The sequence below is a fragment of the Thamnophis elegans genome, chromosome 5, assembly GCF_009769535.1.
Source record: "Thamnophis elegans isolate rThaEle1 chromosome 5, rThaEle1.pri, whole genome shotgun sequence".
NCBI lineage: Eukaryota > Metazoa > Chordata > Lepidosauria > Squamata > Colubridae > Thamnophis > Thamnophis elegans.
Genome location: NC_045545.1, coordinates 46344937 through 46454851, shown reverse-complemented (window position 1 = coordinate 46454851; position 109915 = coordinate 46344937). Strand labels below are relative to the sequence as shown.

General features: G+C 39.9%; 2 protein-coding genes across 2 annotated transcripts; one reads left to right on the top strand and one right to left on the bottom strand.

Annotated features, from left to right (window-relative positions):
• The first annotated feature begins 19359 nt into the window (after positions 1 to 19359).
• Positions 19360 to 68904, top strand: KIF21B (kinesin family member 21B). Its single transcript, XM_032217894.1, is given in 34 exon segments — positions 19360 to 19448; positions 24427 to 24649; positions 26708 to 26890; positions 27870 to 28019; positions 32387 to 32521; positions 32862 to 33029; positions 34901 to 35016; positions 35901 to 36096; positions 38744 to 38933; positions 40252 to 40315; positions 41410 to 41631; positions 44321 to 44405; positions 45113 to 45227; positions 46399 to 46590; positions 47877 to 48076; positions 48528 to 48635; positions 49772 to 49840; positions 50488 to 50720; positions 51360 to 51507; positions 51634 to 51828; positions 52295 to 52396; positions 53012 to 53177; positions 54034 to 54094; positions 54413 to 54470; positions 55006 to 55211; positions 56534 to 56608; positions 56768 to 56881; positions 62100 to 62236; positions 62639 to 62819; positions 63393 to 63557; positions 64098 to 64215; positions 64882 to 65052; positions 65178 to 65374; positions 67926 to 68904. Coding segments are annotated over 34 exon segments (4887 nt in total). The 3' UTR covers positions 67981 to 68904.
• Positions 68905 to 74126: 5222 nt separating this feature from the next.
• Positions 74127 to 105335, bottom strand: LOC116509015 (innate immunity activator protein-like). The gene is given in 12 exon segments (XM_032217893.1): positions 74127 to 74385; positions 78031 to 78754; positions 80572 to 80745; positions 82177 to 82411; positions 83443 to 83496; positions 86135 to 86363; positions 89501 to 89620; positions 91451 to 91575; positions 93684 to 93755; positions 93758 to 93809; positions 94882 to 94910; positions 105305 to 105335. Coding segments are annotated over 12 exon segments (1938 nt in total). The 3' UTR covers positions 74127 to 74292.
• Between the last annotated feature and the right edge of the window lie 4580 nt (positions 105336 to 109915).

Here is a 109915-nt window from a genome sequence, read left to right as displayed (position 1 = left end):
GCTTCCTGGTTTCATAGCACATTCTAAGCCATCAACCATGATTGATCTCGATAATTGGATTTGTAGTACTGGATCATAACTAACAGCCACATGTTAGTTTGATGGATAGGTAACCCAAATCACTTTGGAAAATATATTTAGAAACCAGAATTAGCTTTTAAGGCACCTATATGGACATTGCACACATTGACATGAAAATGTAAGTTATAATTCTAAGATACATTACAAAAATGCTTAATAATCTGAACAGTGTTCAGAATGCAAAATGCCAGTGATAAGCAGGTGACATAATAAAAGCAGAAAAAAACATGATTATTCTGCCTTTGATGATCAACACTATTATGCAAAGGAAATAAGATTATTCTGGTAGAAGCCTGTATAATGTACATCCCCCAACTCTACACATCAATTCATTCATGTTTTGTGACATGTCACATGACTGAAACATATAATTTGTTGTAGCTTGAATTTGAAAAGAGATGAAGTCATTGTGGGGCTCACTTAATTCTGTTCTGATTCTATCCTACTCTGTATGGTGGTTATCTCTCTATATATTTATAATCATTTTTGTCCTGTGAAGCCTTCCTAAATTGGATACTTTCCAGAGTGGCAAGGAATTGGTTTAACTTACTTATAAGATATTGTTTAGGGATGATTGTTTTACTACTTCTGTTTGGCAAGTATGCTGAATATTTAACATCTATTTTAAACTTCATGGAATGTAAAACATTGCTTTATTATATTAATGTAAATAAAGATAAATCCCAGTTCCTAAAATAGCACAACTTGTCACTTTGAATAATGCAACAAAATCCATATGGGATGCTAATTGCTAAGATATCTAGAATTGTTTCCAGTATGTTATCCCACACGTTTATGCCACACAATTGGATGAGTGCTGCTGTTGATGTCGGTTTTATCATCGGGCATCATGGATTTTGTATGCATTCTGTTGTAGTTGCTTTAATCCTGGTACCCTGTTTGTGAGATAGGCAGCTTTATTACTGTGGTCATAAGTTGAGTCATCATAGTCATTAAGGAACTCACACATTTGTTAAGTGAGCTCGGCTTCCTCAATGGCTGTTTTTGCCAGAAACTGGCAAAAAAATGTCGCAAATTGCAATTACATGACCAAAGCACAGCTCTGTAACCATTTGTAAATCTGAGTAAGTGTGCCAAGTGCCTGAATTGTCATCATGTGACCACTGTGGGTAGTATGACAATTTGTGATAGACACAACTGCAAATTTAAGTCCTAAATAACTTTTGGAGGCCAACGTAATTTCAAACTGATCAAAAGTTGAGGACTACTTATACTGAAAGAGGTAAGATGTAACTGTTGATACAGTGGAATCTGTGTTGGTGCTTTTTCTTCTGGACAATCAAGATACACGCAGGAGGCAGGAGATTGTTATGATGTTTGCACCTTTTCTGACAACTGCTTCTCTATAGAGGCCTGCTTACACTTATAAAACCATTACGCTAACAAGCTGCATTTAGGATCCCAATTGTCATGCAGAGCAGATGCTCCAATTTTTTTTTATAGTTGCATAATTTGATCTACCGACGCAGGCTTTTCTCACATTCTGTTAGAAAGTGTAAAATACCAATTTGCTGCTATCAATTATGAAGATTATATCTGTGCATTATTTGCTATAGTATGCCATTTCCTTTCTAAAACATAATTGCTACTTGTAGTTTCCTTTTATAAGTATTTTTTTAAAGAAAAGAACACAAGTTGATCTGAAGAACAATGTGTGATTTTTTTTTTCTTAAAAATGAACCTGTTCAAAATGATTGGAGACTTTTTCCCACTAGTGAAATAGTTACACACACAGACACACTCATATACATACACACAGAGACCAATCCTTGAAATGACCTAATTGGCACAAAATATTAGCTGTCCTTTTCCCAACTGTTTCCCATCCTGCTTCCACTGCACCTTTACTGCCTCTCTGCTGAAAGGTGTGGTCCCGATTAGTGACTGCCACTCATCATCTGCAGCCATTTTATCTATGGCATTTGACCTGTCATTAGCGAAGGTGAGGGAGAAAATCATACATTGATTTATAATTTCAATTTTTAAGTTTGCCCACTTACAAATGACTCTTGACCAGCTGGGTTAATAAAAAGCAATACAATCTGTCAAAAGAGAGTAATAGAAAAGGCCAGAGGCAGGAGGGTCGTGACCATTAAACAAACTGGATAATCTCAGTGGTGGGTTTACACACTTCCTTGCCTTGTGCCTTTGAAAAAGATTAAGTCCGAGGTTTGTCAAGGACGGTGGGGTCTGACTGTACGGATCTCAGGTCATCACTGTTCCAAAGGACAGATCCATGCTTTGGGGAATCCACCAAGGATAGTGATTGAAACTGACAACTATGGAACAAGTACTTTAAAAAAAGGCAATTTCTGGAGGAAAATATGAGGTTGCTGCATCTTAAATTAAAGAGGCTTTTCAGCATACTGTTAGAAGGAAACATGGCAAATGCTGCTTCATCTTCCCCAGATAAAATGGGGAAGCTCAGCGATCATCTACCTTATTGAAAGCTGGGGAAGAAAGCTGGTGTCAAAAGCAGGATGGGAAAAGTGACAAGAGTGAAGGGGACAAACTCAAGAAACAAAATGCAAATGGAGGGAGCAAATGCTGCAGAGAAATGGCTATGGAGGCCTTGGCTAGTAAGAGAAGAGGGTGAGACTGCATCTCCCAAAGTCTGAAATTTTGCTTCAGTCATCCCACAATGTCTCCAACAGAATGGATGATGAAATGTAACAGCTTTTCAGCCCTGGAAGCTGCTTTTGGATGGAATAAGGGGGTGGGGGAGGAAATATTAGTTTAACTGGGAGCAGAAAATTTGAGTAGTTCGGAGAACCAGTAGCAGAAATGTTGAGTAGTTCGGAGAACCAGCAAATGCCACCTCTGGCTGACCCTAGATTGGGGTGGGAATGGAGATTTTGCAGTATCCTTCACCTGCCACGCCCACCAAGCCACATCATGCCCACCAAGCCATGCCCACAGAACCGGTAGTAAAAAAAAAATGAATTTCACCACTGGGTTGTATAGCTCATGAGCTTGGAATGAGATGCTGTAAAATCATCAATATAGGTACAAAAGTAGGATTTAGTGCTCTTAAGTGCAGAGAGGGATGAAAGAAAAGGCCAACTCTCAATCCCATGATGATAGCAATCTGAATGAAGGGAACTTTTGCTTCTTCATATTGGATGGGCAGAAACAATTGGAGAAGATTGTCCTATGCCAGGAAGGGTTTAAAATATGTCAATGAGCAGCAAGAAGCCATTATAGGGATTTTAGTTTAAGAGTCTTATGTGAACCTAGCCATTATAATTTATAAACTGTAGAGCTATAAAAGCTTACTTATGAGCCTTGCTTAACACAATCCTGGCTTAGTGCTAATCGATATAAATAAAATCATATGAAGTGGCCATGAGATACAGTCAATAGGAAAATTCACTGTGATAATTCTCAATACATTTCTTTGCTGCTATTTTTGGATTGAAAGGAGGGCCACAAATTCACAATAAAATTTAAGTAAATAAAAGCTACATTAAATCTTTGGATTATCCTCAACTACTTACATTTGTTTGCAGGGTTGCCAGCATTAGATATATATAGGATGCTGCCTATCTGTATTGCATATAGCGTATTTTTCAGAGTATAAGTCGCACTTTTTTCCTCTAAAAAGAGGCTGAAAATCTTGGTGCGTCTTATACACCATTTTTTGCCTCCGGAAGCCCCGCCCCTTCACCAAAATGACTGTGCATAGCCTTATGGAGGCTTTCAGAGAGCTCTTGGGGGCTGGTGAGGGCAGAAATTAGCAAAAAAATGCCTGTTTTTTGCCCCCCAGCCCCTAGCAGCACTCTATAAGCCTCTATAAGGCTATGCATGCAATTTTTTTGACAAAAAATGGGCCCGTTTTCCCAAAAAGCAGGCCGTTTTGGGGAGATTTGCAGAGTGCAAAAACTCCCCTCCTTCCGGAAAGCTGTTCAGTTATAGTGGTTGATGAGAATTACATTGATCAAGTGCTGTCCCAGCAGAAACAAAGTTTTAGGTGCTACAGTTTGTCAGCTATTTCCTTCTCCAGCACATGGATAAATACACCTGGAAACTACCTAGTACCTACCTACCTGCTCTCTCTCTCTCTCTCTCTCTCTCTCTCTCTCTCTCTCTCTCTACCTACCTACTGTATTTGTCTCTCTTTCTCCCTCCCCCTATATCTTCCTATATACCTACCTACTCTCTCTCTCTTTCCCTATCATATTTCTCTCTATCTCTCTCTATTTTTCTCTCTCTATCCCTCTACCTATCTACCTATCTACACACTCTCTCTACCTACCTACTGTATTTCTCTCCTTATTTCTCTATTTCTCTCTCTATATATCCCTTTATCTACTTACCTACCTATCTACTCTCTCTCTCCCCCTACCTATCTACTGTATTTCTCTCTCTATTTCTCTCTCCCTCTATCCCTCTACCTACCTACCTACTTTTTAAAAAATTTGCCTCTTCAAAATCTGGGTGCATCTTATACTCTGGTGTGTCTTATACTCGGAAAAATACGGTATCTTTAAATTAAGTATGCCTGTCCAGCATTAAGTTGATTCAGTCTCATTTTCAAGATAGGAATAATGTCTAAGGGCAAAAATTCAAATAACTTTGTGGGATCCTATGCTGTAATCTAGTAGACTTTGCCTCCTTTAGTACAGAAATTATTCACATCCTCTTTTACATGCTTTATGTATGTTATAAGTGTTTCTAATATCTTGGACTAAAAGATTCCAGTTCAGTTACCCTTAATGGCCAGGGGCACCTGATGAAAACTTACAATACTAATAAATTTGGCCCCTTAGAATTTACAAATCAAAGAAAGTAGAGTGATTCCAGAATTGTTCTCTAATGGCAGTACTATATAGAACAATATTTTGCATTTACATAAACATAGACCTGCATGAATCTAATTGAGAATTGTCTGCCTGAAGATTTTTTTTATTGAATGTGAGAATTTATATCAGATTGCAAAATAAATGTGTACTGAAGACTTCAAAAAAGTCTTTCACTGAGCATTTCCTGTAATATCTGAGAGTTCTCAGTGCTGAGAAGAATCAGGAAATGGAGCTTGTGAAATTGGGGGGGGGGAGGAAGTACATTTCAAGTTTATTTAAACTCTTGCAGCCTTTAGACATCAGCCACTTTTAAAACATGCCATATCCCTGATTTCCCCAAGAGATAGGTTAGATCTTCTGCTTACAGTAATCAGCTATTTTTGATTAAAATCAGCAGCCTATGTCCATTTTAAAGGAAGAGTGGACAAAAAAATGGGGAAATATTTTGTACTCAAGCTCCTTAAAGCAAAATAATAGCTGTGGTAATAGAGAATGATTGGCCTTAGATAATAACTAACCAACTGTAACTTCTTGATTATATACCAACTGATAATCTTTGTAAAAAAATTAACTCCCTTTTGTATACTGGCATGATTGACTCTGATACCATCTGAGTAACAGAAAAGTTGCAGGACATTGGCAGATCTATTTAGAAAAAGAAGGGGAGCTTAAATGTTGATTTCTAAGTAGGGATGCCATCAACTTATAAATCACTTTTCACAAATGTAATAATGGTAGGGGCTGTTATTGTTTAATACACTGGGTTGTTTCTGGTAAGAAAATTAAAAGCTGAGTCTGAAGCAGGAAATGCTTAGCATGTTCTGCAGATACAGTTAAAATAATTCCATAGGAATGAAAACACCCTAGGATGAAAATTGAACTCTCTTAGCACAAAGATAAAACTAGGACTGAGACATGGGAATCAAAATGTGGAGACTTCATAGCTCAGTTCCCAATTAGTCACCAAGAAACTAGCAGATATGGAATCAGCAGCAAATTTCAAGACTGACAGGAATGAATGAGCTAAAATAAATATAAGCTGAGCTTAATGCGGGTTGAACACAACATAGTTTTTAATTTTAAAAAAGTATTTGCAATTGTGGCTATCCAAAAAGTGGCCCAAGGAGATCATTAGATCTAGAGTGTAGAACTACCCAGTTGAACCACTATCCATATTCAAATGAATAACCCTAACACTCATTATCTTATTAAGAATTCAGTTGTTTTGTAAATGAATTGGGATGTTAAAGAATTTCATTTGCCCTGCACATTAAACTGGCCTGATCTAATTTTCATTTCTTGAAATCTAACACAAATCAAAATACCTATTTTAAATTGTTTATTTCATTGAGTTCAGATCTTAATTCAAATATTATGAAAATAAATAGTGGGTCTCTGTAAGCATGGGTGTGTACGTGTGTGTGTGTGTGTATATACGCACGCGCGCACGCACACACATACACACACACACACTTATAGTCTTTGAATCAGTCTTTACTTCAGATCACTACATTAACAGGCCCATACAGTTTTCTTGGCAACATTTTTTAGAAGTGGTTTGTCTTTCTAAAAATGAGAGAAAAAAGTTTGACTCAAAGTCACCCAGTTTGCTTTCATGCCCAAGTCAGAAACAGATCTCAGGTTTTCCAACTCCTTCTCTAGTACCTTAACTACTAGACTAAATCTCGGTCATTCTCTCTTGTGTAAAACAATATCAAAAGGATATTCTGTTATATAAAATATGTTTAGATTATTGCAGCAGTGAGATGAAGCTAAACATACAAAATTGATATAGGTTATAAATAGAGTCACTGAAAATTGGACAGTTTGCAAGCTGAAATAAATGCATAAATAAATAAGCCAATTTGTCCCTCTGTAAGTATTAGCAAAGTGAAAGAAAGTACTTAGGAGTTCTGTTCTATGTGGTGAGAGTAAGAGGTTTCTTTAAGCCAGATTTTGAGAGAAAATACATAAGTTCTAGCATTCTTGTACATCAGCTACTGTTAATGGCACTAGGGTTTAAAAAGCATAGAGATATTTTAAAATGCATTTGTTTTGGCTAGCAAATATTTCATTTATTCATTTGTGTTACTTTGTTTGGGCATTTGTTTCACTGTTTTGCCAACTGCAGCTCTCTGTTAAAGACTGCCACTTTCTAAGTCCTAAGTGCCATAGAGATTGCCTCAGTTTTAGAATCTTCTGGTATAACAGTGGCGGCTCTCCATTATGATTACTACTACTTTGTTGTGGAAACTGAAGTTTCCCCTTGACAGAGTGGCATAAAATATATAATTTGAGCTATCCTGGGGAAAGAAAATGATAGATATTCTTAAAGTAAGGTGACCAGACATCCCGATTTTGGCGGGACAGTCACGATTTTCTACAATTTGTCCCGGGTCCCACATCATTATCAAAATGTCCCGATTTTTCATTTTAATTTTGGTGCCTTCTCGCTCACTCACTCGCTCCCCCATTTTTGCCGCATTGCATCTCGCTCGCTGGCTCCCCCGCCCATTCGCACTAAGGCAGCCCAGCCTGCCGCTCACTGATTGGCTGGAGTCTAGACTCCAGCCAATAAGTGAGCGGTCTGGGAGCGGAAAAGTTTAAATTTAAAAGTTTCACGCTGCTCGAGTCTTCCATTTCGCCTTCGCCTTCTGCTGCTTCAGGTAAGCAACTCCGGCGGTGGGACTCAGGAGGCTTTGGGTGGGCGGCGGCAGCCTAGCCTTCGCAAGGGAAGGCCTTCCCTAGTGAGGCCGTGGGCTGACAGTAGCTGCCGTGGCCTAGCCTTCCCAAGGGAAGGCCTTCCCTAGCCTAGCAAGGCTGCAGGCTGGCTGGCAGTAGCTGCCGCGGCCTAGCCTTCCCCCCCCCCTCCACACCTGCTTAGTGACCCTAGCCTTGTTGTCCCTCCACAGTCCAGTCCAGTGTCTTACCTGTTCCTGCAGCTGCTGCCTCTCTGCCTGCCTGCTCCCTGTTGCTTTCATCCATCGCTGCAAGGATCCATCGCATCGGAGTTCTGCTGATTAAAAAAATAAAAGAAAAAAACCCGGCTCACTCACCAGCAGGCAGAATCAGAAGAACTCTGATGCGATGGATCCTCGCAGCATGGATGGAAGCAACAGGCAGCAGGCAGGCAGAGAGGCAGCAGGAAGAGGTAAGACACTGGACTGTGGAGGGACTACAAGGCTAGGGTCACTAAGCAGGTGTGGAGAGGGGGGCAGAGGGGAAAGCTATGCCTGCCTGCTCCCTGTTGCTTCCATCCATGCTGCGAGGATCCATCGCATCAGAGTTCTGCTAATTCTGCCTGCTGATGAGTGAGCCGGGTTTTTTTCTTTTATTTTTTTAATGTATCTTAAAATCATATTTTATTTATTGTGCATAGGATTTTTTAAAATAGTTTTATTCTGTGTGGATTCTTTTTTAAAATGGTCTTAGACTATTTAAAAAAATATTCTATCCAAAATAAATTGAAGTGAAACCATTTTTAAAAATTCTATACTTAATACTTTGAAATGTATTGTGCATAGAATTTTTAAAAATAGTTTTACTTCAATTTATTCTGTGTGGAATAGTTTGAAATGTTTTACTTCAATTTATTCTGTGTGGATTCTTTTTTTTAATTGTCTTAGACTATTTAAAAAAAGATTCTATCCAAAATACAAAATACCAGCTGCAGTTATTCACTTAAGAACTGTGGCAAGAAAGGTGGTATAGTGACCAAAGTTACAATAGCATTGAAAAAGTGACTGATGACCATTTTTCACACTTAACGACCATTTTCACACTTAGCGACCATTGCAGCATCCTCATGGTCACGCGATCAAAATTTGGATGTTTGGCAGCAGATTCGTATTTATGATGGTTTCAGTGTCCTGGGGTCATATAATACAAAGTCCAATGGGGAAACCAGATTCACTTATGTTACTAACTTATCAGCTGCAATTATTCACTTAATAACTGTGGCAAGAAAGGTGGTATAATGGGCTTAGTGATCAAAGTTACAATGGCATTGAAAAAAGTGACTTATGACCATTTTTCATTCGTTGCCAAACATCAAAATTTTGATCGCGTGACCATGAGGATGCTGCAACAGTCGCTAAGTGTGAAAATGATCACTAAGTGTGAAAAATGGTCATCAGTCACTTTTTTCAATGCCATTGTAACTTTGGTCACTAAGCCTATTATACCACCTTTCTTGCCACAGTTCTTAAGTGAATAACTGCAGCTGATAAGTTACTAACATAAGTGAATCTGGTTTCCCCATTGGACTTTGTCAAAAGGTCACAAAAGGCGGTTACATGACCTCAGGACACTGAAACCATCATAAATATGAATCTGTTGCCAAACATCAAAATTTTGATCGCATGACCATGAGGATGCTGCAATGATCGCTAAGTGTGAAAAATGGTAATCAGTCACTTTTTTCAATGCCATTGTAACTTTGATCACTAAGCCCATTATACCACCTTTCTTGCCACAGTTCTTAAGTGAATAACTGCAGCTGGTATTTTTTATTTTGGATAGAATCTTTTTTTAAATAGTCTGCTGTGACTGAACGCGTTTTTTCTATGGTAAATAAAGTGTGGACATCAGAAAAATCACAATTAAGTGTTGAGACTTTGAAAGCCATTTTATGTGTGAAATATAATTTAACAAATTTCATGACCTTTTAAACAATGACAGCAATCTACTAAAAAAAATTCACTCAAGTGAGAAATATGCCAAAGAATAAAATAATACTGTACATAATTTTTGTAAATATATTTAATAAATATAAATGTAGATAAATGTATTATATTTGTAAATTGTAGTTATGTTGAAATAAAAATATATATTACAATACTATTTTTGCGTTGTATGAAAATTTTTGTTGCTCCATAAAAAAAAATTAATCAAGCCCCCCCCCCCCCCCACTCACGTCAATGGTGTCCCTCTTTACCAATCTGAAAATCTGGTCACCTTATCTTAAAGAAAGCTAAAACCAGTCCTTAAAACAGAATTGAATATTACGAAGAGCAATAAAAATGTACCCCTTCATTTTAGAACAAATTGAAACAGGCACTGATTTTTAATTTATTTTTAAATCTGTTGCTTTTGCTTTTATATTTTGTTTTTAATTTTGTGGCTCATCTAGAAAACCTTGATTGACCAAAATATAGAGGTTTACATTAATTCAAAGAAATTAACTAAATCAAATGAATGATCCTGGTTATAATGCCTTGGTAAGACCACATTTGGAATATTGCATCTAGTTTTGGTCGCCACAATATAAAAAAGATATTGAGAGTCTAAAAAGAGTGCAGAGAAGAGCAACAAAGATGATTAGGAGGCTGGAGGCTAAAAATATGAAGAATGGTTGCAGGAATTGGGTATGTCTAGTTTAATGAAAAGAAGAACTGACGTGATAGCAGCATATCAGTATTTAAGAGGCTGCCACAAAGAAGAGGGGATCAACCTATTCTCCAAAACACCTGAGCCTGAGGGTAGGACAAGAAGCAATGGATGGAAACTAATCAAGGAGAGAACCAACCTAGAACTAAGGATACATTTCCTGACAGTTCGAACTATTAATCAGTGGAATGACTTGCCTCCAAATGTTGTGGGTGCTCGAACACTGGAGATTTTCAAATAAGAGATTGGACAACCATTTGTCTGAAATGGGATGGCAAATCTTTTTTGGCTCATGTGCCATAAGGAGGGGGAGAACAAGGGGGTTGTGTGCAGGCAGCCGCACCCATAATGCAATGTGCAACACCCCCCAGTGCGCATGCACGCATGAGAGGCGCTCCCCCCATTTTTTGCATGCTTTTTTCACCCTTCCCAGGCTCCAGAGGATTTATAGGAGCCTACAGAGGGCGAAAAAAGCCTCCCTTGCCCCCCGGAGGCCCTCCGGAGGCTTCAGGGATCATCAGGAGGCTTCCCTGAAGCCTCCAAAGGGCAAAAAACGACCCTACGAGCAAACTGGAAGTCCGTTCCTGAACTTCTGGTTTGCCTATAGGGCTGTTTTTTTGCACTCCGGAGGCTTCAGGGAAGCTCCTGAAGCCTCTGGAGGGCCTCGGCGGTGGGGGGGGGGGGAGAAACTCTTTTTGCCCTCCCTACGCTCCTATAAAGCTTCTGGAGCCTGGGGAGACTGAAAAATGCCTTTAAAAAAGGCTGAACTTAGCTGGCCAGCGCACGCATGTGTGCTGCCCAGCTGACAAATGGCTCCACGTGCCATCTGTGGCACGCGTGCCATAGGTTCGCCATTCCGAGTATAGGGTCTCTTACTTGATCAGGGGATTGGACTAGAAGACCTCCAAGGTCCCTTCCAACTCCCTTGTTCTATGCTGTATGTTGATTCAGTTTTTCATTCTTTCCTACTACTGCTTTACTATTCTATTTGTTTTGAAGTGGAAATTGCAGTATGGCCCCAAATGCTGCCGTGTAGTTTCTGCCCTTAGGGTTCTTTGTTCACTTGTATTTAAGTTGTTTTAATTACAGGTAGTCCTTAACTTACAATTGGGACGGAATTTTGCTTACTAATCAATATATTTATTAAGTAAGCCTTATTTTATGATTTTTTTTGCCACAGTTGTTAAACAAATCACAGTGGTCATTAAGCAAATTACATGGTTAGTAAGCAAATCTGGCTTCCTGGGAAAGTTGCAAATGGTGATCACATGACCCAGGACACTGCAACTCTTCTAAAATACATGTTTGTTGCCAAGTGCCTGAGTTTTGATCATATGATTGTGAGGACACTGCAACTGTTCTAAGTCTGAGGACTGATTACGTCTACTTTTTCAGCATCATTGTACTTTCGGATGGTTGTTAAACGAATAGTCATAAATTGAGGACTACTTGTTATTTCTCTTTCTGAAATAAGATTTTTGGTTTCATTTTTAATGTGATTGAAGCAAGCATATTTCTCTGCTAACAATTCGTCTTTGTATACAGCTGATGTTCGATTGGCTAGAATGGATAAATTGAAATTCCATGACCTCTTCGTCTTTCCTTTCTAGCATCTGGACTCTTCTATCTATAATGTGTTTAAACTCATCTTTCCCCTTACTCTCAAATTGGGCAACTTTCTTCCTCTATGAAGTAGCTGTCAAGCCTCCAAGGGTCGACAGTAGCGCTAACATGCAAATGTTACAGTCCTTAAGTAATTCAAGTATTGCTACTTCACCTAATCACTACTTTTATCTCTGTTAGTTGCATTACATACAAAAATTCTGGCAAACCTGCGGCATCAATGGTTATACCTTTGCAAAGGTTGTTGGCATGGCAAGGGTAGAAGGCATAAAGTGGAAAAAGGAATCCAATTGTGGAGTCTGCATCTCAGCATTTCTCTTAACTTGTTAGATATTGAAAGACTTATTGAAAATCTCTGTTTAAGATAAACCTGTTAGCCTCATCAATTGTATTACTAGTAAACAGTGATCCAGTTTGATTATTGTAGACTTTGGATAAATACAGGTGTTTTATTGAAAGAAGGCTCTTATGTTGCCAATTTAAATTACAGATAGATATAAATGTATAAAATATAATTAATTAGTCCTATTGGGCACATGAGATTCTCTAGCTCATTGTGTTTCATGGGAGCATTTCTGCCTGAAAATCTGCACAGGTTCCAGAAATGTATTCACTGTGACTTGTTTTAATCAATAGTGTTGACAAGTATCACATTCAGAAAGCCTAAACTGATTTCCAGGGAACTTTGCAAATGAATCTGTCAGCATCTTTTCTAGGAAGAAATCCAGGGCAGCAGAGCAGGGCAGGGTTAAAGACTGTAATAACAGAAGGATACTGAGTCATGTTTTTGAAGAACATTAGCTGCAATAGTTTGTGTTATGAAGTCATTCCCTGCAATGAGTATGAGACAGTTCTGCTTTTCTTTGTACTATCTCTTGCCTTATGGGCTCCAAACATGTGAGACAAATAACAGGCGTGAACCATTGACATTCTTAAATTCTGGTTTCTGGCTTATTTTTGCTGCAGAGTAGAAATGTTTTAGATATATTTTTCTGCAGAGCACTGATTCGAGTAGATGCAACAACCACAACACCTTATCCACATTGTTTCTAATATCAAGCTATTCAAAACCTGTCTGTCTGTCCGTCCGTCCGTCCATCCACCGATCGGTCTGTCTGTCTTTCTGTCTTTCTTTCTGTCTGTCTGTCTGTCTGTCTGTCTGTCTGTCTGTCTGTCTGTCTGTCTGTCTATCTATCTATCTTAATATTTTAATGTTTCTATTCACTTAAGAATGAATGTATTACAGTGTCCAGTACAGTACCTATATATGTATTTTGGGGTAACGCGCAAGAGTTAAGGATAAGGGTTATTGGTCATCTAAGTTTGTAACTTTATAATTGTAATTATATAATAAGATTAGTTTGTCTAAAAATGTCATTGGCATGAATCTTCAATATTTTACTTACATTAATTATGAAGATACTTTAATTTAGCTATAGCAGTCAAGAGAGTTCATCTAATGATATATTGAAGTAGGAAGAAAGTATTACATAATGTATTAAGGATTATTAACATATCAAAATGCATACTGATAAGATTTTTTAAAAGTATCTTTTCTTCTGATCTGTAGAAAAGAAAAGCACTCTTTGCATTTTTGCAGAGCAAACAAATGTAACTCTTTATTGCCTAGCTCTCTCTGCAAAGTTGATCTGATTGTTGGGCTCTGAGGGAATATCCTCTACCAAGTCCTGTCAAAATATTCTGGAATATTACATGACATGGAGGGCAGGGTTATGATGTTGCATGCTAAAGAGGAGCTTACATGCAATTCTAACCCAGATGCAGTCATCTGGGAGTTTTGAACATGGCAACAGGACTGTGAAGGCAGGATAATTTCTGTTGTTATTAAACAGCTTGCATTTAAATATTACTTAAATATTTTAAAAAACCTAGGGTGAAGGTATTTTTATCAGGCTTGTTTCAATTTTCCAAATGTATTATGAATAGTGGAAGCCTGATGTAAGGCTGGTGTAAGTTATTTTGTTGTCTGCATTGGAGCAAAAGGTGCCCCCCATCTCCAAGTAAATATGTATGATACTTCTGAGTATGAATTAGCTCTTCATAAAAGAACGTTTTACATTGAGAACAGTAAATAGAGAAATATAATCCATAATGTACTGTCCCATACTGCCTATTTGCATAGTATAGCTCCCGAAGTGTCAATAATGAGGATGTCCCAGGACACAAAGAATTTAATTAGAGCCAGAAATAGACATATAAGATATAATAGGGCTTTTGGGTTTATATGCTCTTTCTGGTACTCCTCTTAGGGTATTTAGGGCATACACCAGGGTGAGTTCCTGCCAGTTCTAACCTCTTCTATAGAGGAGGTTCCACAAATCTACTGTGCCATTTGGAACCGGTTCCAGCTCCCTCCCCCCCGCCTGTCTGCACATCAAGATGAAGAGCGAGAGGAGGAATTCTGGGAGTTGAAGTCCACAAGTCTTTAAGCTGTCAAGTTTGAACACCCCTGGAGGCTTTTTTCTAAAGGGTTAGGGGTGTAAGGGTCTTGTAGCTTGACAGCTTTAAGACTTGCACACTTCAATACCAGAGTTCCTGAGCCAACACTTTGGTTGGTAAGCAAGAGTGTTGTTAAGTGAGTTTCACCACATTTTACAAATTGGCCACGCCCACCAAGTCACATGGCTGGCAAACCACTCCTACCCAGTCACATGGCCAGCAAGCCACTCACACAAATCAGGCCACACCTACAGAAGAGGTTCTAAAAAAATTTGAAATACACCACCGGCATACACGTACACTACATACACTTTAGGGAAGAAGAAATTATATATCTTGGTTACATACATCTTAAGAGGCTATGTCTCTCGACTTGCATAATGATACAATTAGTCTCTGGAATGATTATTCTTCGCCTTTGTGATAGATGGCCCTGTCATATGAAAGAAAAAGTTCTATTAATTTTAGAAGATCATGGTGAACTCTTGTTTACCTTAGGATGAATGCACATTTGGTGTGAAAAATAATAGGAATATACCTTGTTGGTCGTTGGGAGGTAAGTGGCAGGAGGCGGTCTCTCAGGTAGCCAGGTCCTAAACCATGTAGGGCTTTAAAAGTAACAACTAGCACCTTGAAGCGCGTCCGGAGACCAATGGGGAGCCAGTGCAGCTTGCGGAGGATAGGTGTAACATGGGTGTATCTAGATACACCCCATATCGCTCGCACGGCTGCATTCTGGACCAATTGTAGTCTTCGAACACTCTTCAGGGGCAGCCCCATGTAGAGCGCGTTACAGTAATCCACTCTTGAGGTGACGAGGGCATGAGTGACTATTCGAAGTGCCTCCCGGTCCAAGTAGGGCCGCAACTGGTGCACCTGGGCGAAAGCCCCCCTGGTCACAGCCTACAGATGGTGCTCTAACGTCAGCTGGGGGTCCAGGAGGACACCCAAATTGTGGGCCCTCTCTGAGGGGTGTATAATTTCACCCCCCAGGCTAAGAGGTGGAATGTCTGGACTAAACTTGGGAGGCAACATCAATAGCCACTCGGTCTTGTCTGGATTGAGTGCAAGCTTGTTCACTCCCATCCAGACCCTGACAGCCTCCAGGCACTGGCACATCACTTCCACTGCTTCGCTGAGTTGGCATGGGGCGGACAGATACAATTGAGTATCATCCGCATATTGACTATATTTGATCCCGTGCCGGCGTATGATCTCACCCAGCAGCTTCATGTAGATGTTAAATAGGAGGGGGGACAGGACCAAACCCTGCGGCACCCCATAATTGAGAGGCCTAGGGGTCGACCTCTGTCCTCCAACACCGACTGCAACCTGTCCGAGAGGTAGGAGGAGAACCACCTTAAGACCATCATCGATCAGCGCGACCAAATAGTCTCAGTTTCTGTGCTGTAACCAGGCCTGAAACCCGACTGAAAGGGATCCAGATAATCTGCTTTATCCAAGGTCCGCCGGAGTTGAAAGGCCACCACCTTCTCAACAACCTTCCCTACGAACGGGAGGTTGGAGACTGGGCGATAGTTGTTTAAAATGGCTGAATCCAGGGATGGTTTCTTAAGGAGGGGTCTCACCACCGCATCCTTTAGAGGATGCGGGAAGGATCCCTCCAGAAGAGAGGTGTTAACAATCCTCTGGAGCCAGCCACGTGTTACCTCCCTGCTGGTCGAGACCAGCCAGGAGGGACACGGGTCCAGTAAACAGGTGGAGGCACTCACCGCTCCCATGGCCTTGTCCACTTCCTCAGGAGCGACAAGTTGAAACTCGCTCCATAAAATCCGATCAGGACCTTCCTCCGGAACCTCGGCTGGTACCGTCCAAGTGGAGTCCAGGTCCGTCCGGATCCGAGCGATTTTATCCGACAGAAACTGAACAAATTCCTCAGCTCTACCCTGTAAGGGTTTGTCCGCATCCCTCCCTTTCAAGAGGGAGCAGGCTATCCTAAACAGGGTGGCTGGGCGAGATTCTGCGGATGCAATAAGAGCGGAAAAATGCGCACATTTTGCCGCCCGTATTGCCACTAGATAAGTCCTAATAAAGGCTCTTAATTGTGTTCGGTCAGATTCGGAGTTACTAGCCCTCCAGCGTCGCTCTAGGCGTCTCTTTTGGCACTTCATCTCCCGGAGTTCCTCGGTGAACCAAGGAGCCCTCCTGGATCCACTGCCGCGGAGAGGCCGTAAAGGCGCAATCCGGTTTAGAGCCTCCGCTGCCGCTATATTCCAAGCAGCGACCAAGGACTCCGCCGGACTGTGGGCCAGAGAGTCAGGTATCTCACCAAGTGCCGTCTGAAATTCCATAGGGTCCATCAGGCGCCTGGGGCGGAATCACCTAATCGGTTCCCCTTCCCTACAGTGGGGGATTGGTTTCCAAAAGTCGAGCCTCAGTAGGAAGTGATCTGACCATGACAAGGGCAAGATCTTAATGCCCTTCAAATCTAGATCACGTCTCCACTGCTCCAAAAGAAACACGAGGTTGAGCGTGTGCCCCGCTGTATGAGTCGGACCCTGAATTACCTGGGTCACGTCCATGGCTGTCATGGAAGCCATGAACTCCTGTGCTCCATCAGAGCGTTCACCGAGTGACGGCAGGTTGAAATCCTCCAGCACTATAAGCCTGGGGAACTCAACCGCCAGCTCGGCTACTGACTCGAGGAACACAGGCAGGGCTGTTGTAACGCTGTTGGGAGGTAGGTACGTTAGCAACAAACCCATTTGACCCCCAAGGTCCAATTTCACCAGAAGGGACTCGCACCCGACAATCTCCGGAGCAGGGATCCTACGAGGAGCTAGGGCCTCTCAGATGATGACTGCCACTCCCCCACTCCTTCCCTGGTGTCGCGGCTGACGTAGCACCTGAAACCCTTCTGGGCACATTTCAGTGAGGGGGACTCCTCCCTCATGGCCCAGCCAGGTCTCAGTAATACATGCCAGGTCTGCCCCCTCGTCTAATATTAGGTCCCGGACGAGGGGAGCTTTGCAGATATGTTTCTATAGTTGTGCCACATGTATAGATAAAAACAATTATCATACATATTCAGATATCTTAATACAAAGCAGAAGATTAAAATAATTTTTCTTGACATAATTTAACAAGCCCTAAGACAGATTAGTAAAAACAGTGAGAGGAAAAGAAAGGAGCTACAGCTTTCTGTTTGCCAATGCAGATTATGCTGGTATTCTTATGTGTCCAGTCAGTTTTTGGGAAGATAATAGATTTTCTCAGGATAAATAGGGCCCTAAAGCCTTATCATATGTTGCTTGTCTAATCTATATTTCATGGTAATAGTCCCTTGGTCATGGACTTAAATAGTTTCTTCCTCCATATCTGTATATGTTGAAATATGTTGGAGCACTTGTTTAAAGACATTGGCTGGTTCCCAAGGTGAATTGCTGATTCTCTCATAAAGTGCAGAGAAAGTTCTCCTCTATAATCCAATCCAGGCAAGAGTTTGGAAACTCTTTGCCACTGATTTAGATCTTAATAGCTGAGGATACTAACTTGGAGAATTTGCAATAATTAGCCTTGCTAAAGAAATTAATCCTTTCAATTCTTTCCTTCTCCTGGTAGTTAGAATTTAGTATTGATAAGGGAGAATAAGATAAATTTGGACACACATGTTCTCCATGCAAAACTTTTCATCTAGGCTGGTTCAATCATGGTTAAAATACCTTGTGCAATACCTACCCGTGTTTTCCCAAAAATAAGACAGGGTCTTATTTTCTTTTGACCCCTGAAATAAGCGCTTGGCCTTATTTTCGGGGAGGTCTTATTATTTTTGAGGTGCAGGAGGCAGTGAGCATGGCCACCTCATGGCTGATTTCAGTAGTATATATTGAAAGAGTCAGAAGAGCCATTTAACAATTGGAAGCAAGTCATCATTACCAATTTATTGCAAATCTAGATTTATTTTTGCCTACCATTGTCCTTGTTCACCTTACATTTAATCCAAACTTTCCATGTAAAATCTGAAACCAAGATAATATCATGGAATAGCTTTGTTTCTTCAAGGAAATGTTGTTCTCATTCATCCATTTCAAAACAAAATTGAACATAGAAAGTTAGTACTCTCTGGATTTGAAAGGAACTGTGCTGCCGTCAGAATTTGAAATAATGCCTGAAGCATGATGTTCATGTGATTTTTGAACATGACAGATGCAGTTGATAAAAGAGAGCTCTGGCGTACTATAGAAAGCTTTTAGTAAACTGTTAATATCTTTTGCAACCTATGTTAATTAAAAACATTATACTAATACAAATTAGGATACAATATTTAGTCTCTTTCGTCTTTCTCTTTTTAGTTTAGCTGATGGAAATACTCCGAATATTAAGTGAGAATTTGGTACTGTAGCAGTTGATAGATTTCAGTTGTCCTTTGTTTGACTTTCAAAAACATTCCCCCCAATACATTAACCTCTTCCTTTCCGCTTACCAAATGGCAAGACAACAGCAATAAATGGAGAGAGGATTTTATGCATATATCTTACTCTTCCAGTATGGTGATTTTAGGGCCCTCTTTAGCCTGTTGGTTTAAATGGGTTCAGATTTATATTAGAAATGTCACTCACTGTTGCAACCTGTCATATTGTGAATTGCCAGCTGTTTGTTCATGTCATGGCTTGATTTTGCATGAGTGAGTAATTCCGTTTGGTGGAAGAACGAGATTGTGTCCTTAGACACACTGATGTCGGGTATCACAGAGCTCCACTTCTCCCTTTTACTTTTTAATAGTTACCTAAAACCACTGGGAGAAGTCATCTGTGAGCACAGAGAGAATTATCATTGGTATACTTATGATGCTTGGTTGTTTATCTGCATCTTGGACAAATTAAGAGACACAGTCAAAGTTCTTAGTGTCATAAAATTATTAACACGAAAGTTCTGCCTTACTGTCTGAGGGGTGATGGGATCTGGCTGGGGAGAAACAGGCTTAATGCATGGTTCTTGATCAAAAAGCATTTTGATTATAGAAATGTCAAATATAGACTATTTGACTCATTTACTATCAATGTGGTTATGCTCCTCATAGAGGGCAGAATCACAACTGAGGGTTTCCCTGCAGCTATGGATCCTTCTGAGAAAGCAAGTGGAAGGACACATTTTATAGAGTTCTGCTTGTGTGCCAGTTGCAGCTTTTTCTGAACTTGGAGGTATAGTGACAGCCACTCATGACTTTAGTTAATCCCTTGTCTAGATTCAATTGTAATTGAATCTACACCAGACTACTGTACTCATGTCAGACCATTTCTACAGAAGTTTCATTGGCTGGTGATATGCCTGGTACAATCCAAAGGGCTGGTTTCCTTCTATTGAGACATACATGTTTGGGACCTGATTAGGTTTGAGATTGTTCCATGTGGAATCTAACATTTGGCAAAAGCTATGGAATGTGAATGAAAGGGAACTCAGGAGTAGCCTTCTGTTTTACAGCTCCTGTCCCCCTGAAATAGCATACTTTTGGAGACAAGGATAACCCCTCCCTTTTGGGAGATGATTAAGAGATGGCTGTTCCCTAGGGCATTTGAGGATGGATCAGGTGTATGAATTTGGCTGTTTCTGATGTGATTAAAAAGGCTCCTCCAAGTGGAAATAACAAGATGCTTTATTATTATTTCCTGATTTTGTGTGTGTTTTTAAACTTAATTATCGGAAGTAGAAATTGATAGCTGCTAAGAATTTTGGGACCAAGGTGATGTAAAACTGAGGTGGTAAAGAAACACATAAAGCAATTAAAGTAAGATGGAAAAATAGAGAGAGAGAAGATTTTAAAATCTATTTTGATTTGCAAACAGTATTGACTGCCATTGAAAAGTACTGTATATCTTGCAGTGAGAGAAAAAGGGAAGCACAGGGACTCTCAAGCTACACCCCGTAGTTTTATGCTTTGTTTATCTTGTATGGTCTTAGCAAAAATACCACAAGGTTCAAATCCTCTCATTTACTCATTTTTTCCACATCAAACATGGATTAATACAGACCATATGGGGGCAGCACTAATGTTCTTCCTGAAAATACGGTATTCTCTAGCTGCATGGCAAGCATTTGCCAATGGAACATGTCAGGCTCAGGCTTTTTTCCAATTATTTGGGTTTATTTAAGCTTGTGTTAGTCATTGACTGACTGGAGTTTATCATAATATGCATGCAACTGATTAGTTTTCTTTCTCTTGATTGTATGACCGCACTCAAGTAAAAGAGCCGAGGTGGCGCAGTGGTTAGGGTGCAGTACTGCAGGCCACTTTAGCTGACTATGATCTGCAGTTCAGCGGTTCAAATCTCACCGGCTCAAGGTCGACTCAGCCTTCCATCCTTCCGAGGTGGGTGAAATGAGGACCCGGACTGTGGGGGCAAGTTGCTGACTCAATTTGCTAAAAAAAATTGTAAACCGCTTAGAGAGGGCTGAAAGCCCTATGAAGCGGTATATAACTCTAATAAATAAATAAATAAATAAAAGTCTTAAGTCTTTTGAATATTGGGATTCAATGGCAGAATAAAACAGGAGCAGTACAAGTCATGCATTGGCCTTTTTGTCTCCATCCTGCCTCTATCCTGACCAAAGTGAGGGGACCTTACAATCAGATTGACAAGGGAAGGGAAGCAATTAAGCCTTTGAAAAAGAAAGTAACGCTCTTAAGAAAAACCCTTCAACCTTTTCTTTTGGGCTGCTTTTGTTTCTGGTTGAGATTTGTTAGGCATGATACTATTCCAGTTCTTTGTGAGAAAGCTTTTAATTTAGTTTCTATTTATTCAGGAATAATCTTAGAATGCATCCTCCTTTTGCAAGCAAATTTAGAGCAAAGACTAGGTTGACTGGAAAATCCTAGGATGAAATCCCTTCTGTGGGGAATCTTCCTGAATGAGAAACTCTATTGGGGGTGAGAAAAGAGAAAGCTCCTTTTTGGCCTCTGGTCTAAAGCTTTCCCTTTAAGACCAGAGGCCATTTGTGCCTTGGATGCCAGCCCAGTTGGTTCCCCTCTCTATAAATGTTGGCTTTTGCTGATAGAGCTGAACAGCCAGGCCATTGTATATGTCAAGACCACTGGAGAAAATGCCTGAGTGGTGTTTTATATAGTGTTGTCAGTGTGCTCTCTTTTAGGGTTGCATTTTTTCCTCCTTGTCCTCCTCCTCCTCCTCCTTGCAGAGACTTGGTTGTCATGGGAACTCCTGCTCTTCCATCCTGTTGGCACAGAATGGAGAAGCCTCCCCATTTTTCAATAGTGTTCTGCCCATCTTTTGTGAGCTGAATGGCACATTTGCAATAATTGCAGATCGTATAATAATTAAAATAAAATATCCCTATTACTGAGATAAAATAGGGCTTGAAATTAACTCAAATAGAAGCAGGAATAATGTATGTTGACCACATGGGGTGAATAGGCCACGCAGAACCTTACTAAATTTGTTTTCCTGCTAGATACTGATCTACTGAGAAAAAAATATAGTAAAATATATGCTCATCCGGGCTAACTGCAATTTTAACTAAAAGAGGAGCATTTTACAGAAGTTATAAAATAAATGGTTTTACCTGCACTATTGTTTCCACCTTCTCTGATCCACCAGGACAACTTTAACAATATGGACTCTGAAAGTATCTCCCTCACAAAAAGGAAGAGAAATGAGCATTGCGTTAAGTATAAATCCTGCTCTGACTTGGGACTATTAAGTGACATGGAGAATTGAGAAGGCAATAGCTTTTTCTCAGTTTGATAGAGTAGCAATTAGAGGGCCTTTGCTACATTATTTTTATCTTATTGTCTTAGCCATGATACAGTAGTTACGAATTTAGGAGAAAACCGAAACATATGATATTTTCCCTGCTTATTTAATTGCCTATTAGAATTCTGAAGAGCTTTTGCAAACAGGATGCCAACTCACCGAAACTAGGGTTTGGGTTTTTTTTTGCAGGGGATATTTTTTAGTACTCCAAATGCTGCATATACTTATGTTATCACATTTGCTCTTGCTGTACCACTTCCAGATGCAAAACAAGTCTAAAGTATCAACTTGGTTGCTTTGGTTCTGTATGAGCCTGATTTTGAAAAGAACAAATAAATAAATATGGACAAGTAACATCTAGCCGCCCGGAGTCCTTCGGGATTGGGCGGCCTATAAATTCATTAAATACTTAAATACTTAATACTTTATTAAATACTTAATTGCAGAAAGATGTCATGCTTTTGTCACAGGTGCTTACTGTAAAGAGAGGCTGTGTTGGTCAAAAAAACAAAATCTATTTTTGCCTACTAAGCCACTAAGGTTTTTTGGCCATTGGTAAAATTATAAAAATTATAAAGAAAGAAAATGCTAATCTAAACAGAGGAAATGAATAGATAACATCAGGAGCTTTAAGCAGTAATACATTTCTTGGAGATTAGGCAGTGAAAAAATAAAAAGCAACAGACTGCAAGGACTCATTGTTATTTTAAGTCAACTATATGGATAACTTTTGTATAATTTCCTGTTCTTATGTTCCTCCGAATCTCAATGTGTTGAAATCTACGATAGAAGCTCATCTGAGTTTCAAATGCTTTGAAACTCATAGAAACCTGAGAGAGTTCTATCGTGTGGACAGTTCTGACTGCCCCTAGCAGGGGTGGGCTGCTGGGGGTTCGAGCAGAGGTGAGTTCCTACCGGTTCGGCCGGTAGCGGCTTTCTGGCCTGGGTCACTGGAACCGGTAGTAACCCAGGCCTGCCACGTCCCCAAACCAGTTTCCTGGTATCTCCCCCCATCGCCGGCCTCTTCTCCCACTGCCGGCATGTTTCTGTGCATGGTCAGAACAGTTTCCAGTAAACTGTGCATGTGCAGCAATGTGTGGTGCACACGCAAGTGAAGTGAATAGCGCACATGCAAAAATTTTGCACATGCACAAAACGCCCTCTCTCAGCAAACCGGTAGCAAATAGGTTAGGAACCCACCACTGATTCTCAGGCTAAAATTCTATGCAGTTCGGAGAACCCCCAAATCCTACTCTTGGCTGGCTCTGCCCATCCCTCCTCTCCCAGGAGTTCCTATGTGTCTATCTTCCAGACCCTGGGGAGGCCGCTTTTGCCCTCCCAGAGGCTCGAGAAAAGCCTTCGGAGCCCAGGGAGGGGAACCCCCTCCCCCCACTGTGGTTCAAGAGAATGACTAGGCCACGCCCACCATGGCCACACCCAGCCAACAACCAGGCAGAGAACCCCTTGCTAAAATATTTGAAGCCCACTCCTAGAATGGCATGTGTTGTGTAACATAGTTGTTGTGTGAGCTGCACTAGTTGTTGGTTTGCTTCCAGGTCTAATTCAAGGTATTGATTATCACTTTAAAGCCCTTTGTGGCATGGGGACAGGTTTTATGGGGAATTATGTCACTACTCCATGTGATCTAACAGAAGGAGCTATCGACCCTGTAGGTCAAGGAGTTTTGCCTAGTGGGGTTTAGAAGACCCTTTTCTGCTGAGGGGAGGTTTGCATGGATATCATCCATGCAGGTGGATGATATCCACCTTCATGGATATCAAAATGTTAGTTATAGATTCTCTGGTATATCATTTGCATTATCTGCATAGTTTCACTAATGGGTGATTTGTCTTAATTGCACCTTTGTCTTTTTTCCCTCAAGGCATCTTGATGCAGAAATAGCTTATTCTGCTTTTTCTCACCCCAGTTAACTGCAATGACACATTGCTTGCTGGGTACAACTTAATAATAGAAAGACAAAAATCCTTCTGTATTTCTAGACCTTTCTATTAACAGTACCTCTTCCCATCCCGTACTGGTCTGATTATATTTAATCTGTAACTTGTAGGTATAAGTACCTGTATCACTGCAGTGATGCTGGTTTTAGTTTTTTTTCCAATTTCATGATTCCATTATCCGCAGTTAATATGAGAGCTCTTATATTTATTTAAACATCAGATTTGCAACTTCATGAAGATTTCTGTGGTTCTACTGTGTGTGCCCTAGAAAAGCTGTCTGATGTATAATCACTTCATATTCTCCAGTACTTAACTCTTATAATTCCTTAAAAGATATGCTCACACACACACCCTTTTTTTTTACAGGATTCGTCCTCAGATGCCAAAGGAAAAGATTGAAGGATGCCACATCTGCACATCAGTGACACCTGGGGAACCCCAAGTACTCCTTGGAAAGGACAAAGCATTTACTTATGACTTTGTCTTTGACCTGGACACTTGGCAGGAACAGATCTATACAACTTGTGTAAGCAAGCTGATTGACGGCTGCTTTGAAGGCTACAATGCAACTGTGTTGGCATATGGCCAGGTGTGTGCCTTTTTTATTCTCCTTACAGTTTCGGTTATGAGCTTATCTGAATGGGATTGGCACGGTTAAAATGACCGTGTTTCCTGCTTTATGTAGAGTACTATATTTTATGAGAAATCATTCTGTTTGAGGGCTTGTCCAGTTAAGCTAAGCTTAAAGATAATAAATCCCATCAGAAAAGAGCCCGACAACCTCCTTAAACCTTAGACTTTTCCACTAGAGCTAGGGTAGCAAACTGGATTTCATTGAGGGCCACATCAGGGTTGTGTTTGACCTCGGGGTGTGTGTGGCTGGGGTAGGTGTGGCCAGCTTGACATCGCTCATGTCAGGGCGCCTGTGGTGGCCCGAGCATTCTGCCAGAGAAAACGGGCTTCTGAGCTCTGTTTTCGTCTGAGACGGCCTCCTGCAACCATCTGCCATTGAAAACGGAGCTTGGGAGGACCCATGTGCAGCCCTCCCTAGCTGTTTTCTGTGGCAGAGGCACCACGAGCCAGTCCTTTGCTGTTTCCAGAGCGGCCCCACAGGCCAGATCTAAGCACCCTGCAGACCAGATCCAGCCTCCAGGCCTCAAGCTTGACACCCCTGCACTAGAGGGAGAGGTACTGTGCTTTTATTTGAAATGTAGTATTTAATTATATTTGTCCCTCTCTCTGCATGTAACAAAATATGCACTTTTTATACAATGTGGGACCTTTTGTTTTCCTGTTTAGCATCTATTCTGGGGGAAGGTGTATAAGGGGTAACAATAACTCTTACTTAAGTATGAAGTGGCTTTGCCACAAATAAAATAAGCAGGGAGTGAAATTGTTTATTTTATATTGACAGCTTTAATAAATGAAAATTTTAAAGATCATTAAAGCTGTCCATGGATTGGTGTAAATTTTGGAACTAAATATTTCTGAACCAATGCAGAAATTCTTCATTTCAGTGATGAAAATTGGGCTTTGGAATTAGAGAAAAGATACAGAGTAAATAACAGAGTGGAAAGCAAATGTATATTTCCATAAGCAAAACTTACAAAAAACATGCCTCAGTGGACTAGCAGCTACCTCTGTAGAGTGAGGAACAATCAAACTTCACAGGGCAAACAGACTTAAGGATGAGATGTTTAGCTGTGTATCTAAAAGATCTCTACAGATACATATCCAGTCCTCAAGCCAATAAAAGAATATGATTTTTGATCAAAAGAGTATTTTGATGGCATCATCCATCTGTTAATATACAGTTAGTATACAGACATACATTGATGTTCATCAAAATGACATCATAGTGTATCCAAATCTTTCTGGATATATCATAACATTTGCTTAGCTCATCTTTTTTTATAACTGGAATGAAGCATACATTTGGGACTATCATTCTGTTTTTTATCTATTTGTATTCTTTTTTAATTTCTCATTGTTTCGAATACTGATTTCATATCCTGCTGTGGATATTCTATTGGCTGAGCCTTGTTTTTAATCATATTTTTTTCAAAGGGACTTGTACTTCTTTAGGACCAATGCTTCAGTTTTCGTAGAACCTTATAAGCCAAATGAGGCTGAGTGCAGTAATAACGTCTAAAAGCAACCTAATGAGCATATGAGGGTTTGAAATTAGTTTTATCACATTTCAAGCCATGACTTCACACTGGTTCTCACTAGCCCTTGGGAAAGAATGGAAGAGAATTTGAAATGAATCAATTAGGTGCCAGAATAATGCATGGTAAATTAATGTTGATAAAAATGGCAGCAGTTGACAAGCTTGCAAATTAGCTTGTGACATTAAATGGCTTTTCATTTTAGAAATTCATATTTCCCGTCTCTCCAGGGCAATGTTATGTTTTTATGTTACACAAGAGATGCAGTATGATGTTGACTTACTTTAGCTAATGAAAAAACTATGACAAATATGCAAAGGATGTGGCATTAACTGGAGTTTAAAAAAATAAGGCGAGTAAATTTGATAGTGATTTTCTGTGTTTGCTTGAATGACCAACAGAACAGACCAAGGGTACATGCTTTCTTACCTATTTTGCCCTGAGACAGTTCCATGAAATACTACTTCTACAATCTTTAGACAGGTGCAGGCAAGACTTATACCATGGGTACTGGTTTTGACATGAACACTTCTGAAGAGGAGCAGGGCATAATTCCACGAGCCATTGCCCATCTCTTCAATGGCATACAAGCACATAAGCAGGCTGCACAAGACCAAGGGGTCCCCATCCCAGAGTTCAAAGTCAGCGCACAGTTTTTGGAGGTAAGTATATTAGTACTGGAAGAGAGTGAGTCTTGAAATAAGAAGGTTTAGATTCAGAAACTCTGATAAGGCAACTGAGACTGGTAGGTGTGGTGGAATTTCTCTATTTCAGTGTTTGAAGATAAATAATGAACAGTGATATTATTTCAGTTCAGATGCAAGTTAAAGTATTGGGTATTCCTGTGTAGTCTCAACAGGTGGCAGCTTTTAACTAATCAGCCTAATCAAATATTAACATGGTTGATATGTTGCTGCCTGCAAGACTGAGAAGTTAAAAAGAAATCCCACAGTAAACTATTTCTGTATTGTTGCCAATAAAACTTTATGGTGTTCAGGAAGCCACCAGAACTCAATCTTGACTTGAAGGAGGCCTCATCTTTATCATTCTTATAGCGAAAGAGAATATACAATAAATAACCTGTGAACAGAAGAGAAATTCTTAACAAAAATTATAAGAAAAATACAACCAACTCTTCCCATAGCCCTCCAATCTCATTACTGTTGAAACACTGTTGAGATCTGAGGATCTGCCACACAAATAAATTGTATTATTTACTTTCCTGCTTCTGGCTGCTGCAAATATAATAGAACATTTGTCTCAGTTTTCAGATTTTGGTTAGGCTTTTAGGGGAAGGGTGTATTTCATTTAGTGCTGTACCTCTCCATATTTTTACTTCTATAACTTTCCTTTAGGTTTACCCCCAATATTGAAATTGTCTTCTTATAAAGGGCATCGAGTCTTAAAACCAAAGGCGATAAATAATTTCACACTATCTGTAATAACTACAGACTTTCAAACTTGCTAATTCTTTTATAGGCTTTTTGATACTGTAGTCAGCATCACTTTCTACCAAAATAAAACACTAAGCTTTGATCTTCAAACATTTGTGTATGTAAAAGTTACGCATTTTGTTGTGGAACAGTTTAAAAAGCAAAACAGTAGCTCACTAATAATTTTTTTTTCTGTTTCATTGTTCAGCTATACAATGAGGAGATCCTGGATCTATTTGATAGCACAAGAGACCCTGAGAATCGCCACCGAAAATCAAATATCAAAATCCATGAAGATGCCGGTGGTGGTATCTATACCTCAGGTGTTACATCACGTCTCATTAGCTCGCAGGATGAGGTAAGTGATTTAATTTTTTTGCATGGAAACTCTTTCTCTTATGTTTCATCTTACTGAACCTGGAACAGTTATCAGTTTCTGATTCCATGTTCACAGACACTAAAAGAGGATACATTCCAGTGGTGGGATTCAATTTTTTTTTACTACCGGTTCTGTGGGTGCGGTTTGGTGGGTGTGGCTTGGTGGGCATGGCAGGAGAACGATACTGTAAAATCTCTATTCTCTCCCCACTCAGTTACTTCAAAATCTTCATTTCCTCCCGATCAGCTGGGACTCAGGAGGCAGAGAATAGTTGAGGGCAAGGCCAGTTAGAGGTGGTATTTACCAGTTCTCCGAACTACTCAAAATTTCTGATATCGGTTCTCCAGAACTGGTCATACCCTGCTGAATACCACCTCTGATACATTCTCTTCACTTTATAGATAAAATAGATAAAAGTGAACTGGAGTAAAGTTGGACAGATGGATAGTTTTTTGAACAACAATACTGTATAGAAATGATTTCCCATTAACTTTCTTCCCATATGTTTTTCAACTTTCCCATCTAGCCTACAATCCTGGTATTGTCTAGTAGTTTCTCATCCAACCAATCAACAAGCTTAACTTCTAAATCAGAGAAGGTGTTATTATTTACTCAGTTTCACCTATAAAATATATCTAAAGACAGAGATAGCAAATTTCACTTTCCTACCTTTGCAACAAATGGAAAACTAAGCTTTAATTGAATTGCAGTAACTGGTTTTGTGTATGTGTGGGATTTTGAGATTAGAATTCCTCAACTGTGTTTCAGACTTTAGCTTGGTTGCATTCTGAGTTCACTAGCGTTGTTAACATTCCAACATTCTATCCAGATTCTAATTGCCATTCATTATTTGGATGGTGTTCAGTTTTGAATTTTTTCAACTATGAAAAATTTCTTTTCATTTTGCTTCTCATAATGTGAAATATCATCATCACATTTCAATTTTTACTTTTTGCAGCTCAAATTGTTAGTCTTATTATGTTCTAACAAGTACAATCTAGCTGATACAGTGTATATTTTGATTGGTTGGAAATATTTCTTAGTTTTAACAGATAATAAGCATTGGAAGCTACAATAGAGACTGAAGAGGGTGGGATTGGAAAGGGTCTGCTTACACTTTGTCCTTTTGATTATTCCCCATATGTAGTTAACAGGGGCATGCAGTCACTGGAGGCAGGGGAGGCGGGGCCTCACCAGTCTCATGAGGAAAAGGAAAGAATTTTTAAAATAATTAAAAATGCCAAGGTAGTTGCTGCCAGACTCCAAGTCACAGTGACTCTGAGTCTGCTTAGTGCTAACTGTAGGGGGAGACGAGAGAACTATGGGCCTCCTTTGCATGAGGAATTTTTCGCCTTTTAAGAGTTAAGCAAGGGTTAAAAAGCGAAAAATTCCTTATGCAAATGAGACACGTGATTCTCTTGCCTCCTCCTGCAGAGGGCACTTTGTTTAGAGGATTTTTAAAAACATTTAAGCAGAGTCATCCACGTGGTGACTCTAGCAGCAACTATCCTAGCCTGCCTGGCCCTGGCTAGACCAAATCTTGCATTTTTGACGCAGCTGGAAGGTATGTGGGTCAGAGGGAGGGGGCAGGGGGGAGGAATTCAAAATTATTTGTAATGTAAGTAATTGTAATTTGTTTTTATAGTGTGTGTGTGTGTGTGTGTGTGTGTTTTACCCACCTCTGCTGGCGCGCGGGCTGGCACATTTATTTTTATTTTTCATTTTTTATTTTTCATTTTATTTTATTTTTTTATTTTATTTTTATTTTATTTTTTATTTTATTTTTTATTTTTATTTTATTTTTTTATTTTATTTTATTTTATTTTATTTTTTAATTTATTTTTTATTTTTTTTAAAGTGCCGGCATGCCTTCCAGGCCGGCCATTCAGAGGGACATGCTTGATGTGCTCCATCCCGGCGGGCGGAGAGGGCAAGGGAGCCTGGAGGCAACGGGCAGGCAAGCGGCGAAGCGAGGCTGCTCGGGCGGCTCAGGCATGGCTTTAAAGTGGTGGCAGGGCGCCAACTGCTCTGCTGCACCGGCAGAGCCAGCCTGGGGGACAAGGGACAGCCGAGCCTCAGCCGCCCGAGCAGCCTCGCTTCGCCACCCGCCCACCCGTCACTTCCAGTCCTCCCTCGCCCTCTCCGCTTGCCGGGATGGAGCTGGAAGCTTCGCTGGAGCAGTCAGTGCCCAGGAGCATGGCTTTAAAGTGGCGGCAGGGCCCCGGCAGCAGGACTTTAAAGTCCCGGCACCGTCCGCCATAGAGCGGATTCCGGTCCCGCTCTGTGGCGGACGCGGCGCCGGGGCTTCGGCAGGGCTTTCGCATTTGCCTCACCAGCCATGAAGCTCACCGCACGTCACTTGTAGTTAAATGATAGAGGCCCCATAAACTTTCCTCTTACAGACAGAGCAGTAGCTGGGAAATTGTTTTATTTTTATTTCATTACTTTAACATACATTCCTATCCTGGGAATTTATGTGAAGAATCATTGATATATTTTTGTGGTAAATATAAAACAAACAAAGAATTGGCTTCTCAATATTAAGACAAAAATCTACACCATTATTCAAAGCCTCTTAAGAACTCACAAAATGCTTATTTAGCATAAAATGAATCAAATCATGCCAAATATTATTTCCAAAGCCAAAACCATATTAACAAAGCCAAATTCCTATTCTTGAGTGTTCTTCTTTAAAAAAACACTGAACAACTGCCATGCTCAACTGTACCTTTGCCAACCTGATGCACTGTTGCATTGTCTGGAGAAATTCAACATACCTGCAAAGCATCAGGATGAGAAAAACTGGCATTGAATTTATACATACAGATCCTTCCTTTCATTCAAATTATGATCGTTCTCCCAGTGTGGGATCTTTTTCAGCATACTAAATTGCAAGGAGTGTTGGATTTGTTTTAGATCCTTGCATGGCATTTTCTAATGTTTTCAATCAAAAAAATATCATTATTTAATCATTGGAAATAAAAAAAATCATATTGAATAATAGACAGCAGCAATTTTAAAGCAGCTCAATTATATGCATATATGTGCTTTGAATCTCTTTTTTTCAATTATTTTTTCCATTGCCAAGTATTAACAATTTAAAATGTGCTTTTACCAAGATGATATAAATATTCTGCTCTGTGCAAAAATTTTAAATATAGCTATTACCATTCAATTAACATTTAATAATTTCACACAATGAAAAATTAATTTATTATTCAGCTATAATCCTAATATTTTAAATTTCTAGGTACAATTTTCTTAAATTAATCAAAAAATAAAATATATATTGTCAGAATATTTGGATCTTTGTTTCATTAGAAATAAAAAGAAATTGAGTGGCCACTTACAATCTTCATTTGGTTGTTAAATTATTTCAGAAATGTAATGCAATTAGTCTTCTGCAAAAAGTGGGGAAATATAAAAAGAATCTGAAAATCTCTAACTTTATTCCAGGCCCTTCAACATTGTACAGTAGGTTTTTTTTTTCATTTGCTGAGTCCTTAATCTTAGGGCTTCTAAGTACCAAAAAAGATGCCTCCCATTGATAAAAACTTTTTTTTCTTCATCCTTGTCCCACATTTGAATGCCCATCCTCTGAATATATAAGGCTTCATTGTATAGTTTATTATTTGTAATTCAGATCTATGTCTTAAGAATTTTGATTAAATAAGATTAATTTTATATAATAAGATTTGGAATTAAGACATTTGTTTACTATATATTTATTAACAATAATTTGTCCTAATTTTAAATTGTGTCATACTATTTCACTCATTTCAATATTTAAAAGAGAAATAAGCATTTGAAATATGTGCATAAATCATGCAAGTCCTCCTGCCAAGATTATGTACTAACAGAAGAAGACAACTTTTTCAAACTATCTTTCAGGTCAAGTATCTTCATTAACCTTATAAATTATTGCTAAATTATTGTGCTGAAATAAATAATCCAGCCATTTAGGAAATTACAAACACATTTTCCTGTGACAAATGCATAACCCTTCTATTCAGAAGGAAGTGCCACTTTAATTGTTTGGATTGGGGAAATGCTTTTGGGGTAAGAAACAGCAAGAGGGGAAAGAATTAAACACTTTCTTCTTAACCACTCTTCACTTGGAAACCCATTTTAGCTTAGAAAAAGATTTAGGTGCATGTAGCATCTAGTTCTTGCTGTTTTGTGGTGTGTCGGGGACGATTTTTGCCATGTTTGATAAGATAGTGTAGCAACTTATTGAAGCAAGATGGAGTAATACTTTTCCTTTACGTGTGTGTGTGTGTTGTGTGTGTGAGAGAGGGGGGGGGGCTTGCACCTGATCCGAAAGTATATCCTTTCTCTCACTACAGCTGATCCAGTGCCTGAAACAGGGAGCTCTCTCCCGAACCACAGCCAGCACCCAGATGAATGTCCAAAGTTCCCGCTCGCATGCTATCTTTACAATCTACCTTTGCCAAATGCGTGTCTGCTCTCCTGTACACTTGGTAAGGCCATAAGGAGGGGAAGCAGACATTAGAATGGAACATGTCTCTTGCCCCTCTGCTATCAAATGGAAAAGGTGGAATTTTTGGTGGCAGAGATGTAGTGTAGGAATTAGAGACACAACAAGAACTTTGAGTGGATGTAGTGAATGAGAACTTGGGAGCTTGAATCAGTCTCATTATCTCAGAAGAGGAAGCATGGCTTCTCGTACCAGCAGCAAGTTAATTTGGGGGGTGTATTTTTAGTTTTGTGACAATATAACCATAGTTGATATTTTACATTGGTACAGGTACTAGCAAATTATAACATGTAACCTAATGCTGGGACTTGTTCTTACTATAGGTGAATGGAGACACAAATAGTCTTTTGGATGGATCTCAGCCTACCAGTGAATATGAGACCCGAACAGCCAAATTCCACTTTGTTGACCTGGCTGGCTCAGAGAGGTTGAAACGAACTGGGGCCACAGGCGAGAGAGCTAAAGAAGGCATCTCTATCAATTGTGGTTTGGTATGGTGGATTGCTTTTAAGAATGAATATGGTATTTTTGGTTGTTATTTTTTAAGTATATAGCTTTTATTTTATTATTTTCTGTTGGTGAATCTGTTGGTGAATTGTATTTGCTGCCTTGAGCATTTTTGCTTGGATAGAATGGTGGGGTATAAACAATAAACGGGTGGTGATGAAGTTTAAGATTAAGGCCCCTTAATATTCAGTTGAGCATCTTGTGATTCAGGGAACTCTCTTGCACAGCCACAAGCTTCACTCCACAGACTCTCATAGTCATTTTGAAAAGAGCCCTCTTTGCAGTCATTTCAAAACATAAAGAAATGCTCAGAAATGCTCACTAGTGCTCTATCCAGTTGGCCAAAAATTAGTGCACACATGTTCAGCCAGCACCCTGCCCCTCAGTCTTGCTTCATTCTGAGTTATTTCAAAAACAACCAGGAAGGAGGACAAAAAGCAAACTGGCCCATTTTCTTAATCCCTGAAATACTGAGGAATCATTTTGAGTTATTGGCTATATGGTAGGAAGAGTCAAGGAGCTGGGAGGTAGGATGAGGTTGCCCACTCCTAATCTCTGAAATCTATTTGGTAAACATAAAGGTTCCCCTCGCACATATGTGCTAGTCATTCCCGACTCTAGGGGCGGTGCTAATCTCCATTTCAAAGACAAAGTGCCAGTACTGTCTGAAGATATCTCTGTGGTCATGTAGCCGGCATAACTAAATGCCAAAGGCACACGGAATACTGTTACCTTCCCACCAAAGGTGGTTCCTATTTTTCTACTTGCAGTTTTGCACACTTTCGAACTGCTAGGTTGGAAGAAGCTGGGACAAGTAATGGGAGCTCACTCCGTTACATGGAGCATGATTGTGCAGACATTGAAACTATTCAAGAGTGGTGTAAAGTTTTCATGTGGAAGTGCCCTCAATAGTTTAAGGTCTCTACAAAAATGAGTTTGGACATATTGATTAAGAATTGAACTGTTGATAGCATGCAGGTTTCATAAAAGGGGATTGCCTATGAAATGTATTATGTATTGCTTCTGGAGGGCAGAGTTCAATTTACTGGAATAGCTGCAAAAGAGTAATTTGGTCTTTACAAAAATATGGAAGTTTGACTAATTTATGTTTTCAATCAGTAACTTTGACATTTAGTTAAAGGGCTGCATCTTGGATCTCTTTTTCATGTCAAATCCTAGAAATATAAAATATGAATGTGACATTGACTTTTTGAAACATGCATCATATAATACACTTGTTGCAAAAAATTTCTAGTGTACGTATAGCACCAAGCAGTATTATCTGACCATGATTATTTCAGACCTTGTAAATTAGGTGTTATCTTGCAAAACAGTGAAAAAATTAAATAACAAAAGCGAAATGGCTCATAAAAGATCGAAGTAGTAATGCTCAGTATCCATCTGGAGGTAAAAAAAACCCATGAAGAAGAAAACTGGAAGTCCACTGGAAGTCATATATAAAACATAAATATTTGACCAATATGTATTTTTACCAAATACATTTTCCCCATTATTATGAGGGTTAGGAATTTTTAATAAGAGTATATTGGAACTGATGTGTGTTTCATAAATAAAAAGGCAGTTTTATGTAGTTCAATGAAGGTGGTTTCCTAGTCTAGCTGATTCCTGTAATGGAAAAATTGTGTCATTTTATCAGTCTGATCTTCCTTTAAGCGAGGAGAAGCCACTTCCCAGCCAATGTGTGTTATAATCTAATAAGCAGGGAATGGAAGGAGGAAAATAGTCTGGAACTCTGATGGTTATCTGAGAAGAATTTATGGAGTAACAGTTCCAAAATAAAGGCAATAGGGAAAAGAAGACAATTTAATTCCTGACCGTTCTATTTCTCTGACAGCTAGCATTAGGAAACGTCATCAGTGCCCTTGGGGATCAGAGCAAGAAAGCGTTGCATGTGCCCTACCGAGATTCAAAGTTGACCCGGCTTCTCCAGGATTCACTTGGTGGAAACAGGTAAATGGAAGCAAATATTAATAGAGCTCCTTATGCCCGACCGGAAGTCCATAAAAGCATTGGTATGGGGTTGCTGGCGTTGAGCATTTCAGATAAAATGACTGCTCATGTATGGCCACAGATGTGCTTAATCAGAAGTCAGGACAAGGCCACCAGAGGTGTTTGAAAGAATGAATTTTTAAACATGTTACTAGCTTACTGTTCAAAGCTAATATGGCACTGAAAAAACTGACATGACAGTTTTCACACTTATGACCATTGTAGCATCCCTGTGGCCTAGTAATCAAAATCCAAATGTTTGGTAACTGATTCATTTTTATGGCAGCTGCAGTTTCCTGGGGTCATGTGATCACCTTCAAAGTCAATGGGGAAGGCAGATTCACTTAACAACCATATTACTAAGTTAACTACAACAATTCACTTAACAACTGTGGCAAGAAATGTCATAAAATTGGGTAAAACTCATTTAACAACGTTCTCACTTAGCAACAGAAATGAGCTTAATTGTGGCCGTAAGTCAAAGACTACCTGTGCATTTTGGATCTGAAATCCCCTGCTTCCTATTCATTATTGAGCAGATAGTTTAATAATTCACGGATAATCTAGAAGAACTGCGTTTTTCAGAATTATGAGTGGGGTCCTTATGTCATCCTATATACATAGTTTGGAGCACATGCTTGTTGAGCTGCATTCCCAGATAAATCAAACCCAACCTTTATTGTCAATATGCAGCATGTGTACAGTGAAATTGAATAAGACTTCCAAATAAACATATTTGGAAGAAATCAATATTAAAAATGCCTTGACAAACTGCTTTGTTATTCCTATTTGGACACAGCTGACATTACAGTGTTTTTGAGTCCCTCTGTTCTCCGCTTTTATAGCCAAACTGTGATGATTGCCTGTGTGAGTCCTTCAGATCGGGATTTTATGGAGACCCTGAATACCCTTAAATATGCCAATCGTGCTCGCAACATCAAGAACAAAGTGGTGGTGAATCAGGACAAGACCAGCCAGCAGATCAGTGCCCTGAGAGCTGAAATTGCTCGTCTCCAGATGGAACTTATGGAATACAAGGCAGTAAGTAGAAGCCATGGGCAACTGCTTGTTACTGGGAAATTAGTGTTTACTCCTAAATCAAATACAGACTTCTAGCATTAGAAATATCTTTCATGATTTCAATATGTTTTTGAGTCTTTGATGTTTTATATAATCCAACTTAAATACTTCTTTAATAAAACCCAAATCAATTTTTATGAGCTCTGTCTCACTCTTTTTCTATCATCTTCTTTTCTGCAATAGAATCAGGGGTGGGTTCCTACCTATTCAGTCTAGTTCGGCTGAATAGGTAGTAACTCTGGTGGACACGTGACTGTACTGGTTCTATCCTCAGCGGCGCCATCTTGATTTTCTGTTCTGCATGCGCAGAAAAATCTTAATTGAACAAAATGTAATTTTTATTCCTTTTTTAATGTTCTGTGCATGCGCGGGCTGTTTCAAGTGTAAATATGCACACACACAGAGCATTTACAAACTTTTCCGGGTGCTGAATCGGTAGTAATGGCGGCTGGAACCCACCCCTGAGTGGAATCATTATATGTGAACAATCGAAAGTGTTTCTGATGTTCTCTCTTCAAAATGGATATAATGATGAGCTATAATACAATTAGTGAACCCAGAAAATAGGAGCTGATTTAATTTTTCTGCCCCCCCTCCATTCTTTTAAAGAGATCCTAGTGTGAAATATTGGCATTTGTGAGGAGTGAAACTACATGTGGAGTACATTTCTCTTTCGGTGTAAATAGATAAGTCAGGGGCATGGTTCATGGAGGAAGATAACGTTTGGAGTTAAGGATTAGAATATCCCTTTGGCAATAAGAGCAGAGCTGAAAGTACATTCCAAATTTTCTCAGCTGCTAAACAATCTCTCCCCTCCCTCCAAATACTTTCATCAAATTGTGAATTTACAAGAAAGATGGGACTTAAAAAGCTACTTCTGTATTTTCACTGAATATGTGAACATTCAGAAGTATACTATTTTATTCCCCCGAACTCATTGATTGTGTTTGCACATAATACTTAAGTAAGATTTTTTTAACCATGTTGATCAAGTCTTTTTTCCCAATGAATCATTGCTAAATCCAAACCAGATTGTATTATGCCATTGTGTTATTTCTGAACTAGGTCACTGAATATCCTGCGTTCCCAATGAATTTTTAACTGTAACAATGAAGGAATTGTATCAGCTCTGCTCTGCCATGTAACTAAGAAGAGGGCTTTATGAAGTGTCAGAGGAGAGCTGCTTTGATTGAGGTTCAAATAATAAAGCACCCTTTTGATGTATCTCCAAGAAGTGAAATGAAGTTCCACTTGTAGTCTCTTGCACATTGCTGCTAAGTTATATCATCTTGGCTACTTCACTGGCCTTTAAATCTTTTCTGCACGCTTGCATGCACCAAAGCAGAACAGGCCAAAGCTGCTGAGTGGAGGTTTAACTAACTTTTTCACATCAAGATAACACTTCAAAGCAAAAAATGTTTTCAGCTGAGGCAGCTTCACTGTCTGTTCTTCTTATGGCAATTTGCCAGATCTACCTATTTAGAAATACAATACAGGTAGTCCTTTAGTTATGACCACAATTGATCCTAAAATTCTTGTTGCTAAGTGAGACATTTGTTAAGTGAGTTTTGCCCCGTTTTACAACATTTCTTACCACAGTTATTAAGTGAATCACAGCAGTTGTTAAATTACTAACACGGTTCTTGTGTGAATCTGGCTTCCCCATTGAGTTTACTTGTTACAAAAGGTGATCACATGGGATACTGCAACCATCATAAATATTGCCAAACATCTGGATTTTGATCACATGACTCTGTGGATATTGCGATGGTTGTAAGTGTCAAGAACAGTTTTTTTCAGTACCATTGTAACTTTGAATGGTCACTAAATGTATTGTAATTTGAGGAATACCTGTAAAAGCAAATTTATTCTGAATTTCAGTCTACAGTTCTCCTGTTTTTAAGTTCTGGCACACACTTATGCTTATATGCAGATTTATTTTTTTATGTTGTAGTTTGTTTAAATGTTATCCTGTATCATGACTATAACCTCCTGTGCAGAGTTCATAATCAAAAACTAAAAATACAAACCGAAAAAATATCTAGTCTACTACTTCTATTGCTTGTTCAAAAGGATATACTGTATATATGGAAGGCACCCTACTTCAACATATATGAAAATAAATATCTCAGTACCAGAATAGGATATGGTTTTGCTCTATAACAGGGGTGTTCAACTTGATTTCATTGAGGGCCACATCAGGGTTGTGTTTGACCTTGGGTGAGCAAGGGTGTGTGGCCAGGATGGGTGTGGCCAGCTTGATGTCACTCATGCTGGGGGCACCTGTGGTGGCCCAAGCGCTCTGCCAGAGAAACGAGCTCCCGAGCTCCATTTTTAGCTGAACGACCTCCTGCAACCCTCTGCCAGCAAAAACAGAGCTTGGGAGGACCCACGTCTCCTGAAGCTGTTTTCTCTGGCAGACGCACTGCGGACTAGTCTTTTGCTGTTTCCAGGGCGGCCCCATGGACCAGATCTAAGCACCCCATGGGCCAGATCCATCCCCTGGGCCTTGAGTTTGACACCCCTGCTGTATAACCTCTGCAGAATACCCAACTGACAGCTTTTTGTTAATTTCAACCTTCCCCACTGTTTTCTCCCCACCTCAAAGGGTAAGCGTGTTATTGGAGAAGATGGCTCTGAAGGCTACAGTGACCTATACCAGGAGAATGCCATGTTGCAGAAGGAGAATGCCACTTTACGTATGCGGGTGAAAGCCATGCAGGAGGCCATTGATGCAATCAACATCCGTGTCACCCATTTGATGAGCCAGGAAGCCAACCTGATTCTTGCCAAGGCAGGTGAGACTGTGAGAGCCAGCTCAAAGCCCAGCATAGAGGGAACTCTGTAGACTTCTTCAGTAACCGTGGAATCTTTGAATTTACAGAGTTCCTTCACTAAGGAGCAGATTACATGTGACATTGTGTATATATGGAGACAAATATGCTTAATCTGGGTACTTTGTTTTTGGACTAACAGCTACTTCAGAAATATTTATTCATTCAGTTTATAGAGCTACATACACAATCTGAAACTCAGGGCAGAGTACACAAGGAAAAACAACAAGTAACTGTCATAAAAGAATAAAATATAATAAAACATGCTAGAGGCAGTTCAGACAAAATAAACAATAAAAAAGAATCATGAAATCTCCTCCTCTTCCTCCATCATCTGGGTATTTAGAGTTTAGAAGGAAGACTGATAGCTCAAAGAGGCAAGAACAATACATAGAGTTACTTCTGAATAGTTCCTTTTCTTGGTGTCATCTACAATAGAGATAGCTGGTCTGACAAAGAGATCCCCTTCTTTCTTTTTCTTTGCCTCTGCCAAATGCTATTACTGCAAAACAAAAACTAACAAAAACTGTGGAACATGTTTGTTAGGCAGAGAATCTACCAAATTTTATCTACTAAAACCTGATGTAGATACCATATTTTTCGGAGTATAAGACGCACCGGATTATAAGATGCACCAAGATTTTGAAGAGGCAAATTCTTAAAAAAAGTTTTGCAGACTTCCCCAAAACAACCGGTTTTTTGCGAAAACATCCCCCCAAAAAGGGCATGAATAGCCTTTAGGAGGCTTGTAGAGTGCTCTATGGGGGTGGGGCAAAAATGAGCAAAAAACAGCCTATTTTTTTGCTAAAACGGGCCCGGTTTTTGTCAAAAAAGGGCATGCATAGCCTATTGGAGGCTTATAGAGTGTCCTGGGGCCGGGGGTGGGGTGTAGCACCCAGGAACACTCTGAAAGCCTCCTAAAGGCTATGCATGGCCATTTTGGTGACGGGGGCGGGGTTTCGGGAGGAAAAAAAATGCTGTATTCAGTGTATAAGATGCACCCAGATTTTCAGCCTCTTTTTCCAGGGAAAAAGGTATGTCTTGTACTTTGAAAAATATGGTACTTTTCCTCCATATTAAAATAAGTTAACTAAATGACTATTGTTATATATCGTTTGGTTTTAGGATTGTTGCCTATAGCATTCCTAGTAATCAAGATTTCTTACATTTCTAGGGATATTTTTACCTAGCGTTTTCTCTTAACTGAATTGCTTCAGTTTTAAAAGCTGTTTTTGTTATTGTAGTTGATGTTTTGTTTCTTATTTGTACTTTTTTTTTCCAGGTGATGGTAATGAGGCTATTGGTGCTCTGATCCAGAACTACATCAGGGAAATTGAAGATCTCAGGTAAATAGAAACTTTTTTAAAATTTATGTTCAGGTTTTTGGGGGGTGGGGGGTGGGGAGCTATAAGCCATATTCAGATTTGGGAGAGGAAAAGTTATGGTGTAGAAAAAACATTAAAGCACATAGAAATTTGTAATTTTTCAGACGTTACAGAAAGTGTAAATTAAAGTGCCTAATAATTTCTTCACACACAAAAACTGACTTGCTTTAGTTTTACATTTGTATTGGTGGTACCCAAAATGGTACCAGTACAAAAGAGCAGCAGGCTGTACATGCCTAAAAGATGCAGCAAGCACAGCCGACCAAAATGCAGGAACATACAATTGGAACAGCCATAATTTCATAAACTCCCAATAACCAGATTTCGGTGTCATCCAGGCATGCAAGAAAGGCAGAACTGCTGCATTTGTATAGAAAGATACGGATGGAGCAAGACAATACAAAATAAATGTTTAACATTGACAGTTCCTATAAATATACATCTGGCACAAAGGGACAATTGCCAATTTTTAAACTGATGGATAAGATTAAATCTTCCTTATTTGCAGAACTCCAAAAGTTTAAGTTTTCGGTTGCCTGAGGTAATTTTGTAGGACATTTTGAAACTTGTATTTACACTTGAAAATATTGTACAGAAAAAAAGAATTATATCTAACTTTCATGCTACATTTTGATCATTGCTGAATTCTTAGGAAAAATAATTCTTCAGTGTTTGAATCAGTGCTTGATGTCATTGGCCATTTTATGCAATGCAGCCTGTTTTCTATGATCTTGAGAATCTGAGTAGGATGAACTTTTAAAATGTATTTCATCCCTTTATTTTTTTTATTTTTGAGTTTTCTTCTCTATAAATGGGTTGGGGGGGGGCATATTTTGGAACATATTTTGCTTATTGGTGTCCTGTTCTTGTAATATAAAATCTTTTGAACTTAGAATAATGGGAAATTATGTCATTAAAATAAGGTATTAATTGTGTTGTTTCATGCTTTTTGGGCAAATAAATTTTCCCTACCAGAAAACTTCAAAGAAGTTTTTATCTAATGAGGTGGATGGTGTGGTTTTGTTTGTGTGTGTCTATGTGTGTCTCCTTTGTAGGACAAAACTCTTAGAGAGTGAAGCTATGAATGAATCACTACGCCGCAATCTGAACCGGGTTTCAACCAGGCTGCCCTACACCCTGGGCTTATCGCCAGCAATTGGATTGGGAGATTCACGTTCCCCTGCCACCTCGCTGGAAGCTGAAGCCACTGACGTTCTACAGTGGGCCAAGCAAGATGTTGAGAGGCTGAAGAAGGAGACAAAACAGCGAAGAAAAAGGTAAACCACATTTCCCATTTCATCAAGTGCCAGTGATTGGATTTCGACTCTTTATAACAATGCCTAGGGATGGCTCATCCCCTCTCTCTCCGCCCTTCCTACTCTGCACCCATTCTTGTGTCTTACGGTGGTGGGTTCCGGATCCCGTTGCAAATGGTACGGCTGCAACTGGGCCCGGCATCCTCCACATGAACGCTCGCAGCACGCACACACGCACATGTGTGCAGCGCGCACATGCGTCCTACCCTCCAGCAAAACCTCCACGAGCCTCCGCAATGCTCCAGCTGCTCGGTGGAGCGGCGCTCAGGCGCTGTATGCGCCGGGCGGATGCGTGGAAGCACCGAAGAGTTTAAAGACAGGTAATGACGACGGGCGGGCTGGTGAGCCCTCTGAAGCACCGGAACGGTACCTGGTGCTCCGGGCAGGCACCGGTACGCCCATACCGGGGCGTACCACCTGCAACCCACCACTGGTGTCTTAGCAACCATTATTGAAGACTGCAGCTACCCAGAGTCACCTATGTGTGAGTTGGGTGGCTATCAGCGTTCCCTCTAAGGTGCGCGCGTGAGCGGCCACGCAGGTAACAAAAAAACACCGCGCACAAGTTTCAAAGTGCAGCGCAGTGTTTTTTAATGCCTTCAAATGTGACTGAAAATATCCTCCTTCCCTCCCTTCTGAACTCTGATTTCTGATTGGTGAAATCAAGGAAGACTCTGCCCGGAGATCGATGACACTGCAGAAAGGAGAATTCCCATTGGTCCTCTGGGGCTTCGTCAGTTCCTGGGAAAACGGGATTCGCTGGCTGTAGCCTGCGTTTCTCTGCACATCCAGGGTTTCTCAGGCATTGCCTCGTCTGAAGCCCCGTTCTGGGCTCAGCATTTTTTCTGCGATCCCTTCGCTTTGGGGAGAGAGGGAAGCAGCGTGGGATTGGAATGCCTGAGCCAAAGGGGTCCACAGGATCTTGAGACTTGATTTTTGAGCAGTACCAATCCTTTCCACCATTTCCTTTTCCTTTCTGTCCTTCTTCTAACTTCTGTTCTTTTTCCTTTCCTTTCTCTTTGCCTTTCCTTCTTTTCCTTTTCTTTCTCCTTTCCTTTCCTTTTTCCTTTCCTTTCTCTTTTCCTTTCTTTCTTTTCTTTTTCCTTTCCTTCTTTTCCATTTCCTTTCCTTTTTCCTTTCCTTTCTCTTTTCCTTTCTTCTTTCCCATTTCCTTTCCTTTTTCCTTTCCCCCTTTTCTATTTCCTTTCTCTTTTCCTTTCCTTTCTCCTTTCCTTTTTCCTTTCCTTCTTTTCCATTTCCTTTTCCTTTCCTTTCTCTTTTCCTTTCTCTTTTCCTTTCCTTCTTTCCCATTTCCTTTCCTTTTTCCTTTCCTTTTCTTGTTTCCCATTTTCTTTCCTTTCCCTCCCCCTCCCCTCCCTCCCTCCCTTCCTGGGGATCTGAGGGAGAGGGAGGGGCCCCTTTTCCTCCTTTTCCCCCCTCCCAACATCTGCTCTGATGGCAATTATGGCTAAAAAAAATTCAGGTGCTCAGGCATGAAAATGTGCTGCTCGAACACTATACTTTTCCGCACACACTGAAAAAAAATTAGAGGGAACATTGGTGGCTATATACATTTATTAAACAAATGAATGTAATCAGAGGTATGAGTGTGGTGTGTAGTGGTTAAAGGGATTGGGATAGAGTCTGTGAGCTATAATTCCTCCTTGGGCATGACTAAATAGGATAACTTTAGGTCTGTCACTCTCAGCCCTAGAAATAAGACAACAGCAAACTACTTCAGAAAATTTTGTCAAGAAAGCTTTGTGGATTTATCCAGGCAATTGGCAGAAGTTAAAACTAACTTGGGCATGGACATACAGACACACAAATCAGTGATGCAGTAAAAAAAATTGCTGGGCATCCCTGCTTTGGGACTTATTTCAATTAGAGTGATAAAACGTAGGGCTAGGATGACTGGCAGGATTTCTTATTCTGGCTCCTGAATTGTGTATGTATAAGGGTTTGAATTATCTATCATTTGTTCCTCCTTAGTATAAGAAACCAGGATTGGGGGGGGGGGGATCAAACAGACTTTTAATACCACATTTTTTCTGTTTCTTGGATCCCTAGAGTAGCAATTTAAATGCTAATTTATTAAATAGATTTGGATCTCTAATTAAAACATTATAGATTGTGTTTCAGCTGGCTGAAGAATTTTTACTAAAGTTCAGTGTGTTCTGCAGCAAGAAATAAACACCACTGTGCCCTGTGGCATCACTCCTGTGTAATTACGCATACATTGTACTCATACTGATATTTATAAATTAGGTTACCTTATAAATTAGGTATTGTGTATCTTGTTATTCTGCTTGTCTCTATGCTCACTCTTGTGATGAACGTCTGCTGTTATTGCTAGACTGGTATACATAATGTAAAGATAGTAAGTACGGATGGATCTGCCTTGGTGAGGGCTTGTGAAGATATTGTCAAGTAAAGGGACTTGGCCAAGATTTATAGAAAGATTAATATTTAGACTGGCTGTCCTGTTGGTGTTTTTCATTATCGATATAAACGAAAGCAATGTTCTTTTGATAGTAATGATATCAACTCTGATAGTGGATCTTCTGCCTTTTAAGCTAAAATCTTAGGATAAAAGAAATGGCCTAAAAACAAAACAAATATTGACATAAAATTCACTTTTCTTTGATAGCCCAGAGAAAGAAGGGTTTAAAAAGCGGTTGAGGTTGCAGCAGGGAAACGAGGCAGATGAGAATGATGAGAATGAGGCAGAAGAGGTAAGAGGCTTTCTTTCTCATTTGTGCGTAACTTCCATGGTCTTTTACTCACTCATCCACAGGACTTCATTTACTGCAGAAGCTTGATACAGAGGATAAGAGCACTTTCCCAAGAACAGAGTGCAAGTTCAGGTTGGACTAAAAGGTTCAGGTTATATGCACATACATGCAATTTTGGCACACCTTTACAAAAAGGTTTGCCTTCACTGGCCTAGATCTATTCTAAACCATGTAGGTTTTAAACATAACACCCACCACTTTGTATTTTGTCCAGAAATGAATTGGCAGCCAATGTAGTGCTTTGGATGCCAAGTTTTCTCAATACCCATTCTGATTGAATTTTCTAGTCCTCCATAGTTTGCTGATCTTTTCAGTGGAAGAATATGGTTAAAATTAAGAGGGGAGGTGTGATTTCTAGGAGATAACATCTGACAGCCTCTGGACATATGGCAATTTAATGTTAATGATTCTAAACCCTGTCTATATGTTGAAATCTCAGCACATTTAAGACTGTCTTAAACATTGCAAAATTTACCCTACCAAATTACCACCAAAGTCAGTTCCCATTGGAGTAAAATGAGCAAACAAAAATTGACAACAGTACATCAAGTCCAAATAGAAATTGGGTGGGGTTAATATTGGGATATCTTCTAAGGAGTAGTATTGCAACTCATTTATTTTTTGTCATGGTTTTCCTCCTATTTAAGGAGGAAAGGGATGAAAGTGGCTGTGAGGAAGAAGGTGGCCAGGATGAAGAAGATGAAGAAGATTCAGGGAGTGAAGAAAGTCTGGTGGATTCTGAATCAGATGTCGAAGAAAAGGGTAAATATCATGCAGTAAATGCTGAAAGATTTCATAGAGTGTAATGCAGTGGTGGATTGCAGGCGGTACGCCCTAGTATGGGTGTACCGGAGCCTGCCTGGAGCACTGGGTACCATTCCGGTACAGTGCTCCAGAGGGCCGACCTGCCCACCTGTGCTCCTTACCTGTCTTTAAAGTCTTCGGTGCTTACGCGCATGTGCACTCCACATACAGTGCCTGCACTCTGCTGAGCAGCTGAAGCGTCGCAGAGACTCGCGGATGCGTCACTAGAAAGTAAGGCCCATGTGTGCACTGCATGCGTCCATGTGGACGCCGCCGGCTCCATTCCAACTGTACCGATTGGAACGGGATCCGGAACCCAACACTGGAGAAATGCCATCACTGTAATGATTAAAATATGAGAACTATCATATCAAAACAGATTAAAAATTCAATTTCGTCCAGCAACTGTTTCCACATTGGCCTATCACTGGGCCAATGAAAATCTCAGAAGTAAATGCATTTACTTCTATAGCAAAATAATTTTCCCATTCATATTTGTCAACAACAAATAAATAAATGTTTCCTGGTTTCAGGTGAATGCATACTAATTTCAGGTACATATGAGTCTTTTATTAGGATTGATCAGTGCATAGACCATATTCTGTCATTTTAAGTATTGTTAGTTGTGCTTCCCAATAACTTTGGGAATGCATTATATAACCTTGGACATGTTAGTAGGATGATGGAAGCTGTTATCTAAGACATTGGGTGGAAAAGGTCATGTTCAGTTTAATAAGAGCTTTATGCTTTCCTGTCTTAAAAGAAGGCTGTAGTGAATTGAGTTCTCACCATCTACAAAATGTAGCACAGCTCTTGGTTTTTGAAGGCAGCACAAGGCAATAGCCAATTCCTTTGATGGCACTCCATTTTTCTGAAAAGAGTCACTTTTTAGAGTGTGACATAATTTAAATAAACAAATGGGCAGCCCCACATGATTGAATTTTTTTTAAAAAAAAGTCATGAGAGTTTCTCCAAGCAAAACAGGTTCAAAATATCAGCAATTTTACTAAAGACTGAATGCAATTGATTGACTGATTGATTGTTAGATAGGCAGATTCATATAAGAAGATGGCCTGGGGTGCAAGATATGGTAATATTTATTTCTATCCTTTTTCCCCCAACTATTTAGCAGCAAATTTCCAAGCTGATCTTGCTGACCTGACCTATGAGATTGAGATCAAACAGAAATTAATTGATGAACTGGAGAACAGCCAACGGCGCCTACAAACCTTGAAGCACCAATATGAGGAAAAGTTGATTTTGCTACAGAACAAGATCCGTGACACTCAGCTGGAGAGAGACAGGGTGCTGCAGAATCTCAGTAAGGGCTTACTGGTTGGGAAAACTGGATTTTTATAGATTGATCAGAGAGTCTGCTTGCGTTGTTTTGGTATTGAAAGGATTTTTATCTGTAATGCACAGTCAAAGCTCTGGTTTGAATGCACAAGAACTATCTGAATCTCAAACCTGAGTAAGTAAATCTTCAATTAGATTTACACTTTATGTCAAACTATGAGTTGTTTTAATTGCAGTGGTGTGGCCTGTCCATAATCTTAACTCTGTAAATTGTTGCTGAGAAATCACAATAACTAGGTATGCACAACATACTAATTCATAATTTGCAATGTGTGACTCAAAGATTACTCTCAAAATTGTCAAATGTTGTGTAGTCAGAAAGATCAGTTTAAATTGTATATGCGTATTAACCCTGTTTCCTTCAAAATATATGCTTTTTGTTTCCTATATGTTATTAGCTCCTAATGATTGAAAATTAGGGACGCAGTGTATCAGTGGCTAAGACGCTGCACTTGTTGCTCAGAAAGTTTAGCTGTTCGGTGGTTCGAATCCCTAGGGCTGCGTAACGGAGTGACATTAACAAGTAACTTGTTAACATCCTGTTAACAGCATTCTGTGCACCTTCGGCGTTTAGTCATGCTGGCCACAGGACCACGGAGATGTCTTCGTACAGCACTGTCTCTTCAGCTCTGAAATGGAGATGAGCACTGCCCCCTACAGTTGGGAATGACTAGCACATATTTGCGAGGGGAACCTTTACCTTTTAATGATTGAAAACTGATCAAAAAAAAGTTTTATACAGTATTATAACTACTGCCTTACTATACATTCTCAAGAACGTGCCATTTCAAAATATGATGAATGTTGCATGATTGAATGCTTTCTCCAAGTAAGACATGGGAGATGACCTGAATTCCTTGTATTAGCATGATAATTACTGCTTTGTGATTTGAGAGAAAAAGTCATGAAGTTCTCAAGTTGCTCTCTGAATAGGTATGTTCCTGGGAAGGTTTGTATTCTTCCTGAACTGTGACTCTGATTCCTATGATTTTGGGAGAATATAGGATTTAATTTAGTTATGTTGTTATATATTTTTGTTATGTAAGAAGAGTGTCAGAAATATAATGTTTTTTTAGGTCTTCAAATATGGTTGCCATAGGTTAAGTCTGTTTGAAAAATCTCCTGTGGTTTGTCTTAATTTGCATCATATGTTGATTCCATTAGTGCTTTATCAGAAACTGCTCCAAGCACAGTGCCTTAATAGAGATTTATATGAAATTGTTTTGCTTTGTTTTGCTTTCCTCTTCTCAGGCAGTATGGAATGCTATACAGAAGAGAAGGCTAACAAAATTAAAGCAGATTATGAGAAACGCTTAAGGGAGATGAATCGTGATTTGCAGAAGTTGCAGGCTGCCCAGAAGGAGCACGCTCGCCTTCTCAAGAACCAGTCTCGATATGAGCGAGAGCTGAAGAAGCTGCAGGCAGAAGTAGCAGAGATGAAGAAAGCAAAGGTAATTCAGTTGTGCCTTTTTGTGTGTGACAGAGAGTCTTTCTGTGTGTTTTCCTCATGACTATACTGGACATAGGCCAGAGTCAGAGTGTAAGGAGGAACATTTGTTGAACAAAAAAAATGGCAAAAAAAGGTCGGCCTCTGTTTCTTTTTCCCCCCATGCTTTTATAGAGAGAATCTTGTACCATTTTTATTTTCTGAAAGGCTCAGTGAGGTTCAATCAGGCCAAAAGTTAGTAACTTGTTATCCGCTGTGTGTTTATCTTGCTATTCCAGCAGAAATTTGAATTAGGGTCATCTCTGTACAAAAAAACACACACATCCCTTGACAGTATCTTGGCCCTATATCAATACCAATTCAAACTATTTGTACCCTTGAGTTAGTTAAATTTGCTGTTTTGGTAAGACTCTCTTCTTCATTATCAGTACTATTGAGTTACCTGTTACTTACAGGTAGCCTTGATGAAACAAATGCGTGAAGAGCAACAAAGACGGAGAATGGTGGAGACCAAGAGGAACCGGGAGATTGCCCAGTTGAAGAAAGAGCAACGTAGGCAAGAGGTGAACAAGAACTCCCCCCCCCCCTTCTTCAATGTTTCCCGCTTTGGGTCCTTTGGCAACTTTGATTATGCTACATCGATGTGGATATTGGAGATATAGCCAGAGTATCCATAAGTATAGAGGCTTATGTAGAATTAACATGGTGCTTCTCCTCCTCCTTTATACATTCCATAAGTGGTTTACGTTGTGTGCATACATAAAGCTGTGTTTTCACAATATCTATATCAGTAAATTATTTCAGAGAAATACATCTCTACTCTATATGTAGTTATTCAGGAAAAGTGACATTGTAGAAGATGAAGCCTAAAAAAATTATGGTTATATTTTAACTTTATGAAATACATAATTTTATATTAGAATATATCACAATTAACAATAGAAAGATGAGGTGTAAACTTAAAAATATACAATATTATAAGCTAAAATATTGGTTTAACATCTAATATGGAATTTATCGAAAGAGAATCCTGAACTTTTTATTTTGGTACTTTTGCTGAAGGAACCGATATAATCCACAATGTAACATTTTAAGCAAGTTTAAATATTTTAACCACTTTTAAAAATGAACAAGAAAGAAAAGAAAGCAATTCCAAATACTCCATAAAAAAGCCATACTGTCTTGGATAGCTTTCCCCTCTCCAGATGGTGTACCATAAAAGAGCTGAATAAGAGCAGGGAGTTAAACTTCAGGGATTTATTTATTTACTTATTTTGGAGCTGGAGTTTCAATTAGAGGAACTCCTGACAGCCTTAGAAAATAATTGCTAGAAGAAGAACTGATATTCCCAACAGTGCTACAAGAATAACATTAGATCTTAAGGGAAAAAATGCAATGAAAGTCTGAAACCAGAGTTTTCCCATCTTATATAATCCACAGTTTCTGCAGGATGTATACAAATTTTATCTATTAACTCTTGATCAATAATCATACTGTTAATTTCGCTCCATAAATCCCATTGGACTACAACAGGAAGCATTTGGACAATCCCTGACAAACTGACATACAGTATATATTAAGCCTCAAGATATTATTAAGAGCTTTATCAGAGCAGTCAGTGGAGCATCCTAAGGAAAGTTTATTTCCTGGATGCTCCATTGTGGGATGTTGTCGATATTTTTTCCCATTGTTCCTACAGTATCAGATCCGAACTCTGGAATCTCAGAAGCGACAGCAGGAGATCGTCTTGCGCAGGAAAACCCAAGAGGTGAGGTGCAGGCTTAGGGTGTACACGGATAGCAAGTGATAAATCTGAGCTTTTTTTAAAAAAAAAAGTATTTTCCAGCCTACAACTTTGGAAATGTCTCCTTGTACTTGGATAATACATGTGGGTTTCTTGAGTGTGGTTTGTTGGATCACTCACACATAGCCATTGAAACAGAAATCTCAGGTAATGAACCAAGAAAAATATCTTGTGCTTATGAATCATGGGAACTCTGCATAGAGTGGGTGTGGGAGACCCCAAATGTATCTTTTGAGCATGTAAATGTATTAAACAGAATTATAATTTTTTTTTATCCAGACAAATCTGTAATTTCTTACCAAGAGAATGAGCATACTACTTCATTAGTGAAGTTGCTAAATTTGGTCTTGGCTTAGATCATCTGAGCTTGATTATAGATAATGTCTGGCATTTTGCATCATTTTGCCCTACATCTCAAAAACTTTGTTACTTGGGAGAAAATTCTTCCCCCAAATTTAGCTGCCTTTGTCCTGAGCCATTTGCCCTTCCAGTTTGGGGCTGTTATTGGAGATAACTGGGATCACTTTTGATTCTTCTCCTGAAACTGATGCCTCAACCTATTTTCATATTTCTATTTGTCAAGACTCTTTTTTCTTCTTCTGGATTTCCAGGTCTCTGCTTTGCGTCGTCTCGCCAAACCTATGACTGATAGGGTTGCTGGGAGGATTAACCAGAAACAAGCCATGGGAGAGCCCGGTGCTGAAGTCTCCACCAGCACTACCAGCTCCTTAGAGTCAGAATCTGGTTCTCGTTCTGTCTCTAGCATTGTACGCCAGTGGAATAGAAAAACCAATGCTTTGCTGGGAGATTCTCCTTCCTCCTCAAATGGAACTCGGACAATCAGGTAAGATACCATGTTAACTCTCTGGTTATATTTCAAGCTATTCAAGGGATCTGTCAGAAAGTGCATATTTGTGTGTGTATTATATGTGGGTTTCTGTGAACATAGGTGGCTCAGTGGGTAAGACGCTGAGCTTGTCGATCAGAAAGGTTGGCAGTTCGGCGGTTCAAATCCCTAGCACCGCGTAACGGAATGAGCTCCCATTACTTGTCCCAGCTTCTGCCAACCTAGCAGTTTGAAAGCATGTAAAAATGCAAGTAGAAAAATAGGGAAGGTAACAGCATTCGGTGGGAAGGTAACAGCATTCAGTGCGCCTTCAGCGTTTAGTCATGCTGGCCACATGACCACGGAGACACCTTCGGACAGCACTGGCTCTTTGGATTTGAAACCGAGATGAGCACCGCCCCCTAGAGTCAGGAATGACTAGCACATAGGTGCGAGGGAAACCTTTACCTTGTCTGTGAACATATTGATACTTTCTTGCCTCCTGGAGCTTTGGGTTTTCTTGATAGGTTCCTCTTGGTAGCATTCAGAATGGTTTCCCACCCTCTGCTTCAGAACTACTTGGAGTAGCAGGGATGAGAGTTTAGCATAATGATAGGATTGTGCTGCTCATCTCTTGTTTGTGATCTCCCTCCGTAGGAAAAGATTCCCAAAGAAAGGTGCAAATCAGACTTTTAGTAAGGCAGCCCGCCTGAAGTGGCAGTCACTGGAACGCCGTGTCTTTGATATTGTCATGCAAAGAATGACTGTCATCAATCTGGAATCAGATATGGAGCGTCTTATCAAGGTGATAAGGGGGGATAGCTCATAAGGGTGGATGTCTTCATTGGGATAGAAGGGAAGGCTTGGGGGCAGAGTTTGTTGCAGGACAGTAGCCTAGCAGAACAATTCAATTCTTTCTTCTTGCTTTCAGAAACGTGAGGAGTTGTCACTGATGCAGGAAGGACTACTAGGAAAGAGGGGGAAACTACAGGCTGAGAACCCAGAAGAACAGAAGGGATTGCAGGAATTGAATGAGGAGATTGAAGTGTTGGCTGCCAATCTTGATTACATAAATGACAGTATTTCTGACTGCCAGGCCACCATTATGCAGATTGAAGAGACCAAGGTGTGTCCCATTTCCATCTGTGGCAAGGGATTTGAGAGGGGGGATTCCATAATTTATGTATGAGCCAGAGATTAATTGAGGCTGATAGCTGGACTCTTTGCTCTTAGGAACAGTAGAGACTAAGGGATTATTGTGTTTCACAATCCTTATAAGATCCCTGAGAGAATTGGAATTTTTTTCTCTTTTTTCATTGTGGAATTACATCTTATCAGTCTGGTAATTTGTTATTTACATTAAGGCATTAGTACTCTAGAAGAATTCTCTTGTTGTAGAAAAAACAGGGAGAAGGCTCTAGTAATCCCCAGTGGGTTCACTTGTTGAATGAATAATTGAAATTGGCTACTCATGCACTACTCTATTGAGAGAATATCAAGGCTAGTAAAACCAATATTTAGACAGGGAAACAATGTTCTACCCCCAGACTTTCTCATTCTATTTCTTCTCCCTATGGGTCTCTTCTTACTAGGAAGAATTGGATTCTACAGATACCTCTGTGGTGATCAGCTCCTGCTCTTTGGCTGAAGCACGACTTTTACTGGACAATTTTCTCAAAGCATCCATAGACAAGGTAAGTCAAGGCTAAGAATTCCTGATAGGTATAGCTAATCCAGTAGCAAATGTAACTGGTTACAATATTAGTCTGATCTATCCATGGAACTCTTGGAGAAATATATTTCAAAATATTAAAAATCTTACTCCATTCTAAAAGCATTTCTCTTTTAGAATAGAGTAAGATTTTTAATATTTTGAAATATATTTGCAGTGAAACTCTTTTTAATCCTTATGCTTTATTCAAACACTTCACTAAGAAGTAGAATAAGGCTTAAAGCTCTGACTGAATATTATGATTACAGATTTCTGGTTGTGTCTCAGTAGGGGTGGTATTTACTTACCTTCCCTGTGAGCGCACATAGATACCTCCATGCATGCGCACAGCCTTCTGTGCGCTTTTTGTGGGAAAAAATGGCCTAAATGAGATGCCGTAGAGCCGGAGCGGGTGGGCGAGGCCACCTGCGATTTCTACCTGTTCAGGTGAACTGGTCCAAACCAGTAGAATACCACCTATGCTTAGTACCCATTGCAAGACATAGAATCCCATTGCAGAAATAATAATATAGCCTTATTTATGAGTGAGAATAAAGCTTATGATCAAGTTCTTTAATTTTCCAATCTCTGAAAATAGAGTCTGCAGGTAGCCCAGAAGGAAGCTCAGATCCGCTTACTGGAAGGACGTCTGAGACAAACAGATGTGACTGGCTCCTCTCAGAACCATCATATTCTGGATGCCCTACGAGAAAAAGCAGAATCCCACCCTGAATTACAGGCACTCATTCACAATGTGCAGCAAGGTCTGTTTTCTTATTCACCTATCTGCAGTGCTCTTCTATAGCAACATCTCATATATATATATATATATATATATATATATATATATATATATATATATATATATATATATATATATATATATATATATATATATATATATATATATATATATACACACACACACACATACATATACATATACATATACATATATACATACATACATACATATACATATACATATACATACATACATACATACATACATACATACATACATACATATATATATATATATATATATATATTGCTGTGTGACAAGATTTGAAGACAATCACTACATAACAAAGACTTCAAATAGCCAGGCTGCTATGTGATGAGTACAACCATGAGCTGAGCATTTAAACTTACCTCTGAGTTAGTCAGTTCATGTGGCAAGGCTCTTTTTCATTTGAAAGTGTGTTTGTTCTGAGTTCATTCTTGTGGTCCTTCTGCTTCTGTAAATTGGAGATTAGTCTTCTTTTGCCAAGTTGCCCTCTTTAAAAAATTAAGAATAACCTTCTCGTGTCCTTTGGATATTCTCTAGAGCAGGAGCCACCAACCTTTGGGACCTCAGTGATCACTAAATGCATAATTTTAAATCCCGCAGGCCACTAATATGATTTTTAAAAAAGATAAATAGTATTTAGTACAATATAAAAAATGCAAATAATTTTTCTGTGGACCACCAAAATTTTCTCACAGATCACCAGTGGTCCATGGACCACCCTTTGGTGACTCTAGAGACATTTTCCTAGATAAGCTTCTGATACAGAAGCAGTGCTGATGTCTGTGTGCTGACGAATATGATCCCAATGTTGGTTCTTTTCTGCGTAGAAAATGGCTATGCCAGCACTGATGAGGAAGTCTCAGAATTCAGTTTGGCTTCAGAGGGAAGGTGAGTATCCTCAGAGAAAGCGAGAGGCCTGTGTGTGTGTGTGTGTGTGTGTGTGTGTGTGTGTAAAAATGGGAGAAATGGAAATTATTTTTGTTGACCAGTGAACCAGCTCACGGTCATCAAGGAATCCCTATGCTCTGTTTTTTATACCCAAAAAAATAATAATATCCAATTCAGCATGGAGTGCTTGTGTCAGGAATAACTCAGAGTCTGAGTATCACACTTAGAGGAATCTCTTTGGGGTTGGTCTCATTTGGATTCTCTATAAGTGCCTATAAAAATTGCATGTACCAAAAAATCTCCTTCTGTGTCCTGCAGCTTTTCCCAGTCTTTCTTCATGAAAGGTTCTGCAAGTCAGGATGACTTCAAATGCAGGGTAAGTTGAAAGCTGCATTTGACCAGTGTGGCTATAGGTGTTTTATGTCTTTGTAAACATCTGACTGCTCTTCAGTTAAACAGTGAGAATAATTTGCGTGAAGTATTAAAATTTAACATACAAGTCCTAGTAGCAAGGTGTATTTTAAATTAGAAAATGATTGCTAAGCATATTGTTAATTTATGTTTAGTTGATGGACTTTTTGCATTTTGAAATTTTACTGCTTTTTAATTGTGAACCACTCAGAGTCATTAAACTGGGATGGTAATTAGTACTAAATATTCCTCCTTATCTCTTTGTATGTCCCTTTCCTTTATTGTCTTTAAACCAAACTTTCTTCAGTGACTTAATGACCCTTGAGACTTATTGCATCCTAAAATTTAGGATGATCACAATGGATATCTCTTGCCTGAATTCAAATCTAAATCTTGTGCTACATTTTACAAACCAATAAAGATAGTTAAATTCAGCCAGGGAATAATACCTGACTAGCTGATTAATGCTCTGACTTGATTCTTTTGGGACTTTGTTTTAGGGAGAGCCTAAACTGTCTGCTCAAATGAAAGCTGTATCTGCAGAGTGCCTAGGGCCCACATTGGACATCTCCACTAAGAACATCACCAAGTCATTAGCGTCTCTCATGGAAATTAAAGAGGACAGTGTTGGATTCTCCATCCATGATCCTTATTATAAGGAGAAAGTCTCCCGCACCATCAGCCTGCCTATCCGAGGGAGCACATTGTAAGTCCTGATTATAGCAATAGCAATAGCACTTAGACTTAGATACTGCTTCACAGTGCTTTACAGCCCCCTCTAAGTGGTTTACAGAGCCATCATATTAACCCCAACAATCTGGGTCCTCATTTTACCAACCTCAGAAGGATAGAAGGCTGAGTCAACCTTGAGTTGGTCAGAATCGAACTCCTGGTAAGTGGAATGCCAGAGCCTGCAATACTGCATTCTGACCACTGCACCACCACGGGTCTTATAGAGGTAATGTTATAGAGACAATGACCTCTGCGTAAGTTCTCTTGCATGTTGAGAAGTGGAGATGCTATTGGCTTGAAAACTGGGAGCCCAGTACTTCAGCGTTATTTTGTGTAAACCAATATATGATTCATCCTTTTAGCAACCCAAAATTTTGTTTTCTTGATGGTAGTAGTTAGTGAGCCAGAGAAATAACCAGGCAAGGAAAAAACAATGATCTGTGTATTACATTCAGGCCAGAATCAACTTTTTATTGATTGCAAACTTTACAGAAATTTTAACAATAAACATAAGAAGTCTTCAATTCATTACATTCCATCATTTTTACGAAATCATCTCAAAACTCTCTTCATAATCCACAGTCAGCTAGCAGCTTCACCTGATAGTAGTTCAAAATATAGAGCCCCCTAATGAGAAAGTAGGAGCTTTGTTTTTGTTTTGATTACAAAAAGGTGCTTCAGAGAACATCTCACAATCCCTACCTGCAAGTCTTCAAAGCAGCCACACTTTTCCTTTTAAGCAGTAGTCACAGGATGTTGGGAAAAGGTACAACTGCTTTAAAAGAGTTGCGGACAGATGGTTTGTTCATGTCCCATATGCTCTGAAACCACATTTTAGAGTGAAAACTGAAGCATTGTGCAGTCTGAGCAGGAACCGTTTCCTGCAGGATGTGGCTGCTGAATATTTAGAAAACTTAGTTTATACAAATGATGTAACCTATATTAGTCTCCATCGGTTATGAATTGGCAAGGATAAGTATAGGTACTAAAATAAATATAAATGTTTCTGCACATAGGAGGAATCTTGCAAACATGGAAAGTATTGGAAACTGAATTAATATTCCCCGTCTATTTCAGTTCCTTGACATTTGTTTTTGCAGTGTTTTAAGAGATCATCTACTCCCATGTGCTCCTTCATCGAAATATTTGCATCTGCAAGAAGATTATGTACATCCTATCTATCCCCCTGACACTAGGAATGTTTTGAAGCAAATGATTCCCCAGGCATTTAGCACTTCATTCATTCCAATAAGAGAATTTTTCAAATAATATCTTCTGTCTTTTTTTCCTCTCTAGCCCTCGACAGTCCCGAGTCACAGACACTTCACCCCTTACAAGGAGGAAGTCATATGACAGGGGCCAGTCTATCAGGTAAGTGCATAACAAGGGGCCCCTCCTTATCTTTTATTTTCCTTGTCATCCAGTTGACTTGCTTGGTGGAACAGGATCTGAGAGTGGTGAGAGATGATTTGCAAGGAGCAAACCAGCCTCCAATCAGAGTAAATCATCGCATCTTTCTTTCTTGCCTAGAAATCCAGATGTTGGATTCACTCCTCCCTCATCCCCTCCCAGCAGACCACGCAATGACCGCAATGTCTTCTCTCGGCTCACTAGCAACCAGAGCCAGGGCTCTGCATTAGACAAGTAAGATTAACTCTGAGATTTGGAGGAAGTTCATTTCCCAAGGATAAAGAGAAGAATTTATGGTTATAGCTGCTGGCTCAAAAAAAAAAAAAAGTTTCTCCGAATTTTCCATTTTATCCAATACTGAAAACATTTAGGGTTTTTTTTGTTTTGAGTTGTTGTTTTAGTTTGGGTTTTTTTGGGAGGGGAGGGGGACCTGGAGGTGTGTCGTCCGATTTGCACTGGAGTTAGCTCTCTGCTTCAGCAATCAGGACATTTAGCAGCAATCAGACAAGATTTCCCTGGAACTTCCCCAAATATGTAAGAAACCTAAATAACAGTTAAACCATTTCCCCATCCAGGACCAGCATCTAATTTTATACATTCCATAATGTCTCCATTGCTAAATGATTGCTGCCTCTCTTCAGCGTATTTAGATGGTTGCTAGGAAGCATGAAATCTCTCTCCAATCGTGTCTGCAGCCTCCCACAGCTAGGAGTCTCGTTTTCAAAACTCTACACATGAATGTTGAGAGGATGCAAGTGTATTTTTTTCAAGATAGGTTTGAGTTGCCAGCATCTCCAAATAGCTGTTAATTTGCTCTATTAACAGGACAAGAGTTGCATATGCTTTCAGCTTTCCAAATACCGGCCTGTGTACTCTTGAGATCAGGATATGAGAGGGGGGAATTGTAGCATCAGAAAACTGATGATGTTCCATTAGTGCTTTAAGCTAATTTGTCCAGTATAGATCAACTTCAGCTAAGTGGCTATTGAAGTTTCAAAGAAAAATAAAAGCAGTACAAGAAACATAACTGACAGCCATTTGTAGAGGGAATTTGACACCACAGTGATCACAACCTCATGAGGAAGTATCATGGAAGTCACAAAAGACTGCTCAGAGGTTACCCACCAACCTTGGTAGATTGCATTGTACGCCTGGTGTCTTTCTCCACACATATGTACAATAATTTAACATCATTGGAGTTTTCATTGCCTTTTTCCTAAAGCAAGTTTCAAGACTTTGTGTATAATATCAAGGGTTTAGTGAGTGGGAAAATACCTATTCAAATTGCAGGTGGTTTCTGCTTGTGCTCCTTCTGCTCCTGAGCCCTCTCTGTCTACAGCCTGCTATCTTTTTGATCTGCCCTGCTAGCTTGGATGCAATAACAAACTTCCCCCTTCTGACTTTATGCTGCTGCTTTTCTTTCTCCTGGTTTTAATCACCCATAATCCTGCTAATTTTCTATTCCTAGGTCTGATGACAGTGATTCCTCTATCTCGGAGGTGTTGAGGTATAAAACTTACTGTTTATTATATAACTCCTTTGGCCTTGTTCTTCTTTTCCCATTCTATTTTCTCTTCCTGCATTTAAAATCTGCATGTCACCTGAGACCCTGATGTAGTATTTCTTACCTTCCTCCCTTTCTACTTTCTGAGTGCTAAATATTCCTCCAGCTGACTAAAGAATGTTTCAGGCCCATTTCCTGTGACTTGGAATACGCAGGTAGTCCTTGACTTACGACCACAATTGATCCCAAAATTTCTGTTGCTAAGCGAGACTTTGTTAAGTGAATGTTGCCCCATTTTATGACCTTTCTTGCCACAGTTGTTAAGTGAATCACTGCAGGTGTTCAGTTAGCAACACAGTTGTTAAATGAATCTGGCTTCCCCATTGACTTCGCTTATCAGACGGTTGCAAAAAGCGTTTACAGGATCCTGGGATATTGTAACTGTCATAAATATGAGTCGGTTGCCAAACTTCTGAATTTTGATCGTAGGTCCATCAAGAAGCTGCCACGATTGTATGTGTGAAAAACAATCATAAGTTACTTTTTTCAGTGTTGTTGTAACTTCACTAAATGAACTGTTGTAAGTCGAGGACTACCTGAAACATGATTTCTTCCAAATTGTCCTCCTTATATGTATTGAAAATCACCAGCCAGAAGTGGGTTAAATTTCCATCCTGTCTGGAAGTCCTAGTTAAACCACCAGCTCATGTCTGAAGCTTTCAGTCTTTTTTGCCCCAAAAGCTTTTTTGTTCTGCTGAGTTGACAGACTCTCCCTCTATTGTTGAATCAGCTGACAATATCAGTATAAAAGTTGCCCTCTCCCTTGTTGATCCTTATCCAACCTCCGCTTGTTTCTGTTCTGCAGAACAGAAGTCACCAAGCTTCCCTCCAAAACAATGGGTAACAAACTCTATAGCAGTTTGGGTAAAAGACTGGAAGTTTCAAATATCCTTTCTAAGAATACATTTTCAGTCCTTTTCTCCTGCATTTAGTTTAACTGCTTAGTAACTATTGCTGCTTCCACCTATTTCCACAAGATACTTCATGTTAAGTTGTGGGCGAATAGAAGAGATAGAGGCAGATCTTTGACGTCAAACTCTTTATTGCAACAAGCAATAACCATCAAATGTGTGTTTGACAGCTTGCCCTTTTATAGGGAGCTGTCAAACGGTTCAGCCAATCACACTACAGTATTTTTCCCGCCTTGGTGGCGGACCTGAGTGAAGCCTTCATCTTTGGCTTCACTCCTTCATTTGGATATGCAACACCTCATTTGGAATCTTCTCATTAACCCAAGCCTAGATAGGGCTTGGGAACATTTACTACCTTCATGGCATATTGAGCGGGGAGGGGGGGATGAATAGATTTCTATAGTAAAGCCTCCAGGTCCTGTAAGCGTAGAGATTTCTACTGTTCCAGTTCCCTTTTGGAAGAGAAACAATTTTAAAAAAAGAGAAAATGTAAAAATCACTTGTCAACTTTAAATATTAAATTCTAAACATTACATGTTATAGGAGACAGATTATGCAGTTGCCCAAATTTACAATATACGGCAGCTGGCAAACTAGTTAAATGGAAAAATCCAAAAGACCACTAGATGGCAGTGGTCTGCTACAAATGATACGATCTCTTTTATAAAATGGGAGACTGTGCAATTTAATAATATAGATTAGAGTAAATTTCTAAATAAATGTTAGTATCTTTCAGCTTAGTCTGAATTATGCATGAACAATTGGATCCAATTCCTTATATCTGTTTAGAAAAGTGAAATATTTCTAACTATACCATTTTTCCTATTCCTATAAGGCAGTGTTTCTCAACCTTGGCTACTTCAAGGTTGGACTCAAGTTGAAGTCCAGACATCTTCAAGTGGCCAAGGTTGAGAAACACTGCTATAAGGGAATAGTTGTCCATGTAAGGAAGTGATTCTTCTTCTCCCTTACTTGGAAATTTCTTTTTGCTAAAAATTCCACTTTTATCAAAAAAATTGAGAAGAACAATGATTTCTCCTTTTTCTCCATGCAGCTTCTGGCCCTGTCTTCCCCCAAGTTCTACCCCTAACTTTTTAAAAGAACAAAACTTTTTCCTACCCAGGAGATTGTGGTTGAGTCTTTTTTCTCTGCCCATGTGATACATGCCTTCCTATTCACCAAAGACATCTCTCCTCCTTCAAACTGTTGATTGAAACCTAGGGGGTGGTTTCTAGCCTGCACAATCACTAAAAATATAACATTTAGTACACTTTAGCCTCATTCAGAGTCTCCTTGTCTTAGCATGAAGATGCCCTATAGTACTAACAATTTGCAGAGGAACTGACCTTATGCCAGCTTCAGTATCTTATTGTTATCCCTTAATTGAGGCATTCTGAAGACAGCCTTAGGTGCCCTGTTCTGAAAATGGTTTTTCCCCTTTTGTCCAGCTCTAAGCTTTCCATCTGGATGATCAATGGGGGATGAGTGACCATTGGAGCCAGCAATCTGCTTGGCTCCACTTTTCCTGCAGATCTGCTGTGGGTGCCTCCCCTTTTGTCAGTACTTGAGCTCTGCATCTCTACAACAATTGGGGGGGGGGCTTACTGGAATTTGTTTGCTTCTGGGGCCATTTTTTTAGGTCAGCTTAAGGGGCATGGAGCCTTAAAACTGTCTAGCTCATCATTGGCTTAACACAGATAATTGACATTGTAATGGAAAGGACAACGCAAGTATTTCTGCAGCCAGTGGGCATCCTGGTTTCTCCTTTCTTTTTCTCACTTAATAATTTAATTTTTCCACATGAAAAAATTGATTCTCAAACTCCAGCTATGTAACATTTACCCAGTAAATGTCTATTGAGATCCTCAGTCATCCAAGTCATGGTTGTCCCTAAGGTGCTTTTTGAAGAGGCAACTGGGCTTTCTGAGCTTCTTGGATGAGAAGCGAAACGTCTTCGAAGAAAAACCAGAAAGTCCAGTTGCCTCTTGGAAAAAGCACCTTTGGGATTTACTGCGTCTCAGTATCTGCTACTCATAATTACCCCTAGGTGTCAGCCAAAAGACATAGAACTCTCATTTTTTTTCTGTCAGCAGTCAGTTGATGGTTTTAAGGAATGTAAACAAGAAAATTCAGTCAGTTGATGATGCAGCAGAAAAAAGAAAGAAAAATTACAGTGAATTGAATAAAAGCATTTATACATGCCAATTGGAAGCATTTTTCACATGATGGATGATGTTGAATGGGTTAAGAATTTCAGCGAATAAGGACACCAATCACAGCCCTCAGAATGTTACGTATTAACATTGCACAGATAACCGGGCAACACAGATCTGTTCCAGGTATATGGGAAGGGCGCACAGTAGGGGTACCAAAATTTTCTTTCAAGTCTAGAACAGGAGAGAAGCATGGCAAAGCAACTTATGGCCATAATAGATGCCTTTGAATTACATCACACACAAAAAGGGAGAATACTACTTTAATAAATATTAATACACCTGAGGATTACTTAAGAGCTAGTTGTTGTAGTACTTAAATGCATCAGGTTAGAAACTGAGAAACTCTTGAGTCCTAGCCCTGATTTAGGCATGAAGTTAATTGGGTGACTTTGGACTAGACACCCTCATTTCTGGGAAGAAGACAATGTTAAGCCACTTCTGAAATATGTAACCAAAGAAAACTGCCTAGATACGTGAACCTGTCAATGTAATTGCTGTGGTGAGGTATAAGTGATAATAGGCCTGAAGATCTTGAAGCTTGAAAGAGGGGGTGGAGAGAGAGAGAAAACACAAAAACAATAGGTGAAAAACATTAACATATTATGCTTGTTTTTATTTTATGCTTTGTGTTTATTTGAGAGTATATTTTTTATGAGTTCCTATTCCCATTCCCTTTCTAGGGACTCCAGAAAAATCCATTTTTTTCCTACTTAGACAAGGTACTTGCACTCTTTTAACTGTTTTGTTTTCTCCCATGCAAGGGGGATCATTAACCCTGTGGGAGGTTCCAGGAGTGCCCGGACAGCACCACTGCAATGCATTTCTGTGGCTGAAGGACACACCAAGCCAGTATTGTGCTTAGATGCTACTGATGAATTGTTATTTTCTGGATCCAAAGGTACGTGTGTCTGGTTTTGATGACCTAGATGCTGGAAGGATGAAAATGATACACACATGTTCTAAAGGGAGTTATATTTGAATGGATTCTTTGTGGGAACCATACGTCAATTATGAAAGCTATCGATTCATATCATAATCTACCTTTTTTGAGGACACATTTTCAGAGTCGCCTATACTCCTAAAAATAAGTGGGTGACAATCTGTAACTCACCTCTATTAAGACAGTTTCAGAATCCAGGTTAAGAAGAACATGTGTCTCCTGCACCAATCAGTTGTGATGGTTTCCATGTTTTTTTTGTGCACACCTCAAGATATCTTATAGTTTACTAGACACTAGTTGTTTCTTTTCTGAACAGAGAGAAAAAAGCCATTCTGATTCACCTTTCTTTCCTTTCTAAAGATCGGAGCTGCAAAATGTGGAACTTAGTGACAGGACAAGAAATTGCATCTTTGAAAGGGCATCCAAATAATGTAGTCTCCATAAAATACTGCAGTGACTCTGGCCTGGTATTCACAGTCTCTACCTCTTACATCAAAGTATGGGATATCCGTGATTCTGCAAAGTGCATCCGTACTCTCACGTAAGTAATCACTGCATTGCATGCTTTCCCAAGATCCCCTATGCCTTTAGGATGTAGTAGGAATACAAATTCCAGTTTTCCCAGCTAGAATATCCCATGAATGCACTGAATGAATATTGTGGAAGCTGGAGTCTAACAACCAAGTGGATAAACCATGTGGCTAACATCACATGAAATTTGGCTTTCTTAAAACAGCTAAGAAAGGAAGAGTTAATCTTATCTTGTATAAACCCATTGCTGGCTCTGATCACATGGGTTAATTAATCCTTATTGCAGAGGAAGATACCAGAAAGAAAGAAATTTTAAGCTATGAGCTACTTTTTGGTTTTGCACTGGACAATTATAACTGCAGTTAGCTATAATTGTAAGATTGAGTAAGGTTGTGAGTAAGACAAATAAGATTGAGAAATAATTTATTCTAGTTATGTGAGTTTGCAGTATATACATAAATCAATGGGGATTCTATTCTATAGTCTCTTGTAAAGGCAAACCTCTCCTGTTTTCTCATTGAACTCCATTCATATTTTTGTCAGATATATTTTATGATTCAGATCCTCCCTCTCTGTCCACTAGCTCCTCAGGCCAGGTGATCACTGGAGATGCCTGTGCTGGGGCCACTACCCGGACTATCACCAGCGTGCAAGGCGAACACCAGATCAATCAAATTGCACTTAATCCCACAGGCACCATGCTTTACGCAGCCACTGGCAATTTTGTCCGCATTTGGGAGTTGAACAGGTCAGAAATAAAACAGAAATCATTTCTTTAACCTGTGTCCTGTAGTGCTTGGACTCTGCTTCCCAGAGTTGTGGGTGATCCATCACTGGAGGTTTCCAAAAATAGACTGGACAACCATTTGACTAGGATGGTATAATGCTCCTGCCTTGAGCAGGGGGAGGGACTAGAAGATCTCCAAGGTCCCTTCCGGTCCTGTAAATTTTCTATGCATATCATCCCCAATTAATGGGGACAGTGAGGGGTATAATGTGGGATGATACGAGAGACCTACAAATTGTACAGCACAATAAGCAATCAGCAAGTCCTGGGGCTAACACCTTATACAAGTGGTTACAAATATATAAGAATGCCCAGAAGAGACTGACAAAAGGTTGTTGAAGTATATTGTCAGTCCTTTATGTTTCAGAGAATGTGCGTGCTGGGGCTGCCAGTATAGGGAAGGGGCAAAATAATACTTTTTCTCAGATAAAATCTGCCTACAATGTTTTGATCACTGTTGTAGTGTTTGGCTATTTATTGGCTTATTTATCTGTTGTATAGGTTTCAGCCTATTGGAAAGCTGACGGGTCACATTGGCCCTGTGATGTGTCTCACAGTGAATAGGACTGCAAGTAATCATGACTTAGTCATCACAGGATCTAAGGATCACTATATTAAGGTATTATTTAAGTTTTGTTGAATGTATTATTAACATATTCAGGAACATTCTATATTATTGACAGTCTGGTTCTTTCAAATCCCTTTTCTTGTCTGTCTGTTTGCCTGCCTGCCCCTCTATGTGTGTGTGTGTGTGTGTGTGTGTGTGTGTGTGTGCCTATTTATCAATCAATCAATCATCTAGAAGAGAAGAGAATTTCTGATGCAGGAGAAAGATGAGGCTGTTCACATTCAGGCAAATACAAATGAAAAATTACTAAAGAGCAAATAAAACCATTCCATTAAACTGTACTTGGTCTCACGTTTAGCATTTGATTGCAACATGGCTTTATATAAATTCCTGGGAAAGGAATTAATTGAAAATTGAAATAGGAGCTATCCAACAACTGTGATTTAACAATTAGTTCTAGTGAATACCTGCATTTAGTTCCCCACTACATTTCTTACAAAAGATCCAAACTAAGCCCATACCAGCTAACTCATATCTCCAGTTCCAAAATTATTGCATATAATCTTCCTGTTTAAAAATTAATATTGGGAAAGGGAGATGGTTCTCTTTCTCTACCACTGTTCCTTCAACATACTGAGGCCAAGGCTTAAAACACCTTGAACTGGAACAGTGGCTCTTGATTAGCAATTCTTTTTCCTAAGAAGTTCTATTTTGCAGATGTTTGAGATTGCTGAAGGTATCGGTGGGAACATTGGACCTTCCCACAACTTTGAGCCTCCACATTATGATGGGATTGAGTGCCTAGCTATTCAGGGAGACATACTCTTCAGCGGTTCCCGTGACAATGGGATCAAGAAATGGGACCTGGAACAACAAGAACTCATCCAGGTATCAAAACACTAAATTATGAATGATTGGGGAATAAAAAAGGAAATTCAGATAATTTCCTTCCTTTAATTAGCTATTATGACAAGACTTGGGTCCTCTCTGATTTACTATATTCCTGCTTCCAGCAAATCCCTGCACATAAAGATTGGGTTTGTGCTTTGGCCTTTGTGCCCAGCCGGCCCATGCTGCTGAGTGCCTGCCGTGGGGGGACAGTGAAGGTCTGGAATGTTGACAACTTCACACCTGTTGGGGACATCAAGGGACATGATAGTCCTATCAATGCTATCTGCACAAATTCAAAGCACATTTTCACAGCTTCCAGGTGAGTGTCTAAATAGAGTCCTATTCTATCCAAGGAAGGGTTCCAAAAGGTTTTGCCTTCTTGATCCCATGATGTATAATTGACCTGTTCAAGATAATATTGCTTCATTAGAGCCCAAAGCTGAGGGAGGGAGCCAAAGGAGCCACGGGTGAGTGAGTGACTCTTCATCGAGTGCCACTTTCCATAGTGCTACAGCCATTGACTTTAAACCAAAGAAGAATTTTTGTGAGAATTGTTTTGTTTATAGCTTCTTCATATAATGCCATTATGAGTGAATAGCCACCTTCAATGATCCCAAAAAGAAATCCTGAAAGAATTTAGTATTGCTATCTGAATATCTTACTGAATGAGTCAATGCATACTTGATTAAGGCAGAGTTAGCAATAGCAATAGCAATAGCAGTTAGACATATATACCGCTTCATAGGGCTTTCAGCCCTCTCTAAGTGGTTTACAGAGTCAGCATATCGCCCCCACAGTCTGGGTCCTCATTTCACCCACCTCGGAAGGATGGAAGGCTGAGTCAGCCTTGAGCCAGTGAGATTTGAACCGCTGAACTGCAGATAGCAGTCAGCTGAAGTGGCCTGCAGTACTGCACTCTAACCACTGCGCCACCTCGGTTAAATGTTTTTTTTCCCCTATATATTCAGAAACCAGGAGGATAGCAGTGGGGATCCTTGGTAACCTGCCATTATAAGACATGATTCTGGCAAAGCTGGGGTTGGAAAACAAGCACTCAATGCTTGGCAGAAGTGCCTCTCCTGGGGGGGGGGGGACTAAGAATACATCATTCACTTTCTTCCCTAAGGCAATCTCTGATCTCCACTTTTCCGACCATGTTTCTTTTTTTTCCTTTTCTGTTTTCCTTTTTCTCCTCTTCTTCTTCTCTTTCTGTTTCTCTTTCTCTGTGCCACAGTGACTGTCGGGTAAAGTTATGGAATTACGTGCCTGGGCTCACCCCCTGCCTTCCACGACGCGTCCTTGCCATCAAGGGCCGTGCCACCAGTCTGCCTTGATCTTCCTCCTCCTTCTCTACTCTCCTGCTTACTTTTTCTTGCTGTGTTCTCCCTCCCTGCCTCTCTTTGTCTTCCCTGTCCCTCTCTCTGGGAGCTGATTTCAGCTGCTTCTTGACGGTATGCAATGCTTACTTGCTTTTCTTTCCTTTGAAGGGACAGTAAGCGAAGGTGTCTTCTAAGAGAGAATTCACTCCCTGTTTTACCTTCTAAATGAGCATCCTAAATGCACCTTCTATTCTTCCCTAACTTTGCCAATTTGGTTCTGATGTCAAGTGGTCTGTGCTTTATTTGGAAACCTGTCATACCGAAATAGATTTAAATTTGTTCCTAGTAAAATCAGTTCAGGATCAGTGTGTTGAGGGTCCATTGGGTTCCAGTAAGATACTTCCAATTCACTGCCTGGTTTTTGTCTTATGAGAACCAATCAGTGTGATATAGTAATGAAAAATGATGGAATACAGATGAGGAGATTCTCTGCCCAATTGCTAGGTAGGTATGGCCATGGTGGGCATGGCCTAGTTGGCCTCCTACACTACGGCAGGTGGGAAACGGCCTCCCCAGGCTCCAGAGGCCCTCTGGAGGACGGAAACAGGCCTGTTTCTGACCTTCCCGAATTTCCGGTAGGCCCATTTTTTGCCCTCCCCAAGCCTCCGTACGCACCCTGCATCCAAACTAAGCCGCATGGGGACTCTTGGGAGGAGCGGGAAGGGGTGGGTGGGGCCAGCCAGGAGTGGGATTTGGGGGTTCTCCAAACTGCACAATCTTAGCTAGAGGTTCTCCCGAATCCCCTCAAACCCCCAGCAGCCCACCCCTGATTCAAACCACCCTCAGCTTTGTAAGCTCCCTGAATGACTTTGGGTCGCTCTCTCTCCCTCAGCCCAACCTATTGCTGAGCTATCTGGATTTACTGGAGAAAATATGGAATAGAAATCTAGTAAAAAAATAAAGATTTCTGGCCCCCACCCTTCCACATGCATCAGAATAGAATAATGGATTCAAGAGTAGTTTCTAGGCCTTTGAGTGTCACAAAAGCATGACATGAAAGATGGGAGAGACCTAAAACCTCTCTCTAGGCAGATTAAAATAATAATATCCAAACTAATGTAAAATGTGTTTTAGTGAACCTGCTTTATAAAACTATGCTTGTTAGTCACTTTCATGTTGAAGGAAAAGCAGTTATATCAGGGCAAGGTTAAATTACCTCCAGATCTGCCAAATCTTATTTATTCCCTGCTGCAATTTGCAATAAAATGGTGTCTTCAGGGAGAAATAGAAAGCATTGTGGATAAGCAGAATGATGGCTTATATCAGGAAAGCACCTAAGGGCTCAGATCAGGGACCCCTGCAGTTCTTTTCCTTGAAATGAAAATGCCATTTTAAAGTATACCATTTTAAAGTATATTTAATGTAATAGGTAATTTGGCTTTTAGGGGTTTTTTCTGTTTCTCACTTCATGTAATGCTTTGTTTTCAAATGTACAAGCTTGGCCTTTTATGGATCTTCCTCACATTCTTATCCTTTTACCTTTATTCCCAGTGACTGCACAGTGAAGCTCTGGAGTGCGAGGAAGCTACTGAACAGCACAACCTAGAAGTTGAGAAAAGCAAATATGAATTTAAGAAGGCTAAGATGGAGCTTGGCTAGGAAATAGTATTTAATCTCTGACACCAGGGCTTCAGGATGAGATGGGTGCCTGGTTTTCTGACAAGTACAAGGGTTGGGGAGGGCAAAGGAAGTCTCCTTTTCTGTTTACATGTTCAAGTCTCTTTCCTTGTCAGATGTCTATGGTGGCAGCCATGGTAAAATAGAGCCAAAAAAGAAGACAAAATTTGGTGCTGAGGTTCTTTCAATCAGAATCCATCTGATAAGTTTACAAAATAGGATGTTTTTGGGGGGAAAGGAGTCAAAATATTTTATAAATCAAAATTAGATTTTTCATCCTTGTATAATTAAATGAGGTTTTCCCATGGTTTCCAGTTGTCCAGGAGCTGCCTATATCCTGTTTATGCCTATAAGACATTACAGTGAAAATAATTAGAGAGAAAATCAAGTGTTGTAAGTCCCTTCCTGGATAGCTGATTGTTATGTTTTAGGGGATATTCCTTGTTCTAGTTGGTCTTTCAAGAGGATTTATGAAGTACTGACTTTTATTTCTTCCTTTTATCTGTGAATTGCTAATTGTTTTCTTTTTGAAAGGGGGAAGGATTGGAGGAGAACGCAAGAAAATGAGCCACTTTAATATGAGCACATAATGTAGTGTTTCTCAGTGGTCACTATAGATTCAGAATTTCATTTGCCAAATACTCTTGAGGAATTTCCCCAAATTCCTGGAATGACAGTATTAAAAGAAAAAAGACAACAAACAATTGTATTATACAGAGCGATATATTTAGTAACTGATTTGATGAACTTTGATAACTTCAGAAGAGTTGTTGTTTCCTGAATACCAGTTATAAAGCTGGGTGATTTTTTTTCCTAAATGTTAGATAAGCAACAAGAAAGGGAGACCTAAACTGATTAAATACATTTAGAATTCTCCTTCATGCCATCATTTGGCAATTCCGGCAAAGACGTTGCATGCCATTTTCTCTTCCCATTCTCAAATTATTATATTTCGGTAACAAAATGGCAGCAACTGCAGAAATCAACTGTTCCCTATCACAGGAAAAAGGACATTTTTCCTTCTCCTTTGTCTGGGAACGAAAAAAATGTGGAACCTTCCCTTCCAGCTTTCAAACAGGGTAAGGAAGATTTGAAATGCTAAGCACAAGGGTGTTGCAATGCATTCCTGTATTACTGGGGAGATAATGAGCCTGCCCCTCTCAATCTCATCCCCAGCATCTTTTTGTTGTTGTTTACATCTTTTTCAAACATTCACATTTCCATGTTACAATATGGAGCAAATGGATAAAAGTTAATGCTCTGTGTTTAGAAACTTGAATTTTTCACAGGATATTGTTCACTGCACTTGATTTTTAGCAGCAAACATTGGCTTAAGCCCTTGAAGATCCATCACTGCGTGGGAGAAGCTTTCATCTGTGTGCAATGTAGCAGGGCTGTCCAAGCCTCTCTGAAGGATTGATCAAGTGCTCTTCACATTGCTATACGGTTCATCCTTAAACATTTAACTTGCGTTGTACTCTTCCATCAGACGACCAAGGCTTTAAACTGGTCGTTCAGCAGCAGACTTGGGAAAGCCATTCGCTAGTAGGGAAATATGGACCAGCAGGTTAAAGCAATTTGCTTTCTGAATGCTTTGGACCATTCTATAGCTCTGCGTTTAGTTTGTAGGAGTCTTTGCTCTACTGCCCTGGATTAGCTTGGAATTCTGTCCATTCATTTGTGTTACAAAAAATCCCTTTCTCTACACTTAAGCTGCTGATTCTTCCATCCAAGTGGAAAGTTGTATTGTAATTCTAAATAGGTGTTCAAATGATTCTGTGTTTTGTCTTGTGCAATTGGGGATGAAGGGGGGCGGGCAGCAGAGAGAGGTGTGTGATTGCGATTTTAAGAGGGTGAGAGCTTGTTTTGAGTTAACCTACCTCATGGTCCAAGGTGTTTTCTCTTTTTTTTTTTTTTTTGGTTAATAGAACTTGAATTGATCTGGGAAACGCAGAGTTTCACTGGTCCCAATTTCTAAGCTCAACGGAAAGTGTGATGAAAGGAAGCTGCCCTCTGTATAATATCAGAGGGAGCGTTTACATATTAAGGCTGCACTATGTTTACTGCATCTTGGTGTCATTTGCAGTCTTAACTCAGCACTCTAAACTGAGTGGGGGAGGTGGGTCATACGATTCCAAGATTGGAAGAGGAGAATCTTCCACAAAATCAGCACAACCTTTATTTCTCCACATGGAACCCAAATTGGTTTTTTGTTTTGTTTTGTTTTGTTTTGCTATTTACTGAAGTTTGTGATCCCCTTTGAATGTTTTTGCCTGCAGAAATCTTTGAATAGATTGTGAATTAGCTCACCAGTCTCCATGGACTTATATTACTTGTTTAGAACAAAGAATATGATGCATACAAAAGATAATATTTAGTATTTGTGTAAATCTACCTGCCAGGAGATACTTTTTATAGGTTGGTTAAAGGATTTTGTGATTTGTGGTCCTCCAGAAGTTGTACTTCAGCTTCCATCTTTCCTCACTTGGTCAGCTCAGATTGAAGGAAAGCTAGTGGAAGCCACACATTCTTTCTTAAATTATGGCCCATGTTTGCCATAGAGTTCTGGGTGACTCGTGCTTTCTTGTCCTTTGGCACCAGGTTATTCTCCATTTTTTGGGAGGGGAGGGTAAACCTTCCCTCTTGTAATACTTCTGGTCCCATGGATGTAGTAGGAGGGGAATTGAGCTGATTTCTTGGGTTTAGTAAGTATAATTTACCCTATTGTTGATTGTACTTGAAGCACATAATTGAGAGGATACAAAATAAGCAACAATGGACATTTCATCTCTCATAATTTTCAAGCACTGAACAACAGGTTACCGTAATAAGACTAATGAGACTAATAATGGTTTTGCATCTCTGCAAGGATGTTTTTGAACATGTTATCATGCTGTCCCTAAGGCTAAACTCTCAGTTTAAGAAGCCTACTTGATTGTGTACTAAAGTACACCAGCCACCTCAATCCAGGGTTGGGACGATAGTTTTAGTTGCAGTCCCAGCATTACCTGGATGTGACCAGGTTTAAATTTTGTTTCAAACAGGTGCCTTTCCTTATCCAGAAAGGTCGGGGGTTTTTACCCGTAGAAAACACTGGTGCTTGTCTGAGGCTTCTGTGAGGGCTGTGTCATCTGGCAAAATGGTGTTAAGTGTGAATGTGCGTGTGTGCGTGTGTGCATGTAAGGATACAATGTATGTAATATTTTATACCTCTGTGTAAATAATGTAAGTTATTTAAAGTTTCTGATGTACATGGTTTTCCAATGAATGTTTTTGTTCCTCCTGGTAATAAATTTATTCAACTGAAATCCCAACTCTGTTTTTTACGTTAAAAGTCTAATGCAAAGCCTTTAAAAAAAATTAAATCAGAAGCTTGCGGGTTTGAGAAGCTGGTTCCCTAAGCTATTACAGAATAAATGCAATAATTAAAAATAGCTAAGAACTTGGAAATAGTCCTGAGCTGACATAGTCTCACTACGTCCCACAGGCCTAATCTGATGAAGTATAGTCCTCCAGTATTCCTTACCATTTTTTTTTGCCCGGGAAGTTTTCTGCATAGGGAATGGCCTTGAAGGGAGAGAAATTAACTTTAAAAAGACATGTCTCTTTCCCAAACTCTTTTATCGCCTTATAACCATGATAGTGAACCTATAGCACATGTGCCAGAAGTGGCATGTAGAGCCCTCTGTGGGCACACACAGCGTCGCCAGCTGCTCTTCTGGTTTCCTGGGCATACATGCTTGCCGGTCAACTGGTCTTTGCAGGCGCCGGAGCGCCAGAAAACTGCTTAAAAATGGCCTGAAAAGCAGCCAAAAAACAGGCTGTTTTCTGAGCTGTTTGGGGCCTTTTCTGGGCAGTTTTCCAGGCTGTTTTCCAGCCATTTTTTTGAACCAAAAATGGCCTGGAAAACGGCCTGTAAAACAGTCTGAAAATGCCCCAGAAAACAGCTTGAAAACTGAAAGCGGCCTGAAAAATGGCCAAAACTGCCCAAAAAGCAGGCATGCACACACCGGCCAGCTGATCTTCAGGTTTCTGGCACACCAATACACACTCATGCATGCGCTTTCCAGTTTGGGCAGTTGATGCCAAAAAGGTTCCCCATCACGCCCTTATAACATCTATGTGTTCAGGCAAAATTACCCCCTCCCCCAATTTTTAAATGAAGAATGGAACAGAGAGAAAGTCTACACTTATTCTAAGGTAGCAGACTTACTACTTTTTCAATGTTTTCTAGACTATTAAACTATTCCTTGAGTGCCCAAAACCAGAAGTGTGAAAAGCAGATGAATGATACAAAAACATTTCTAGTGATTAGGAATGAAGCAGCCCCATGAGGCTCAAAACCCCTGTTGTTATACAAATCGCCTTTTGTAAATCATTCACCCAAAGACTTCTTTTCAGAAATTTGGGCAATAAAGGTTCTAGGCTGGGCTGAATCAAACTCAATGCAATTTTTAATATAAAGTTGAAGTGAAATTGATTTTTACCATAGGTATTAGTTCTCACTTGGTGGAAGGAAAAAAAACCCTTGAAAAATGGAGATGACAAGTTTGAATTTTGACATACAGAGTAATTGGGGTAAGAAAAATGTCATTTGAAGATGTTGAATCCTAATACTTATATAAAATTACAATGACTAACAAAAGGCTGTCTTCTGGTTCTCTTTCCCCTTCATATCTGAATGACAACCAAGTCATCAGAACATTGCCGACGATTTTGAAAAATAATGTAAATAGGTTGAACATTTCCTTAGCTTGATTTCTACTTTTAATGAAGCCAAAAGGCCTAGAACACTGACAGAAAAGTAGTTGGCAGTACTAAAAATTTACCAAAAGTTAGAACTGCAGTATATACCCTTGAGAAGGACTGAATATTATATCCACCCTGTAGGGCTCTGGTATACTGTAAGGTTATACAGAAAATACTGCAGGGGGGTGTGGTATTTTGGTTGGGATCCATGATAAACCAAGTGTTTTGGATTGGTTGTGGCTTGGTAGGGACAAAGCCCACATTTCCAAAGTTTCTGCTAAAACAGCATTCAGAGGGATTGTGGAGTAATTTTTAGACGTTGCCCTCTTTGTCTCTTGCCTTCGCTCAACTCTTTCCAGTGCCACCTCTGTCCTCTTACATTGTCACTGCCACCACAAGTTTGCACATTCCTTCAAACCTGGCTTTTTCCTGCTCCTCCCCCTCCCTGACCCACTTCTACCCAGAGGAACCATGTTTTAGTCCATCTTTGTAACAAAAGAGCCCAACAAGTGTTTCCAATTAGGCACAGATCACCCCAGGTTAACCATGCCATACAGATGTTGCTCAACTCTAAGGTTGCTGAGTTTATTGTTAAATTACCTTATAAACCTATAAGACTAGTTTCTGGCCCTAAGTGTAATGCTCTGCGAATGCCTTTGTGTAAACCATCTTGTTTTTTGCAAAAGAGGTCAGTAAACAGGGACTTGTTTTCTTACAGCCGACAAACCAGTCATTAATCTCTTCTGCAATAAAATTAAAGCTGGTTGTCTGGCTCAGTGCTAGATGATTATCAACTATGTAACATGCAATTTGTTCTATATAGGTAACCCCGATTCCATAATTTAATGAGGATTGCATATAGAAGTTGAGCAAATTTTATAGTTCATCCATCAAAATGGACCTTTTTAATACAAAATTCCATTAAAACTGAAAATAAGGATTCATACACAGGTCCACAGATTTGTGAATTACATTAGTCTAAAGAAAGACAGAATAAGAGAGCAGAGCATGAAGTTTACTCAGGCAGACCATTGGCTGCATCGGGTAGCTTTCTTCAGGAACAAAGAAGGCAAATCCAGTAATTGAGAAGGAGCCTGGAAGTACATTCTACTTCCACCAGAAAGTAAGTTGTAGTCAGAAATAGCTCAGAAAATCCTACACTAATTTCATTTGCATAATCTATAGACACTCTAAAGTTGTTTCCAGCACAGACCTAAGAGAATAAATAGGCAGACAAATCCTAGTTACTTTGATCTATATTTCATATAATACAAGAAACATAAATTCTGTTGTCATCAGTACATTATTTCAATTCATCATAGGAACATGGTCTCACGTAGCTTGCAGAACAAGTCCCAAAGTTTCTCTTCCAAACAGAAGGAGCACAAGAGGCAAGAATGTGTCAAGACTTGAATGAAGGCCTCCTCTTCCCCTCCCAGACAAGGGCCTAAGAGGTAATCATCCTGCTCATGCTTCCAGGATCTAGCAGCCTCTAAACCTGAGTAATGATTTCTCCATTTTCCGGGACGTAGACCTGCACAGGGGCTCCTTCAGGAGAGCGTTTGAGGATGTGGACACGAGGTACCTGAAAGTTCAAAAGAAAACCTTTTATGTTATTTTTAACAGGGCTTCCCATTACCTATTTAATCTGTTACCACTACAATTCATCTCTTTTATTTTTATTCAGTGTAAGGCATCTACAGAAAACATGCAATCACTGATATACAAATTTAGTTTAAATAAAAGTATTAGTGTGTGTGTGTGTATATATTATGAAATCATAATAATATAACCATAACATGGAGCCATAGAATTGCAATGGGACAGATGTCATAATTCACTATTTAAGGGAGCTAACCATCTAACTGCTTCTATTAAGAAACTAATTTATTAAGGGTGGGGGGCATATGTGACTAATAGAGATAATTACATTACCTTCTGCCTTAACTGTGTGCCCAACAGCCTGCATATTAACATCAACACTCATTTAGAAAAGATGGCATAACAGATGGACCATTCCTATGTACTCCATTGCTAAAATCAGTAGCACTTCTTAGGAGAAAATTGAGGAACATGGCAATAGAGTAGCTACTCTAGCTGGCTGCATGGGGGCTTACAGATTATTAATTTATGTTTTAGAATTTCCCTTTCTACTTGTGCTGCTGTGCAGTCAAACAACTATGGATATGAGATCTCGGGAAACATCAAGAATTGGTAATGTCTGTTAATCTGTTAATAGCTGAAATACTTCACAACTGAAGTGAAACCCACCAGGTTTCTATTCATTCACAGTCAATTGCCCAATTATCAGGCTAGATGTTCCAGAAGGTCAGCTACATTAGCCTGTGGTGGCAAATGCAATAAGCACTGGGAGAATCTTAAAGACTAGCATATGTAATATTGAATCAGTTTACAGACTAAAGCCCATTTTAATGTGATGCTCACACTGTAAACAGTGTTTCTCAGGCTGATAAACATGAAGCAGATTTCATGCAGCTGGATTCTAAATTTGTGCCTAGAATTCTTAACTCCAACACTCACAAACCAATCCATTAAGTACATGATTTTAATAGTAGACTTTCAGGATGGGTGGTAGAGCACTGCAAAGGGTTAATCTCCCATGACATCGCTGCATGGCTTCAGTGTTCTACTTAAAACAGATTAGAAAAAAAAATGCAATGAGCTGTTCAAGAACCTGCCTTTCTAGCTCATGCAACCACTTCCTAGGATAACAATTTTGCGGCTCTGTTTCAAAGGAGTGGAAGGTAAACATTAGGGATTATGAGAGGAGGAAACCAAGGGCAAGCTCATGCTTGCATGGTGTGGGCCTACGCTGCAGGCAAGGGAGATGTCCAAGGAGATGAAGGTTTTACTCCTTATGAAACATTCACACATCTGAAGGTGGGGGGGGGGGGAATCTAGAACAAACAAAAAATGATCCGTACCGCACAGATGCCTTTCAATGACTATTTTTCTGAAAGTAGGTAGCGGAAGCATTCCCAGAATCCTCTGCCAATGGAAAGATCAAAGATAAATACTCCCTCAAGTCCAACTTGACAACTGGTGACAACATGGCAATGGCCAGAAATTGGGATCATTCTTGTGAATCACACAAAATTTGCCCCTGCCTTCTTTCAGGACTTTTTCAACTTTTCATTCTAGCTTCCAGCCCAGCCATTGCTTGGTGATCTGGAACCTGACTAATAACCAGGTCTGATTCTGCATAGCCATTTGAGATCAACCAAATCCAGCTAACCTGGCGAGGCCTTTGCTGTAATCCTCAAAAGCAGTTAATCAACTTTTCTCATCAGATGCCCTCCAGATGAATGAGTATGGAATTGTGGGACTCGAAGACCAAGTCTCCAGAGCAGAGGTGGGTTGCTCCCGGTTCGGCCTGGATCAGGCGAACCGGTAGTAGCGGTGGTGGGAGACTCTGCCCCCCGCCTGGATGCTTCTGTGCATAAGCTTCTACACATGCGCAGAAGTGTTGTGTGCGTGCGCGAGCATGCCTGAACTGGTAGTAAAGAAATTGGCAACCCACCACTGCTCCAGAGGACATTAGGTTCAGAAAGGCTGCTCAAAATAAAGGAGCTTGTGTGCCATTGAACCATTTCCCACCAGTTTCAAATAAACAAACTGAACAATAGATGAGAATTATCAAACCAGGGATGAGTTCAGTAGAAGTAGAGTAGGCAAAATTTAGTGATTACCATCTGATCATTTCAGTCTTTGTCATAGCCTTAAGCAACTCCTATTGACATTGATAACCCATAAGTGTCCTAAACATCAACTCCTCTTACTGTGTATCTGTATATAACTCTTACTTGGAAAATGACATTTTTAAATATTGTTTTAGAAAAGGTGGTATCACAAGCACAATACTGGTAGAATATTTGTAGCTTAGGGTTGAATTGCGCTGTCCTTGCATATACATTCTCTGAGCTTGGTTGTTGTCTCGCAGACATTTCGTTAGTCAACCAGGTAACATCATTTTTGTTGATGATGTTTATCTAGTTTGTTAATGAAACATCTGAAAGAAAACAACCAAGCTCAGAGAGCACCAACAACTCCAAAGCACAATATTAGAAGGCACACCTCTAATATTATAGAACTGGCTGTTTTCTCAGGCCCTGGGCTAAGGTGGCTGAAGCCCTTTGTGCTGTGCTTGTGTACGTTTTTGAGTTGTTGGCTTTTATTGACCTTGGGTTTTTTTTAAATTTGACTTTTTTAATCTATAATTTGTTTTTTTTTAAAATTGCTACATAGCGAGCTGCCCAGAATGATTACACTGCCAGGCAGCACATAAATGAAATAAATGTTAAAATAACCAGAAAAGCATGAATGGAGAGAAAAACAGAAATTGGAAGGGAGTAGATAGAAATATATGCAATTTTAAATTTCTAACAGATTTTACAAATATGAAGCTGTCATATCATAAAGTCTATTCGAAGTAAATAAGTTAGCTTGCTTATAAAAGTATGTTTTGTTATGCAGTTAAAAAGTATGGTTTAAACAAGCAAAAGTGAACCTAAAGTAATATCCTCACAGTTGGTGGTGATTATAGTGAGTTACTTCTTTAGACCCTTGATTTTGATTATTTTATAAATTTCACAATCTTCCATAAATAAAAAAGTTAGCCTACATTGAGACAAACTTTCTTACAGTTTTGCATGCTTGTTTACTCTTTGAGTTGCCACATTTCCAAGCATATCTTAATTTCTTTCACCCCTTAATGAATTAACATACCATTTAAAACAAACATAATTGGAAATTTTTCATAAGCACTTTTTTTTCATGTCTCCCAAAGTTGGAGAGGCAGGAGGAGAAGGTTTGCAAGATTAAAAAGTAATTTCTTTCCCTTGATAATTTCCTGGCCTGCATATTTATATCCAAAAGGAACATGCATTGATGGTAGACAGCATCATGGGGTGTTCTCCATTTTTGTTAGCACTTATCAAATTCAGTAGAAAGCACTCCTTCACCATTTTTTCCATTTACTTAAGTTTAGTTGTTCTTTCTTATGTATCCAGATGGTAAAAGCCAGGAGTGAAGAACCCACACATAGTTGGCCCACTTCTACTGTGGATTTTTAAGAGTTCAACAACACTGGCAAACCTAACGCATTTGTTCACCATCCTTGCTGTAGAAAAGCTGCCAGGTTGGGAGAAGGCAGAGAGAATTAAGAAGATGCTTGTTCCCTTCTCTCTAGACAGCTGCTCTGTATTCTTACCTGAATTTGATGCCCCAAGGAACACGGAGAATGCAATTCTCTGCCTGGCATACTGCGCACGCGGAAAGCTCCTTGCCTATCCAGCGAATGTGGACGCGCATTGCGCAGCCGGGTTCGTTCGTGCCAGGATTTTAACTCTTCCGTCACTGCCGCCTTGGAGAGAATGCGTGGACCCACTGGGACAAAGTCCTTCAGGGATGGCGTACGAACTACCCTGCTGTGGGATACAACTGACCTGTGGAATCTAACTGGCACCCCTTCTTCCTTGTAGGCAAAGTGAGCTGAGTTGCCAGAGATAAAAGATGGCCGACCATGGCAGAGCTCCCTCCCAGCAGTCAGGTGGCTACTGGGCACATGTTCTGTGGCAGGGAAAAAACCTGGCCCTGAACGCAGGTTCTGAGGACACAGACGGTGGTATTCTGCTTCTTGTCTCTTGGAGACTTGGTTATGGAAGAGCTGTGCGGGCTCCTCTTTAGACACTACAGATGCCGGCTTCATAAAGGAAATGTCTGGGCTGCTGCTGCCAGCAGAGGTTGTGTAAGAGATGCTGGAGACATCGGAACTGCTATCTTCTGAAGCAGAGTGAAAATTGGCCTTCGGAGCAGGGTTGGGGTTGGATGCAGAGAAACAGAATTCAGGGACAGTCACGGTGTAGTAGGTGGGGCGTCGCCTGGGTAATGCACTTCTTCCACGGGACTCCAAACCTTCCCGCGTGGAACATACCCTGTGGGGCCAGAATAAACTAGTTAAGACTGCAAATGTCAGGAGCAATTGTTTGATTCTGCGAAAAAGCGGGAACATGACACTATCTTCTCAAAACCTTGAGTAAGGTAAAGGTAAAAGTTCTCTTTGCAAATATGTTCCTGACTCTAAGGGGCGGTGCTCATCTCCAATTCAAAGCCGAAGAGCCAGCATTGTCCGAAGACATCTCTGTGGTCATGTGGCTAGCATGACTAAATGCCACAGGGGCACGGAACACTGTTACTTTCGCACCAAAGGTGGTTCCTATTTGTCTACTTGCAATTTTTTACATGCTTTCGAACTACTAGGTTGGCAGAAGCTGGGACGAGTAACGGGAGCTCACTCTGTTACGTGACACTATGGATTCGAACCGCTGAACTGCCAACCTTTATGATCTACAAGCTCAGCATCTTAGTCACTGAGCCACCACGTCCCCCATAAAAAAAACCTTGAGTAGGTTAACACAAATATTCTTGAAACATGGAGTTCAGAACTTTCATTCTGTCTACTGTGCATTCTACTTATTTCCTATAGCCTTTCCTAACTCATCTCATGCCTAGGCTATTTGTCTATTTAAACCGGGGTGCCCAAATATGGCAACTTTAAAACTTATGGATTTCATCTCCCAGAATTCCACTGCCAGGAGTTATGGGAGTTGGTCCACAAGATTTAAAGTTGCCATGGTTGGACACTCCTGTTTTAAGGAAATGTTTAAGCATATATTTCTGACTTTTTTAGTGGATAATTAACTTTTTTATTTTATATACATTTATATGGAACTATGAAAAGATTCAAGTAGAAACATTTATATTCAATGTTTCACCTTTCTTTCACATCTCTCATTTCAGGACAATATGCAATGTATAGTTCTCTCCATTCCAATCAAAATTTTGCAATTTTAGTCAAATCCCCCCCCCCCGCCCAAGTCCATCTATTTGTTTATTTTATGATTTATTTTGCTTATAATATTCATTCTGTTGGCCTCCTCCTTCTAGCTGATGGTATTCTCTAAACACTATTTTCTCATGCAAAGCTATCTTCAGATGTGTTAAAGACTAGAAACTTTTTAAAAATGAAAGCTAAGATTCTCAAGGCTCTGTATTGTGGGGCATACATAAAGGTCTGCATTAACTTGATTTATTCTTGCTACAATATACTTTTAAAGTATCTGTTGTCAAAATTCACTGTTGGATTAGGCAAGGTAATCATGGAAACGTAGACAACGGAGAACAGAAAAAGACCTAGTGGTCGCTTGAATCTTCTCTGAGTTTATTTATTTACTAGCTGATAACCCGTCATTGTCAGGATATTTATTTATAGGGGGGAAATGTCCGGACCAAAGGTAATTTCTAATGTTGGATATTCCCCCTTACCAGAGGGAGTACTGTGAAGCCATTATCTTGGCAACTCTACTGTGCTGCATAGGAGAAGCCATTTTATAGCAGTACAGTAGAATCAATTTGAAGGCACAACAGGCTGTATGGTAACAGAACATACACCTCAAGGGGTGTTGGGGTGTCTTACACACACAGTATTTGTTTCCAGAGAGGAAGTCATCTGTGTACCAAGTTTTGTTGAAATTGCTCAAGGCGTTCCAGAGTTATGCTGGAACATACACACACAAATACAGCCATTTATATATAGATAGATTTATAATTATTATTTTCATATTTTATTTTTTAATTTTTGTCAGATGATGGATATGTGTTTATCACAAGCAAGTTTGAACTGCATGTTTAAAGCATGTTAAACCATAAGAATACTTCAATATACTGTACCTAAAGCTCTGTAATACAGTACCTTATCAGCTGAGACCGTCCTCTCCTTCCCGGGAGTTCTGGGGTTGGAGGGGCACTGGAACCAGCCTGCCTTCTTACTTCCAGCTTCCTAGGAGGATCTAAGTGACCCAGATGTGTCTCAACTGCTCTCTGAATGGAAGGGCTGGGTGCCAGTGGGGGCTTTATGCTGCTTTTGCTATAACAGAACACAATGAGATAAAAAGTAAGAAATGGTTTTTCTGTCTACTGTCCAGTTATCATTATTTTTGTACAAGCAAACCAAGGGCCACTGGTGAAGGGCTATAAAAATAATTCTTTCCCATTATTTCTGAAACAGAATGGAAGCAAAAGAAAAGACTGAAGATTCAAGGATGTCAATAAAAGAACGGTTCAGGTTTAGCTAACTCTTGATAGTTTGGGTTAATGCTCCTCAAAGATCATTTTGATCCCAAATGTAATCGTAAGTCATGGACTGACATATGAGGCTGCCTTTGGGCAGAGACCAGGTGCTTCCATCAGTACCAGGCCAGAACAAAATACTCACTGGAGTTCCATACATATTACACCAGTGTTGCAGGTCCACCATCCAGCTAGAGTCAAGGTGCTAATATGAGTATAGATAGTTCCAAGTTTGTTGGGACCAGATTACCCAAAACAAGGTTTCAAGTGCATTACCTTTTCAGGCATCTACAATTTTGGGGAGAAGACAGGCATTTGCTGTCTGAAATTGACATGGAAGAAGGCAGTATCCATGATGGCACCTGTCTTGTGGAACAATCTCTTCCCTGCAATATGCCAAACCATGCTGGCATCTTTTAATTTTTTTTTTCAAAATTATAATTTTAAATTGGCATTATCCGGCCATTAACTTCCCTAATATTTGTCTTGTAATGGATTTTTGTCTTGTAATGAAAGAGGGACACTAAGGAGACAGGTAAATACTGTAGATGTTGTCTCCAATTTTCCATCTACTTGAACTGCAGGATCAGGGGGGAAAAAAGGTTTCAGGAAATGCTCTTAACATGGCATCTCCACAAAATATGAATTGGTTCTTTTATTTTAAATTGTTATACTATTGCCACTGATAAAATCAGAGCATCAAAATGAACCACAACTTTCCCTAAATCCACTTCCTATTGCAAATCAAAATAATCTAACTACCAATTTACTATGCTAATGCATAATTTCACCTGTAGGTGCACAAGTAAGTGATATTTGCAAAAAAATAGTCATCATTAAACAATTGATGTCTATCACTGTTAGCAGTGGTTATTAATCAAGGTAGAGATGTTATTAATAATACACCCAGGTTACAAAATATTCTGATGGCACCTTTCTTATCTTTTCTTAGAAAGGATGCAACAAGGTAGATTAGTGCAATTTTAATATAGTGGGGAAAGAAGGATAATGTTAAAAATCAATGAATAAATTGAGATTTGAACCAGAAGGTTTAATTCAACCTGCCAGTCTTCAACCGTTACAAGTACACTTTGCAAGTTAGCATATTACTCATAGAGGAGTTCATAAGTTATGATTAACACAAATTCACCTCAACTCTTTGAAATCAAATGGAGACATCTTAACAAAGAAAAAAGCACAATAGAAAGATCTAGTGAACAAGTTTAACCTCAGTGTGCTGTTGGACCCCATCGACTTCTTGGCCTTCTCATAGGGCTTGTCCAAACTAGTTTCTTTCCAAGGGCTATTCTGGATGGGAGAAGACTCCACTTCAGCAGCTGGATAAGGAGTTGAATCTTCTAGAAAGCCAAGGGGGGAAAGTTGCGATGAAGGACTGTGGTGAGACTGGATTTGTATCCAAGGTGTAATTTTTGTTGGAAGGTGAGGATTCACCACAGGGACTTCTTTAAAAAGAAAGGACAATAGCTTGTCACTACAATAGCAATAGCACTTAGACTTATATACCGCTTCATAGTGTTTTACAGCCTCTCTAAGCGGTTTACAGAGTCAGCCTATTGCTCCAAACAATCTGGGTCCTCATTTTACCCACCTCGGAAAGATGGAAGGCTGAGTCAACCTTGAGCCGGTGTGATTTGAACTGCCAAACTGCAGCTAGCAGTCAGCTGAAGTAGCCTGCAGTACTGCACTCTAACCACTGTGCCACCTCGGCTCACTTAAATGTCCTTTAAACATCCACTAAACTACCTTGCACACCTGCACTCTCTTACCAGTCTTTAATTAAAACAAAGGAGGACATTAAATTTGGCACGCTTGGACCATTTCACTGATCCTTAGTAAACATCCTTCCTTGCCTTCAAGCTTGGTAAAATGTTGGATGCAAATTCTTAGTCACATGGTCTGGATATGATGCTGAGAGCTGTGATTAAATAGCTAATCTCTTTAGCTGAACATGATGTTATTAAATAAAAACAACAGCAGCAGAATATTTAAATAAATGTTTTAAAAATGACTAAAATAGCTGTCAGAATGTTTACTTACTAAGACCCTGCCATTCATAACTCTAGCATGAAAAAATATTATTTAAAAAACGGCAACTTCACCATCCCCAGAGTGAAAAAGATTAGTTGGTTGGTTGGTTGGTTTGTGTGTGTGTGTGTGTGTGTGTGTGTGTGTGTGATGAGCTACAGCAACAGCCTTCCCTCTGAACAACTATTTGACTGGGCAAAAAAGGTATATTTGTGTAAAATACAGTAATGAAGCGTAGGTATGAATGTTATTACATTACCATGCAAAAATGATGTAAAAAAAATGTGTTCAAAGATACCAAAGTACAGAAAATCGGTAAAGAGAGAAACTGCATTTTCAAGACCATTCTATCATTAAAAAAAGAACACCCTAAGACCTTTTTCAGGTCTGCATGTATAGGGAAGAACATGCCAAGAAAAGCCAATAGGGTCATACTTAATTATCTTACCTTCTCCTCTCACAGTTGCATCCAACAAGGAACGTTCATCAGAGGCACTGGACCCTTAAGAAGAAATGAAGAAAGGCACTGTATATGGGATCTGCAAAGCCTTTTCCTATTTCAGGATTCTAGATATTGGATTTCTTTTACTCTTCCCCCTTGTTTATCATGTCCCTGTCCACTCCCTGACCCGCCAGCATTCTGTGATCACTGAGCATAAGCCCCCCCCCCCCCAAACACACACACTGTGTAATTAAAAGTGAGAAGTTGAGAAGTTCTGTGGGGGGTTTCTTCCTAAAGATTCTATCAATTTCAACAGTGCTTTTTGAGTTACTCATGCCATCAAAGAAAATCTTAAAAATTAGGCCTCCTTTGAGCTATAGATTTCCAAGCAGCTATTAGAATCTCTGACACTCGCTAGAAATATGCAGCCATAAATCCCCCAAAGAACCACAGAAGGGACAACAAAGGTTTTTATCTTATTAGTACTGGGCTAACGCCAATAACCCCAACCACATCATTGAAGGCAAAGCATTCATGTACACAAACCTACCCTCCTCAAAGAAACAGTCTACGATAAAGTGAATTAATACTAATCTAAAGGATTTGGATTTGCATTTCAGGCAGCATTTTTCCCTACAGTCAAAATATCAAATTGTGAATTAATAGCTCAAAATTCCTTTTACTCTTTAGATGTCGTGTGGATGAGACATGAGGGCAATTCAGAGAGAAATGCCCTTAAGCTGATTCATTTCAAAGAGCTTACATAGGGTTCACTCTGAAACAACAGGTAGATGCTAACAACCACTAGTTTCCTTTTATGGTCCAACCAAGGTGGACTCTGAGGTGTTGGGGGAGGGAGGAGAGATGATCTCATTCAGTCAATAAGATCTCCTGCACGATCTAGCAAACTATTGTCCTTCCATTCAACAAAGTGTCTCTTTGTGTGTTGATTCAAACCCCACCAACACTAGACACGGCCCCGTTAGAAACCCTGAGAAGCAGCTAACAGTTGCATAGACAGTACTCAATGATCTAATTTAAAATAAGTTGCCTTTTTGTGTTCCAGATACTGCAAACAAATAGTACAAGCTATAAAAGAAAACACTAAGTTTTCAGATATTTACTATATAGAATTCTTGGGCAAAAAGCAACAAAGTGGGTATATAAGAAGCCATCCACTGAATGCAAATATAGTTTCAATATAGCTTTTCACAGTAGAATATCTAAACTAGTCAATATTAAAGCCAACTACTGTGAGGGAAGAAAGGAAGGAGCAAGGATTGAGTCTAATATAGAAGTCCAGAATACATTTATTCTTTGTGCAAGTAAGTCTGAATTCAATACAGCTTACTTCTCACTTCGGTCTTCACAGGATTGCATTTTTGTCTGTAAAAATAACAGAGTTGGAAAGGACCTTGGCGGTCTTCTCGTCCAACCCCCTGCTCAAGCTGGAGACCCTGTACCATTTCAGACAAATGGCTTGTTCAATCTTCTTGAAAACCTCCAGTGATGGACCATTTTACTGATATAATTGTTCACACTGCCAAGCAAGTGACAGAGGCTAAAGAAAAATCTAAATGAACCTTCTACCATGCAGGGCCTTGCAGGCATGTTTCCGCTACAGTTTTCAGAATTCCTAGGGAGTATGTCTATTAGCCATGTTTCCGGGAAATCTGTCGTTCCAGTACAGCTGCAGGGGATAACTTGGGAAGCTAAGCTAGGTGACTGACTTTTTAAGGGTTAAATCTGATGCCACGGAGCTTTGCGTCAATCATTCACAGCAAGCTTCTACATGTTTCCTCCTCCAGCTGCCTCTCCCTGCTTTTTTTTTCTTGAGTTCTCTTTGGCAACCACTTACAGAAAATTTCCCTTGGTAGCTTATCACAGCAGGAAGAAGCCATAAAAGGTTAGCTTCCTGCTTTGAACTGGGATGAATTCCACCCAAGCCGTGCCTGTCAAAAGTTCATTTAACCTGTTTCTTATGAATTACAGGGACATGTACTTAATCCTAACTTCTGTCTCATTTCCTGACAACCTTTCTAATTTCAAAAGCCACTTCCTCATAATAACAAAGAGTCTTGTGGCAAGCCTAAAGAGAAACAAATCTATTTTAATAAAAACTATTAATTCTTAAGGTTTTGTGAGATTTCTTGTGTCTGCCTCTACTCTCCTGGTTTTTAGGTCTTCGGTCAAAAGGAGTTTTAATTTTATTCTCAGTAGTGGCTATAAAGAATAAACCAATTAACCTGCCCTAGGTAGAATTTATTATTATTACCGTCACCTCTTTAAGTTTTCAGGCCTTTGTGGGGGGGGGGGGGCTATCTGGCTTGCTCCCCAAAATATGTAGTTACAGCTTTGCTTTCCAAGCCATCTAAGAGGTATTTTAAAGTCATTCAGTGCAGCACTTGTATAAATTACAGAAGGGTGGCCCATCTGTAGGCAAAATGGCCATCATATTATGATGAAAAATGACCATCAACTCTAACACATCACGGCCAGGGCTGGATTTGATGGTGGTTGTTTTACTTCCTTGAGGACTGTGCTTAAGTTTATGCTTGCCTTTTACATACTTCATGCTTCAAAATAGCAGGAAATAAAAATTCAGTGATGTGGCTGGATGAGGCAGCAGGAGTTACAAAAATGAATGAAAGAGATTGGACTGAATTACATAACCATGCTCCAGATTGATTCCACTTACCTTCTAAGGCTGGAGCAATGGTCTTTAGCTGGGACGGCTGTTTGGATGCCAGGTGGTAGTCACTAAGCGCTTGCTCCAACTCCTTCAGTTTCTTTTCCTCTTTCAAAACAGCACTTTTCCGCCTTTTTCGAACCTGCTTGGCAAGATTTTCTTCTTTAGAAAGACACCGAGCAGCTTCAGCAATCTGTAGCTGCAAAGCCAGATCTCTCTCTAATGTGCTCAGTGGATCCTGGAGAAAAGAGAGGAAGAGTATATTTCAAAAATCTGCCTTTTCTGAGTGGTTCTTAGCAAGGGCTGGTGTGACTGGCCTTTTAAAGAGAATAGAAGGGGGATCTAAAGTGTCAGAACTTAAGAGTCACTCCTTGAAGAAGTCAGCACAGGTCTGACAACATCACCCCCATTCTCTGCTCTGAAGTCTCCTTTTGTAGACATCTTGGTAATTAAATATGATACATTCTTTTTACCTAGTTAGGCTTTGAATGCTTTCTTGCAATACACTTAATCATTGTAAGTTGAACTGGGGGTTTCCAAAGTAGCAGATGCCAGCCATGTTTTGTAAGGCTGTTACAACTGGCCTGTGGGTAATCTGTGCGAATTAGGGTTGACACTGGTTATGCAAGGAAACCTTTGCTGTGCAAGAGAAGTAGCATTTTTTTTGTTTGCTTGTTTCAATGATTATTTTGGGCTAGATGTTTTTGTCTGGGATGGAAAAACAGATAAAAAGAAGAAAGGGGGGATCAATGTTTTTTAATAACTTTCAGATGAACATTTTCAGCATCCTACCTTTGAAATTCTGGGAGTTGAAGTCCACACATCTGAATATTGGCAGTGTTGAAAAACACTGTTTTAAAGGATAGTGTATTGTTCCACATGGGGGCGGGGAATCTCTGGCACAAAAGGATTGTTTGTTTGATTTGCTCAATGAATGACTGATGTTCCAGGCAATGTGTAATAAAAGTCTGTGGAACATAGGCTTCCCTCGCACATATATGCTAGTCATTCCCGACTCTAGGGGTTGGTGCTCATCTCCATTTCAAAGCCAAAGAGCCAGAAGAGCTTTCGAATTGATAGGTTGGCAGAAGCTGGGACAAGTAATGGAAGCTCACTCCGTTACACAGTGCTAGGGATTCGAACCACCGAACTGCCAACCTTTCTGATTGACAAGCTCAGTGTCTTAGCCACTGAGCCACTTGGGAACATAAGTAATAACAATCCAAATGGCTCACAAACTAATAAAAGAACTGCCATGTAGATCCCTTTTGGATCTGCTAGGCAAATATGGCCTGCTGAAAAACAGCATCTTCCCTATCCTCAGTTGCAGAAAAGATCCCAGAGTTCCCTTGCAATATACCACATGCATGTGTGCACATAAGCTCTTGCATATACATACATGTGTATACATATTCAGTGAGCATTGTAGTATGAGAAAATCTACAGGGTCATAGAGACAACAAAATGAAGTTCCTTCAGGCATAGGAGTGCATAAAGAAAAGTAATTAATTGGATTTAGGCTGAAGATAAGTTAATTCTTCTGGGAATAACATCTCCCTTCATGGTCCAACTATGACCTCAGGACTTATTGCCTTTGAAAGATTTTCATGATTCATATAATTATGCTGAGACTTAGTGTGCAAAATACACTATGTTTCAAATCAATTTTCCTAATACATATTGAACATTCAATAAACAAGAAAAAACAAGCAGGGCAAGGTCATGCTTAGCAAAAAATACATGCAAAGGTGTATATTATGTTTCTAGACTTATGGGAAAAGATGGGCCAAGATAATATTACACAAGGTATCAGACACTTCCCTCACTAAATGTAATTCTCCTGTCACATTTGCAGCTAGAGTAATTAAACAGCAATAACAAAGAATGGTTTTCGGTTCTTTCAAGACATGCTTACAAGCAGTATAGGGATGCTAATCCAATTTAAAGATTTAGGTGGTGATTATTTTGGATTTAAGTAATCTGCAGTGAAAAGGGTGTGCTCTTTTGTATATTCTACTGGATTGATGTCTAAGGCAAAATTCCCAGCAGCCTGCTGAACCTAGCCAACCGGATGAGAAAAAACTATCTACAGACTAGGCAGATATTTTCTATTTCCAGTACAACAGGTTCCTAATAGTTGAGGAGGAAACACAAAGTAGTAAGCAATATTTCAGTGAGCTTGGAGGTTGAGGAGAAAAACAAAACCTTCCCAAGATTAGAATAGCTTGTGAATGTACATGAACTTATGAGTCTGTGTGTGTGATACAAAGAGAAGCAATGGGCTTCCAAAAGAGCAATTTTATTTAGCACACATTATTTATTTATTTAGTTCTTTTCAGATGGGGAGAGGGAGTAGAACTTTTTAGCATCAGAGCGTGTTAATTACTGTATAACAAATACTAATGATCTAATGGTCGTTCCGAAAAATCCTTTCTTAGCGAGCACCTAGAAGCCAAGAGGAACATACATGCCAAATTTCAAGTTTGTAGGCTTTACGATTCTGGAGATTTCATGATGAGTGAGTGGTATTTGGTATTTATATATATAGAAGATATATACTGTGTGTGCATAGATAGGGCTTTAATTATGGAACTCTCCAGCCCCATTTACAAAATGCTACTGGGTATCTTTCATTTGTAATCTGAAGTTATTCCTGTCTTTTTTATTTACCCGCTCCTTTTACTAGAGCAGCAAAGTTGGAAGTGCTATATATTGGCTTCTGACTGGCAGTGTTGGGATCCTTCTACCCTGAAGCACCTAACTCTATGAAAAGAACATCAGGTACAAAATGATCAAGGTGTATAAACCAGATAACTAGGAGGAAGAAATATATTTTCTCAGCCTCAGTGCTTCTTGAAGAGCGTTCTGTGGCTTTATGGCTGAACCTATAGAAATGTTTAATATTCAGAACACTGGCCTGATCGTTGCTGAGATGGCCTTATAAAGATTAAGAAATAACAAGACATCCTTACCAAGCAGATTAAGAAAATAGAGATGCTAGACTTGTACTCAGCCAAGATCACCAGCATTGCAAAGCTGCTATTTTTCCACCCTGTTCCAAAAAGCCTTAGCAGCAGAAGTTCCCATGACTACTACTGCTATTAACTACTAGAGCAAGCAAAATTGGATGCTGATCTGGTAATCCTGTTCAGGCACCTTTGGAGGCCAGAATATCAAAGTGGGATTTCCAGAACCTCTTTCCTAATCAAAATAATTGTGTCCATGACTGAATTGCAATTCAATTGTATTTTTCCCCTCCTGGAATCCATTTATATTAGCATGCTGATTCAGGAAGCAGAACCTCCTGATAACTCAAATGCCTGTGATCATCCACATTCTCTAAATCCCCTCAAAATTGTGAGCAAGATGTCTTACTGCTCCTGAAAGAATAGCCTTTTGGTCCAGTTTGAAAGCAGCACCTATTCGACGGCGGACCTTCGGGGGTTTCTCTCCTGGTTTCAGAGGATACTCTGAAGAAAGCATTCCTGTCAATTCCTGCCAAAAAAAATACAGTAGTGTAAGTCAAGGAGATATTAATGTTAGGCCCGTGATGGCAAACCTATGGCACGTGTACCACAGGTGGCATGCAGAGCCCTCTCTGTCGGCATGCGAGCTGTCGCCCAGCTCAGCTCAACCGCACATATGCACACACCTCCCACCAGCCAGTTGATTTTTGAGTCTCTGGTGCATATGTGGGAGATGCGCACGCATGCACGTGGGGCGGGGAGTCCCAGGAAGCTTCAGGTAGGCCTGCTAGGGGGAGGGAGATCACGTGCATGTGTAGGAGGGCGGGGAATCATACACACATGTGCAGGACGGCAGGATGCATTGCATAGTGGGGGCATGTGAGGACAAAAAGGTTAGCCATCACTGTGTTAGGCAATGTAAAGTAGCTGAACTGAGTACCATGAAAGAGCAGCATATTTGTTGTTAACTGATTTATTAATATATTTCTCCTGACAGGTAGAAGAGATATTTATGTGATTTTTCTGCTTCTGCTGCCATAATGATTTAATAGGCCTTGGGCATTGTATACCTTGACCTGGAATTAGGATGCTATTTGCTGTACTGCCTGAAGTAGCAATTTAACCAAGATTGCTGCTGGAGCTGATTGCCAAAGGGGCACAGGCAATATCTAAACTATTTATTTAGCACAGCACCACAGTGTATTTTATTTAACTTTTTTGAATTTGCATTTAATCATGAGCCTGAAAATGAGCTTCCCTACTAATGCATGTCTGCCTCCCCTCTCTCTCCCTCCCTCCCTCCACCCGCCCTCTCTCTCTCACACACACACAGACCCAATAAAAGGAGACAAATAAGTTTACATTAATTTTAATGGGCTTGGTGTGCAGTTAGCTTTTGACTTTTTTCTTATTTCCTAAATAGCCTTCAGTTATTTTCAGGCAGAGAGAACGATCAAAAATTGATGCTTGGGAAAATATCCAGGATTGAATTCATTGCAAGCTAATTTCTAAACTAATTATTTTTAAGAGGCTTTTTATAAGTTGTTGATTAGTCAAACAAAGAAACAGGAAGGCAGTCAATGAACTGATCCACGGGAAGAAGTAGATAGAATATTCAGGAGGAGACTCCTGAGAGGGAACCAATTGGAGATAAGTTTAATATTAACTTAGTAACTTTTTTGTAGTTGTGCTTATACATTGTCATAGAAGATAACTTGATGGCATTGATTTAATTTGATAGAAATTTCCCCATATTCAGATACAGAGGTGGGTTGCTCCAGGTTTTACTACTGGTTCGCTTCACACATGCTTTGCGTATGCGCAGAACAATTTACAGTGAACTGCGCATGCACGCGGACTACTAAAAAACATGCCGGCAGCGGTGACTGGGAAACTGGTTCGGGGGCGTGGCCAGCCTGGGTCGCTGTCGGTTCTGTGACCCAGGCCAATATACCTCTACTGGTTCGGCCGAACTGGGTCGAACCAGTAGCAACCCACTTCTGTTCACATATCAACTAACTGCTGCACTCTACGGCAAAGGAAAGAAAAACTTCATCAGGTTTATTAAGGAACTTGAAGGGAGACTCTTAATTGTATTTTAATTAAAATACTTACTTGCTTTACTAAGCTATTTCTTAAATGATGCATGAACTTGTTCTTTCACAGACCAAGTGTTTGTGAGATCCATGTTACTCTTTCACTACCCTCACACTTAGCCTAGGTATCATTTGATTTCTATGGAAAGCCCTTCTCACTTCCTTGGACAGTGGAATCCCAACCCTTCCAGACATGCATTTTTTCCTGCAGGAATGCAGCTTCCAAATCCCTAATAAGGTTAACAATTCTCTCAGCTCCTTACTGCTTCACGCAAACACAATCTCCGTAGTTCCTGTAAACAGGCTTCCAGGCGTTCCTCAAGGGCCTTTTGCTGCTTCCTCATGGCTTGCGTCAAATCCTTCATTGCAGCTATGGGGCTATCAGGACCTGAAAGAATAATAATAAAACGTACAGATGGATTTGTCAGCCAGTAGAGAAAAGTAAGCTTGATGGGGTGGATTTTGATAATATTTGATCAGTCAGATCGAGATGGCCTTTGGCAGCTTCTTTGAGCTCAGTCCGGGGATTGTAAAGGACTGTAACCCTGTTATCACAAAACTGTATGTAACTTCAAAAGAGCTCTTCTGAAGCTCATGGGATGAGGCATGGAATGTGTCCAACAGGAAAGACTGAGCAGCTCCACTTCATAGACAATAGGCAGGTCCAATTTGTTGCAGACAAGATAAAGACAAGGCCTAAGGGCAATATCCCTAAATGTTATGTTATCAGCAAAGAAAAAATACATTTATTTTTCTGCTCTGCCCATGGACTGAGGAAGAAATGCAAGGTATTGATTTTTTAAAGCCTTAAAAAAATATGTATCAGGGCTCTCACTTAAGTACAGAATTTCCTCCTATGGGATCAGAGGTGCTTGGTCAGCTTTATGACTCCTTTCAAGCATATGCTATCAGCCCATACAGGTTTGAATCCAACAGGACACTAACAATATGTGCCCTATACATGATTCATAACATAGGGCAGGGCAAGATTCTGTCAGTAGGCCCTCAATTTGGTGGCACTGAAGAAAGGGCAGTCCTCATTCAGATGTGTGAACTGTATTTGGTGATAAACTCATGGGACCCAAAGGAATTTGCTGAGGAAGCAGAAATTTGATAATAAATTCCTTAATTTAGGTACTTCAAAATCAATTTTCCAAGTGCCAATGGAACTAGCTTTTCTTTCTTTCCAAACTAAGAAATCCAGCTAGATGTGGTACAGCCGAGCTCTTTGTAGTCCCAAGAATTTCCAGAGTAAAGAAAATACTTTTTCATTAGGCTTGTACTTCTGAATGCTGCTTTTATCCAAGAGGCTAAAAGGAAAATCTAGGTTTGCGCCCTGTCCAGACCACAACAGAACATGTCTTGTTGGCAATTAGACTACATCATCATTAGAATAATCCACATCAGCTCTTTCTTAGCATTTTCTTGTGTTATTAAGGATGTTATGGTAATTTGTGAGGGTGACCAAACTATCCTGAGAAAAAGAAGAATCAATGGGCCCGACTCTCTCTCTGTATAAATTCTTATACTTATTCTTGTCTGTATGAAGAAAGGCTCTAAACCAGAGTCACATCAAAGGCTGGGCTTATGAATCTTGCCAGGTTGCAAAATAGCCTGCTTTGTTTTGACTTAGTGATATGTACACTCAGCTCCTGTAATTTATTCAATAAACTGTGATTAAAATAAATTATGAATCAGCACACAGCATTGGACATGTACCACTTTCCTTCATGAGGAAGCATTACCTTAGCTGATTTGTGGTTAATTATTATTATTTTTTTGCTACAAAAGTATGTGGCTCAGCGCTTTTTAGCAATTCAACCATTTTTAAAGTTTAGAAATAACTAAAGACGTACAAAGCATCAGACAACAGTCATGCAAAAAGAATGCCACATATTTCATGCTTAGGTTTCTAATGAAATAGCTTCTCAAGAGTCTGCTTACTCAGAAAAAGAAAGGATTAATTCTTCACTATAACAGCCTGTATTTCAGGGCAACTGAAAAGCTTTGCAGTGGGTAATAAGTTATACTGCAAGATGAGTGGCAAGCCATCAGGCCAAAGAGAAGACTCCACCCTGCCCTATCATTCCTCAAATCTGATACAACTCTTGTTGTCACCAGCTCCTGGCTCTGGTTCCTGTCCAAGATCAATTCCTATTTTGCAAGATTGCCCTTCATCATTTCAATGTAAAGACTATCTGTTGTGCAACATCATAACCCATCTGTGATAAAGCCACACTGGTAATCTCTGAGTGTTGAGCCAGCCATGACTAACAAGGTGTGGGATTCTGTGCATAGCTGTATTTTGTGTCAATTGCAGCAAATAACTGTTAGCAACAGCAATAGAGTCTAGCCTAAGCAAACCTCAGTCTACAACACTCTACGGAAGAAAGACCCCAGCAGAGCATATATTGTTGTTTAAACTTGCTGACACAAGAAAGCATCCAGATATTGTCTGCATTTTTCCAAGAAAAAATTTCCCCATTAGTCACTTACCGGACTGGATTATGATGCCACTGTCTGTATCGCTAGTCTCATCTTTATTCTTACTCTTCATGATCAAACTCAGGATGTGGAGAGAGACAGTATGATCACACCTGGAAAATGCTGTAACGTCTTCTGCTAATACAAAAAGGGCATGATTGAGGTATGCTCGATACAAATAAAAAGTAAGCAAGAACAATGCTAAAAGAAAGGGCTGGATGGGGGCCTTCCACTGACTGCAGAACCTGCTGTCAGAACTTGGTTATCTACTTTTTTGCAAAGGTTTTACTTAGGGCTCCAATGTGGACTGATGTACCCAAGACCAATAGATAAATATTTAACATCTGGCTCTATTGCTGCTGCCATACTGTACCACTAGATGCTAAAAGCTCATTGCACACTAGGTGTCAGAGCTAAACTCTGTTTTCAAATGGCTCACAAAGTTTCCAAAAAAGTCAACAGTTGATTCTCATAAGCCAATATGAGCCAGCTTCAGCATACTTCTGCCCAAGACTCACATTTCATTCCTGTTTCCTGACAGTTAGAACAATTAATCAGTGGAACGACTTGCCCCCAGAAGTTGTAAATGCTCCAACACTGGAAGTTTTTAAGAAGAGACTGGACAACAATTTGTCTGACATGGTATAGGGTTTCCTGCCTGAGCAGGGGGTTAGACTAGAAGACCTCCAAGATCCCCTCCAAATGTTATTCTATTCCCAACTTCCAGATTTTCTATTCAATAAGGAGAAATTATTTTACTGTGATAAGTGTCTCTGGAGATTCTCAATCATCCAGGTGATGGATGTCCCAAAGGTGCGTCTCCAAGAGGCAACTGGACTTTCTTGGTTTTCATTAGAAACCTGAACATGAACTACCGGTATGTGGATTCTTTTTGCATGAATGTCATATGATGCCTTGTGAATAGTGTCTCAGTGCCTGATCTGGCACATAACCTCCCAACAAAATAGTAACTTTTGGACTTCTAATTATTGCTAATCTACAACTCCCACAGGCCATTAGAACTTATTACAATGAATGAGGCTGCTAGTTTATATTTAAAAACATTTGGAGGGCTACAGTCTTAACATAAAGAGAAGTTGCTTTCTGTAAACCTGTTAAACATACAGTATCTAATGAAGGGTATGAAAAGGGATAATCTCAGATGTAAATTTAAATAATCCAATTCACATAGAATACAAATTCTAATTACCTTGTCACTAAGATTGCGCAGAACCTTAACTAGAATTAACAGTAATAATTTACATTTTATAGGAATAGTTATAGAATATAGAATAATAAGAATATAGAATAATTCAGTATTATTGTCCAAAAACTGTAGGAAAGGGAAGGGCCTCTAAGTTAGTTCAGAACAGACTGAGAATCAAATCAGGACATACTAATATATAATCCAAGTCTCCTGGCTATTATGTTCCACTCATTGTTAGTAACTAAACCAAACCAGAAAGCACATTTCCAGTCTGGAGAAAATTGTGGGGAAAAGACAATGAGAGAGACAGAAAGAAAGAAACTTGCTGGAGAGAATTCTTATCTCCCTTACATGTTATCTCTAATTTTGTGATGATGCCATGCGCCCCATCATTTCACTTCTGTTTCTTCCACCCCCCACCCCAGCAAAAAGTAAATCTATAGAAGCTACGCCATAAGGTTGGCAGGAAGTGCTAAGCAAACAAACTTCAGCATTGGAAGCAGTGACCATGAGACCTCATTGCAGATGCCCAGATGGGCCATTCAAAACGGGGGCATTATATGGTAGGGATCACTTTTTTATTGCTTTCCCAGCAGCCAGGGTGACTCCAAGCCTTCCTCTTTGTAACCTCACTTGTTTGCACAGCACTTCCCCACCCCTACTGGGTGAGTCAATCTGAAAGTCACTCTGAGTTTCTGTCTGGAGCTTATCACAGGACTGCCAGTCTCCTGGGGGTGAAAAAAATAAATAACAGGAGGAGGTGGACGGACAAGGTTCACAGCTGTTAGTGAGCTGTATGACCTAAGGTGATGTTGCTTAGACCTGTACAGATTATTGTTCACTCCACTCCAAACTAGCATAGGAGGCTGTGTGGGTAGGAGCCTGTTCCTCTGCCTCCCATAACAAACAACCCCATTCATAAATTGAAATAGGCAACCACAAAGCTATAGTGCTGTACACTTTCCTTAGAACAATATAATTCCCACAATTATAACACATATCAGGCTTTCTGTTTTGGATCAGACATTAATAACTTTTACATGAGTAAGAGTTAACTCTTCAGCCAGGAAATTAAAATAGAAACTCATAATGCTCCTACTTTTATGGTCAGTAAATAAAAAGAAACAGCTCAATAGTTAAATGTATGGTATTTTCAAGAGTGCTGGCTTCCTGGATCTGATAACTTGTCACAAGAAAAAATGTCTCAGTTGTTTCCAAATTGCCAGCCCGCAATCCATTTAGTAGTCATTCAGTTTTGTCCTATCTGCTGCAGGCTGTACAACTCCAGTTTGCCCATCTTTCCTTTCACCTGATATCTGTCTTACAAATTAGCAAGCACATGGCAAAAGCCATTGGAGCTTTGGAACCTCTTCCCAATGAGAAAATACACAAGTTTAAGTATCAGTGTCTCCCTCAAAATTATAGGATATTCTCAGTCTTCAAATATGAACACCCAGACCCTCAGCCCTATTTAGTAAAAAGTGTGTTTTTGGTTTTTTAGAAAATTCCATAATAAAGCACATATTGCAAGAACTAGATATGTAAGAAAATCCCTTAGATCAGACCTTTATCCCAATTGGACAATATTATTAATAATGCAAACTACTCTCACCCGCTAGAAGTTGTAACTGTAAATTTCTCTGTAATAAATATCATATCCTGGAATTCTGGACATGGAAATCTACAGTTTTGGAGGGAACCCAAGTTGAAGAGAGATTTTAATGTGCTAGCAACGACTCTCCAGATTTTTGGCCTTTCTGGAGATGCCAAAACTAACCCAGGACTTTTTTAAAAAGCAAAAGAAGCATTCTACCAACTATAGTGGATGAAAGGCAAACTTGAATGATGGACAAAATGTGGGTCAGATATTAAGAGGCAACATAAATTGTAAGGTCATCAGGAGAGGAACAACCTCGCTACATTTTCTGGGATGGGATAACCAAGCCATGTCATTCTGTGCCTTCAAGGCACATACAACAGAGGTGGGTTTCAAATCCTGGCGCTACTGATTTGCTCGTGCTTGTGTGCCCTTGCGTGCACGACACTTCCAAGCATGCACAGAAGTGTCCGGGTGGGTGGGCAGAGCCGCCCGCCGCTGCCACTACCGGTTTGGCTTATCTGGGTCGAACCGGGAGCAACCCACCTCTGACATACAGCACACATTTTGAAGTGTAATGAAACTAAGAAGCATTTTAGAAAAGACTGAATCTAGAGCCAATTTTAGCTTTTTAGAGGTAAAGATATTAAACAAGAGGAAGGCACATTTTTCAATTTGATTATGAAGCTAAGAAATGGGTGCATGGGTGCTTTTTAGCTCTATGATATACTTGTGCCATACAGCTACAAGCTTTCAATAATTTAAAATAAAAACACAAGTAGAATCCATACATGTCCAAGCATAACAATAAAAATCATTCCATTCAAACTGCAGTTTTAAAATAGCCTTTTTCAAAACAGTGCAAGGCAGAGCTAGGCCATTTCACCATACAGGGGGAGGAAGAATGGTTTCTATCTACCACTTGCCACTCCCCTTCTCTAAACCTGTTGCTTGGCAATAGATATAAAAGATACACACTTGCCCTGTGTGGCAGGAAAGGTGTGGGGGGGAGATAAACCTTGCTAACTTAACTTAATTAATTGAAAATTTTAATAATTAGCTGGGCTTGCTAATCAAAACCACAATTTGCAATAGATGATGAATTTTACTTTATGGTTGAGAAAGCTGGATTTTCCCACCTTCAAGCAATTGCAACCTGAAGCCACAGGTAGAGAAACAAAACCTGCCTCTACATTAAGATATAGATGCAACTTTGGTAGATCAATGAAAATAGTCTAATAACAGAAGATGGCCATAGCATCCATCCTGGCTAAAAAAGTCAACCAACCCACTCTAATCTTCTAAATATGTAATCAAACAAACAAGACTTCAAATAAACATGACCCTAGGAACTGTACTAAACCCAATCCACTTCTTTTATCTCTGTGTACCTATATTGTTTGCCATTTATTTCTAAAAGTTGTAGCCATATTTGATTATTTCTCCCTGATAATGTTCATGTTAAAACATATATACAGACACTATATACAAAACAGCAAAATCTGCCTGATTTAAAACATTAAACAACTAGGGTTTCACAAAGTCCTTAAGGAAGTTATTCTGTTTGATTACTAAACTAAGCTATGAAGCTTATGTAAGTACATTTCCACCACCACCCTTCCTTGCCCTCCTGGCTTTCATTGCCCCACTCTCACCCAAATATTCCTCGCCTTCACTCTATTTTTAGTTCTCCTCCTGTACTTCATGCAATCTATGCCCTGCTGATTGGCCTTGGTTTAATTGTACAATCATCTCTCATGATTAAGAAGAGGTGGGGAATATGTGCTGCTGTGTGATAAGTAGTTGAGTCAATTTAACAAATCTTGTTGGAATTCTGAAATAGATTCAGCTTTCATTTTTTAATTCTGTTTTTACACGGCTGTAAACAAAGAGCAACCCCCTCCCAGTTTACCTACGTGATGCTCAAAAGGTCTTTCTTGATCATCTTGATTATTTCAAGTATTTCTTGATTACTTCAAACCACACTGCCCATTTGTTAGTGAAAAGGAAATTTGCTACAGGTAGCCAATCAGAATAAGATAAAGGCTTTCTACACAGAATTACTAGTTCCATGGGCAGAGAGCCTAGTTTTTATTTAACTTCTGAGCATAGAGAGTTATAATCCATCCATTAGCCTTAACTATATTCTCAAACTTCCATATATAGCTAGGATTCAGGGCTCATTGAGATGATAAAATAAAAAAAAATATGTTTGATAGATATTAAAACATTACCAACACCGCAACTACAACAGCTGGAGTAGCATAGTGCAATCAAATTAGTGAAAGTCTTTGTGGCTGCATTCGCACAGCAGTTTTAGCACCTCAATGTACTGCACAAATTTACAAATGGTTTAATCCAGTAAACAGTTATGGATGTTGTATGAAACCAGCCCATACATATCAATGCATCTATTAAAGGTTTAAAAGATGGTGATGATTTTATTCTGTTTATTTGAATTTATTAGCAGCCCAATTCCAATGCATTCCAATTTTTTTTTAAAAAGCTAGTTGAGATACAGATCGTGAAAACAAAATAGTGGGAAGCAGTGCTTAACTTTTCTGTTCCCAAATTTCTGAAGTGGGTCTCCTCCGAGGATTTCCACCTTATCTTTATAGGGGCCAGCCTTCATAAGGGACTATTTAGGAAGGTTGATCTGGAGTAGAGAAATGATGGGGAGGAAAGGAAGCAAATACCTCCTTTCATACTACTTTTCTACTTACTTTAGACTGATACCCCTTTGAAATATTGTAAAAAAACAGGGGGAAGGCTTTTAAAGTTCTAATGCCAGCTTTCATATGCAACCATAAATAATATAGTAGGAGTTTACCTCCTTCACTTACAATATTCTTAGGCAAACAGAATATGGATATGAATATCAGAATTATTCCCTCCCACCCATATATACATGCATCCAACTGGTTTAGTGCATGCCAAAATTTCAGCCAGTTAACTATTAGTGGTTATCTGAATCAGCCTTTAAATCCCTGCATTGTATTTCTGCACTTTCGTGGGCTATGATTGTGCAGAAGCACCTAATTAATAACCAAGAAATGGAGCCAAATTTCCTGTACATAAATGGAAATAAACTGCATTAAAACTATCTTCACTTTATATTTCTAGCCCTCAAGACTGACAAAGCAAAATCTTGCTTCAGGTTGTGTCTCAAGCCATACAGTTCTCTGACTGACTGACTGATACACATACACTCAGGGCTTTTCAGGTTCAACACTGCAGAAAATATGTAAACAAACAGGCAAACAAATCAGGATTAAAGAAAATTTAGATTGTGGGTTTTTAATGCCATGAGCCACCCTGAGTCACTGTATGTGAGTTGGGCAGCCGTATAAATTTAACAAATCCATAAATTCCAGGCTGACAGCATCAACCTTATCTGAAAAGCCATTGAGATCAGTTACCTATTGAATTAGTTCACCTGAGAAGGGGAGCTAAGGGAGAGTTAATTTGGAGTTCCCTCCAAAATTTAAGCAAAGGTCTTGTAATTTGTAATTTGTAATTTTAATAGATTTGTATGCCGCCCAATCCTGAAGGATTCCGGGTGGCTTACATAAAAGCAATTTAAAAAATATTTAAAAAGATTAAAAACACAAGACAGTACAACTTAAAAACAGAAAACACAACATGCACTCAGTTATAATGGGGCTGAAGTTCAGTCAAGATCAACAGCCCCAGGCCTGCCGGAACAGCCAGGTCTTAACAAATTTACGGAAGACCAGGAGAGTGGAGAGGGTCCGGATCTCAGGGGGTAGATCGTTCCAAAGGGCTGGGGCAACAACAGAGAAGGCTCTCCCCCGAGGAGCCGCCAGACTGCATTGTGTGGCCGACGGTACCCGGAGAAGGCCCGCCCTGTGCGATCTTATTGGACACTGGGAGGTATGTTGCAGGAGGTGGTCACGGAGATATCCAGGTCCTAGGCCATGTAGGGCTTTATAGGTAATAACCAGCACCTTGAAGCGTGTCTGGAGACCGATGGGAAGCCAGTGCAGCTCACGAAGGATAGGTGTAACATGGGTGTACCTAGGTACACCCAGTATCGCTCGCGCGGCTGCATTCTGGACCAATTGTAGTCTCCGAACACTCTTCAGGGGCAGCCTCATGTAGAGCGCGTTACAGTAGTCCAGCCTTGAGGTGACGAGGGCATGAGTGATCATTTGGAGTGCCTCCCGGTCCAGGTAGGGCCGCAACTGGTGCACCAGGCGAACCTGGGCAAAAGCTCCCCTGGTCACAGCTGACAAGTGATGTTCTAAAGTCAGCTGTGGATCCAGGAGAACACTCAAATTGTGGGCCCTCTCTGAGGGGTGTAAGATTTCACCACCACCCCGGATTAGAGGTGGAATATCTGGACTATTTTGGGGGGGCAGCATCCAAAGCCACTCAGTTTCATCAGGGTTGAGCGCAAGCTTGTTCAGTCCCATCCAGACCCTGACAGCTTCCAGGCACTGGCACATTACTTCCACCACTTCACTGAGTTGGCATGGGGCAGACAGATACAGCTGGGTATCGTCCGCATACTGGTGGTATTTAATCCCGTACCTACGAATGATCTCACCCAGCGGCTTCATGTAGATGTTAAATAGGAGGGGGGACAGGACCGAGCCCTGCGGCACCCCATATTCAAGGGGCCTAGGGGTCAACCTCTGTCCTCCGACCAACACCAACTGCGACCTGCCAGAGAGGTAAGAGGAGAACCACCGCAAAACGGTGCCTCCAACTCCCACCTCTTCCAGCCGCCACAGAAGGATACCATGGTCAATGGTATCGAAGGCCGCTGAGAAGTCAAGAAGCACCAGGATAGAGGAATGCCCTCTATCCCTGGCTCGCCAGAGATCATTGATCAGTACGACCAAAGCGGTTTCGGTGCAGTAACCAGGCCTGAAACCAGACTGAAAGGGATCTAGATAATCCGCTTCATCCAAGGTCCGCTGGAGTTGAGAGGCCACCACCTTCTCAACAACCTTCCCCAAAAAATGGGAGGTTGGAGACTGGACGGTAGTTTTTAAGGACGGCCGGATCCAGAGCAGGCTTCTTGAGGAGGGGTCTCACCACCGCTTCCTTCAAAGGTTGTGGGAAAGACCCCTCTCGAAGCGAGGTGTTTATAATCCTCTGGATCCAGCCCCGTGTCACCTCTCTGCCGGTCGAAACCAACCAGGATGGACAAGGTTCCAGTAGACAGGTGGCGGTACTCATCGCTCCCATGGCCTTGTCCACTTCCTCAGGAGTGGCAAGCTGGAACTCACTCCACAAAGTTTGATCAAGGCTCTCCCTCGGCATCTCTGCTGGTACTGTCCAAGTGGAGTCCAGGTCCCTCCGAATCTGAGCGACTTTATCCGACAGAAACTGAACAAATTCCTCACCTCTTCCCTTTCAGGAGGGAGCGGGCTATCCTAAACAGGGCGGCCGGGCGAGATTCTGCGGACGCAATAAGGGCGGAAAAATGTGCACATTTTGCCGCCCGTATCGCCACTAGATAAGACCTCTTAGTAGTGTTCGGTCGGATTCGGAGTTACTAGCCCTCCACCGTCACTCTAGGCGTCTCTTTTGGCACTTCATCTCCCGGAGTTCCTCGGTAAACCAAGGCGCTCTCCTGGATCCACTGCCGCGGAGAGGCCGCAAAGGCGCAATCTGATCTAAAGCCCTAGTCGCTGCGGTATTCCAGGCAGTGACCAAGGACTCAGTCGAATTGTGGGCAAGGGAGTCAGGTATCTCCCCAAGCGCCGTCTGAAATCCCAGAGGGTTTATCAGGTGCCTGGGGCAGAACCATTTAATCGGCTCCACCTCCCTGCAGTGGGGGAGTAGCTTCCGAAAATCAAGCCTCAGCAGGAAGTGATCTGTCCTTGACAAGGGTGAGATCTCAATCCCCTTTAATTCCAGATCGCGTCTCCACTGCTTTGAGAGAAACACAAGGTCGAGTGTGTGTCCCGCCATATAAGTCGGACCCTGAATTACTTGGGTCAAGTCCATGGTTGTCATGGAAGCCATGAACTCCTGGGCCCCATCAGAGCTTTCGCCAAGAGATGGCAGGTTGAAATCCCCCAGTACTATAAGTCTGGGGAATTCAACCGCCAGTCCGGCTACTGACTCTAGGAGCGCAGGCAGGGCTGTTGTGACGTAGCTGGGAGGTAGGTACGTCAGCAACAAGCCCACTTGACCCCCTAGGTCCAACCTCACAAGGAGGGACTCACATCCAACATTCTCTGGCACAGGGATCCTCCGAGGAACTAATGATTCCCAGATAATAACAGCAACTCCCCCACCCCTTCCTTAGTGTCGTGGCTGGTGGAGCACCTGAAACCCTTCTGGGCACATTTCTGAGAGCGGGACTCCTCCCTCATGACCCAGCCAGGTTTCAGTAATACATGCCAGGTCTGCCCCCTCGTCTAATAGTAAGTCCCGGATGAGGGGAGCTTTATGAACCACAGACCTGGCATTTAGCAACAGTAGCCTGAGACCAGGGCCCTGATTTCCCATGTCACCTGGTTCCCAAGTTGAGCTATCAGGGCCGGAACGAGGGATCGCTGTGACGTAGCGAACCCTCCTTTCCTGGTAATGGCTAGCCCTGAAGCTCCCGTCGTACCTGCCCCTCCCAGTTGTGACCATAATTGTGAGGAAAAGCTTGGAGTAGAGTTTCAAGGAGGCAGCCTGTTCACCATCCATGTATTTCAGGGTTGAAGGGGAGGGGTGGGGAGTATAACCTAAAACTAAGCAAAAGAATTTGTGGTAGCCAGCAGAACAGAAATTTAACAGTGCAAGATATCTAGACTGGACAGTAGAGAGAAATTCTGAGTAAAAATTTTAGACAAGTAATTTTTTTAAGAAAATAAACAAAATACATATAAAATAAAATGATTTGTAATTATAATGTGGAAGTGACTTTGAGAACATCACAAAACTAGCCAATAGAACATAGAAATAGAAATACTAAGTGGAAAAAAAAATCCCTAAATACAAGTTCAAACAGATGGCCCACCTTCTACTATGCCCAGAAAACCATATTGGGGGGGGAGGGGAGCCTGTTTGAAAAAATGTGCCTGTCTCTTCCTCATCTCTTTCCCTCCATACTCCCCCACCAGATTAGCAACTGCATATTTATTGCACAGTAATTAAATAATCATCTCGAACTGTCCTCTGGGCACCAGATCCCAGACTTTGACTCAGTGCCCCACTCTTACCACCACCCCAAACTCAATGGATATTTGAACGCCCCCTCCAAGCCATTCTAAAGAAAGAGTGTGCTGAGTGAGCTCCTTTTTTTGTCAGCTAACCACCAAAGTCAAAACAGGGCTGCCTACTGGTTGAATTATTATTTTTAATTAACTGTCCTTATTTAATTGACTAATTGAACAATTAAGAGATTAAAATCTTGCCATTATTATTCCAGATTTCCCCCAGCAGCCTCGCAGCTCTCTCACACCCTGTGAAGCTTGGTCATCTGTTTCTGCTTCATGAAACAAAGGGTGCACACCCTGGAAGCTCCTTCAATGTTATGCTCTCCCAACAAATATCTTCCCTGTGATATTTTATGTTTAACATAGAGTAATAGCATTAATAGGATGCACACGTAGGACGGAAAAATATATCTAACTGGCAGAATATAAAGTTCCTTAACTTTGATATAACCAGGGCAATGCACAATTCTTTCTGAAATTACTTGTGGAAATTCATGCCCGAACAAATATAGTTTGCACTGTTTTTGAACTAAAATCAGGTGGGCCCATTTTTGCCATGGGAATACATGGTGATAGCAACAAGGTCCCTCCCTGTAGCTGGATGAACCCTCCTATTGTCTTAATGATGTCTTCCCATCGTTCAAGTTCCACAATTAACAAATAAAACCCTATTTCCAACTTCCATTGTTCTATAATGCAAGATGACCATCAGATCTCACTGAATGATATGGCACTAACATGGTACCGGCAATCCCTAGGATAAGAACATCTAATTTATGGACAACTTGTATTTTTGAACAGATTGTCATAAAGTCTACCATATCAAACATTTGTGTTAAATATTATGGTTTGTAACAACAAACGCACGCTACTATGTGATGCTCATGAAAACACTGCACAGCGTCAGTGGTTCATCGGCTGGAGGAAGGATTTTTGCCAGATTAGGTCAGATCATACTGTTAACACAGCATTGAGTATGCAACTTCATATTTGGCTTACATTTTTCTCTTATTTACTCTGGTAACCATGCCTCCAAGGGGTAAATCCAATGCAAGCACTAATGATGCATCAAAGAAAAGGAAAACTAATGATTGAAAATAAAATGAAAATAATATAAAGTAATCAGAAAGATGTGAAACACCATACCACTGGAAAAGTATTAGGCTACAATGGGTCAACAGTTGGAACAAATTTAAAAGATAAAGTGAGAATAATAAGAGCATCTGAAACTATAATTTATAACATATACTTATGAAAGCTGTAATATATACTATCTACTAAGACAAGCATTTGTTTAACGCTAAATAATAATTCTGACTACCTACAAATTTGATTTAAAGACAGACTTAGGGACCAGTCAGTCACAACCTGGAGACTGGATGCAGGCACAGCTAGTAAGCCAGTATAGAGGAATTAGAAAGCACCACTAAAACATGACCAAGGAACAGAGAGACTTGATGTCTTCACTGGCAGAAGTCACAAATTAGCTTTAAAAAATATGGAGGTTGCTGAGTTAGCCATATGCAGGTGCCAAACATCATGCATTAAGGGACTTTGATAACGCAGACCAAGTCTATGATGAGGAAAGCTAACTAGGCAGAGGTTGCATGATGAAACAGTACAGACTTATCAATTCCAATACCTGTGCTATGATGTCCTATTGATAAGGTCATCACTGATCCCTGACCTTTATTTGCCACTCAGCAATGCAGACTCAATTCCCAATATATTTCCTAATCACTGTGGCTGGCTGTACAAAGGCAAAGATTTTTGTTCTTCTTTTGCTACATCCAAGCAATTCTGCCTGTGACCCTAGAGTCCTCTGATCCAAAAATCCGAGATATTTGCATTAAATATAAAAAGCAATTTTGAATTTTCTTTTTTCTGTCTTGGTTCTATTGAGCTGTTTGTCCATCTCATAGCCTTCTCTTTTTGTCCTGTCCTCCAGACACTGAAAATGAATTGAAGGAACTACAGAATACCTTTCTGGGTTTAGAGTCCACACTACTTGTTACAGATTTGCCAAGAAAAAGTAATCTGTGTAAAAAATTACAAGTAACTTACACAATTAAATACAATCACACGGCTGTTGAAGCTGTCACTGACCAGAGCAAAAAAACTTGTAAAGCTTACATAGCAATCTGTATGTAGACTTTTCTGTAATTGCTACTAATTTCCAAGAGAATCTCAATAATATATTAAAATATCCATAGACAGAAGACTTCTATAATTGATTTAAACGGAGTTCCCATTCTTTTACATTTAAAACCCAAATATTGACTCATCATCGCAATTAACAGGTTTCAATGGATTTCCACTTGTCATTTGAAGATTTAAAAAAAAACTGGAAAGCCATATATTATACAAAATCAAAATGCTGTTTTCTAACATGGGCCAATATGAGCTCTCAGTTACCAGCTGTCCTGCCACCCTTCTGGAATGAAAAAGCAGTCTTACCTTTAGGGGGCTTTGCTTCCAAGTACTTGTTACTGAGAGGAAGATCGGGGAGGTTTGATCCTAATATCCGAGTCAGTACAACTGCATGCAATTTTTGTTCCTGTTTCCAGTCCCTTCCTTCTCCCTTCCCAGCACTGCCTCACTCTGGTTGTGCCAAAGAAACTGTGTTACTTGTTTTGACTTGAGTCAGAGAAGCAGGGCAGGTGAGCAATACCTTTTCAGCGCAAGAGAATCAGTGGAGCCAAATCCTTCCAGGCACAAAAGGACAAGCTGACACATAACACCAGAAGGGAGGGACTTTATTAAACATCTCTTGCAAAAGTTAGCAAGGGATCCCCTAGTTCTGGATGAGCAGGGAAAGCTAAAATAACTCCCTGCAGTCAGCTCTAAGTCCACACACATGAAAATGTATTTTCTGCCTTTGTAACTTACTGCCAGAGAAACACGCTTTGAGCACTTTCTCTGATGATCAGCAAGAGACTTCATTAGCATGAAAATACTACCAGACTATTCCTATAGTTCTGTAATCCAATCGATGTGGAGGCTGCTTTTCCTAATGCTGTTTTCAATAGAATACATGTTACGCTCAAAAACAAAATACAGTGGGACAACTAATATATATTTTAAAAAACAGCTTTTAGAGGAGATCTGCAGTGCTGTAGTAGAAAAGCAGAGTGGGGGAAGTGTTTGACCCTTTGCTCAAAAGTAATTATTAGCCATACAGAATTCCAGATGAGTTTCTCTAAAAAGAACTTAAAATTTAAATAGCACTGGATAGTAGAAGAATCAAGGAGCATTGCATTTTAAAGCTTAGATAGATAGATAGATAGATAGATAGATAGATAGATAGATAGATAGATAGATAGATAGATAGATAGATAGATAGATAGATATATTTAAAGTCACAACCCCTGGTATGCCCAAATATGGGAGGAAGTTCACTGCTTCCATTCTATTTATTTATCAGCACAAATACAACACACACACACACACACACACACACATATTCATTTGCTGACTGCATATATATATATGTGTGTGTGTGTGTGTGTGTTTTATTTGTGCTGATAAATAAAGGGAGACTAGTATAGATCTATTTCAAGCTATTTAGCTCTCATCAGCTAGCCATACATACATACATACATACATACATACATACATACATACATACATACATATATATAAAAGCAGTCAGCAAATGAATTGAAGGGGCACTTTATTTATTAAGTACCTTATTGTTTTAACTTTTATAAACCACTCATGAAAACAGAACTTTATCCAGAATGGTTTGTAAACAAAATGTGCAATTAAAGTATTTTTAAAACTATGGTATTAAAGTGCAAAGTGTATCTCTTATTAATGTTTAAGTCACCATTTTTCTCAAAGAGAAAACTAACAGAGATGTCTTTTCCTCTTTCCACTACCACTTCTCTATATACTGCATTGGAAGAAAAGCAGCACTTAAAATATTTACTGATGAGGGATGATATAGAAACCTAAAGTAATGTATACAGGTCCAGTTGGAATGAAAGATAAACATTAATTCAAAAGAGGTTAGCCATTTTCTGCATTCAAAATATTTGCCATTACCGAGATAAAGGTGTGGAACTAAAGTCAGGCATGTAATCACCTTTAATCCAGGCCCTGCAATAAACATACACGGTGAACTAGTTTTCATGTGTGTGTGGCTACTGTTATCTAAGGTCTATGGCCTTGCAGATTGTGATGATTCAAAGCAATACCCCCTTTGCTTCAACTTTTTGAAGGTAAAACTTACAGAATGCCCAACTCACCTAGAAGGCACCAGGCTAGGGGGAAAAGAGGGACAAATCCTGTCATACCAAAGTAAGGCCTGTCCATTTAGCATCCCTTTGAGTCTGCCACTATCAGCACTTGTGTCACAGGATAGAAAAATACCTCCAAACATGATCATTTAACAACACAGTAGCTTCATCCAGGACCACACCGAGCATTTGACTACATTTTAGAAAGTGTACTAAAATGCATTTTAAAAAACAGGTTTGATTTAGCCGTAGATCGGCTTAATTGTGAATGTACAACTAGTCCTCACTTAATGACCATCTGCTTAATGACTGTTCAAAGTTATGGTGTCCTCAGAAAGGGTGCTTTACAGCCTCTAATGCACTTTCAACCATCATAAAACATCTGACTCCATCACATGATTGCATTTCAACCACTTGGTGGCAACTGGCTTGCATTTATAACCAATTGCACTGTCCCATTGCCATGTGATCACAGTTTGTGACGGCTTTTGCCCTTTTCCACAGAAAACAACAAAAGACACCCATTGGATATACTGGATTCACTTAATGACTATGTGACTCACTTAATAACCATCGTAAAATTGACCACAAAGTCACGTAGGATTTCATGGCTACCCACTTAAAAGCCACCCCAATTTATATCCAAAATTCCAGGCGCAAATGTGGTCGTAAATCAAGGACTAGCTGCATATGGTGATACTTTTTAAAAATACCCACATTTCCAATAAGCCCTTGTGTATATGCCCACATGCAAGCAAGTAGTCCCTCAGATTTTTAGCAAAAGATTATGGGTACACAACTGAAATACTACGTTTGTAGTTTTACGTGTTCCAGGAAGTAGTCATTATAGAAACTTAGAAAATCAGGGGGTTTTTCCCCCCTTTATAGTACAGATAAAATCGATTTCCCTTTTTACTGTTTCCTTATTCTATTTCCACTGAAAACAGTACAGACAAGAATATTAACAATATAAATAAAGAACCTGCTTGGTGTAGAGGTTCAAATGTGGTCAGGAGACATGTGTTCTAGTCTAGAAATAAAGTCAAATAATAAATATTAGAAACAATTAGATCAGCATGTGTTTGCTATTTTATCATTTCAAAAAAAAAAATCCCTAAGAAATACTGCAGTTCAAGTTCTTTAGCATCCTACATTTCAATCATGGATGCAAACCAATTAGGAGGTGATGGGATTGCCAGCAGCTATCCTGTATGGGAAATCACTAAATTGATAACTGATGTTTCTTAGCGAAATATCTCAGGTAAAGTTCTGCCCACCCAAGCTGGTCCCTGGAAGAAATATAAAAGGAAAAAATATAAAAGATGAAGCTGCCTGGAGTAAGAAAACCTGGAGTGTTTCTGAGTTTTTGTTTTTGTATTTTTGTTTTTCAGTTCTAACATTTGACTTGCTCAATAGCCCTACTTCTTGGCTTGTGCTTCGATCCCGATTTGATTTTGGGTTTAATTTTTGGCTTGCCTCATTTGTCTATTCATTTTTACTCTTCAATTATTCTTACTCATAAACTGAGTTCCAGCTCACCTGAGACTGTTGCTTATAACTGAGCTCTAGTAGGATTTCCAGTAAATTCTGGAATATTCTTCATCGAAAGGAGCAGAATACCACCATTACTCAAATCTATGATCCCTGTGGGTATTATTGGGCAAATGGTGACTCTTGGCCTTGTTTCACAGAGTAGTAAAAGCTGCCTAATGATGTTATCCAGAGGATAAATAAAACAGGGATTGCAAAATGAATACATTATATAAATTTTAGCGTGCATATCAATCATAAAGGCTCCTGTCCTGATTGGTCTACTTTGATCAAATAATTTGTACATCAAGCAAGTACACACGCACACCAGTGCAAATCTTAAGCCTGGGAACTTTACACCCCTGGTTTCGTTCTGTGTTTCATGTAGCCAAAGAAAATTTAAATGTGATATTTATTGAATTAAACAAGTCCTCAGGGCCTATTTACCATAAATCAAGATAAAGTGCCAAGCATATCTTTTG